At 37.8% G+C, this 121896-nt stretch overlaps 5 protein-coding genes and 1 long non-coding RNA gene across 7 annotated transcripts; 3 read left to right on the forward strand and 3 right to left on the reverse strand.

Moving 5' to 3' along the window:
- The first annotated feature begins 14893 nt into the window (after positions 1 to 14893).
- LOC109056149 (NXPE family member 4-like) lies at positions 14894 to 39407 on the forward strand. Its single transcript, XM_042751891.1, has 4 exons — positions 14894 to 15271; positions 15373 to 15431; positions 38612 to 38971; positions 39261 to 39407. The coding sequence occupies exons 1-4, from the start codon at positions 15235 to 15237 to the stop codon at positions 39405 to 39407; spliced, it is 603 nt and encodes a 200-aa protein (XP_042607825.1). The 5' UTR covers positions 14894 to 15234.
- Positions 39408 to 42883: 3476 nt separating this feature from the next.
- Positions 42884 to 47846, reverse strand: LOC122142232. 2 transcript variants are annotated; one of them, XR_006158462.1, is made up of 4 exons: positions 47771 to 47846; positions 47550 to 47628; positions 43339 to 43531; positions 42884 to 43255 (listed from the first exon to the last, which is right to left on the reverse strand). It is a non-coding gene; the product is annotated as an uncharacterized LOC122142232 (long non-coding RNA). The 2 variants fall into 2 exon arrangements; XR_006158463.1 differs by having other exon boundaries at positions 47726 to 47781.
- Positions 47847 to 62351: 14505 nt separating this feature from the next.
- LOC109075905 (short transient receptor potential channel 1-like) lies at positions 62352 to 81786 on the forward strand. The gene is made up of 13 exons (XM_042751736.1): positions 62352 to 63127; positions 64277 to 64431; positions 64556 to 64657; positions 64839 to 65041; positions 65402 to 65533; positions 66245 to 66440; positions 67868 to 68204; positions 73262 to 73401; positions 73687 to 73845; positions 76679 to 76866; positions 77428 to 77629; positions 78168 to 78362; positions 81145 to 81786. Exons 1-13 carry the CDS (start codon positions 62962 to 62964, stop codon positions 81370 to 81372), a joined length of 2403 nt encoding a protein of 800 aa, XP_042607670.1. The 5' UTR covers positions 62352 to 62961; the 3' UTR covers positions 81373 to 81786.
- A 420-nt stretch (positions 81787 to 82206) lies between these two features.
- Positions 82207 to 94463, reverse strand: pcolce2b (procollagen C-endopeptidase enhancer 2b). Its single transcript, XM_042751737.1, has 9 exons — positions 94212 to 94463; positions 93936 to 94044; positions 91460 to 91715; positions 87661 to 87785; positions 87411 to 87547; positions 87122 to 87285; positions 85588 to 85671; positions 84163 to 84330; positions 82207 to 82836 (listed from the first exon to the last, which is right to left on the reverse strand). Exons 1-9 carry the CDS (start codon positions 94283 to 94285, stop codon positions 82706 to 82708), a joined length of 1248 nt encoding a protein of 415 aa, XP_042607671.1. The 5' UTR covers positions 94286 to 94463; the 3' UTR covers positions 82207 to 82705.
- Positions 94464 to 95990: 1527 nt separating this feature from the next.
- On the forward strand, positions 95991 to 109336 carry mastl (microtubule associated serine/threonine kinase-like). Its single transcript, XM_042751947.1, has 13 exons — positions 95991 to 96215; positions 96299 to 96456; positions 96669 to 96806; positions 97695 to 97834; positions 97913 to 98001; positions 98138 to 98244; positions 99140 to 99299; positions 99388 to 99542; positions 100528 to 101619; positions 101711 to 101852; positions 106060 to 106173; positions 107454 to 107555; positions 107685 to 109336. Exons 2-13 carry the CDS (start codon positions 96301 to 96303, stop codon positions 107840 to 107842), a joined length of 2553 nt encoding a protein of 850 aa, XP_042607881.1. The 5' UTR covers positions 95991 to 96215; positions 96299 to 96300; the 3' UTR covers positions 107843 to 109336.
- Positions 109337 to 110108: 772 nt separating this feature from the next.
- On the reverse strand, positions 110109 to 121626 carry acbd5a (acyl-CoA binding domain containing 5a). The gene is given in 14 exon segments (XM_042751874.1): positions 110109 to 110813; positions 112043 to 112152; positions 112564 to 112623; positions 112718 to 112917; positions 116148 to 116364; positions 116911 to 116996; positions 117108 to 117302; positions 117700 to 117909; positions 118447 to 118564; positions 118657 to 118670; positions 118673 to 118728; positions 119513 to 119633; positions 121134 to 121251; positions 121525 to 121626. Coding segments are annotated over 13 exon segments (1482 nt in total). The 5' UTR covers positions 121216 to 121251; positions 121525 to 121626; the 3' UTR covers positions 110109 to 110800.
- Between the last annotated feature and the right edge of the window lie 270 nt (positions 121627 to 121896).

Consider the following 121896-nt stretch of genomic DNA (forward strand, 5'->3'; position numbering starts at 1 on the left):
TCGCCTGGGCTAAAGACAAAAAGGACTGGACTGCTGCTGAGTGGTCCAAAGTTATGTTCTCTGATGAAAGTAAATTTTGCATTTCCTTTGGAAATCAGGGTCCCAGAGTCTGGAGGAAGAGAGGAGAGGCACACGTTGCTTGAGGTCCAGTGTAAAGTTTCCACAGTCAGTGATGGTTTGGGGTGCCATGTCATCTGCTGGTGTTGGTCTACTGTGTTTTCTGAGGTCCAAGGTCAACGCAGCCGTATACCAGGAAGTTTTAGAGCACTTCATGCTTCCTGCTGCTGACCAACTTTATGGAGATGCAGATTTAATTTTCCAACAGGACTTGGCACCTGCACACAGTGCCAAAGCTACCAGTACCTGGTTTAAGGACCACAGTACCCCTGTTCTTAATTGGCCAGCAAACTCACCTGACCTTAACCCCATAGAAAATCTATGGGGTATTGTGAAGAGGGAGATGCGATATGCCAGACCCAAGAATGCAGAAGAACTGAAGGCCATTATCAGAGCAACCTGGGCTCTCATAACACCTGAGCAGTGCCATAGATTGATCGACTCCATGCCATGCCGCATTGCTGCAGTAATTCAGGCAAAAGGAGCCCCAACTAAGTATTGAGTGCTGTACATGCTCATACTTTTCATGTTCATACTTTTCAGTTGGCCAAGATTTCTAAAAATCCTTTCTTTATATTGGTCTTAAGTAATATTCTAATTTTCTGAGATAATGAATTTGGGATTTTCCTTAGTTGTCAGTTATAATCATCAAAATTAAAAAAAAATAAACATTTGAAATATATCAGTCTGTGTGAAATGAATGAATATAGTATACAAGTTTCACTTTTTGAATGGAATTAGTGAAATAAATCAACTTTTTGATGATATTCTAATTATATGACCAGCACCTGTATATATATATATAAATATTAATGAACTTTTTTATGTTATTGTTCACTATCATTACTTTATATATATATATATATGAAGTGTTGGTGGATGATTTTTTGTGAATATTTAGGTACATAGCATATCAATAGGTTTTCATTTGCAATTAAAACTTGAGTTCTTTGTAATATCAGGTATGTGAACTATTCAGGTCAAGTTTGAAAAAGGTGATGATGTAACCCACAATTAATTATCAGTAGATAGACAAATAAGACAATAAAGTTAATTTTTAGTTGGTTTTTAATAAATATACGATCACTTCATTATTACATTTCCCTAAAGGTTGGGGGGTAATTTTTTTTTAAAAATGTGCCTCAAAATATTATCTTTTTTGTATATTTTAATATAAAATGGCAACATTTGATGTAAAACGTGTATTTCTTATCTTTTTATTATGTAAATAACATGTAAAATATGCCTCATTAAAGCATGCAGAATTTACATAGGCTAAACATAAAGATTTCGTAAATAAATAACTTAAATCTAATTAAATTATTAAATAATCAATTTAAGTTTTTTTTCATAGTTCCATGACCCATTCATAGGTGAAAAACACCACCCCATGCACGTGAGTCAGATAAAACATCAGTTTTACAGTGATAATAAGTATAAAAGTATAAAAAGTTTAAGTTTTATAGTTTAAGTAGTTTAAGATTTGGTGGGGGTTTTTTTACGAACACTCAACCCCCTATTTAGCCTATTACAATATATATATATATATATTTTCTATATATATATATATATAACTTGCTACGTGTATACAGCGTTGGGCTAACCACCGAGACTTTTCATAGCACATACCTATTATTGCTATTTTGTTGTTTTTGATCGCTTCTGTTGTCGTCATTTGTGTGTTGTTTTGGATGGGTGGGTGTTGTGAATGATTGTTTGTGTGTGTGTGTGTGTGTGTGTGTGTGTGTGTGTGTGTGTGTGTGTGTGTGTGTGTGTGTGTGTGTGAACACTGGACTGACCATCGGCTTGCCAGTGATAGAACACATGTCTGCAGAACAAAATGAATAAACATTAAACATTCGACAAGGCTCAAGTTAAAATGTTTTGTGTGTCATTGTTTTTAAAACGTTCATATTCCACTTCAGACTTAGTAACTTAGCCGATAATATTCAGTGACAGACGGACAACCCAGTAGGGTATATAAAATAATGAATAAAAATACATCTAGTTACCCCTTTCTCTCTGTCAGAGTGGACGCGCAGATCTCCGATTCCTCTGATCAAGTTTCAACTTATATCAGACATTATGATTTAGATCAGATTCGTCGGCCATGTCGGTTGATGAGTCAACGTGATTTCGACGTTGAATCAATGTTTTATTTTACACGAAATAACGTTCTGATGTTCTGACCAAATAGTGAACGTTGATTCAATGCCGAAATTTGATCGACGACCGATACTGACCTTTACAACCAAAAATCAACATTGAATCAACGTCTGCTTGCTATCTGGGTCAGTAACATCGATATTTTTAATCATTTTAAGCGGCTCATGTTGTTATGAAAACATTCGCTTATTAGAATGATTGGGAAAGATCAAGTAACATTTAAAGAGCCTTCTGTCTGTACCGCCTTCATTCACATGCTTGTTTTCATCTCTTTTGCTTTAATTCTCGACACTTACTGGTTCGCTAAACTGAACATCCAATCAGAGCTCTCACTCTTGCCGATGGCCCCGACGTCCCCGCCCACATGGAAAGAACCTATATGAGGATATATGCGCAAATATGAAACCCATATGCAGTTTATATGCACATATATGCTGCATATATACAGCATATATGCACATATATGATAATATATATGCTACATTTATGCATATATATGCCACATATAGGCAAAATTGAGGTGCATATATGTGCATATACAGGCCATATAGGTCTCCTGTATTGCTTCTTTATATCTACATATAAGCCCTATACATTCAAGATATGGCTCCTATATAGCGCATGGCAGGATCTGGTCATTTTGTAGCTCATATCTCACTTTGGCAACTGTCATACATGATGCCTAGCTCATATTTTCTATTATCAAGGCAATAACTAAGAACTTAAAAAAAAAAATATGCAAGAACTTAAGTATGTGCGAACACGTGAAATTGGTATGACATGTAATTGGCATGTTATGGAATTTAACTATGGCAATTAAGTGAGAGGAGATGGAAAGCTATGATGTCTACACATTTTCCTGAAACATTTACAAGGGCAATCCTTTCTTGTATGAAGATAGTGGAAAAGAATTAATATAAATCATTTTAATATAATTATACACATGCAAATAAATGTACATTTTTTAAAAATATATACTGTATGTGTGTTTATTTATATATACATAATAAATATACACAGTACACACACATATATTATGTAAACAAAAACTTTTATTTTGGATGCAGTAAATCATGATTAATTGTTTGACAGCACCATTTTATTTTTATTCCCTAATAGAAAATATAAATTTAAAAAAGGCATGGCTCTTACCATATAAATTTTGTATCCCTACATTTAAGAATTGATTACATTAAGAAGTCATTAAGTTGTCTTCACTGTATAAATTCAGTATACATTCATTCTTATTTATTTTACAAAAGTGATTCAGACAGTGAGTGATTTTCTTTCTGACATAAATTGTAAAAGCAGCAATAAAGTTCTGTTGTGTTCTAAACCTGTATGAGTTTCCTTCTGCTGCTGAATGCAAACGTAGGCTATATATTTGGAACAATACTAGTACAGTTACTGGCATGAGGGACAACTGGTTTTGATAGGCATCCCGGAACAAACATTAGATGACCCTGCAAAATCAGTTGAAAAATCAGATAAAAAATCAGCTTAAACTACCAGCCGAAACTGTATAGATCATTACCTTTCAATGTATGCACCATATGAGATCTCAAAACAACAACAACTGAACAAAACCCGGCATCACAAAATTCAAACACAGTATAAAAAAAAACTGGTCCAGCGGCAAGGCAGGTAGGTTAAAGGCTTAAACTATGGACTCAGTGAGGAAGGACATTCTTGATCTGCAAAAAACAGCTTTTTTTATGAGAGCAAGTGCGGACGGCAGTGTCAGGGCTCACTTATGTCACATCAGAGCCTACCAGACCTAGTTGAAGCCCATGGATGAATGACAACAAAACAGTGGCAGTGTAGGAGCTATTGCTTATTAGTAGTGGCAAGAAAAATGGAAACACGTCAGCGGACTTAAATATAATGCTTAGCTTAATCGCTATAGTGTGGCAGTCATGTCGGGATCGACAACTACCTAACAAACTCCTTTAAACACACTTTGAGTGTTTTTCAATGGATGCTGCCTTTGCTGAGTGAGAACATCAAGAATTCACCGCTGGCACACTGCCAAGCTCACAGCCTGCATTTTTGATCAGATGTGTCTCTCATATAGGGTGGATTAGTGTAATGTGGGACACTGACTAATGTTGGACACCTAAGCTTAAGTGCATTTATCCCTCCTTTTACAACATTAAAGTGAACATGATTGGTGTTGAATTCAAGCAGGGGTGTCAGGTTATTGAAATCACTTGACTTTCTGGAAATTATGTTAGAAATGAGGCCATGAAAATCATCAAACAAAGTACCTCTTGTAAAGTTCACTCAAAGGTCAGTGACATAGGATTTAGACAAAATTAATGTTAAGGACACAAATCTGTTATAAATAAAACAATGTTCTAACTTATCAAATTATATTTGTGATGTATTTATACAACAAATTTTGCAATAATATTGTTAAAATGTCTTAAGAATATTTTCTATTTAAAGGATGTTTCAAAAGTGGGACAGCACTTTTGACTATTATGGGACAGTCAAATATTCTATGTTATTCAATTGATAAAATGTGCATTAAGAAAGTTAAATGCCATACATGTAATTTTGTACATTTTTGGGCTTATAATGCAGCAATATTATTTATTTTAAGATCCAGATTAAAAATTCTGAGACTAGAAGACGATAAGATCTTGGACCGGGATAAGGCCATGACTTCTAATTTCTGTTATGCTGTGTTTTTGCCATTACAATTTGCTTAACACATGCTTTTGAAAATGCAAGTTCCATATTCTAACCATGTGCAGAGTATAGAAGTTTAATAACAGTTTTAAAGGCATTTCATGATCCAAAGTTTGAATCTTTAAAAAATGTAATTTCTGAAATTATTTTGTTATCTTTATTAAGTACAATTTTATATTTTTGACTTCATTACATGGTTATTATTATTGTTGCTGCCAGAAACCTGACATTTTTTTTATTAAAATCTTTTAAATAGTATAAGATTTCTGTGTTATATAGCTGCATTTAACATTTCACATATGAACATATAGGCTACTAGTTTTTTAGACAAACTAATGAAGTTTGTATTTAACATTTAGGATTTGTAAATTAATTCAGCAAACATGGGTATGCACATTTAACCAGGAGTGTTAAATGTGAAGTTTGCTTTGTAAAAATTAAACTATCTCTAACACAAAACATAGTGTCCCAGATTTGAGCAGATACTGTTACACATTAGAAAATCCACAAATTCTTAAACGATTTGGCACAAGGAGCACTAAAATGTGTGCCATTTCTTCTTTAAGTACAATATCTGGAAAATTTCTTCTTGGGGAATTCAAAATGGTATACGATTTTGATTTATTGTTTTGGCTTCATATGGAAATATGATACACAAGTCAAAATTGCAAAAAGTGTCCCACATTACACTTATCCACTCTATAGATTTAACATTGTCCGCTGCTCAATATACAGCAAAAAAATAAGATAAATAAAATTTGGTTCTACACCAGAAACACAAACATATATATAATGCTTACTATAATTCATCTTAAAATATAAATATAGGTACAATTAGCATCAAGCTACATTTGAAAATGTATGTGCTTATTTATGTTTTGCTTAAAACCCACTTTAAACCATCGAGTCCTTGGCAGACATTAATTTTGGCAGTAATTTTGGCAGACAGGCACTCTTTGTATGTTTTATAATGGATTGAACGCAACACCTGCTTCATTTGTCATAAACATCCTTTATTGTTATAAAAAATATTAGGAGCTGCATAAAACACATACAGAAGATATATCATCATAATCATGTCTATTTACTTTCATATATCATGTACAGAAAAATGGCAGGATATATTATCCCATGACTGACAGATCTTGAGTGAGCGGTGTTTGATTACACTGGTTTTCAAAACAGTGTCCCCACTCTCACCCTTTTGTGCAACAGCAGGCACTCCAGGCATGTGATCTTCGCTCAAATACAGTCATGGCCAAAAATATTCACCCTTGGTAAATATGATCGAAGGATTATTGTATAGTTGGAAGATCCAAACATGGCCCATTATAAGAGTCAGTCACTTAGTGATTTTTTTTATCTGTTGGTATTTGATAGAATCCATGATGCCATGTGTCTAAACAAGATGTCCAGGACCTCCAGTCTAAATATAGGCCCACAACATCAAAAATACATCAGTATATTTCATTGTACACATGGGGTACTTTTTATCCCTGTGTTCACCAAACCCATCTTGAGTGTTTGCTGCTAAGCTCAGTTTTTAGTTTCTTCTGACCATAGATAACTGAATATGCTGGAGTTTGTTTTTGGATGAGCTAGGAGAATTTTTCTTGAAACCCTCCCAAACAACATGTGGTGATGTAGGTGCTGTTTGACAATTTTTTTTAAGGTTTTCTGACCCGAGACTCAACTGTTTTCTGCAATTCTCCAGCTGTGGTCCTTGGAGAGTCTTTAGCTACTCAAACTCTCCTTCTCACTGTGCATTAGGATGATATACAGACACGTCCTCTTCCACGCAGATTTATAACATTTTCTGTTGATTGGAAACTCTTAATTATTGCCCTGATGGTGGAAATGGGAATTTTCACTGCTCTAGCTCTTTTCTTAAAGCCACTTCTCTAATTTGTGAAGCTCAGTTATCTTTTTCTGCACATCAGAAATATATTCTTTGGTTTTTCTCATTGTGATGGATAATTAAGGGAATTTGGGCTTTGTTTTCCCTCATATTTAATTTTCTGTGAAACAGGAAGCCTTGGATGAATAATTTCATGTCCATAATCACCCTGGGGTGCTCAAAATTGCGAATATGAATGGGAATATACTTCTGAGATATTTTACTCATAAGAATTTCTAGGGGTGCCAATAATTGTGTCCAAAGTGTATTTGAGAAAAACATTAATCTCATAATGACCCCCCCCCCTTTTAAAATTCTTATTATCCAGTGAAAGGTTAGATTTTTGTGATTTTTTTTTTTTTAAATAAAAGATCAAAAGGATTAACAATGCAAATTGATTTTCACAGCCTTCTTAGATCATATTTACCAAGGGTGAATGATCGTTCCTGGTGTGAATAGCCCCATAGGGATCTATTGTTTAGATTCAAAAACACCCTCTGCATTCTGTCTTCTAGCTTTGTCACACCACACAGTCATACACAAGGACAACTTCACTTCTTTACCTCACCACCTTGAAGGCCCCCGATATACTTCAAACGAAATCGAAGAATGAACTGATATGATGGTATACTTCAAACAAAATTAGTTTTCGTTCTTCGTTTGGGGGCAAAAAGAAGTTTGAAAAGGCTGAGCGACGGTATACTCTTTTCGAACATTCCGACACCCCTTAGCTGGTGGAGGCGGGGTGTAGATAAATGTAAACATAACTTGCGACGCTCGCGCATATCCCCTAAACACAACAACAATGAAATGATGAAGTGAAGGCAATCTAGGTGTGAGACAGGCACCATTAATGGTCAGAATATTATAGACAAAAGAATAATGATTAGCAGCAGTTCAGAATCAAGTATCACGTTTGCGATACAAAATAACCATAATCAGTCCTTTATGGGAAGTGTGAATGTATCATAGTCTGTAAAACTTTAGCATGTTGTGGAAAAAAAAGTCAGTTTGTTACTTTTTTTTTTTTAGTGTTTATTTATTTTATTAAACTGGATAAATTGTTACACCTTTTTATATTTTATGTGGTGTCTTGATTTCCCAGACAGCAACATAGTGTTGGCCCAGATTCAACCCACAACTGGCCCGCATGAAATTGATGCGGGCCAGATGTGGGCCGGATCTGGGCTGACACTGCATACTGTCTGGGTAACTTTCAACCAATGGAAACTCAATGGTGTTTAGGAGCCAAACTAACTCCCCCCAGAAAATTTGCTTTGGGCAGCTGTTTCTTTGTTTCGGTAACAAACTGACTCCAGTATTCCTTTTTTTTCTTATGAGACATTCACACTTCCCATAAAGGACTGATTATGAAAATGGTATGGTTCTTTTGTAGTCATTTCATAGTTGTTTTGTTTAGGGCAGGGCTATTCAATTGGAGGCCCGTGGGCCGAATGCGGCCCGCCAATCTTCATCTGGCCCATGAGAAGAGTAGGCTACGTGCAGATCGCATATGCCTTGAACTGTGTTTGCACTAATTAAGTTAGTTTGTCCACAAGGTGGCAACACTGGCCCGGGACAGCCTGAAAAGAAAAGGAAGAGACGCAACAGTGCCAAGTCCGCGGTTTTCCCACGGAATTGGGCTACTTTAACAATGTTGCCAAGGGTTGTTTTTCATGTCCGCTGGTTGAAGCGACTCCAATAACATGATATTTATCCCCTGGAATGTGAATTTAAGCAGGGGAACCCTGCCAAAAAACTGGATTTTTAACTGGGGATCCCCTTGAAACGCGATTGGGCTAGTTTTGGGCTTGTTTTGAGTAGCGTTGGGCGGGTTTTCTTGTGAAAACCTGGCAACAACTACAATCTACCGGAGAACGCAACATCAGTTGATGGCGGTGTTGACAAGAGTGAGAGGGAGTTATGAGATATCCACAACTCTAATTTAAAACGAGTATAAAGACAGTGTTATCGGTCATAACGCAGAAGTAGCCCAGACTGGACGAAGGTGATTATCAAATGTAGTATAGTTTGAAAGTTTGCACGTTCGGCTGAATGTATATGCTGGCTAGTCGCTTCAGACAAGCGTGCCAGTAGCACTTCAAACGACAAAAACACACACAATTATGTCAAAATACACAGTTTTGGCTAGTGACTTTTTTTAAACATGGTCTTAAATGAGTTATAAAATCCAAAATAATTGTAAAGAGCCGGGAGAAAACCTGATATGTGTAAGAAATACCTCACGCACATCAGATTTTAAAGAGAGAGCATTGCTTTTAAAGGGGTCATGAAATGAGAAACCAAATTTGCCTTGATCTTTTGGAATATAAGAGGTCTTTGTACCATTAAAACGTCCTGCAAGTTTCATAGCTTAAGACGTCCTCCCCATTATAAACGAGGCATTTATTTAATCAAGCTCTAAATACAGCTCGTTCTGGATCCATGGTAAGAAGTGACGTCACGGTGCGAAGTGAGGTTCCAACCATTTGCATATGACCGCCTTCAGCACAAGACAACTACGCTCATTTCGTATCGTTGTCGCGCCGCGCGCCTCACAAGTGTTCAGTCGACGGACAGCGAGTGGGTCTGTGTACAGGAAAATTACAATGCCACGCAGATGTGCTCAAACATATAAGGTTTTATTATTGCAAGAGCCATCGCTTCGAATGCATCACCCGCTACTAAACAGTTATGCTCAATCCGCAAATGTTCTGGCTGGGGGTGTTAATAATTGATTCATAGGCGCTGTCGTTAGCCAATCATAACAGTGGGCGTTAACACTGAACTCTTAAAGGGGAAACAACTCAAAAACAGACTGTTTGAAACAAAGGATGAGAAACAGGGTGGGAAAATGTCATAATTCACTACATTTTAAAAGTTTTTTTAAAAAAAAACTATAGTAATACTATAATTGCACCTAGGGGACCATAATAATAAAATAAAAAAAAACCATGTCATGACCCTTTTAAAGTGAAACTTGATGAAGTCTCTCATTGATGGAAATCGCAGAAACGAAAAGAGAAATCACTCGACTGTTCTCATTGCTGATTAACTTCTGTTGTTTGAAAAAAGATTGATCTATATAGTTTATGTGAAAATTGTTTTACATTCAATTAAATTAAAAGTTGTTATATTTTTCTGTTCATATTTTTTTATTTTAAAAAATAACACTTAATAATTATACTGTTATGCTGAATGGCTATAATTAATGGGAAGATGCATTTTATAGAGACATCATCAGCGGTATTATCAAAAAATTTGTTAATAATTAGCGTTTGTAAAGAGATGTCATTAAATATTTAAAATATACCATCTTTATGTTGTTTCTTCATTCATTTGGAGTTTCAGTGTGAAATGATGACAATATATTAGTAATCAATTAGTCACGATTAATTACAGAAAATGTGTGATTAATTAGTTAGGTTTTTTTTTTTTTTTTTTTGATTGTGGTTAATTAGTTGTTGTTTTTTTGGACATTTTTTTTGGTTGTATTAATTTATTTTAAGGTTTAATATACATTTAATTTTAATTCATATTTTTTTTTGTTTTTTTTATAAAGAGACTTGGATGGTCTGTATTCGCCTTGTTCCCCTTTGAATTTTCAATACAATAATCCGGCCCTCAAATGAAACCAATTGAATAAGCCTCACACACGTTTACATTAATCGTTAAACGAGGTTGTTGGACTGTTAAAGGCCCCGATATACTTCAAACGAAATCTAAGAACGAACCGATATGACGTCATTTCTAACAAAATCAGGCTGAAACAAAGTTTGTTTTAAGTTCGTATGGTCAGTTCGAAACAGCTGACCAAAGTGAACTTTCTGGGGTTCCTTTAGCTCCTAAACACCTTTGAGCTTCCATTGGTCTGTGGCGGTTATGCAATTGGTGGGTGTGTTCTGAAACTCCACCTTCTTTGATGTGCAATTTTTTTTTTTTTCTTTTTTGCGGTTCGTTTCTCATTCAACGGAGGTCAGGGAAAAGAGAACAATGTCTACGGCCTAGTCACTAGCGACATGAATACACTGGAGTGTCGAATAGCTGAGCTGGCACAGATATATCCGCACCTGTACGATCGCTCGCGGAGAGACCTGAAAGATTCACAGAAAGCATTTAATTCATAAAAGGAAATTGCAACGAAGCGTTGTGTCAACCACCCGGAGTTATGCAAAAAGCAACGCAGAGAAACATCTGAGACAAGTTTTCCAAAGCCACGAAAAGAATGAAAGGAAAGAGTAAAGATATAAGGTAGCAAGTACCAAATACATGTTTCAAATAAATGTTACACCATACTGGTGCTGCTGTTGTTTTTCTTTCAATAAGTGAATTTAAAGGGTATACAGTAAATGAAATGCCAAACGAACATACAATAATAAACCTTTGTTTTTATCAGCGCGTCAGAAAGCGGCAGTCAGATCAGAGATAATCATGTAATCACCGTGACGGAGGATGAGGTTCGGAGGGCTCTAAAGCGAGTGAACGTCAGGAAAGCAGCTGGACCTGATGGGATTTCTGGCCGTATTCTGCGGTCCTGTGCTGATCAGCTCGCTGGTTTGTTTACATCCATTTTTAATGAGTCTCTTGCTACATCGGTGGTTCCCACCTCCTTCAAAAAATCTGTCATCATCCCTGTGCCTAAGAACAAGAACCCCTCTTGTCTCAATGACTATCGTCCAGTTGCCCTCACATCAATAGTCATGAAGGTCTTTGAGGGACTGGTTAAAACTTCACCTGCTCCTCCATCCCGGATACTTTGGACCCTCTTCAGTTTGCTTATCGCCCCAACAGATCCACTGATGATGCCATCTCTCACATCCTGCACTCTTCTCTCACGCACATTGACAGCAATAACAGGAACTATGTAAGACTGCTATTTATTGACTATAGCTCAGCTTTCAATACTATAGTCCCCATCAAGCTGGCTTCTAAACTCATGGACCTCGGCCTGAATTCTTCACTCTGCAACTTGATTCTTGATTTTCTCTCCGGCAGACCTCAAGTGGTGAAAGTAGGCCAGTACACCTCTAACTCCATCACCCTGAACGTAGGAGCCCCACAGGGCTGTGTCCTGAGTCCCCTGCTCTACTCTCTCTACACACATGACTGTGTGTCTTCCCACAGCTCCACATCTATTATTAAATTTGCTGATGATACTGTGGTTCTGGGCCTCATTCACAACAATAATGAGACCGCATACTTGGATGAGGTAGAGAAATTAACATCATGGTGCCAGGACAATTGTCTCTCTCTGAATGTGAGCAAAACTAAAGAGATGATCGTTGACTTCATGTAGAGACAGCAGCAGCCCTATCCTCCTCTAATGATCAGCGGGACCCCTGTGGAGAGGGTGAGCAGCTTCAAGTACCTCGGTGTAAACATCTCTGAGGACCTGACTTGGACTACCCACATTCAAAAAACAGGTTAATAAAGCGAGGCAAAGACTGTACCATCTGCGACAGCTGAGAAAATTCAGGGTTTCACCTGCAATCCTGAAAACTTTCTATTCAGGGGCCATAGAAAGTATATTGACTCAGTGTATCTCACAAAGCCCTGCAGAGAGTTGTGCGCTTAGCTGAGCGCATCTCAGGGTCTGCTCTCCCCTCTCTGCAGGACATTTACCTCAAATGCTGCAAAAGCAGTGCTGTTAAAATCATCAAGGACTCCATCCACCCCAGTAACCATCTTTTCACTTTGCTGCCATCTGGTAAGCGTTTCCGTAGCCTGATGGCAAAAACTGAGAGACTTAGGAGGAGTTTCTACCCCCAGGCCATCAGGGCCCTAAACTCAAAACCAGCTTCTTAACATCTTCATGTCTCCACTTAATATTCACTTAATCAGTAAGATATTCATCATTCACTACCTCACATTGTCATACTGAAAGTGTCAACCTGTTTGCACATTTGCCTCTTGTACATTCCTGTGTATCTTAATATTTAAGACTACAGTTTACTTTCATGCACATTTATTTTCCACTATATATTTAATTCTACAGTATACATCTTTTTATATATCTTATATTTTATTCTTATATTTTTATTGTTTACTTTTATTTTTTATTCTTTCATAGCTATATTTATGTATATTTTCATCTGTGTTGTATTCATTAATAATTGCACTGTCCATGGAGCGGACCTGACTCACATTTCACTGCTGATTATATATGCTCTATATAATTGTGTATGTGACAAATAAAAATCTTGAATCTTGAATCTTATCAAAAGTGAATCATGACACCACATAAAATATAAAAAGGTGTAAAAAAAAAATATCCAGTTCAATAAAATAAATGAACACTAATAAAATAACGTAACAAACTGACTCTGATATGGAAATAGAATGGTTCTTTTGTATTGCAAACAAGATACTTGACTCTGAACTGCTCCTAATCATTATTCTTTTGTCTATAATATTCTTACCATTGGTGCCCGTCTCACATCTAGATTGCCCACACTTCATCATTTCATCGTTGTTGTGTTTATGGGATATGTGCGAGAGTCCTGAGTCATGTTTACATTAATCTACACCCCGCCTCCAGCAGCGCGGGGGTGTCAGAATGTTTGAAAACAGCATACCGTCGCTCAAAAATACATTTTGCTCCAAAAATAACAAAAATTATTCATTTGACTTTATTCATCATTTTCTTCTCTTCCGGGTCTGTTGTGAACGCGTCTGCTGTGACTGTTGACGTACGACGCTGCTGACATGTTCTCTGGTGCGCCCAATAACAAAGAAAACACGTCAGCAGCGTCGTACGTCAGCGGTGTTACTGCAGTGTTGTGAACGCGCTCACATCAGACCCGGGAGAGAAGTCAATGCTGAATAAAGTCTTAATTTTTGTTATTTTTGGACCAAAATGTATTTTCGATGCTTCTATAAATTCTAATGGACCCTCTGATGTCACATGGACTACTTTGATGATGTTTTTATTACCTTTCTGGACATGGACAGTATACCGTACATACATTTTCAATGGAGGGACAGAAAGCTCTCGGACTAAATCTAAAATATCTTAAACTGTGTTCCGAAGATGAACGGAGGTCTTACGGGTTTGGAACGACATGAGGGTGAGTCATTAATGACATAATTTTCTTTTTTGGCTGAACTAACCCTTTAAGGCCTCATATAGCTTACTTCAAAGAAGAACTAACTGATACGACGTCATTTCGAACAAAATCAGGCCAAAACAAAGTTCATTTTGAGTTGTTTCAGCAGTTCGAAACAGCTCACCAAAGCGAACTTTCTGGGGGAGGTCGTTTTTGCTCCCAAACACCTTTGAGTGTTACGCAGTCTGTGGGTGTGTTCTGAAACTCTACCTTCTTTGACGTGCAATTTTTTCCTCATCTCATTCAACAGACGTCAGGCAAGAGAACAACATTTCCTAGTTACTAGCAACATGAATACACTGTGTTGAATAGCTGAGCTGGCACAAATATAGCCGCACCTGTACAATCACTTGCAGACATCAGGTGACTTTAAAGATTCAGATAAAGCATTTCATTTTTTAGAAAGAAACTGCAACAAAGGAGGGGCAGTTTTGTTGAGAATGAGTGGTTTGAAGCATGACGTCTTCTGTTGTAATTGTCAACACTCTGAAAGCACCCAGCCTTTTTGCAAGTAGGTACCATCTCGCTTTATGCGGCTTGTTAAGGACAGGTGTGCTATTTCTTTTTCAAGCAGATGAACTTAAATTTTTTCACCTATTAAATTTTTTTAATCAGATATACTGATGGATTTCCATGGACTAAATGAGGGACATGTGAAAATTTTAAAAGCCCCTGTTAAAATTTGTTTATGTATAAAATGAATCCAAGATAAATCATGTTAGATCTTTTTACATATTTAATGTGATATTGAAAATAACCATAACAGACAGAAAAAAAAGAAAGAAAGAAAAAACACCATGCCATGTCTGCCTCTACTGGAACAAACCCATTTGACCATCAAAGTTGGTTCTCACCTGCAATCTGGTAATTTAATTTTATCTATTAATTTATATAGCCCTTTGTTGGTGTCATCTTGCAGTGCATTTTCAGCAGTGTTCCTATACTTGATTCCTTGCGATAAAATAATGTTATAAAAGTGCCACAGAGCCTACACTCTCTGAGAAATTCTTGTGTTCTTATTAAAAATAATAATAATCTATAGAGCAAGAATATCTTACTATCTGGCAAACTCTTACTATAAAGGCAAAACAAAATAGTATTACTGATGACAGCTGTGTTGTTCAACCTAAATGACAAGTCATGCCTCATTTTCAGAGCAGTTCTACCAGTTTAACAGAACACTAAGGTTGAGAGGACATGAGCTTAGATCACTAGCTGATACAAAATTCTTCTAGGAGAAGAGCAAACTTAGCCATGTTCACACCATCCACGAGGAACTCAAATCCACCAGGTAATCCCTGGTTTATGCACATATTTTCATTTTTCATAGTATGGGTCAAAATGATTTCATTTGAAAGGATGTGGAAATTACTAAATTCTGTGTATTATCAGCCAACAGGTTAAAACATGTATTGCTACTGGCATGTTTTCTTTGTACATTATCCTGGCTGGTAAGTCCTTAAGAATATTGATATACACTTAAAGACAGACTTTCAAATAATCATTAAATAAGAAAATTATTTCTCAAGAAAACCATGGATTTTTGTGTGTGATATTTATTTTTGTGAAGTTGTCTGAATGCATTGTGGTGGACTTGTTTTTAAAGTATTGAATTTAATAATTTAATTCAGTTCATTAGAAATACAAATGATCAGCTGATTGATATATATATATATATATATATATATATATATATATATATATATATATATATATATATATATATATATATATATATATATATATATATATATATAAGCAGTTAATAGGATAAACACGGCTGTTGAATGTCTTTGAATTGCAGTTGAGCAAATTCTTCCATCCCAACTCCGCGTTTCAATTCAATGCCTTGATATATTATTTTGATGTAATTTATGAAGACTTATCTTTATTCCTGTATATCAGTATATGATCTCATAAACGAAAAATCAAAAACCCATGAGCAAATTATCTGTAATGAGCTGCTGATCGTACGCGGGACGGGTTAAGTTATAGGCTATAGATATGAGAATACATTTGTTGGTGACTTTCAGTGTTACAGCCATGGCGATGTTGTGATTTCAGTACAGGACAAATCTTTCACATTCTATCTCACATATTATTGTTTATAGAGATGCATTATGAAATATTGTTTAGGGTATAAACGTTTTTTTTTTTACAGATTTCTGTTTGAGATGGATCATTGTGTCTTCTGCTGTTCCTTTTCCAAAACTCTTGAAAACATTTTTATGGTTTTAGTTTTCTGTTGAATGATTGATTGATTGATTTATGTGTGAAGTCATTATAATTTTACTAAAATGCATTTTTAAATAATGTCAGATAATATAAAAATCAATTTTCTTTTTCAAATGGCCGGTTTTTTTTTTTTTTTTATCTTTCTATTCATCAGAAAGTCCTGATAAACACACCTCCATACCTCACTACGCGTCACGTCTATTTTTAACTGACGACACATTAAAGGGTTAGTTCAGGTCCGGCGCTGGCTATAGGCAGAGCAGGCGATTGCCCTTTGATATTTTCCACGTGACGTCCCACATTCTCACACTCTGCTCCACTGACCGCCAGTTATTTTTACTCAGTTTGCATTAAGTATTAATGTAGTAAAACGCTGATATTAAAAGGTGAAATTCATTGATTATGTATATTTTGTACAGGAAAGCATATGAACCCAGAATATAGCCTAAACAGAATGTTCAAAGTTTCACGTTAAATGTTTCCAACAGAATACCATTAGAAGGAAAACACTGAACCATTAAGCGGATTGCGTTCATATTGCTTTCTGCTTGCCTATGTAAACTATGCATCATTAATTTAGTGATTACTGAATTTGATATTTTAAATATTAATGTTTTAAATATATTAAGACCCATTTTAGATGTTTTTATTTTTTTCAACGTTTGAAGCACTGTTTAATGATTGAAATTTTGCCGCGGGTGCTTAACATGGATTGCAAATGGCCAAAACTGGCATTTTGTTCACATACCTTTGTTTTATTCTTCTGAGAGGAGATCTAAATATTTGCGGCTGTGAAACAGATGGAAAATTGATAGTTTTGTGCTGGAGGGCTTCGAGCTGGTCACATGACTGAAAGCTATCAGAAGGGGCCTCCACAACCGTAGCATCACTCAGTGGTCGGCAACAGGCAATAATATCTGGCCCGCGCCTGCAGCCTGATTATTTTGATAGCGGCTGGTTCTGAAATAGATCTGTCATCACAGCAACTAAGTTACTCACAGTGTGTTACTCATCAGAGTACGTGAGACGAGCAGAGCACGGAGTGAACAGCGTGCCGGACGTGGCCCGGATTATCATACAGGGAATATATATATATATATATATATATATATATATATATATATATATATATATATATATATATATATATATATATATATATAACAACATTTAGTGAAATTACCCTTGCATTTATTTATACTTTAAATGAATTATATTTAAATTTAACTCGTAGGCCTATAAACAATAAATAGCTACTCAGGTGTGACACTTTACAATTTACAGTAAGGTTTCATTTGTTAACATTAGTTACCTACCCAACATGAACTAACATGGAAAATACTTAACATTAACCTTAGTTAACTGTAGTTAATATATTAACCTAGTTAATTTCAACATTACATATATATTATTAAGAACAAAAGTTGTGCATGTTGACATTATTTAATGGATCAGAGCTAACATGAACTAACAAAGAACAGTTGTTGTTTTTTAACGGTATTTGGGAGCTTATATTTCTGCACCTGTAAAGAGCAAATAATATGAAGTATTAGTAAAGGTCTTACATAATGCGTCAATATGTAGGCTACTACAGTAAATGTATGTTGTAGCAATGTACCTGAGTTCTGCAGAGAGACAAAAGTCAGAGGTTTGGTAAAACGTGAATGACAGAAATCTGGTTAACTATACATTGAAGTAAATTAATAAACACTTTTCACCAGTCATCGCTATGCAGAAATACAACATTGAACGCTGCAATAAAAATGCTTGAAAAATACACATTCAGTAGATAAAAAGCTTGCTGTTGATCAGGTCTCTTCAGTTAATATTCCCCGCAGTTACTGCAGAAAATAACATGGTGAAATGGTCAATGCTGACATTTCTCAATGCTGACTTTCTCATTGGCTCTAATGCTCGATCAGTCAGAAGTATAATAAAGATGATTTCACTGTCTTGGACTCCAACCACTGTTCAGTGTTCACAAGTGTCTGAGTAACGTCTGCCATTCCTTCAGCGATGACACTTCTCTTGTTTACTACAAAACAGAAATATTAAAAGAAATCTGCAGCATGTTAAGAGAAATAATCAGTTACTCCTGTGTGTCTCTACATCCTGAGTGAAAAAGCAATTAAAGTAGCAACAAAAGTGATGAACTGTGATGCTGTGTTTGTGTTGTAGTCACATGTGTTTTGGCAGAGATGAGCATCTATACATGTATAGTCTGCTTGAATTTTGCATCTGTAAAAGCAGAACAGAGCCATTGCAGATGATCTCAGACATACTGATACATATATGACTGCAGTACATTCTCATCACAAAAATAACTGAAATTAGATTATGTATTTAGTTGAGGTTATTTGAAAACAACGACCTTATACACACTAAAACAGATCTTCACTCTCACCTACTTTAAGAAATATAGGAAAAACAACGTTTGCTTGTTGCAACTGCAATTACAAAAATAAGAATGTGGAAGCTAAAAATACAAACAAACCTTTATCTTTATATATGCTGGACCGCCATCCTCCTCCTCTTCCTCATTTGTTTTTTGGCGGTCTGTAGTGTTGCTCATCAGTTTTCTGCAGCATAAACACCCTAGACCCAAACAACAATACTTAGATTAAAGATGAAAAGGATATCGGTCATTTACTAGTAAAATACTAAAAATAAATGCTCAAGGATATATATCAGAAGTGTTATCAAAATGAGTCCATCTATCCATATCTCTTGGTAAATAATCCATTGATTTGTTTGCATTCAACCCGCACAAACATGGCGGACAGCACTCATGAGCACAGGTACGAGACTCCGCCCATTCTGCGCGAGTTGAAGGTGAATGAATCCCAAATGAATCACCTGAGAGCGCAAAGCAGCGAGTTCAAAATACATAGAAGCAAGTGTATATAAGAATGACCTGCTGCGTTGCATAAATATAGATTTGCTATTGTTATAAATATTAGAGAATGTTCTGTTCTATAAAGAACTTTTAATATTGTTTTTTGTTTGTTTTTAAATTTATCGCAGATATTTTGTTTTTGACAAATTCACGACATTGAACGTGTCGTTAACATTATGATATACTGTAAAGGTCTTAAGTCAAGTTTACAACAGTTTTATGCCAATTATTGCTAAATTAATGTTACCATCTGCTATGACTGAACCGAGCCGAGTCATTGCCAGAAGAGGCCCGTTACGGTGAACAGGAATCGGGCCAGTGCTTTACAGCCGCGTCACAAACACATGCGCAAGACCAAGCTGCGGGCCACACTCGGCCCAGATAACACAAAGAATTCACATGTTAAACATTTAGCTAGCTTGATAGAGAAGGGTCACTCAAATCAGAAAGAATGTGAAGGCTACGATGACGGCAATGGACATGAGTTATTTCTCAAGCAATTTGTTTGTTCCTTCTATAATGAATATTTTCAGCTGAAAGCATGAGTTAAACAAGTACTACAACACTTATTCACACGCAATTAATGCTCTCAATAATGCATTCAAACAAATGTAATCTTACAGTGCTCTGTATCCGATTTTGAATGAGCAGAAATCTGTAAGAAATGCATCGATCCGTAGGTTAAATAACTGACGAAAACGTAGACTACTGTTATTTTCACCACAAACAAAATTTGCACTGATAGAAGCAGCAATTATACCCTTTAATGCTGACAACCATGTTATTAGCTTGTGGTAGGAAAAATGTTTGCACACTATGTTCCAAAGCCACTTTGAAACTCCCCTGTTATTTCACTATTTTATTTTTTAATATACATTATGATCAGAACTGTGATATTTCAAACAAACTGAAATACATTAGACTCAGAGCACAGTCTGTCACATGCAATTCTAGTTGCATTTTTCACCATCTACTGGCGAATTTGTTTTTGGCCCGATGCCAATTTGCCGATCCCTGCCCTATTAGTCCACCAGCAACAAATTCATTGTTCACTGGATATAGTTGACTCATTGTTCACTGGATATAGTTGAATTGTCACTCATCTGCAATTAAACAAATTAATGTTGTAGTTTCAAAGTGGGTCCCGCCTTCTGAATGTCCAATGACATCAGCTGCTGCGAACTGTGCGTTGCAAACGGCTAAATAGACATGCAAAGAAGTACAGCTCCTAATGCAGGTGTGTGAGTTGTCGTCATCTACTTTAGAGTGACTGCAATGTATTCTAAATATAAACTTGTTCTGTTGATCAGCGTCATTTCTGTAAAGATCATTCACCGCTTTATTACGAGTTTTAAAAAGCGCGAGCGCCGTTGACGCACCCAGAATCGACACTTTGAATTTGCGCGTAGTGAATGACCTCGCGTCGGGAGCTGACTATCAAAATAGCTACAAAAGTAGAAGCAGATAAGTTTGTATTCAAAATTAAAAACCTACACACTAGAACATTTTTTTTTAATGTTTCAAATAAAGGATCTAAATTCTGCTGATGATAGCTAGGCTACATTATCTACGGCTCTAAAATAACACTTATAATTTCAGTTTCAACTAACTTGAAAATAACTTATTGTTCTGCTTAGTACTCTTTCTCTTCCACTTGTTATGTTTGTGTGTGTGTGTGTGTGTGTGTGTGTGTGTGTGTATATATATATATATATATATATATATATATATATATCATATTTAAGGTAACAATGCAATGCATAATATCATATTTATGATATTAATAATATGACAATATCTGAACTCAGTATTGATTAAATTGGAGGGGGTAATCCTGCCCATACCAGGCTAGGGAAAAAAAATGTTTTTGATTAAATAAATCCAGGCTTGATGGGCATAAGAGACTTTATTCAAAAACATTAAAAACAGTAATGTGTCCAAATTTTTGTACTGTACAAGTCAACATATGAAAAATTTTAAATTAAATGTTGTATAAACAAAAAAGTTAGGGATCGTATTTGTTTCAAGTGCTGTAAGGGTGTTTTCCCTACAGTGGTTTAGACTATAGGATTGCCGAATGACTAAAGAAACATTGTCATCACGATGGTATAAAACTGTATGTTTCTAGTCTATTACCACCCACTGCCACTTATACAAACGATGGAAATAAGCACAGTTACAATAGCTAAATATGCAGGAGAGTATTGCTATTAAGTGACTATATTGTATTGCAATATGTAGCACTTTAATGTTAATGTTGAATCAAGAGTAGTTAGCAACATAATTAATAATCGAAATGGTTTACTAACAATATTTTGTTATGGTTACACTTGAATTGGTTACAAAATAGATGAAGGATGGTAAAACATAAACAGTTAATTGTACCTAACATTTATGTAAAATATTACCTGAGAGAGAGGGGGGGGGTAGAGAGAGGGAGAAAAAGAGGGAAAGAAGGCAGAGCCTCAAGAAGAGAGCTCCAGCGAAGAAAAAAGGCAGCAAAGAGAAAGAGTCAGCAAAGAGAAAGAGCAAGAGCAACAGTTGCAGTCCTATTTTATCCCTTCCTTGACCATGTGACTAAAAAACAAATGTGAGACATTCAAACTGACCAATCAGCAGATTACAACTTCACCCACTATGCAAAAGGTGTGACAATTAGCGGACCCCCGATGTATACACAAGTTGGCCTACAGGCCTTGATCGATATCAGTACCCCTGTGTCTTTGGAATTCCAAATGGCCCTTTTTGTTGCTCAAGATATGTTTGGGACAGGAAAGCAGAAGTCTTTGATTATTTTTGACCCTACAGTGCTTTTTATTAGGGTGGGGGGCCTCCAACATGAATTTTGCCTAGGGCCTCCTAATGTTTAGAACCCGGCCCTGGGTTAGTTCACCCAAAAAAGAAAATTAGCTTGTGCTTTACTCACCGTCGAGGCATCCTAGATGTATATGACTTTTTTTTTTCTTTCAAACAAATCCAGTCAAAGTTATATAGAAAACTGTCCTGGCTATTCCAAGCTTTATCATTGCAGTCAGCGGATGTTACAGTTGAACAGTCCACAAGTCGTCAAATAAAGTGTGCGCATCCGTAATAAAATGTGCCTCACACCGCACCAGGGAGTGAATAATGGCGCTTTTCCACTGCGTGGTACGACTCGATTCGGCACAGCTTAGTACAGTACGCCACGGCTCGGCTTGGCAGGGTTTGTGTTTCCACTGCAGTTTAATATCTCTTTAGAGTGGGCGGGATTATTCACATGTTATTATAGTTGCACCGCCTCTACTGCCGTGACTCCTAAAAAAAACTTTCATTCTGTGTCTCCTCATCAAGCTCTCGCTGTATCCTCTCCTCTGCTATCAACAAGAGGAACGTCTGTACTTCCGCAACAGACAGCAAAACCTTTTGGTTGTTAAAAAAATGCTTATTCAAAACAGTTGCGTTCGATCCTTCGCTGGCTGTGCTGATTTAAATCTAGCGGTTATTTTGTGTCTGTGTCGCAACTTCAGTGACGCAGGTAGTGACAATTCTCTCCGGCCAATCCATGATCAGCAGAGTTTACACGTCACGTTTTGATAATGGTATGGTCCACTCGGAACCTCACCGAGGTGGTACTAAAAAAAGTACCCAAATGTGAGCCGTACCGTGCCGTACCATGCAGTGGAAAATCGCCATAAAGGCCTCCTGTAGTGAATCCATGCATTTTCATATGAAAAATATCCATATTTCAAACGTAATAAACACTTTTCTCTCACTTCTGGTATTTGTCATACGCTGAAGCTGTTCCGGCGGATGATGTTGTACATTGCCGTTGCATGATTAGTGATGAACGTGGAGAGAGATCAAAACACCTAGGATGCCTCGAGGATGAGTAAAACACAAGCTAATTTAAATTTTTGGGTGAACTATCCCTTTAAAGAAAAAAGAAAACAAAAATATTATTTAGTTATTATTTAATAACTAAATAATTAAGTTAAAGCGTTAAACTGACAGCCCATATATATATATATATATATATATATATATATATATATATATATATATATATATATATATATATATATATTTATGTTTATGTGTTAAAATGACAGCCCCCAAAAAAGTTGGGACAGTTTGCAAATTGTGAGTTAAAAAGGAATGGAATAATTTACAAATCTCATAAACTTACATTTTATTCACAATAGAATATAGATAACATATCAAATGTTGAAAGTGAAACATTTTGAAATGTCATTCCAAATAGTGGCTCATTTTGGATTTCCAAAGAGCTACACATTCCAAAAAAGTTGGGACAGGTAGGAATAAGATGCCAGAAAAGTTAAATGTAAATATAAGGAACAGCTGGAGGACCAATTTGCAACTTATTAGGTCAACTGGCAACATGATTGGGTATAAAAAAAAAGCCTCTCAGAGTGGCAGTGTCTCTCAGAAGTCAAGATGGGCAGAGGATCACCAATTCCCCCAATGCTGCGGCGAAAAATAGTGGAGCAATATCAGAAAGGAGTTTCTTAGAGAAAAATTGCAAAGAGTTTGAAGTTATCATCATCTACAGTGCATAATATCATCCAAAGATTCAGAGAATCTGGAACAATCTCTGTACTTAAGGGTCAAGGCCGGAAAACCGTACTGGATGCCTGTGATCTTCGGGCCCTTAGACGGCACTGCATCACATACAGGAATGCTACTGTAATGGAAATCACAACATGGGCTCAGGAATACTTCCAGAAAACATTGTCGGTGAACACAATCCACAGTGCCATTCGTCATTGCCGGCTAAACTCTATAGGTCTAAAAAGAAGCCATATCTAAACATGATCCAGAAGCGTAGGCTTTTTCTCTGGGCCAAGGCTCATTTAAAATGGACTGTGGCAAAGTGGAAAACTGTTCTGTGGTCAGACGAATTTCTTTTTGGAAAACTGGGACGCCATGTCATCCAGACTAAAGAGGACAAGGACAACCCAAGTTGTTGTTAGCGCTCAGTTCAGAAGCCTGCATCTCTGATGGTATGGGGTTGCATGATTGCGTGTGGCATGGGCAGCTTACACATCTGGAAAGGCACCATCAATCCTGAAATGTATATCCAAGTTCTAGAACAACATATGCTCCCATTCAGATGTCGTCTCTTTCAGGGAAGACCTTGCATTTTCCAACATGACAATGCCAGACCACATACTGCATCAATTACAACATCATGACTGCATAGAAGAAGGATCCGGGTACTGAAATGGCCAGCCTGCAGGCCAGATCTTTCACCCATAGAAAACATTTGGTGCATCATAAAGAGGAAGATGCGACAAAGAAGACCTAAGACAGTTGAGCAACTAGTAGCCTGTATTAGACAAGAATGGGACAACATTCCTATTCCTAAACTTGAGCAACTTGTCTCCTCAGTCCCCAGACGTTTGCAGACTGTTATAAAAAGAAGAGGGGATGCCAAACAGTGGTAAACATGGCCTTGTCCCAACTTTTTTGAGATGTGTTGATGCCATGAAATTTAAAATCAACTTATTTTTCCCTTAAAATTATAATTTTTCTCAGTTTAAACATTTGATATGTCATCAATGTTGTATTCTGAATAAAATATTGAAATTTGAAACTTCCACATCATTGCATTCTGTTTTTATTCACAATTTGTACAGTGTCCCAGCTTTTTTGGAATCGGGTTTGCATATATATATATATAAAATAAAAAGTTATGTTAAGTTTGTTTGTAGGGCTGCACAATTTAGCCAAATCTTTCATGCTTATATATCAAATTATATAAAGAATATGTTATTATATTATCTTGTATCATTATGATGATGATGATGATGATTTTATTATTATTAATAATAATAAAAAATATAGAATAAGAAATAGTACTATTACAATAACATCATTTCACTATAGTGTATTCAAAATAAAGAAATAAATTATTATTATTATTATATTTTGGGCTACATAAAACTTTTATAATTACTATATTATTATAATATATTGTTATCTGTGGCAGTTGTGTCCACGTCTACAGTTCCCTATTGATACTTCACTCGTACTGCGTTTGCTAGGGCGCTATGGGAAAAAGTCATTTTTTCTCCTGAACTGAAGCCTTTTTTCAATAACGCAGTGTAACTGCACGGCCATTGGTTCACTTTTTAAAAATTAACCAATGGCTCGGCAGCGGTGCTGCATGAACCTATGGCCAGGAAGCGAACTACGTACTCCGTTGATCTCCGCTTGACATGCCTCACAGTAGGAGCGATTGACCTCTCTGGTCAGCCAATTTGCCGCCTTTCCTGCTGCCTTCAGCACTGCACAGCAGTGGTCCAGCTTCCCCTGCTGCCATCCGGCGAGCCTTAAAAAGAGTAAATTTCTAAAGAGCAAATTTCAGTGGTGTTGATTCCTGTTCAGTGGATGGAACAGGCTGTCCCCCTGGTAATGGTTTGCAGGAAAAAGGTGGTTTTGACAGATGCTTCCAACACGGGTTGGAGAGCTCTGTGCGAAGGAAAACTGACTTTTGGTTATTGGTTGAAGGCAGAGGAAGGTCTTTACATCAACTGCCTGGAAATGCTGGCGGTATGTCGGGCCTGTCAAACCTTTCTGCCAGACCCGAGGGGACACCACATTCTGGTCCACTCAGACAGCATGACTGTGGTGTCCTACATAAATCGCCTGGGAGGGCTTTCCTCAAGGCGCCTCTTTGTGCTAGTAGAGCACCTCCTGGAATTGGCTTAGCACAACCTGCGCTGAACCAAGGAGCAGATATGTCACGGAGCAAAGTCCCCTAAGAAGAGTGAACGCTCCATCCGCAGATGGTTCCAAAAATTTGGGAGGTCTTTGGCAAGTCAAAAGTGGAACTCATTGCCTCAAAAGACAATTCTCATTGCCCAATCTATTATTCCAAGGACAGGGACGTGTTGGCCCACGACTGGCTCATTATCCTTCTTTACGCTTTTCCCAGATCACCCTGATCCCACAGGTAATCAGGCAAGTCAGGGAACAAGACCGCAAGGTTCTCCTGGTGGCCCCGCTCTGGAGAAACCAGCATTGGTTATCAGAGCTATCGCAGCTGCTCGTAGCAGCCCTGTGGCCCATTCCCCTGAGGCAGGATCTCCTTTCCCAGGCGAACAAGATGATATGGCACTCCCAGCCCGACCTGTGGACTCTGCACCTGCAGACAGGAGCCTGCAAACTTCCCAGAGTGTGTTCTAAACACCATTTCCCAGGCTAGAGCCCCATCAACAAGATGCCTCTATGCCCTCAAGTGGTCTGTGTCCTCTGCCTGGTGCTTAACCCGTGGCGAGGACCCATCCATCTGTGACATATCTGTGATTGTCTTTCTTGCAAGAGCTGCTGGATAAGGGGGACTCCCCATACATGCTCAAGTTGTATGTAGCAGCTATAACGGCTTCCCATGCCCCTATAGCCTGCCAGTCAGTGGGCAGAAACAACTTAGCTGTCTGTTTTCTGATGGGGGCAGGAGGCTGAATCCACCCATTCCCCTCACTGTCCCTATGTGGGATCTGCTTACTGTTCTGACTTTCGGTCGCTGTTGTTGAAAACTGCTCTGCTGCTAGCATCGGTCAAACGAATGGGAGACTTACAGGTGCTCTCTGTGAGCCCTACCTGCCTGGAGTCCAGGCCTGGCGACTCTAAAGTTGTCCTGAAACCAAGGCATGGTTATATACCCAAAGTGCTCTCTACTCCATTTCGGGCACAGATCATTACACTTTCTGCGATTCCTCCCTCAGGAGAGGACCAGGATCTGAATTTACTCTACACCGTTAGGCCATCAGATAATTTAATTGTGCGCTTTCGGCCCGTGGGGTGCCAAGGCTGTGTGAGTCTTCTGGAACGATCACTCAGGCCGGGCATGACCTCTGTGAGCTTAGCCCGTTCGCCTTGGGAAGTGTTTACTATTCTGGTCCCTTTGGGTTCTGATGTGCCTAAGGCAGGGTTACACATATAGTTGTTCTTCTGCCATAGCACGGCGTGATTGTACTGGTTCCCATAGCGTCTTAGCAGCTGCAGTACGAGTCAAGTATCGATAGTAATTAGGTCAAGTTATTAACGTAACCTCGGTTCCCTGAGAAACAGGAACAAGTACTGCGTTATAGCTGCATGACTCAGTCATAGCTTCAGTCAAAGTAACTTGAATCCTATGGTGAAGGACCCACTTATATAGCCAGATGGCGGGCATCATGGCTATAGGTTCGTGCAGCACCGCTGCTGAGCCATTGGTTTGTTTTTAAAAAGTGTACTGCAAGAACCAATGGTCGTGCAGTTACACTGCGTTATTGAAAAATGCTTCATTTCAGGAGAAAAAATTATTTTTCCCATACCGTCTTTGCAGACGCAATACGTTAGTAACCAAGTATATTTTCAATTTTTTATGTAGCTGGCTATAAGACAAACATGACTGCATCATGTTAAACTTACTTGAAATGGTTACTTTTTGGCATAATGTTTTCACTTAAAAAAAAAAAAAAAAAAAACTTTCAATCAAGTACCTCAAAATAAGTTTTACACTTCCCATCATGTTTGCACAGGGTTGGATATGGGGAGAGAAAATGTTGAAATAAAGTGTTATTGTATGCATTTTTTAGCTAAATGAGAATTAATGTCTAACTCTATTTTGTTGGTATATTAAAAGATTTTCTGTTATTTTGGTGTTTTCTGGGCGAGTTACCATTGTGGTGAATTGTGGATCGCGTGGTTGTACCCGTGGGCCCTGTTTAAAATTGTGTAAATAGCACAAATAAATATATAAATATAACAAAAATGCTATTTAAACAATGATTTACCACGTATTTTGTTGGTGTTACAATACCGATACGTTTAAAGGCCAGTATCGTTGATATCAATACGATAGTTCTAAACTAAACTTATAAATTATTAAATTTATTAAGTTATTAAGAGTAAAAATGGGTAATGATACCCACTTAACTTTATATTTGAAAATCATTTTAACATTCTATAGACCTTTATTGCAACATATTGGGTTATATTTTTAGTTTATACATGGTTAAATAGGTTTAGTTGTTGTGGTAGCTATAAAAAATCTAGAAATACTAGTTGAACTACAGACACTTTGGTAAACCCATGGTTAATTTTCAAAAGGGACTGCCAGTGACAGGCTGTTGCATGCATACCTTTTTATTCTGTATGATTTATATTACAATTTACACACAAAATCTTTAGTTGTCACACAATTTCTGAAACCTGACCTCAAACACAAGATCCACACACCAAATCTGCAAAACCATATGCTAATTCTTGGCCTTTGACTCAGTTTTCAATTTCATAAAACACTTTTTGCAAAACACAACACATGATTCTCTATGTAACACAAAAATCTATCAGGAATTGATATTATGGCAAAGGTATTTGAAAATGTTTGCTTTTGAGATGTGTTTGTGATATTTTGAATGCAGTGCTTCATTTCACAAGAGACGTGGGGAATTTTTTAATTTTTTGTGTACAATTCTTGGATTTGTGTGTAACGTTTTGAAAAAAAGAGGCAAAGTTTTGAAATTGTGTGTAAGCAGTTATAATAATTACAGAATAGAACATGATCAGTATGATCTTTTAAAGTTCAATTAAAATAAATGTAATACCACAAATTCTGTAGGATACAATAAATAAGTTGAAAAAAAAAAAAACTAAAATTACAGAATAGAACATGATCAGTATGATCTTTTAATGTTCAATTAAAATAAATGTAATACCACAAATTCTGTAGGATACAATAAATAAGTTCAATAAATATAAACTAAGTTCTGGGCTACCATTCCCAAAAGCATCAATGCTTTCTTATGATACTTTTGGGAAATGCAGCCTTATTTGAATGCACTGTCAGAGAACGCTCTATGTGATTGATTGAGTCTTGCAACATTTACGTGTTCAGATGCGCAGAAAAAGCCTTATCCTACACAATAATTCGCTAACATAGGTTATTAGTCCAATTCAATACTTATTTTATGCTTAAAATTTTGTGTTAACTAAAATCATTGGTAAAGAAAACACGCTTTACTATCGATATTTTTTATTTGAATATCGATACTTTCAATACTCACATCAGTTTCGATATATCAAATCTTCAGGATCGATACGCCCATCGTTTTTTTTTTTTCTTCAAGTTTTTAGGTTTTCAGGTACAGAAACCGAATAATCAAATGTAAAACAGCATTGCATAGACTTCACTGTATAAAATAAATATAGATAAATATATATATATATATATATATATATATATATATATATATATATATAATTTTTTTTTTTTTTTGGATTAACACTAAGGACACTGATAGCAGCTAACAAATTAGGCACGACCACTTTAAGACAAAATTAATAGATCCAGTATAGTGATACATATATGATTTCTTTCTCAACTGTTTATGTTCACTTAAGGCATAATTGACAGTACAGGATACTCACCAAGACAGATATTTCAACATAATCTTGTGTGTATTTGTCTGTTCAAGGTCAAGAAGATGCAAATCTCAGTTCGGTCTTTGCGGACTGTGAGACGTGACTCTGTGTGTGTGCCCTGTGCACATAGAACAAAGCATGTGGGTACTGAATTAAGCTCTTTTGCATCTTTTTGTGCTTGAATAAATTTTTAGGTGTATTTGTTCATTCAAGTGCAAGAGAACAAGAAGAGAGAACTCAATTGTGTACTGTCCGGGACTCGGCTCTCTGTGTGCGAACTGAACACAGCATGCGAGTACTCTTAAAGGATTACTTCACTTTCAAATAAAAATTTCCTGATAATTTACTCACCCTCATGTCATCTAAGATGTTTATGCCTTACTTTCTTCAGTCGAAAAGAAATTAAGGTTTTTGATGAAACCATTCCAGTATTATTCTCCTTATAGTGGACTTCAACAGCTACCAAATGGTTGAAGGTCAAAATTACAGTTTGAGTGCAGCTTCAAAGGGTTCTACATGATACCAGACAAGGAATAAGGGTCTTATCTAGCAAAACGATCAGTCATTTTCTAAAAAAAACAAAACAATGTCTATGCTTTATAAACAGAAATGTTCGCCTTGCACTGCTCTGCGATGTGCATCCACGACTTCACGTAATACGTAATCACGTTGAAAAGGTCACGCATGACGTAGGCGGAAGTACCTAGTTGAACGTGCAAAGACTAAGTCAAACGCTGTTTACAAAAATTTAATATGTGTGAACATATGTGAACATACAACAACTTTTGAACGCTCCTCCTTCTCCACATTTGTAAACACTGACTGAGTCAGTACTTCCACCTATGTCAAGCGTGACCTTTTCAACGTAATCACATATTTTGTGAAGTCATGGACGTGCATCGCAGAGCAGTGCAAGGAGAGCATTTCTGTTTATAAAACATACAGTTTTTTTTTTTTTTTTTTTTTTTTTTTAAATGACCGATCGGTATGCTAGATAAGACCCTTATCCCTCGTCTGGTATTGTATAAAGCCCTTTAAAGCTGCACCGAAACTGTAATTTTGACATTCAACAATTTTGTAGCCGTTGATGTCCACTATAAGGAGAATAATCTTGGGATGTTTTCATCAAAAACCTTAATTTCTTATTGACTGAAGAAAGAAAGATGTAAATATCTTGGGATGACTTGGGCGGTGAGAAATTTTCAGGACATTTAAATTTTAAAGTGAACTAATCCTTTAAGCTCTTTCGCATCTACAGTAATTGTGCTTACATGCTTTAAAATCTCTTGAATGTTTAAAATGGAAAGGCTTAAAGGGTTAGCTCACCTAAAAATGAAAATTAACCCATGTTTTACTCACCCTCAAGCCAGCCTAGGTATATATGTCTTTCTTCTTTCAGAATCCAAACAGATATATATTAAAAAAAAAAAAAAAACTTGCTCTTCCAAGCTGTAAAATGGCAGTACGCAGGTATTTTTTTTTTCTGTTTTTTTTTTTTCCAACAGTCCAAAAGTAGCCAAAGGCCTCCTGACAACACTTTTCTCTCACTTCCGCTAACTGTCATATGCAGAAGCCATTCCAGGTGGACTGTGATTGCATACTGTTTTATAATATACTACAATACTGAGGTCAAGGTCAAAGTTTATTAAGATCCCTTGTGGGTAATTTGCATGCAGCGAAAATCAGAAGTACAACAGACCCATACAATACATTCCAAAACATAAATACATAAAATATACAAGTAAAATACAGTAAATTTCCCTAACATGTTCCCTAAGGACCATTTAACAGCTGAATTGCACAGGGAACAAACAATTTGTATTGGTAACTTTTCATCTTTGGTAGTCTATAACGGGAACCTGTAGGGAGCATAAAGAACTCTGAATACAGAAAATGATCCCTGTCCAAGAGCACAGATTGGGCCCATCTTAAAACATTTCTATTAAACAAAGATGACAAATTTCTTTGTTCTTTACCTATGATCTTCCTACTAAGAGTAGCTATTCTATTTAATGCATTTTTATATTTTACACTGAGATTTCCAAACCAGCAGCTAATAGCGAAGTACAATACCGGCTCAATATAAGACTTATAGAACAATTCCATCAGTGTCCTATCTATACTGAATGATCTTAATTTAACAGTATAGGCTAGTTGTCACTTTTTACATAATACCTCTGTGTTCACATCAAAACACAATCTGTTATCAATAGTGGTCCCCAGATATTTATAACTCTCCACAGATTCTACCTTCTCACCCCTAATAAGGGTAGCCTGGGAAGAAAGTGTTTTTATTTGATAACCATGTCTTTGATAATCATATATTTTGTCTTAAGCCCTATTCGCAGGGGATTAGTATTAACTAGGGATCTTGTGTGATTTTGAAATTACCCTCCCACATCTAAATTTCGTGTAATGCATTCGCACGGGATAAGAGAAGCCTGTGATTTTACTCGAATTTACTGACTTATCTCCCAGATACCCGGATGTCAAGGCTTTGAGAGTCCAGTTCTATGGTTCAGATGGATTAAAAAAAATAATAATAATAATATAGTTTCTCGCGCTGTGTCATTTACATTTCACCAGGTTAAAATAATATCTCAAGCTTTATGCTTGATTTATTTGTAACACATTAACCTCAAAACTTCAAAACGCGAAAGATGGATAAAAAGGTGCACAGGAAACAAAAACCTCAAAATTTCTCGATATACGACCCACCAAATCCAGGCCAAATCACAGAGATGTCGATTCGCACGGGACTAATACTATCACAGGACCTCGGTGTTCGGCGAAATATGGTAGGTCTTTTTTGCGGGGGAATTTCTACTTTACAAATTACAGACATGGCCGATTCGCACGAGATTAAGAACACAGACAACCTCCGCAATTATTACAAATGACTGGAGGTCACCAGGTAATACTAATCCCGTGCGAATAGGGCTTTAGACGCGTTCAACTGCAAATGGGCATCATCATACCATTTCACAAAGTCATCAACCACTGGACCATGACACGTTTCGTTATTTCCCAGAAGACTCACGATGACTCTATCATCAGCAAACTTTAAGAAAAACCTATTCCTGTGTTTACTTATACAATCATTCGTATATAAAATATACAATAAAGCAGACAAAACACAGCCTTGAGGAGTTCCTGTAGATGTTATCAAGGGAGCTGAAAAACTACCATTAATGCTCACTCTTTGAGTTCTATCAGTTTGAAAAATCTAAAATCCAACCCACTAAATTAAAATCAAGATCAAAATCAGTAATTAACTTATCTGCTAAAATATGAGGTTTGTAAAGAATTAAAAAGCAGATGAAAAATTCACAAACAAAAGCTTGACGTGTTTTGCTCCCTTTCAAGTGCTTTAATACCAAATTTAATAAAGTTTCTATAGCATCTTCGATGTTCTATAAGCAAACTGAAGGGGGTCTAAAAGATTTTTAGTTTTAGTTAACAACTCTTCTTTTACTAATTTCTCAAAACATTTAATTATAAGAGATGTTAGTGCTATTGGCCTAAAATCATTTAGTGTTACTGCATTATAGTTTTAGGTACAAGCACCACAGTAGCCTGTTTTCACAATTTAGGGACTCTCTGGAGAGCAAAAGAACACTGAAAAATATCACAGAACACTGGTGCCAATTGCTCATCACAAACTTTAACTAAATGCTCTCCATGTTGTCTGGTCCAGGAGTTTTTGTCTCCTTACAACCCTTAAACACTTTAATTACATCTTAATTAATCAAAAAGGTTATTATAGTCACCACCACAACTCATTTTATAATTCATAGACTCCATTTTTGGGACCAAGTTCAGGTGCATCAAAGCATAGATAAAACCTATTTAGCACCTCAGCCAATTGACTACTAGAGTCATACCCAGCTAACTGAATTCTCTTAGTCTCACACCCTTTAGATCCATTTATAACTGTCATCCCCTTCCAAACTGACCCCAAATAATTTCTACTCAACACTTTCTCTAGGTTTATTTTATAATTTAACTTTGCTTTCCTCACTTCCATTTTAATCTCTTTCTGCGATTCCAATCTTTTTATCAAATTGCCTTCATAAAATGCTCTACATCTTTTATTCGTAAGTAATTTCAAAGATTTTGTGAAACACTGCTTATTGTTTGGGAATATTTTGACAGTCTTGCAGGAGATGAGCATATCTTCACAAATCAAGATATACCTACTTAAAACATCCTAAGTTCATCTATTTCCAAGCAAGAGTAATAAAAAACGTCCCAGTCCGTAAATTCCAGGCATCCTTGCAAAGATGCAGTGAAGCACACTCTAATACATTTAGTTCATGTTTTTTCTCTTTTTAAAACAGTTTTATATACTGGGACAATCAGGACAGTATTAAGGTATTATACAAAATGTCTCTTGGTTCAAAATCTGAAACCCAACATGAAGTCGTTATTTTGAATTTCCTGTATGATTTTTGTGCAGATTTTGCCATACAGATATGGCTTTCAAGTAAAAGTACAGATATCTTACCAGAAAATGACTTTGGAAGAAGTTGAAGTCACCATTTAGAATATTGCTTGAGTAAAAGTCTTAAAGTATGTGACATTTATTGTACTTAGGTACAAAAAATATTTTTTTATTCTTAAACGTACTTAAATATTGAAAGTAAAAGTACATGTAAATGCTAAAAGGAATTTTGTATTTTTGGATAAGAATAAGAAGCACTTCATCTGTCCATAATGTCTTTCATTCTGACATAAGAGCACTTCTGGAATCTGCATCTGAAAAAGCATTTAGTGAATTTACAGTTTATGTAGTGTATTTACAGTTTATGTATCTCAGAGAGGAGTTGCAGATGGATAAATAATGTTTTGTTTTTAACATAAAACGTTGAATACTGATATTTGAAATAATTTAAAACATGAAAAAAATAGATGAAATGTGAAATTAAAACCGCCAGTAGGTGGCAACAAGTGAATGTTAATCAGTGAGTCATTGAGATTCAACTGATTCATCCAAATGGCTGATTCATTCAGAAACAAAGCATTTGACTGTGTTAATGAGTGAATCACTGAATCATTTATTCAACCGATTTGAGATATGTTATTCCAGGCGGCTCATTGTAATCCAGTGGTTGGACATTTGGGACAGGCGGCAACACTAAATCTCATGACCCGATTCTTTTGGCCGAACATTCACGAGAATGTGCTCAGGTGGTGCACAGCTTTTTGTGAATGTCAGTTGGTAAATCCACCAGCCTCCCCAAAATCGCCTTTGCACCCTATCCCTCTTATGCAGGTCCCCTTCGAAAGAATTTGTATGGACCTCATTGGGCCATTAGAACGAACGGCATGCGGGCATCGGTTTGCATTAGTGCTGGTGGACTATGCAACCCGATACCTGGAAGCAGTGACGCTTCACAACATTTCAGTGAAAAGTGTAGCGGATGCACTGTTTCATTTAATCTCCCGAGTGGGAATCCCAAAAGAGATCAAGGCACGGCGTTCATGTCACATACATTACGCGAGCTGTACGAATCGTTGGGCATTAAGTCGATTCGCACCAGCATCTATCACCCACAAACAGACGGGCTGGTGGAACGATTCAATCGCATATAAAAAAAGCATGATTCGGAAGTCTAATTACGAGGACAAAAAATTGGAATAAGTGGGTGGAACCCCTCTTATTCACCGTGTGGGTGGTCCCGCAAGCCTCTACAGGGTTTTCCCCTTTCTAGCTTCTCTATGGAGGGCAGCCCTGCGGGGTGCTGGATGTCCTGCGAGAAACTTGGGAGAACGGACCTTCTGAAACCCGACATGAAATACAATACATGCTGGACCTGAGAACAAAACTCCACACCTTGGGACGGCTGTCGATGGAGAATTTGTTACAGGCCCAGGACAGGCAAAGCTGGCTATATAACGGGGGAGCCAGACTACGTAAATTTGTACCGGGAGAGAAAGTTCTTGTATTGTTTCCTACATCTAGCTCTAAATTACTAGCCAAGAGGCAAGGACGCTTTGAGGTCACACGGCAAATTAGAGATCTTAATTATGAGGTAATTTGTACTCATAATACTTGGATACTTGCAGATCCCCTTATTTCCATTATCCAATGAAAAAACAGCCTTCACAACACCGTTTGGATTACACCAGTTTGTTTTGCTTCCTTTTGGGTTGTTCGGGGCACAAGCCACGTTTCAGCACCTCATGGACAAAATCTTACGGTCGCATGCTGCGTATGCCGCTGCCTATCTGGATGATTTTAACATTTATAGTGACGACTGGCAGCGGCATATTGAGCACTTGTGTGCTATGCTGGGGGCGTTGAGGAGGGCCGGGCTAATGGCCAACCCAAAGAAGTGTGCGATTGGGCGTGTGGAGGTCCGGTATCTGGGCTTCCACTTGGGCCACGGGCAGGTGCATCCCCAAATTAATAAGACTGCAGTGGTTGCATCTGCCCGAGACCCAAGACCAAAAAGGAGGTGAGGCAGTTCCTGGGGCTGGCGGGATATCATAGATATCATAGCTGACTGACCTGACTAAAAAGGAAGCATCAGATCCGGTACAGTGGACAGAGCTGTGTCAGCAGGCTTTCACCCAGGTAAAGGCTGCCCTGTGTGGCGGACCACTGTCACACTCTCCTGACTTCTCTCTCCCCTTCTTGATGCAGACGGACACCTCGGACAGGGGGCTTGGAGCTGTTCTGGCCCAAGAGATAGGGGGTGAGGAGCAGCCAGTGCTGTACATCAGTTGCAAGCACTCTAAGAGGGAGAAGATGTACAGCACCATTGAAAAGGAATGTTTGGCAATTCGGTGGGCTGTCCTCACCCTCCACTATTATCTCCTGGGCCAGGAATTCACTCTCAGTTTGGACCACACGCCCCTGCAGTGGCTCCACCGCATGAAGGCCTTTTAAGTTCAAGGTGATCCACAAGCTGGGGGCGCAGATGGCTGTAGCGGACTTCCTCTCCAGGAATGGGGCGGGGGGTCTGCAGGCTGGACAAGCCAGAGTCGGGCGGTGGGGGTATCTGGCGAGTAGTGCGTGGTTTAGTGGGGTGTGCAGCGGGAGAGAGCAATCGGAGACAAGCGGTGAGTTAGTAGGTTAAGTGCAGAATGACATTCATCTGCTTCTACTTACAGTGATTGGTGTGGGAAGGCCGTAAAAATCCACGGCGATGCAGAAGTGGGAGAGAGAGTGCGACTGAGGACTTGTGGTCCAACTTAGTGGTGTCATGGACAAGAATATAGCCAGCGTACTCTGAGTTTATATTATTTGATGCGTGTGATCACACCTATGTTTATTGTTTTGACAAACTGAATAAATTGCCACGAGCCTCAGTCACGCCGACTCCAACTTCTTCCTTCTACTTTGAATTAACTGTTTCACAATTATTAAATGTATTCATGCTGATATTTGTAGAAAAATAATACTCTTTGTGTGATATAGATTAAGTTAACTATACTAAATAATATAAACAAAAAAGCATACAGAAGCATTTTTGTAGTCTACAATATAGAATCCCTGGAATTTTGAGTTTTAATAGACTAATAAATCAAGTTGCGTGCACTCTATGTGATTTGGTGATTTACTTGATAATGTCAGATCACACATCATTACAACAACACTTACCATATCGCAAACGATGCTGTATCGCACACCCCTGACTCGACTTGAGTGGGAAATGAATCATTTGTAACACATGAGCAAAGGTATTTTTAGGAGTCTAACTTGCAAACGCCAGACCACTGATTCGTCAATCCTGCTTTCCTGTAGTCTGTGTTTTTCTGATTTCTGATTATTTTGTAGTAAGTAACGAATATGCTTCGGGGGATTGTATCGGTGTAAAAGTATACATTTTAATTAAAAAAATGTAGTGGAGTAAAAGTTGTCTGAAATATAAAAACTCAAGTACAGATACTCCCAAAAAATATTATTACTTCGTTACAATACACCACTGATTTTCAGGCCTTGTACTTTAACAAACTCGTCCCACAGTTTTAATCGGATTATCTTCAAATTTGCTGAGTGTAATCATAAGGCCTTTGCGATGCTAAATTGCGAACATCTTACTTTTTCCCTTGAAACACGCCATGAAACAGGAAATTGCTGTAACTCAGGCAAGTAATGTCCGATGCACCCCAAACGTCACGTTTTCTAGGTGTTCAGTCCTGAACACATGTCCATGCCCATATTCAGTTATAGTTATAGTGCCACCTGCTGGCAACAGGAAGTGTCATGGTTAACACAGTTATGGATTCCTAGGAGCATATTAAAAAGATTCAGCAAGTGCTAAATAGGCTAGCAGCATGCTAAAACATACTAGCAACACTTAGCTAAATGCTAAAGCATGCTATTAATGCAGTGAAACAGGAAATTGCTCTAACTCAGGCACGCAGTGTCCAATCTACCCCAAACTTAACATGTTGCTGAGTTCTGGCCTGAAGACATATACATGATCATATTCGGTTATAGTTATAGCTTTCTTGTTTCTTGTATAGTTATAGAGTTTCTTGTTTCAAACTAACTTTAACATGTAATGTCTGTCTGATCTGCCCTAAACTTCACATGTTTGATAAGAGTCCTGGCCTTAACACATCTTAAGGTCTATATTCCATTATAATCATGGCGCCACCTGCTGGCAACAGGACATGACTTGTTTTACATTAACTTAAACATGCAATTTCTGATCTGCACTAAACTTCACGTTTGTTAAGAATACTGGCCTGAAGACATCTACATGTCAATATTCAGTTATAATCATAGCGCCACCTTTTGGCAACAGGGTGTTTGGCACATATAAATTACTTTGACATATTCCTCTTATATTTACCACTTTAAATGCATATTGCCCACCTTTTGCTGTTTTCCTAAAGCCACCAGGTGGTGGTGAGCCCAGATGCTAGGGCCCTTTCATTGCTGCTTACAGCTTTAAATTTAGTTGAAATTCTTGTACAACCAAGTTCATTATAATTAAGAAAAATTAGCCAGCAACTGAGCTTATGTTTTTCAGTTGAAATTGGTGGATTTTTTTTTTTTTAAGCATACACAACTTTAAACATTTATTGGAAAAAAAGGAATTTAGTGTGACTGATATCCTTGTCCTCTCTCAGGCTCTATGTGTACTGAATGGTGGGATTCAAATGAGACCATTTCTGCCCCCCAGACCTAAATCAGTCATTGAAATGAATAATTCTTCTTTTGCAATATCCACACTTGACATGGGAATCAGTGATGAGGAGTGGGAAAGACTACAGAAGGCTCTTGACTGGCCTGGTCCAGATCAAGAAATCACTCAGCTGGATCTGAGCACAAGTCCAGTCCACTCAACATTCTCTATTGTGGAACTGAAAAAGAGTTACAAAGTGGGAGATAACATCTCTGTTATTATCACAGCCAGAGACCACAACAAGAACCTGAAAACATATGGAGGAGATTTTTTCAAAGCAAAGCTTTTCAATTCAAAGCTAAAAGTGTGTTTATTTTATATTTAATCATCATTTTTTGTACAAATCAATATACAAACAATTGTCATATTGAGTTTCGATTGCCTGTTAATTGTTAATTTATTTACAAAATATTACATATTATGTTTATAAGCTTACTTTACCAACAGACATTAGTTTTGTTTTGTTTGTTTTTTTTGTTTGTTTTTTTGCATTACACTTAACCTTTTTTATTCTTCTTGGGCAAGTGTGTATGGGGAGGTTGTGGATCATCGTAATGGGACTTACTCTGTTCTTCTTCTTCTTCCCTGGGAAGGTCAGGCACAAGTTTTTGTACGTCTTGAGCACTCCAGTGAGGTTGTGCAGATTCTTAAAAAATACAGGGAGTCTTCATTCCCACGAAGCCACTATAATGGCCACTTTGAAGGGCCAGGATCCAAGAACACCCAGATCAGTGAAGTAGTAGAATGTAATCTTAAGTGGGGTCCCAAAGGAAGTTTGAGGAAAGGCAAATGCTGCTGTGAGTATAAGGATATAAAAACAGGGATTGAGTGGCAGTGTGAGAGACCAAAGAAACTTTCCTGTGACAAACTAATTGGTCACTCCATGGGACGTTTTGAAAGCCCATTAAATCAGTTTGAGAATCACCTTTTTTCAGGGTGAGTTTGAAAGGATTCAGAATTAATTTCAGAAGAATTATAAAATGTAAAAATAAAAAAAATAAAAATGTATTATTATTATTTATCCACAGGAAATTAACAAATGTTGCTATAACTGGAGACAAAACAAGCATAAACATCCTTCCCAACACTGAAGGCATTGGTATGTTAACATACGGAGGACTGATATCATCTGAAATCTAATGTAATGTTACAAGAGAATGAACAATGATAACAGTCTTTTCAGGTAGATGTTTCTTTGCTTTAGGCACAACAGAGAGATGCAGATCAGGACTGACAACACCAGTTCCTGCTGGGTTCTATTTCAAAGATGTTTGGAAGGTCTTTGTATGCAACACTCAACAGTTAAATTCTTCACAAATGGGAAATTGCCTTAAAAACAAAATTGTCTATTTGTTGGGAGACTCTACCACAAGGCAGTGGTTTGAGTATTTAGAAAAAAATGTGCCAGGCAAGTAATTCATCAATATGACTTTGTTGCAATTATTTTTCTTTAAGACTTGATAGCAAGAATGTGTAATACAAATTAAATAAGGAATTTACATACATAGGCCCCAAAAAGTATGTGGACTCTTAAAGAGGTCATCGGATACCCATTTTCCACTAGTTGATATGATTTTTTAGGGTCTTAATGAAAAGTCTATAACATACTTTTGTTAAAAATTCTCAATGGTAGTGTAAATACCACCCTTTTTACCTTGTCAAAATCAGCTCTTTTCACAGCAACCCGTTTTGTTGCATTTCCCTTTAAATGCTAATGAGCTCTGCTCACCCCGCCCCTCTCTTCTGTGGGCATTCACCTGCATTTAGCCGCAAAACTTGCTATCTACCACATAATTAGGAAAGGCGATTTGCAAAGATTCATAAAAAACTTATGCTCACTTCACCTGAAGCTGGATGATGAATGATTCGCACGAACAATCAAATTTAGGTGGATCGGAGGGGGCATTCCCTTCAAAAACAAAAGTAATGAGAATCCTCTGCATCTTCAGCGGCTTAGATGTCGGGAGTAAATGACTGCTATGTTCAGTATTACATCCAACAACAAAACACCTCAATCGCTTAGGAGCCATTCTTGTCTACGTCCCTGCTCCAGCATTGAAACAATGGTGGTCGGACTGTTCACAGCTCACTAGGGGCGGGCCTAAGGTAAGATGGCCATGTCAATCAACTATCGTGGGAGTGTTCATGGTCTGTGTGATGTAACACAGACAAGAAGCTGAGAATGACTTGATTTGAAAAAGGGGATATTATGTCTAGAGATTAAAAAAAGTCAATTTCTGCATATAAATATTATGCCAAATAGAAGCAGAAAATCACTACAATTATTTGTAGCCTACAATTATTTGTAGGCTATTTTACAAATGGGAATGCAACAAATTCATGACAATGTTTTACATTCAAGCTACCCATAAAATTTATAGTGAAAAGTACTTTAAAAGCATCTGGTGATGGGGGAGGATCCAGAGGTCCTAGGCGGAGCTGATGGCGCCGGTGACCGATGCATAGATGTGGATCCGGGAGGCTGCGGTGAAGCCGGAGCGACAGAGGCAGACATACAATATCTCTGGCTCTCCATCAGCGGTGGGCTTGGGCATGCGCTCCGCACATCATGGAGATGGTGGGCTGGGCTCTGGATCGGGAATGGCACTGTCCAATAATCCCTGGGACGATCACCCTCGGACGACGGCACTCTGTACGCACAGAGCACGTCGTCCGGGTAGTTGGAAAAGCTTGACAGGACCCAGAACAGTCTGGTGTGGGCCCCGAGCGATTTCTCCCCCTGCTCCAGCAGGAGGGTTAGGTATTCTGGGGCGAAGAGGGGATCCATAACAACACAACGGAAACAAAACAGGAGCACAGGAATCACAAAGGCAGACGTACAATCTCCGATAAAACTGAACTGAATGGACATGGGCTTATAAACACAAGATAATTGGGGGAACACAGGTGCATGGAATGATACAATCAACATGGGACATGGAATACATGGAGGGAAAACATAACATAATGAGTCCAGGGCTGTGACAGAAAGAGTTTTTTTTTTTTTTTTTTTTTTTTAAGTAGTAATTTAAAGCTTTCTATATATTTTAGGTTCATCATTGTGAAGCGCTCCTGCTCAAGACCAAGACAGCAGAAAGCGTTTGTTTTTCTTTATTTTTTAAAAGCACAACATTTTATTATTGTGAGTGCACACAAAAGTAGACCCTTTACAGTTTAGAATAATGTATTACTCTTACCTTTATGAGCAAAAATGACTGTTTATTTTAAGTTGTTTCCACTGTTATAAAAAAAAATGCAAGTGATCGCGCTGGCGCCTCCATGTACTGCAAATCGCTTTAGCTTCCACTCTCCGCACAAATGATTGGAAATGCTTCTAACAGCACACATTTATATAAATTAAACATTTAAACTAACATTGTGATATGCTTGAATGGTTTTATATCTATAGATTTTATTTTAGGCAAGTCGTGATGATTTGAGAAGACTAAATTGATCAAACATAGGCTATGATCAACACACTGTCTGCCGCTGGCCGCTTGGTCATTAATTTAAAAAGAAAAACTTACATTTGACAAAAAAACAAAAAAAAAAAAACAATGAAATATAATCAATTTTCCATTACATACAAAACTGAACTATTTTAATAGCTGAAACAGCACTATAAGCTTTTTTGGGAGAAAGGGGGAAAAAAAAGACTGGCTAGGGCCTATATTTGAGGCCCGTGCATGGCTCTAATCCACTTCATCCAACGCTGTTTTGTTCTCTGGTGTTTTTGTCTGTGAGCATGCTCTTGATATGTATTTTAACAGTTTGTTAAGTTAAAAACGTATGACACATTCGTTCTGCTCTCACTGATCATTTGGTCTCATGTTGGATGTAATAATGAACATAGCAGTCGTCATTTATTCCTGTATCTGAGCCGCTGAAGACGCAGTGGATTACATTTGTTTCTGAAGGTTTTTTAATGAATCTTTGCAAATCGCTATTCCTAATAATGTGCTATTTAGCGAGTTTTGCAATGAATGCAGCTGAAGTTTATTGTCTATCAGAGAGCGGCTCAGAAGAGAGGGGCGGGGTGAGCAGAGCTCATTAGCATTTAAAGTGGAATGCAATAAACAGCATGCTGTAGACAGAGCTGTTTTTGGCAGGGTAAAAACTGTTGTTTTACACTACCATTGAGAAATTTTAACCAAACTATGTTACAGACTTTTCAAAAGATATACTGCACCAAAAATGAAAATTCAGTCATAACGGATTCATTATTAGTAATTTATTTCTTTGATGTTCCAAACTTCCTATATTTATTTATTTTTCTTCTAATAGTGAAAGTCAATGGTGTCCAGAACAACATTGGACCCTGTTGACTTTCATTATATAAAAAAAGAAAATTGACACGTTTTTTTTCTGTGTTCTGAAAAAGAAGGAGAAGTCAAACAGTTTTGAAATTACATGAAGGAAAGTAAATGGGTGATATTTGAGTGAACTATTCCTTATTTGCCAGTATACTTCTTGGGACTGCTGTTTAAGAAATTAATAAAGTAGTAAGTATAATGTCAGTTTTGCTTATATTTTTTAGGTTTAAAAAGAATGGACCTCCACACTCCTCGTACAGGTGGACCCCTGATGGCTGTGGAATTGAAAAATAATATCATTATTCACTGGAGGCCACATGGTGTTCCTTTACGATTTAGTAAAATGCTCATTACTAACCTGCATTATATCAACGATGATATTGATGAAATAGCTGGTGATTCTCATGCAGTCGTTGTCTTCACATTCGCTGCCCACCGCGTTTTTAGTCAACTATCTTTTTATGTACATGAAGTGGCTAAAATTCGTCAGTCTGTTGTTGCGCTGCTGAGTCGTGCACCACAGACTACAGTCATCATCAAGTCTGGAAACACTGCAGGACGAAAGGTACACTTGGTCACTTTAAATCCTGCTTTGTTTTCAAATAATATTTTTTCCTTGTTTTCTTATGTTAATGTCTTTAAACGTTTACAACCCCAATTCCAGAGAATTTGGGACGTTTTGTAAAAATATAATAAAATCAAGAATCTGTGATTTGTTCATTCTCTTTAACTTTTATTTAATTGACAAAAGTACAAAGAAAAGATTCCAAAGTTTTCACTGACCACTGTAAATGTATTTTGTAAATATGAACAAATTTTGATGGCTGCAACACAGAGGAATAATAAAGGTGAAAAGGTTATAGAATATCCACTTTAAACTGTTTTGAAACAGTTCACAGTAAGCAGGTGAATTGGTAATAGGTCAAGGTATCATGTTTGGGTATAAAAGGAGCCTCTCAGTCTTGACAAGCAAAGCTGGATCATGGCTCATCACTTTGTGCTAAATTTAATCAGAAAAGTGTCAAACAAATCAAAAATCAAATTTCGCAATGCAAAATTGCAAAGAATTTAGGTCTTTCATCAACTACCACATGTAATATTGTGAAAAGATTAAGGGAATCCAGAGAAATCACAGTACATGTAGGGCCGACCTTTGAGCCCTCAAATGGCATTGCATAAGAAACCTTCATGCTGCAGAGTTAAATATAGCCAAATGGGCTCAGGAGTACTTTAGGAAACCACTGTCATTTACCACAGTCTGCTGCTGAATCAAGAAATGCAACTTCAATCTCTGTTATTGTAGGACAGGGGTTCTCCAAAATCTATTCAAAGGTCCAAATCTGAATTTTCGTCAATGTCAAAGGTTCGGACCGGAACAATTGGTTTTTACAAAACTTCTTATTAATAGAATACATAACACGCATAACAAATGTTTTTTTTTTTTTTTTTATTTGAAAAAATAAAGTGCCCTTTGCATTCAAAATACATTAATAACAAGTGCAAAAGTAGCAACACAATTAATTTAAGTGTCAGCAATAGAGGTCGACTGATAAGGGTTTCTCTCTGGCCAATGCCAATATTTAGAAATCAGGGCAGCCGATGGCCGTTATATGGTGCTGAATTTTTTGGCCGATATGTTTGCAAGGCTTAATTTAATTTTTTTTTCCTTTATCTCATAAAAGTGAGTTTGAGAAAATGTTAATTGCAGGGCAGAAGATGGTAATAGTAGTAGTAGTAGTAGTAGTAGTAGCCTAATTCATAGTAATAATACATGGCTCAAAGCACCTTCTCAAAACAGTTCTGAAGCATGCTTTTTTTTATGTTTGTTATTCATTCTCTGCCAGCAGGAGGCGCTGTTGGGGTGGAGATATAGCGGTTTCCCCGGTAAAAAATATAGCGGCTCTAATAAAAAAAAAAAAAGCACTGCGCTCACAAACTCTAGGAAAGAGGAAATTAAAATGACTTGAAAGCTTTTCTGAAAATGGTCAGAATCCTTTTGGAAAATCAATTTGTGGCGGTCAGTTTTGATATTGTGACGGGTCGCCACAAATAACTCAGTGTATGGGAAACACTGGACACTGCTATAAGTCAATTGGTCATAATCTAAGTGATAAAAAAAAAATGTTTTAATAATATTAGTGGTGAAATGTCGCCCAATTATGTCAAACGTCAAACGCTCACTGGATGTCATGACAACAAATGTCATGAAGGAAAAGTTTCAATGGTTTTTTTTAAATATGTGTTATTATTACAGTTTTAACTTAGGGTGTTTTAATCTGTTTCATCATTAACTGAACACAAGTACAGAGGACGCATGAAAGTGCCCGGATGTCTTCTTGAAATCAAGGATTCATCGAATGCAGACTTGGGCTGCGTTCCAGTTCACTTTTAGACACAAACTCGCGAACTTCCCTATGCACCTACCCTCGGGGGAATCCCCGCCACCATTTTGAAGTGCATTCCACTTCATCAAATGGAAAAGGGAAACTTCCATGGAAATACCCTCAACCCCTAGACTTTGACCAAGGGAGCGAGTATGCTTCATGTGCACACTTTAGGCTGTTCTGTAGACCACAATGCAACACGACTATGACCTCATCGCACATCGCATTTAATTTATCCCCACCCCAAACAACTCTATAATATATAAAATATATATATATATTTTTTTTTACATTTATAACAGCCCAGGCATATCTATATATAGAATGCTGCACCAAACAAATTTGTAAGGGGAAACATGTAAACAATAAACAAACTCCATAGCGGATTCTAAGTGATCAATTGGTTTAGGATGTTCCAATTCAGCCCATTCCAAGGGTTCTGCCAGTAGTGGGCACTCATGCAATGTAATCAATGACGTACAACCGAGTAAATGAGACAGAGGGAAGTTAGCAAGTGAAGAGCATAAAAAAAATTTAACTGGAACGCAGCCTTGGGAGAATTGAACCATTAGAAATCCCAGAAGACCCTGCGGGTGGACGACGACAAGAACACAAGACCGTTCTCTGCATTCTTGGAATTGAGAAACAGCCAATATCTCACCTTCGCTTTCATTTCGGACCATCTCCAAAACGACATTAAAGAAACTAAACAAATGATTTACAAGTTTAACATGCATTTATCAAATTAGGAAATAATTAATGCTCTTGAAATACGAAATGGAGGCAGGTCCGGACTGAATTCCCTCAGAGTCCGGATCCGGACTAGAGTCCAGACTTTGAGAAGCACCGCTCTAGGAGAAAGCTATACATCAATTCTATGCCGTGATGCATTGTTCCAGTCTCTCTTGTTTCAAGAGAGACTGGACAAAAATTTTGCTTGCTAACAATTAGTATCCTTAATTCCCAAACACTGAAACACTGTAATTAAAAGGAAAGTTGATGTGACAGTGTTAAATGTGTTACCAGTGTTACCATGTTAACATTTTTTGGAGTGTGTTGCAGCCATCAAAATCAAAATTTGTTCATATTTACAAAATGCATTTACGTTGGTCAGTAAAAACTTTGGAATGTTTTCTTTGTACTTTTGTCAATAAAATAAAAGTTAAAGAGAATGAACAAATCACATATACTTGATTTTATTGCATTATACAAAACGTCCCAACTTCGCTGGAATTGGGGTTGTAGATTTTATTGTCTTGAAGCTTGGAAGCACTGAAAGCTTCATTACTAGAAAACTTCCTTGTGTGTGCACAGAATTCTGATTCGGATCTGTGTTCTTACAGAATATTTTTCAAAGTGATTGGTATATGATGCAGCTGAACACAGTGATGCGAGAGATGTTCAGAGATGTTAATGGAGTAATCTACTTAGATGTCTGGCAGATGACTTCCTGTCACTATCTACGTGAAAATATTCACCCAGGACCTGTTATTGTTGCTAATGAGGTCAAAACATTTCTGTCATATGTCTGTCCTGTGTGATTCAATATTTAGTATCACACAGCCCCAAAGAATAACATTTATCTTGCTTCGTCATCATCTACAGTGTACATACAATAAGACAATGTACATAAAACCAGATTGAATGAAATGCTAACAAATAGCCTTAAAAATAATGAAAAATGTATAAAATAACGTCTAAAATTAATTCCATCAGAAAAGTGGCATAAACCTACTTGAAGATACTAATTTGTAAATAAAGACATCATGTTATAACTGCTTTGTCTGTCATTAATTTATGGATTTTTTTTTTTTTTTTTTTTTTTTAAAGTAAAAACCTAAAATAGTAATTGTTTTCAGCATACCACAAACAGTTTTCAGTATTGCAGTACAAACATGATAATTTGTATGAAGTAGATAACAGTTGTCATTGCTGCCGTGATACTGCTATGTTCAATTTACCAAACTAGTGCAACAGTTAAAATCTGGGTTAACCCCATATACTGACATGACAAGTGTCGAGATCCACACACAGGTAAAGTACGCAGCACAGATTTATTAGGCAAATGCAGGAGACACAGGAAGCACACTAATAAGTAGCTAACATAGAAATATCTCGACACTTAACATGATGTTAAAAGGGATAGTTCACCCAAAAAATGAAAATTTGATATTTATCTGCTTACCCTCAGGGCATCCATGATGTAGGTGACTTGTCTTGTTGCAGTCTCTCAACAGTACAGTGCTTGGAAATGGTCACAGAATCTATGAGAGAGAAAAAAACGCACAGAAAAATCCAAATGAATCCCTGCGGCTCGTCACGATACATTGATGTGTAAAACACAAAACGATCGGTATTTACACAGTATTTATATTGTTTTTGTTTTTTTGTTGTTGTTGTTTTTACATCTGATTCACACAATGTCCGAACTGTTAGAACTCTTGTGAACGCGTTTCACAGCAGCCAGCATCATCTTCTTCTTGTGGCATTATGGCGGATCCAAGACTTAGAAGTGCATTACCGCCACCTATCTCTCAAGTGGACCATTGACATTTCTTATTGAGATTGTAGACAGAGTGTTAATGGTCCATTTGAGAGGTAGGTGGCGGTAATGCACTTATAAGTCTGGGATCCGCCATAAAGCCACAAGAAGAAGATGATGCAGGCTGTTTTGAAGCGCGTTTTTTTCTTCTCATAGATTCTGTGACCATTGCCAAGCACTGTACTGCTGAAAGACTGCAACACCTGAAGCTAAAAATCATATTTTGTGTTCTACTGAAGAAACAAAGTCACCTACATCTAGTGTTGTTTTTGCCGGCCTGTTTTAATTTTAGTTTTAGTCTAGTCTTTGTGTGAAGCTGTCATTTTAGTTTTTATTAGTTTTAGTCACGTTCATACACTTTTTAGTCTAGTCTAATTTTAGTCTACGAAAACTGATGACATTTTATTAGTTTTTTTTGTAGGAGAAATGTTGTGATTTTTTTGTATTTTTTTTGTAGGAGAAATGTTGTGATTTTTTGTATTTTTTTTGTATGTGAATGTTGTTTTTTTTTTTCTTTTTAGTAATGCAATTCTATTTAACCCAGTCAATATAGTACAAGTACCTAGAAGTATAGAAGAAACCAAAATTTTATTTTAGCCAAACCCATTTCAAACAAGGCTATCTTATTATATTATTGTTACCTTATAGACTCAGGAATACATCCATTCCAGACACGGAAGCTGCTCTGATTTGAATTTATTTCTCCCAAAGACGAACCCCAGCTGGCCAGCCATCGTTCCTTTCTCTGTGTCAAGGCTGATTTATACTCAACGTGTCCGCAATTTCACTTGGAAAATGTGACATCATCGCGGTGCTGCCGGAAGTTCGCTCTGAGTGCGCGCGAACTGGCGGAGTGCACAGCATTTTTTGTAACTTTACGCATAGCTCCGCATCCGAACATGCACGTCTGTTGCCGGCGTTTGTGTGAAACAAAAGCAGTTTAATGTGAAGTTCAAACTCCATCAGGTGCTTTTTGACGGAAAATGTTTTTTTTTTATTTATTTTTTTTTATATTTGCATAGTTTGTCCAAGGCTTCTTATTTGAAGTATGTTTTATTTTTATTGCATAAAATAGAATTAGAATTCATTTAGATATTAATTATACACGATGTGCTCAAAGTTGTCTTGTGTTTGATGCGAAATACAGCCAATAGTTTTAAGTTTGTACATAAAGAAATTATTAATTCATCAACTCATTCATCACAAGACTTGTACTGGCAAATGACTTCTTCTCACCGGTGATTCCCAATGGTTTTAGAGGACAATTACTCCTTGTTGCTCCCCTGTCGTTTCAAAGCATAGTACAACGGCGAACGTGACAAGTATAAAAGCTACGTCCGTTTGGGAAGGGGCGCTCACAGTCAGCGGAGCCAGGCGAAAGTATAAATTCCGCTTAACTTTGTTTGTTATCATCTTCTAATTAATGCCGCGTGTGGGGCTTGAGGAAGTGACGTTGGTTACGTCTGCGCAGTGAGACCGGCAGCGGTCGCGGCAGCGGTCGCGGCAGCCCTCGTGTGAAGCCTCCTCGTGTGAAGGCCGAGGAGTGTAAAGACTGTAAGGCCTGTCCCTCTGACCTCTACTACAACGCTCTCTATTCCAGTTGGTCTCTGGAACTGCCAGTCCGCTGTTAACAAAGCAGACTTCATTTCTTCTATTGCTACTCATTCCAGTCTCAGTCTCATGGCACTGACTGAGACTTGGATCAAACTAGGGCTGGGCGATATATCTAACGATATGATCATGCGCATCTAGTCAGTAAATCTGGTTCCCTGATTACCGCTAAATCGCCATCACCTGCTTTCAAATGGACCGGCATTTAATAGACAGAGCCGTAGATCACTGACAAGCTACGCAATATCGCGTTCATTATCGCAGATGTATCGCCTTCGATAATCAACGCGATATTGCGTAGCTTGTCAGTGAACTACGGCTCTGTGTATTAAATGCCGCTCCATTTGAAAGCAGGTGATGGCGATTTAGCGGTAATCAGGGAACCAGATTTACTGACTAGATGCGCATGATTATATCGTTAGATATATCGCCCAGCCCTAGTTTATTAATTGGGGCTCTGTTTGTAAGGAGGCCCTCTCCGCTAATTTCACTTGTTCCCACACCCCTCGTACGACTGGGAGGGGTGGAGGTACTGGTCTCCTTATATCGAAAGATTGGAAATTTGATCTTCAGCCACCACCTACAGGTAACGGTTCATTTGAATCACATGCTGTTACTGTAACCCACCCTGTTAAAATCCACTTCGTGGTCATTTATCATCCCCCAGGTCAATTGGGAAACTTCTTGGAGGAGTTGGACGTGCTACTATCAAACTATCCTGAAGATGGTACTCCTCTGGTACTGCTTGGTGACTTCAACATCAACCTAGATAAACCCCAGGCTGCTGACTTCAACACTCTGCTCGCCTCATTTGATCTCAAGCGAGTGTCTACTACAGAGACTCACAAATCAGGCAACCAACTGGACCTCATCTAACACGCGCTGTTGCTCAGTGGACAACACTTTAGTTACTCCACTGCACACCTCAGACCACTTCCTCATTACTGCTAACCTAGCGCTTACTCCTGAAGCAGCACACGCTCCAACGCAGGTCACCTTTCGACGTAACCTACGCTCACTCTCTCCATCTCGCCTATCCTCTGTGGTTTCATCCTCACTTCCTTCACTTTCGCAGTTTTCAGTTCTGGACACAAACAGTGCTACGGACACTTTTTGTTCCACTCTAACCTCTTGCTTGGACAACTTTTGCCCACTGTCGTCTAGACCAGCACGCACCACCCCATCTGCCCCCTGGCTGTCCGATGTACTCCGTGAACATCACTCTAAACTCAGGGCTGCAGAGAGGAAATGGCATAAATCAAGAAACTCTACCGACCTCAGTGTGTATCAGTCTCTCCTCTCTTCCTTCTCTGCAAACGTCTTCACTGCTAAAACATCATATTACCACGACAAGATTAACAACTGTTGTGACGCTCGGACACTCTTCAAAAACCTTCTCTTCTCTTCTTAATCCGCCTCCACCTCCTCCTCCATCGACTCTTACAGCTGACAACTTTGCAGTTTCCTTCACAAATAAGACAAGAACCATCAGTGACCAATTCTCCAAAACGCAGACTGAGGATAACTTCACAACGACTAATGCTCACTCTTTCTCCTCCTTCTCTCCACTCTCAGAGACGGACGTTTTCAAACTTATCCTGTCCAGTCATCCTACTACTTGCCCACTGGATCCGATCCCCAATCACCTCCTTCAAGCGATTTCTTCTTCAGTCATACCTTCACTTACTCACATTATCAACTCCTCTCTTCACTCTGGAACATTTCCCTCAGCATTTAAGCAGGCTCGGGTAAGCCCACTGCTGAAGAAACCATCTCTAAATCCAGCACTTCTAGAAAACTACAGACCGGTATCCCTTCTTCCATTCATTGCAAAGACACTCGAACGAGCTGTGTTCAACCAGCTCTCTATGTTTCTTGTACAGAACAACCTCCTGGACAGCAACCAATCTGGCTTCAAAAGTGGCCTCTCAACTGAGACTGCCCTGCTCTCGGTTACTGAAGCCCTGCGACTGGCAAGAGCAGCTTCAAAATCCTCAGTTCTCATTTTGCTGGACCTGTCTGCTGCTTTTGACACCGTTAATCACCAGATTCTCCTGTCCACCCTCAGAAAGATGGGCATCTCTGGAACCGCACTCCAGTGGCTTAACGCCTACCTTTCTGATAGATGGTGTCTTGGAGGGGTGAAGTTTCTAAGTCACAACAACTTGCTACTGGGGTTCCTCAAGGCTCAGTACTTGGACCGCTTCTCTTCTCCATCTACATGACGTCATTAGGATCTGTCATTCAGAAGCATGGCTTTTCCTATCACTGCTACGCTGATGACACTCAACTCTACTTCTCATTCCAACCAGATGACCCGACGGTAGTTGCTCGCATTTTAGCCTGTCTGAGTGACATTTCTAGCTGGATGAATGACCATCACCTTCAGCTCAACCTTACTAAGACTGAATTGCTGGTGGTTCCAGCTAACCCATCGTTTCATCACAACTTCTCTATACAGCTGGGTTCGTCAACCATAACTCCTTCCAGGACAGCCAGAAACCTAGGAGTTGTGATGGATCATCAGTTAAGCTTCACAGACCATATTGCTACAACGACCCGGTCCTGCAGATTTGCCTTATACAACATTAGGAAGATTAGACCCTTCCTGTCAGAGCAAGCCACCCAACTTCTTGTCCAAGCTCTTGTTCTCTCCAGACTGGACTATTTCAATGCTCTCCTGGCGGGCCTTCCTACATGTACTATCAAGCCTCTACAACTGATCCAGAATGCAGCAGCGAGGGTTGTCTTCAATGAGCCAAAAACAGCTCATGTTACTCCTCTCCTCATCAGGTTACACTGGCTATCAGTAGCTGCTCGCATCAAATTCAAGGTACTGATGCTTGCCTACAAAACGACCACTGGCACGGCACCAACTTATCTAAACTCACTAGTTCAATCTTATGCACCCTCCAGAAGTTTGCGCTCTGCGAGTGAACGACGCCTTGTGGTGCCATCTTTGAAGAGGTTCAAAATCACTCTCACAGACTTTTTCCTGGACTGCTCCCAGCTGGTGGAATGACCTCCCGATCTCAATTCGAACAGCTGAGTCTTTACTCATTTTCAAAAAACATCGAAAGACTCATCTTTTTCGCCTGCACTTAACCAACTAATACTAGTACTTACCATTTTCTTTTTCTTGTCTATCATATTCAAAAAAAAAAAAAAAACCCTGGCTACGTGTTCTGTACTAGACTAACTGAGACTTGTCATAGTACTTGTATACCGTTGTTGTTCTCTCGTTGATCTGATCGTTTCTACTGTTCTCATCTGTAAGTCGCTTTGGATAAAATCGTCTGCTAAATGATTAAATGTAAATTTAATTATAGTCATCGTCACATGACCAGCATTTACGTTGCGTCTCGTCTCGTTTTCGTCACATGATAAAGGTTCGTTGACGACGATATTTAGTCATAATTTTCGTTGACAAAAGCAACACTACCTACATCTTGGATGCCCTGGGGGGTAAGCAGATAAACATCAAATTTTCATTTTTGGGTGAACTATCACTTTAAGAGTTCTTTTCCTTGCAAGTGAATGGTGATCAGACAGACGGGATTTGAAGACAGACATTGAAAAAGACAGACAGATGGGAGGTAAGTAGCGGCACTGATGCATGTCAGGTATGTAGCTCCAAGGGAACAACAAATCCAGACAATGTGGATGTGAGGAGTAGCTGCTTATATAGAGGGTACGCATTGACATCACTTTCCCGTTGGAACACGTCCCCTCAGCCGGACTGAGTGGCAAAAGAGCCTGCTGCACGAATGGATTTAATACTGCGCAAATGCAAGTAAAACAAATGATTATCAGTTTAAAATAAAGGTTGTTGAACTCGATTGAGTTCTTTACAACTTACCAAATATACAGTGGTCCATAGATATTGACTTTATTGAGATGATCGTGTTTTTTTTTAGTTGTATGTGTATGTTTTGGATGGAGTGGGGTTTCATAAAGCAAATTTGCCTGTGAACGCTTTATGTAAATACAAAATACAAAATAGGTTTGTCTAAATCCGGGTAATCACTTATATATATTGTCATATCGTCCAGTCCAAAAACTTATATAGTTTTTGTCAGTGTTTATTTAAAACATCCAGTTATGCAGAATATAAGTTGGTAAATATTTAATTGATGAGTTGTCAATACAATATATAACAATACAATATATAAGGTATAACTTTACCACAAAATTCAGCATATTGACATTACATGATAAACAGTGCTTTCACTCTGTCTTTTTGCCACTCAGTGGGTGGAGCTGCACTCACTCCAGCTAATGGTGATGTTACGTGCATACCCTCTAAAGCAGGGTGCCCAACCCTGTTCCTGGAGATCTACCTTCCTGCAGAGTTCAGTTCCAACCCTCATCAAACTCACCTGTCTGTAAATATCAAGTGCTCCTTCAGATCCTAATTAGTTGGTTCAGTTGTCTTTGATCAGAGTTGGAGCTGAACTCCAGGAACTGGGTTGGGCATCCCTGCTCTATAGTGATGCTTGATTGGTGCATGCAGGTGATTAGAACTCTGGTAATTCGGAACATGTGGGAAGATTTGAGGGATCTGGTGCAGTTGATGGAACTAACTCTGTTACAGGTTTAACCAGTAGAGGACATTGTTAATCTGCCTCTTGATAGTGAATAGACCAGTGTAGCAAGGACTCAGCTTATGACAGGGCAAATAACGGATATCCCTGGTAGAGAGCCAGAACTTCTAACCTTGGTTGCTTTTCCCAAAAGCAACTATGTTTGTAAATCCCAAACTTTAACAATAGAGTTCATTGGATCTAACGACCATAGTTAGCTAACGATGCTTTCTTGCATCTGCCTGGTTCTTTTTTCTCCATAATGCCATTTGGAAATCGACATCATCTTAATCCCAGACTTCTCACTCTCTTGGAACCAGTGGTTCACTGCTGGAACCTCAGAAGGCTTACCTGACAAGGGAAACAGGAGCAGCTGATAACCAAGTATGCATTGGAACGGGGTTAGTTTGGTGCTGGCTTGATGCAAGGAGTTCTGAGCGTACTCGGCCCTAGGACTCCAGCTGTGTTGCAGATCATCACAATATGACCTTAAAGATGTTCACCCAGGTGATGTTATCATTGTTAATGAGGTCAATATGTTGCTCTCATGTGTCTGTCCTGCCTGACACAGTTAAATACTTTGCTTTCTCTTAAAATGTAGCACCTTTACCTGTGTAATCTTAACATTTATTAATCTTATTGTATTTGTCTTATTTCCATTTCAATTCAAATTTTACAGTTGTGGACAATGGAATATTTTACATTATTATATACAGCCCTTGAATTTTCCAAGACTCCAAGTGGCAGAAATCTTTGGTGGTCTTTCTGAACTCTAGAGAAGAATATTACTTTTGATCAGGGGTCTCCAAACTCAGTCCTGGAGGGCCGTTGTCCTGCAGAGTTTAGCTCCAGCTTGCCTCAACACACCTTGCTGGAATTATCTAGCATGCCTAGTAAAACCTTGATTAGCTGGTTCAGGTGTGTTTAATGGGGTCTCACTTGGGAGCCTAATCATCTCTGAGTTTAAGAGAAAACGCCAATGAGAATTGGCTTGTGGATTTTGCATGCTGAGCCACTCCCCGTGCACACGGGTATATAAGGTGACAGCATTCATACGCTCATTAGATTTTTGCTTCGGAGCAGTGAGAGTTTCTCCGCCGGGCCACGCTTTACGGACCTCTCACTTCTTCCCCTGCACTTGTCCTGTGCGGCTGCTGAGTGATTCTGCTGGGCTTATGGCGGTCCCAGCATTTTATTTGGTGTGCTGCCGGGGAACAGATGTTGATTGCACCATCAGAGGATGGGCTGTTGGCCTCTGTGGATGAAGAGAGCCTCTGTCTGTGGCTCTCGCTGCCAAAGCTTAGAGTGCTGCGGGCCAAGCTACAGAGGTTGATGCAGGAGCTGCGCACAGCGACTGACTTCACCCTCTGGGCGATGGAAGTCAAGACGTGGTTCCTCTGGAAGGCAGTGTCAACTATAATGGTCCAGGAGTGCCATCTCTGGCTCAGCCTGGTAGAGATGAGAGACACTGACAAAGTGCACTTTCTTGATGCCCCCGTCTCCCAGGCTGGCCTGTGCAGCGACACTGTCTAGGGCTGTGCCCAGCAGTGCTCATTAGTACAACAGCAGACTGAGGCCATACAGCACATCTTGCCCGACATGATCCTCCAGCTGCCACCATTCCATCACAGGCCGCTTTTCAGCCTCTTCGTTGCCATGGGCGTCCTCCTGCGGCTTCCACACCGGCTCCGCCCCGTACTGAGACATCGTAGATTCCGGAGCATCGAGCCCCACACTGGAGCTCCCTGTGTCGCATCCAGCTAGATCCTCTAGGAAGATGATGAAGCCGCCCTGACACGGGCAAGCCAGAGATGTGGGAGACTGCTTTTCAGGTGGCAAGGACAACACCGCTCCTTCCCCCGGAGGAGGGCCGGGTGGGGAATCTTTTTCTTTCTGTTCTGCCGTTGACTGTCTACAGTCTGTCTGACTGAATGTCGGCAGAACCACATTTTTAGAGTTAAACTCACGCGGAAGAGCTGCGGGACCTCGGTCTGATCCGGAGGCCTACACCATCACAGACCCCCACTACTGCATCTCGCCCACAGCGGAGGCACCACAAGCGGTGTGAGAGGAAGCAGAAGAGGAGTAAGCACAGAGGTATCCTGGCTAGGCTAACAGCTAACCCACACAAGCCAGCTATCCCCACCATTGTACTGGCTAACGTATGTTCTTTGGACAATAAACTGGACTACATCTGATTACTACCCTCAACTCAGAGGACTGTAAGAGACTGGTGTGTTTTTGTGTTCACGGAAACATGGCTTAGCAACAGCGTTCCAGACGGCGCTATTCAGCTCAATCAGCTGACATGCTATCGAGCGGACAGAGGTCGTGGAAGGTAAAACCCGTGGTGGCGGGCTTTGTGTTTACATCAATGACGCATGGTGCCGCGATGCTGTTGTGGTCTGCAAACACTGCTCACCCCTGGTGGAGTTTATGATTATTAAGTGCTGACCGTTCTATCAACTGAGGGAATATACAGCCATACTGCTCACTGCTGTATACATTCCTCCGAACTCCAACAACAGGAGCGATGCACTAAATGAACTGTACCAGCACATCAGTGAGCAGCAGACAGCCCACCCTGATGCTTTTCTCATCATAGCTGGGGATTTCAACCATGCAGACATAAAAAGTGTGTTCCCAAAAATACACCAACACATTAACTTTCCAACAAGAGGTAAAAACATTTTAGACTTTGTTAACACTACACAGAGAGGAGCTTACAAAGCCCTCCCCCTCCCCCATCTTGGTGCCTCGGACCACATCACTGACATGCTAATGCCTGCATACAGACCGCTCATTAAAGTTGCCAAACCAGTTCACAAACAAATTCAAGTGTGGCCGGAAGGTTCGTCAGAGGCTCTTCAAGACTGTTTTGACACCACTGACTGGAATATGTTTAAGCAGGCTGCCACATACAATAACACCACAGACCTCCAAGAGTACTCAGAGACTGCCACTGCCTACATCACCAAGTGTATTGATGATGTAACAGTCACAAAGACCATCACTGTCCGGGCCAACCAGAAACTGTGGATGACAGGGGAGGTCTACAGACTCCTTAAGATGTGGAACGCTGCCTTCAGAGCTGGAGATGAGGTGGTCCTGAAGACAGCTAGGGCCAACCTATCCCGCGGCATCAGACAGGCTAAGAGACAGTACTCCAGGAGTATAGCCCATCGTTTCAGTGGCAGCAGAAACACTCAGAGCCTGTGGCAGGGGATGCAGACCATTACAGACTACAAGCCCCCACCGCGGACCTGTGACAGCACCATCTCCCTGCTGAACAAGCTGAACGCCTTCTTCGCTCGCTTTGAGATACAAAACAGCAACACTCCACAGAAGACTCCACCTCCTCCCAGTGACCAGGTGATGATGCTGACCCCAGACAGCGTGAGGAGATCCTTCACCAGGATCAATGCACGCAAAGCTCCGGGTCCTGACAAAATTCCTGGTCATGTACTGAGAGACTGTGCAGTGGAACTCACTGATGTCTTCACAGACATTTTCAACATCTCGCTTAGTCAGGGCTTAGTCAGGCTGTTGTCCCCACATGCTTCAAAGCTACCACCATCATTCCAGTCCCGAAGAAGCCATCTCCATCCTGCTTCAATGACTACCATCCAGTTGCACTTACTCCTATTCTCATGAAGTGCTTTGAACGGCTAGTCATGCACCATACCAAGTCTGCCCTCCCCCCTCCCTGGACCCCTTCTAGTTTGCATATTGGTCCAACCACTCGACCGATGACGCCATCACAACTGCCCTCCACTCAGCACTCACACATATAGAAAAAAAGGACTCATACGTCAGAATGCTGATCATAGACTTCAGTTCAGCATTCAACTTAATCATACCTCAACAGCTCATTTACAGACTGGTCCAGCTGGGACTCAACACTTCGCTGTGCAACTGGCTGTTGGACTTTCTGACTGGAAGACCCCAGGCAGTATGGGTCGGCAGCAACACATCCAGCACCATCACACTGAACACTGGGGCCCCCCAAGGATGTGTGCTGAGCCCCCTCCTCTTCACTCTGCTGACCCACAACTGCACACCATCACACAACTCCAACCTCTTTATCAAGTTTGCGGATGCACTTCACAGAGGACCTCTCCTGGACTGAAAACACAGCAGCACTGGCTATGAAAGCACAGCAGTGTCTCTACTTCCTCCGCAAACTGAGAAGAGCTAGAGCCCTGGCCCCCATCATGTACACCTTCTACAGAGGCACCATCGAGAGCATTCTAACGAGCTGCATCACTGTGTGGTATGGCGCCTGCAACGCATCCTGCCGGAAGACCGTTCAGCGTATAGTGAGAGCAGCTGAGAAGATTATTGGTGTCTCTCTCCCCTCCCTCCAGGACATTTACAGAACCTGTCTCACTCTTGAAGCCCTCTGCATTGCAGGTGGTCCCACTCACCCATCACACACCTTCTTCAGTCTGCTGCCATCAGGTAGGAGACTGCGGAGTCTCCAGGCCAGGACCAGCAGACTGAAGGACAGCTTCATTCATCAGGCTGTCAGGAAGCTGAACTCGCTCCTGAACCTGCCCCCCCTTCCCTCTTCTGCCCCAGGCATCACTGAACTATGACCCCCCCCCCAGAACCCACATCCCCAGGTCCTTCCACTCCCCCCTCCCACTAACATACGGTGACATGCACCAGTCACTTTGTGCAGTATTGTTCTGCCCACTACCCCATTTAGCATGGAACTGACGTCATTCTACTACCTCTTTAGTCAGTTTAAATAAAAGAACCACTCTCTGAGCCCTTTGTCACTTTAATCAGACTGAGTAAGCTTTTTTTGCACTAGAATATTTTTATCTGCACTGTTTGTTCACTTTACTGGTTTGCACTCTATCTGCCATGTGCCTTGCGCTGCTTTATTTAACTTTATTTTTATTATTTTATTATTTTTTTATTATTATTATTATTTTACATGCCCTTATTTGTATAGTTGTATTTTATATTTAATCTGTATCTATCTGGATTTTTAGGCTCTACTGTTAGTGTTATCTGTATGCACCATTAGTCTGAGTGTAACGTAACGTTATCTGTATGTATGTACTGTACATGTGGAAGAATTGACAATAAAGCAGACTTGACTTGACTTGACTTGAAGTTTATTTTTTTCTGTCCGTTTAATAAACTAAGACAACTAAGTCTATAAGCCACTGAAAAGCTGATTTCCTTGAAAAGTGTAAACACTGGTGCTTCTGCCTATATACAGCCTCAGCCAAAAGTTTTGAGAATGACACAAATATTATTTTTCACAAAGTCTGCTGCTTCAGTGTTTTTAGAGCTTTTTGTCAGATGTTACTGTGGTATAGTGAAGTATAATTGCAAGAATTTCATAATTGTCAAAGGTTTTTATTGACAATTACACTAAGTTTAATCAAAGACTCAGAGTTGACACTTCTTTTTCAAGACCTCTGCAATTCCCCCTGGCATACTGTCAGTCAACTTCTGGGCCACATCCTGACTGATGGCAGCCAATCAGTCTAGCATATTCAATGCTTGGTGTTTGTCAGAATTTGTGGGTTTTTGTTTGTCCATCCTCCTCTTGAGGACTGGCCACAAGTTCTCAACGGGATTAAGGTCTGGGGAGTTTCTTGGCCATGGACACAAAATTTCAATGTTTTGTTCCCCAAGCCACATAATTATCACTTTTGCCTTATGGTAAGATTCTCCATCATGCTGGAAAAGGCATTGTTCATCACCAAACTGTTCCTGGATGGTTGAGAGTAGTTGCTCTCAGAGGATGTTTTTGTACCATTCTTTATTCATGACTGTGTTCTTAGGCAAAATTGTGCTGAGGACTGGGGTAAAGACTTTTTCTCTGGTGAATCCCCTTTGCGATTGTTTGGGGCAACCGGAAAAAAGCTTGTATGGAGAAGAAAAGGTGAGCGCTACTATCAGTCCTGTGTCATACCACATTGGAGTGGCCCTTGGTTTTGAAGCAACCCCACACATAAATGGTTTCAGGATGCTTTACTGTTGGCATGACACAGGACTGATGGTAGCACTCACCTTTTCTTCTCTAGACAAGCTTTTATCTGGTTGCCCCAAACAATTGGAAAGGGGATTCACTGGAGAAAAAGACTTTACCTCAGCAGTCCAATCCCTTTACCTTTTGGAGAATATCAGTCTGTCCCTGATGTTTTTCCTGGAGAGAAGTGGGTTTTTCGCTGTCCTTCTTGATACCAGGCCATCCTCCAAAAGTCTTCTCACAGTGCATGCAGATGCACTCACACCTGCCTGCTGCCATTCCTGAGCAAGCTCTGCACTGGTGGTGTCCCGATCCTGCATCAGAATCTACTTTAGGAGATGGTCCTGGCACTTGACTTTCTTATGTGCCCTGAAGCCTTCTTCACAGCAATTGAACCTCTCCTGTTGAAGTTCTTGATGATCTGATAAATGATTGATTTTGGTGCAATCTTACTAGCAACATTATCATTGCCTGTGAATCACTTTTTGTGCAACGCAATGATAACTGTACGGGTTTCCTTGCAGGTAATCATAGTTATGTGAGATTTATTTTGATTATTTATATTATGTGTAAATTGTTATACAAGTAGGATAATCTGATTGGTTTAAGTATGTGACGTGATGGAAAGGTTGGCGCGATGACATGCGCAGTGAATTGGCGCGAGGACATGCGCACTGGTTGTCAAGTGAAACGGGGCATTCGCGGGAAGTGTGTCAAGAGAGAAAAGCCTGTAATGCGACCTGCGAGTTAAAATTCAATCCTGAGCTCTGTCAAATAAAAGACAGTAAAGTTCCAGTTTATGTGTATTACTGCATTATTTCGACGGACCCATTTTCAAGAGACGGAAGTTTCCTCCTATGGTCAACAGCCCCTCTTACAGAGGAAGAACAATGATTTCAAGCACCACCCTCCTTTTAAAGCTTCCAATCTGTTATTCTAACTCAATCAGCATGACAGAGTGATCTCTATTCTTGTCCTCATCAACACTGTAACCTGTGTTAATGAGAGAATCACTGACATGATGTCAGCTGGCAGGGGCGGACTTACCCATTAGGCAAAGGTAGGCGACTAAAATGCTAGATGCGCATTAAGCGCTGACACGCGAACGGTTGCTGTTTAGTGATTATTATCACGACAACCATCTGCGTGTCCAAGTTGAACGTGCTTCTTGTGTATCCTGCTTGTAGCAAATTAAAATATTATGCATCTGAAGTTGACTGCTGCAAGAGCGAGGTCTCTCCCAGCGCGCGCGCACACTTCTCAATTTTCAGTTTCACACACAGTATGATTTATTGGCATGACAAAAACTGTACATTTGTATTGCCAAAGCAGTTGCAGCTGGGCTGCTTACAAATAGTGCACATATGTATTAACAGAAAGAAAAAGAATAATAGTAATAATAAAAATATATAGAAAGTATTAAGCATGTAGTGCAAGTGTATAAGTTAGAAATAAAATAAAGTATTAGATTAACTGAGGCAAAAATATACATCTAAGTAATATAATACAGTAATATGGCATAACAATCTACATGTGCTGGAAACATCAGATCAGGACAGGTTGAGTGTTTTCTGTTCTCTCGTAACAAGCAGACACATATTGAGCAGCAAACACACAGCAGTTCTTGTGTTCTCCTAACAGATACAGCAAGTTCCCAGTCAGTCTCTCTCCTACGTCCCGATTCCTGGTGGCTTTTAACTGGTCTCTTAACACCAATTACTGAAACGAGACACAGGTGTTTATCATTTGCACTTGACCTACTTACTCACTGCCTCTCTCTCTCCCGCTGCAGACCTCGCTGAACCACACCCCCCTTGCCACATCCACACTGAACAGAATGCAGCTTATATGGGGAACGTAAATGTGGATAATAATTAGACACCCCTGAACATAATGACACAATCAACAGGAGACAGAAACCAGGTCAAACAGAGCACATGGGGAATGAAAACACAACAAAACGTCCATAACTGTGACAGTTTTATATTCATTTATTATTTTATAATCATTTATCATTTAATAATTGTACTATTCTATTTAATCATATAATCATTTTTAATAATAATTTTAGGCATTCATATACCCATTTCATTGATTCAATTATTGATTAGTCATTTATATATTATATTATATTATATTATATTATATTATATTATATTATTGTTCCATTATTTTTTAGTCTTATGTCTAATGGTTTCAAGGGCTGTTTGTCTTCATGGATCAGAGATACGATGGAATGTTTATGGAAACTCAAGCTATCAAGGCGTGTTTTGTTTTCCCCTTGCTAATCGCTTTTCCTAGTTTTATTCTCCTCATTGGTAAGATGCTTGATGGTTCGATTTAACGTTTTTAAAAATAAAACATAACCGGCACACTAAACACAAGTGTAGTAATAGGAAAACACGCTCAAAATAATTTTGTTGTTAAATATGCAATACTAAATAGTGCACTTTAGCTTTGCTAATGTCAGCGGTTCTTGCGGACATTCATCACTTATGTAACTATTGATACTCCAAAGCCAGTGACAGAGCGCGCATGCCCATTTGCAGCATCATCAGCACCAGCGCAAGAGAACATCGCGATGCTCCAGCCTCTTCTTGTGTTTACTATCGTTTAGAGAAGATTTGATTATGAAAATCTTTAGATGATCCTTATACATGCTGATGGATGTTTTTTTCTATTGTACCATAAACACATAAAAGGAGACGCGAATGTTATATAAAGAGCTCTGGCAGGAGTCAATTTCTCATTAACAGCGAAGGCCTTATCAGAGCACGTAGCATCGTTCACATAAATACTGACCAGGGCTCTTGTTGTAATTTGGGTGGTTTCATGTGTATAAAGGTGTAAGGCTCTGCTCGGTGGGATGCACATCAATGCTTTGCCGTACTCTCTCTCCGTTATAATGGCTGCTCTATATCAGGGCACGGACTCGTCTTCTCCGGATAAATATCTGGCGTTAAAAGACGTCAGAGAGGTGAAGGAGGAGACCACTCTGGACGAGAAGCTCTTTCTGCTGGCCTGCGAGAAGGGTAAGTTTATTTACCACTCTAAAAGACGTGATCCTTAAATATATTGTATAATACATTAATAATAATAATAACAATATGGTTATAGATTTTATCTGCTTGATTTTACCATGTCTTTTATTTTTGGGTTTAAATAACATTAATTTATATTATTGTTGTAAAAACAATTATGCTCTAATACTAAATATTTTTTACTGATAAAATGGTATAGCCTACTGTAGTATATAGGTAGTTACATTTGATATTTTACGTATATGTATGTGGAGCTCTCGCTTTGTTTGGACGGATCATTATTGTCAGAAATCATACTATAAAGCAGGGGTGGCAAACTCTGGTCCTTGAGAGCTGCAGCCCTGCAGAGTTCAGCTCCAACCGTAATTAAAACTCACCCGTCTGTAGCTTTTTTAGTAACCCTTCAGACCTTGATTAGCTTGTTCATGTGTGTTTGATTAGGGCTGAAGCAAAACTCTGCAGGGCTGTGGATCTCCAGAACCAGAGTTTGCATCCCCTGCTATATAGACACAAATTAAGACATTTTTAAGAAGAAAAAAGATTTTGACTTAAAACAACATAACATTTGGTGTGATACATATATACATATATGTGCAAAAATAGAATGTTTCGAAATTGCTTGGATTTTTTAGAACAGCAATGAAACAGTGATGATGTGAAAGTGAAATATTAGAATTTAACAGTTTTGTTTCTAATGGTTTAAGGGTAATTGCATTAGTAGCTTTGGAATTAAAAGTAAAATAACTGACTATAGTAATTTTCTTTATTCATTTTACATGATAAACTTCTAGGTAATAGTGATTTGTTTTGAGATAAGTAGATTTTGAGAGCTTGACTAATGGTTCGGACATCTTCAATGTTTAGTGTTTTGTTTAACGGAAGTGCAAAGTTTATTTCCAAGCATTCCAGAAACAGCTTGGAAAACTAATGAACTTCCTCTGATTACATTGTGCAGACAAGAGTCAGTTGCTATTCTTTTACCATATAAAGAAATTCTAAAATGGCTCAGGGAGGGATATCTCTTCTTAAGGGTTACATTATTTTCCAGCACAAACTGCTGTCCTCTCTTTCTGATAACATATGTTGATGTCATTGTATAAACCATTGAACTAATTTATTGTCACCTAACTGCATTTTAAGGAGACTACTACATGGTGAAGAAACTTCTGGAGGAGAAACGACATGGTGAATTAAACATTAACTGTGTAGATGTACTTGGGAGAGATGCTGTCACCATTTCAATCGAAAATGAGAATCTAGAAATATTGCAGTTGCTCTTGGTTCATGGCTGTCAGGTGAGAACACGCCCATGTCCTCAGATCATGCATAACATGTTAGATAAAAACCAATCTGATCATTTGAGATGGATGTGTGTGTGTGTGTGTGTGTGTGTGTGTGCACGTGCACGTGCACATGCAGGCCACAGATGCATTATTAGTGGCTATTGATTCAGAAGTGGTAGGAGCAGTTGACATCCTACTAAACCATCGGCCCAGGCGTTCCTCCAAGCCTTCTATTGCGGTTAGGTTTTTTTTTTTTTTTTGCAATTATTTTCCTTTTTATTTATTTATTTATTTATTTATTTATTTCAAATATGTGTTTAACTAAATATTAGTGTTTTTCTATCAATAAATATATTAATAAATACGAATTATTTAAAACTTTCATATTGCATAATCAGATCCTTGTATACCTTTTTTAGAAATTGATCCAGCGCATTCAAAACCCAGAGTATTCCACCACCATGGATGTTGCTCCAGTCATTCTTGCTGCCCACCGGAACAATTATGAGATTTTGACAATGCTATTAAAGCAAGACATCTCTCTGCCCCGACCCCATGCTGTAGGGTGCGAGTGCACCCTCTGTAATGCCAAGAACAAGAAGGATAGTCTTCGCCACTCAAGGCAATCATTTTTATCTAATCAAACCATAAAGTGAATGAATAGTCTAAAAATATTAAAAGCCATTTTATACAACGAGGCAGTGTTAATGAAAAAAATAATTTTAAGGAACAATTCAGATTCATTACTTCAAAGGAGAAAAAAAAACACAAGAATACAACTGAAGGCTTATCAAGGCCATAGTCAGAACAAATGATTTAACGTATATGATATATATCTTGAGATTTTGTGAAGTCCCTATTAAAGAATCACTTATAAATACATTTGAAAAGCACAAACAATCCTAAAGTGTATTTACAATGTGGAGTTGAGTTTGTATTATTTTGAGTGTTTTATTTCATCCTCCATCTGTGTCTCCCGCAGGTTCCGTCTAGATATCTATCGGTGCCTTGCTAGCCCATCCTTGATCATGCTTACAGAAGAAGACCCCATTCTGAGAGCATTCAAGCTCAGTGCTGATCTGAAAGAGCTGAGCCTGGTGGAAGTGGAGTTTCGGTAATGGAAGAGTGATTAGAGAAAGAGGTCTCATAGGGATCGCGGCTAAATGGAAAGGGCAAATTGGTTTGACAATTTTACATGCATGCATTTATAGCAGTTAATTTAATGGGGACAAAGGTTTTCAAAAGAGCGAGGATGTTTGCCCATATGGTCAGGCTTGATCATATTGAGTAAAGAATGTGTTTTAAATTCCAAATTAACAGCTAAATTTAAACAAATTCACAATGTGTCCTCATGTTTGCTTGAAAGGAAGAGAGTGATTTATTTCATATGGTGCCCTTTTGTCGCAAATAAGGAATAAATAGTTTAATTAATAGTAATTTGATTTTAAGTAAAACTTAAAGAATGCAAAAGAGTTTCTTGGTAAGTAATGCATGCACCATTAGCAGGTGTGGCTAGAGGTTTTGTCTACAGCCATTTTTGGCATACATGAATTGGTCAGTCAGCTCAGAGACGTTCATTTGGATGAGTAATATATTACAAAACAAACCTTGTGTTTGTCAAAAAGTAGGTGGTTCAGACAATTTTTTGTTTTGAGGAGCAATAAAATTGCCAACAAGCACATCTAAGGACCTGTAGATGTTGACACTCTCCCATGTTCCCCTATGAAACAATCACAATCCAAACTTTTTCTGTCACCCAAGTCCATAACAGATCCAGAAGAAAGAAAGGCTTCTCATTCTGGATCTTATTGTCATTATATTACAGGAATGATTATGAAGAACTTGCCAAGCAATGCAAGATGTTCGCCAAGGACCTGCTGGCTCAGGCCCGCAACTCTCGTGAGCTGGAAGTCATACTAAACCATAAGTCCAGTGAGGACCACGTAGACAAGAGAGGCCTACTAGAGGAACGCATGAACCTCAGTCGCCTTAAACTGGCCATAAAATACAACCAAAAGGAGGTTAATGAGAATTTTTAACAAAACTATGCTTTTATCTTCAACAACCTGGGGCGCATTTCCAGCCCAATCTCATGGCAATTCATGCATATTTTATGAGGTGGCTAATTTGTACAAATTCGTACGACCTTACTTGTACAAATTCATATGATTTTTCCTAAATCGTATGTATTTTATGAGTTGCACAATACATATGAATTTGTACGAATGACCTACACCTAACCCTGCCCCTAAACCTACCCATCACTCAGATCATACAAAATCATACAAGTGAGGTTGTGCGAATTCGTCACCTTGTGAAATACGTATGAATTGGTGGTGAGATAGCGTTGGCATTTCCCATAAAATGATGTAACTTGCCTGCTTAACTACCATAGTACGCCGCATCGTTGGAAAAATGAACTAGCTTGTCACGTCTGTTTCCCGAAACATAGTAACTTTGCAGCACATTTGTTATTCAAACCACGTTGGTTCATCAATAGAGAACCAATGATAATTCACATCACAAAGGTGATGTAGCTTTTGCTAATTGATCGCTTTGAAACTGAATGTCACTGAATGTCATTATGGCCGTAAATAACGAACACTGTGGACTGCTTCGCTATTTTTGTTCTTCATTGTTTTGCTTTAATTGCAGATGTTTTATTCCATCACAAGTTCACTCTAACATCAAGGTTCCTATATGCACATCCAGCGCTTTCATTTTCTTGACAAACTTAAAGACATAGAATGAAATTTGTATACAGTATATGGAATGGAAGATGGTAGCATGCACATTAGCTTGCTTATTTTGCTCAAAAGCAAGATCTATTTAAGTTCATGTAATGCATGTGTGACACTATACAGTACTTTGAGAGCTGCAGTTCCATCCACATAACTTTGCAATGCTATTTGCGAATGGTTTCAGGAAACAACAAATCGTGGAACTATATTGCTAACAGTAAAACCTGCCATTGATGCTTTTGGGAAATGTGGCCCGGTTAACAACCTTAAAAATATAGTTTACCTATAAATTGAAACTCAATTTATGCAATTACTTAGCCTCAATTTGTTCCAAAATTGCATGAGCTTCTTCATCGTTTGAAGAATGTTGGTTGTGGACAAAAGGAGATTTTTTGAAGAATGTTGGTAACCAAACAGTTGATTGTAGCCACTGACTTTAATAGTATGGAAAAACATACTATGGAAGTCAGTGGCTACCATCAGCTATTTGGTTTCCAACATTCTTCAAAATATCTCCTTTAAGGCTCAACAGAAGAAAGAAACTCATACAGGTTTGGAACAACTTGACATAGAAATTACATTTTTGGGCGAACAATCCCTTTAACCAATGGCCAGATATTGTTGATATATCAACATTTATTTTATAAGAAAGCACCAGGCACATTTCTTTTTTTCTAATGCATTTTCTCATATTCCAATCTGTACAGTTCGTTGCCCAGTCCAACTGTCAGCAGTTCCTGAACACAGTGTGGTTTGGCGAGATGGCGAGCTACCGCCGCAAGCACACATGCTTGAAGATCCTGTATGTTTTGAGCGTGGCACTGATGTGGCCTCTGCTGTCCATCTGTTACCTGCTGGGACCCCGTTCTCGAGTGGGCCAGGTCATCCACACACCTTTTGTCAAGTTCATCATCCATAGTGCATCCTACTTCACCTTTCTGCTCCTTCTGAACCTTTACTCACTGGTCTACAACGAGGGTAAGAAGAACACCATGGGTCCCCCTTTGGAGCTGATAGACTACCTTCTCATTCTCTGGATTATAGGTGAGGATAGACGGCAAATGTGTATGTACATGAACACTTTTTATCTATTATTTTCTCTGCATGTGCTTTCTATCTGACAAATATGAACCAAACAAGAATGTTGTGCTGTGATTGCAATTTCAAAAAAAAAACCAAAAGATTAAAAAAAAAAAAAAAAATAGGACCCACCAGCCTTGGACTTCTTTGCAGTATAAACATTCATTCCGTCCATCTGTTCTTCATAATTCTACAACACCATTAGTATGACTGATAAATTACATAGATAATGTTCCTTGATGTGGAAGTAATAAACACAACTAGTGGTTAGCATTTTTCTAGAGCGCATTAGCATAATACCACTGGGTAATTTGTTGCTAATGGCACTTGTTTTAGTTTTTGTCATATTTCTTTCTATAAAGACTTAACCTTCATGAATAAAATAAAAAGTACATTATGATTTATGACCTCAAATGCCTGTGGAATTAAGAAATATCATATGATCAAGTTTGAAGAAAATGAAGACTGCATGAACACCACTAGAGGAAGGAAAACTATTATTTTACACTGCAAGTTTAAGAAGATACATCACAGTTCATAACATTTAAAATAATATTTCATTAGATGTCCAATATGTTCTGATCACATCACTTACCTGTTCATCTTAATATTGTGTTGTTTACTGCTTTTAGAAACACACCCAGAATACTAGCCACCTCAGAAATGACGTGAATAGAATGTCAATAGAGATTGTTTCATGAAAAATATATTCAGCCCATTGAAGCTGAATACAGCCATGCCCTCCAGTGTACATTCATACATTAAAATGTCAACAGAAATCATTTTCATTAACCTGTCTTCAAAACTAGTTATGTGAATTCTGTGTGCTTTTTTAGTGCATTATTTCCACTGATTGTTTCTTTGTCACTACTGTGTAAGAGGTTTTCAAACCAGTCCTGCGAGCACCCCCAGCACTGCACATTTTCTGTGTCTCCCTTATCTATCACACCTGATTCAACTCATCAGCTCATGTATGTGTCAGATATAGGGAGACATACAAAATGTGAGGTGCTAGGGGTGTTCTTGCAGGACCGGTTTGAAAACCACTGGTGTAAGGGAAACAGGTCAATTTAGCTCAAAGGGTATCATTTAAGATTCTACAGGGAATTTGGGCAGAGTCACTGCTTTACTGCTGATCACTGAGTCGTCCAGCGATTCATTGAGCCATACAACATCAACTCTGCATGGATATTATTATCCAAAATATAGTGAAAACACTGTTTATTAGCACAGTCACAAAATCATCAGTTTAAGACATTAACTTGTAAGCACAAAACACAAGATATTCTCTTTTCAATATAAATAAGGCTTTATTTGATAAATCTAAGACATATAAACTAATCTAACACATAAACATACGCACTCATACATTCACACAAGTTGCAGAATGAGAAAAAGTGAGGAAAGAATGAGTTTAAGTGAATGAAAATGTGAAATCCCAAGTTTATAGCAATATGTGCAATTGCATAGACCTGAATAACCATCAATTATTTAAGTAACCCTTGCATTGAGTTCCTCAATGAGGTTAAAGTTTATATTAAATGCACCAGTTCAGCTAGAATCTGGAGGTACTTGTGTTGCTTCTTTTAGAGGTCTTCACGGGTCCAAAGATTCGTACCCGAACCCGAAAGAGACCCGTAATGTACTACACCGAACCGGCCCGGACCCGTCTATTATTTCAAAACCTGGACCCGGACCCATGTAGATCCAAGAAATGCCTACCCGGACCCGACCTGGACCCGTCTATTATTTGAAAGCTGGACCGGAACCCGCCAGGAAGACACAGACCGGACTGGACCCGATTGTCACGTATTCCACCTTAAATTGCTATTACAAGTCAATAAACCTGTTGCGAAAAATACAACTTTTTGTCTTACCTAATTTAAGGAGCCGTAGTCTGTCTTCCTTGTACCTGACTGCCTGTGATGCATAACAATCCTCCGACAAGAGAGTTATCCATGTTATTCCTCTCGTTATTCCAAGTCCAAGCTTTATCCACTCCTTATTTCAGCTTCAAAAGTCACTTGATGAAACGGTGACGGATGACAAATGCAACTGTGCACATGTACATTCTGACTCGAGTTAACTCGCATAATAATTTTTACTGTTTGCCCTTTTGAACTATAATAACGATTGCTCGTTCAGTGCCATGGCTGCTGACGTTATTTATTTGCTATCATCTCTGTGCTCTCTGTTCTGCGTCGAGTCTGAATCTGACCACTAAAACGTTAAGATTAAACGGTTCATTTATATTATTATAAAAATGGGAGAAAATGTAAAGCGGGGTTTGGCGGTCAAAGTCACTGTGTCTCTCACTGGTTGCCATAGAAACATGACACGCGCTTGAGACTGCACATGCATGCATTAACTCTGAGTCTGCGCGCTCTGCTTCTAACGGCAGAGAGAGAGATCACTTTTTTTTTTTTTTTGCTCACTCTTTTCTTTTCCTAATTTTACAAGTTGCAAGTTACAAAAAAACACGTGTCTGATCAAATTGAAGTTCATAAAGGTTTTTAACGACGAGAGAATTACAAGAGAATTTTCATTTTTGAATGGGGCTCAATGGGAATAAAAATGCAATGTAATAGCTGTCATTCATAAAATATATAATTCATTGTATTATTCAAAGAAATATTTTGTTGAACTTCCAGCTATTCAGACCATGTGACTGATAAGATAACATGTTGATTTATGTATTGGGAGGTGAAACATAGCAACACCCCGGGCTACGACAATGTCTAATTGGTCAAGACACCATTTGGCATGTGTCCAACAGCCCAGTTTATAAACTCAGGACACCATCAAATTATGCTTTTTGCCTTGTTTGCTTTTAGCCATGCCTTTTTGCCACTGCTTCTTGCCCGTAAATTCTTCGAGCGCCATTCCAGCGTTCTCTGGCCTGCATGCCAGCAGCTCCTCTAAAACCATGAGTAGAAACGCCACCTAGTCTTGTCAAACTTTACTCTTTTTCTTTTCTTTACTTTAGTTTCTTTTCTTTTCCGTTGGGAGTTTTGTGTTCTGAGTTAAGTGTTGCCGCAACGCCGTGTCTCCGAGTTCACCTCGAGTCTATGGCCGCCTCAAAACTCCAAGCAGCCCACAACTCTGCATCTTCAGCCATCGCTCAACCACTGGCTTCCCAAGGCATCACTTCAACGACTACTGGACTTCCAGCCAATCAACAAACTTGGGAAACCCCTTTCTGCAATAACAACAACAAGGGAACCCCCCTAAAGAAGCAACACAAGTACCTCCAGATTCTAGCTGAACTGGTACATTTAATATAAATTTTAACCTCATTGAGGAACTCAATGCGAGGGTTACTTAAATAATTGATGGTTATTCAGGTCTATGCAATTGCACATATTGCTATAAACTTGGGATTTCACATTTTCATTCTTTCCTCACTTTTTCTCTTTCTGCAACTTGTGTGAAAGTATGAGTGCGTATGTTTATGTGTTATATTAGTTTATGTCTTAGATTTATCCAATAAAGCCTTATTTATATTGAAAAGAGAAGTATCTTGTGTTTTGTGCTTACAAGTTAATGTCTTAAACTGATGATTTTGTGACTGTGCTAATAAACAGTGTTTTCACTATATTTTGGATAATAATATCCATGCAGAGTTGATGTTGTATGGCTCAATGAATCGCTGGACGACTCAGTGATCAGCAGTAAAGCAGTGACTCTGCCCAAATTCCCTGTAGAATCTTAAATGATACCCTTTGAGCTAAATTGACCTGTTTCCCTTACACAAGTGGTTTTCAAACCGGTCCTGCAAGAACACCCCTAGCACCTCACATTTTGTGTGTCTCCCTATATCTGACACATGCATGAGCTGATGAGTTGAATCAGGTGTGATAGATAAGGGAGACACAGAAATGTGCATTGCTGGGGGTGCTCGCAGGACTGGTTTGAAACCTCTTACACAGTAGTGACAAAGAAACAATCAGTGGAAATAATGCACTAAAAAAGCACACAGAATTCACATAACTAGTTTTGAAGACAGGTTAATGAAAATGATTTCTGTTGACATTTTAATGTATGAATGTACACTGGAGGGCATGGCTGTATTCAGCTTCAATGGGCTGAATATATTTTTCATTGCACAATCTCTATTGACATTCTATTCACGTCATTTCTGAGGTGTCTAGTATTCTGGGTGTGTTACAGAAAGCAGTAATCAACACAATATTAAGATGAACAGATAAGTGATGTGATCAGAACATATTGGACATCTAATGAAATATTATTTTAAATGTTATGAACTGTGATGTATCTTCTTAAATTTGCAGTGTAAAATAATAGAGAGAATAACAGAGAGAAATTCAAAGAAATTACAAACAAATCAAGGACAATTATAGGCCTCTTAACCCTCTGGTGTCATTTGGTCATTTCTGAATAAAAATGTGTGTTTGGGTTTTTAAATTATTATTTAATTAATTTCTTTGAATTTCTCACTGGGATTAATAAAGTATACTGTATATCTATCCATCTATCTATGTATGGCTGATACATGTATTGACTGTGACAGACATATTATTATGAATACATGCTCAAAACCATACCTCCATTCCTGGATAGTTGAGGAAATCTTTACTGATCAGCAGGTTCAATATTGTTAGGGTTAGGTGGGGGCTTTAGAGATAGGGACAAGTAAGGTCCAAAAAAAAGGCAACATCTAATCATATAAAGTACATTGAATATGTTATTACTGCTTGCTGATTTATTATATATTACAACACGTTGAAGTGCAAATGGTATCTGCAGTTAGTATAAATCTACTGTAAATACTGTTTAGACTTAGTGCAGACTTTTTTTGTGATACTTATAGTTATATATTAAATATAATTAAATATTTTTATAAAAACAAAAAAACAAAAACAAGTTAAATATTTCTGCCAGGCATGGTTCTTTGAGTTACATTATCCCTGACAGGTGATTAAAAAAAACCAGCAGTAAGGAATTTCTGATTTGCTGCTTGAACGATTCTTTACACTGATGGCAAATTCCTCTCTCTGCAGGCATGGTGTGGTCTGATGTGAAGCGTCTGTGGTATGAAGGATTGGAGGACTTCCTGGAAGAGTCACGCAACCAGCTGAGCTTTGTCATGAACTCACTTTATTTGGCCACTTTTGCCCTAAAAGTGGTGGCTCACAGCAAGGTATAAACCCTGTCCAGAACATTTAATTCTGAGCACTTTACCAAGTTATTAAAGTACTAGTTTACTCAAAAATGAAAATTCTTGTAATTCCAAACTATGACTGACTTGCTTGCATGGTACACAAAATAAGTACTATTCTCTTTAACTTCTCCTTTGTGTTCCATTGAAGAAGAAAATTAAGAGTTTGAAACAACACAAGGATGTGTAAATTACAGGATTTTCATTTTTGAAGGAGCAATATTAAGTTTATATATTTGTAAACTCTGTGATAAGCCTCTGCTTCAGTTTAAGAACGTTGAGGAAAGGCCATTTGAAGAAAGGAAAAACTGGGATGCATTCCATCCCCTCTTGGTTGCTGAAGGCCTTTTTGCATTCGCCAATGTTCTGAGCTATCTCCGTCTGTTCTTCATGTATACCACCAGCTCCATCTTGGGGCCTTTACAGGTAATCACAACTTCCTCTGTCTGTACTTCTTATCCATTCACTGCCACAACCAATGGAGTGTTTAACCACTGAAGCTTTTTCTTCTGTAACGTAATGCCCAGCGGTCGCACCGATAACAAAGAATGCCAGAGAGTTCTCTCACTTTTCCTGTGTATCTCATCAGTGCTCCAAATGTCAGTTTTCAGTTCTCATGAGTTGTTTTTCTTTTTCAATTCTCTGTTCTTGGATCTCTGCCATGGGGTTTCATTTCTCATTTATAGGGATTTATTGCTGGAAATGTCCCATTTATAGTGTGGGGTTGAATCTCATGAAGTAACATCCACCACCTGCCAAATGCAGGTACTTTTTTTCTCAATAAACCCTTTTTTTTTTTTTGGCAGTAATGGGTTCTCCGAAGAACCATTCAGTGATCAGACTGAATGATCTAAATAACCTTTTTCCACTATAAAGACAAACCAGTGGAAAGGTTCTATGGATGTTAAAGTTTCTCCATAGATGCCCATAAAGATCCCAAATTATTAAGAGGGAGCTGGAAATTTTGCCTCCAGCCACTGTGGTGGGCAACCTAGAACATGTCTTGGATTGGCCTTTGATAATTCTCTTACTTAGCACATAACATGCACTTGTTAAACTTGTTAAAATTTTATTTTATCTTGAAGAATGATGAAAGATAAGCTGTGAAAGCATGCATATGTTTGTTTAGATGTTCAGTATCATGATTAAATCCGTGACTTTAGCAATGCTAATGCTACACTTTTTCAGTCTTCCGGTCTTCATGAGATTCACCCTGTATAACTGACTTCAGCAGCTCTCTGTTTTTAGCAGCCGTCTTTCTGCAGTAGTTTCAGAGAGATTGCATAATACAGCAGTGCTCTTCTCTGAGCACTCTGGTATTCGGCATGAGTAACACCATGTCAGTCCTGAGCTTATGTGTGAGTGGCTCTCTGCTCTCCGGCACGTGCTCTTAGACTGACATCAGTATCTGGCTCTGCTGTATGGAAAAGTAATTTGCTCAAGAAGTGTGGTTGGAATGATGCATATGAACAAACACACACTCTCAGCTGTAATGGATTGACGCATGAACACACACCCAACTCAAGTTATTTAGAGGAAAGTGCCTTGTATGATTGCCTTTTTGTAAATGCATGAACCTACCCACATTCTTAAATGCTTTCTACGTCACTCCCTCTACCATACAAACATATAATGTGGATACAAGAACACAGTCAAGTTTTCACACAGCAGACTGGGAAGGCAGACATTTACTCCCTTGTGATTCATTGTTTGGCTAAGAGTGTCCAGTAAATCTCCCCAAGTAAAGATTAGTGGAAAACACTGACTCACTTCTGGATAAACGTCTGAGCACATATTTCTTTCTTTGTGAGGGCAAGAGTTGAGATGTCAAACTGACTGCTTAAACTTTAAATTTAAGGAGTAATATGGTGCTTGTATAGCTACAGTAACTGTCTGAATTAGTGTGAGTTTGTCAGGGTGAGAAGCCCCAATCATTTACATGCCTGCTGTAGAATATATAATGGGCTGGTGTCTTGCCAAACCCTTGCTTGCTTGGACAAAAAAGAGTCATTAGCAGAGCGAGATGGAATTGAATTGAATTGAATAAACAATGAAACATTCTAGTGCTGTCCTACAAAATATCAGCATTCTTGAAGCAGTCAGATTAGTCGACTGAAACAAATTGTAATTATTATAAGATTTTCTAAGATTTCTAAGGCTTCAAATAGAATACTCAAAAAAGTTATTTCAGCCAGTGGAATCACTTAGGGGTTGGATTTGGGACTTCATATCAGAGACATAAGTTTCAGTTGGTTACTGGAAATGCCATAGTTCAAAAAAAGTTGAAAAATGTTAGATGTGGAAAATGCCTACCAGGGGTTTGAGAGTGACAAGAAAATAAATTTGTTTAATGGGAGTTGTTAAAAAAAAAATCCCCTCAAATCCTGGCTATGTTTCAGAGCAAACACACAGTACAGAACATTATGGTTCACCAGTCAGACTTGACACAAGGAATTCATCTTGTCCCGTACCTCAACCCACACTGGAAAGGCCAGTGGAATCTAGAAAGCACAGATAGAGGCACCTTAAAAACGCTAGTCTACTGTATGTGTGTACTGTAGGTAAGGGTTGCTTAATGTAGCTACCAGGAAATGTTCCCCTGCCATTACCCCCTAATGGGCCAAACCAATATTTACCCGAGCTATGTTTATCAGTGACTAGTTGTTATATTATATATGGAATTAGTTAAAATAACACCCACCACTTAAAATAAACTTATTTTAGAATATTGCCATATTTAAAAAAAAAAATGTTTGAAACCATTTACATGATCATCTTCAAAAAGGACCAAAACAAACAAGCTAAAAAAAATAAAAAAAAACATATTGTGTGTATATATATATTATATATATTTTTTCTTCTTAAGACATGCAGTAATCATATTTACTTGGATTAAAGTATACTAAATTGTTTTCAAACTTAAAATGTTTGGTATTTTGTTTGTTTTAGATTTATCTTCATTTTATTTTATATTTACTGTGTGTTTTTATATGGACTCCAATAAGAGCCAACACTTCATGAAAACTAATGAAACCATTCAAATTTAATTTCCGTGCTGACAGCTTTTATTTCTTCTTCATTTCTCCAAACAGCAATGCATCAAAATGTTTTTCTTTGGTAATCAAAGAAAAGAAAAGATGTATTTAGCTTGGAATATTTCTTGTTATAGGAACCTTTCTATAGATCCCTATGGTATATGTAAGTCAGTCTAGACTGCTCAGGCTTTGATGTGGAAGGGCTGGTGTGTTTGTCATTGCAGATCTCCATGGGCCAGATGCTACAAGAGTTTGGGAAGTTTCTTGGCTTATTCTTGCTTGTGCTCATCTCTTTCACCATTGGCCTGACACAACTCTATGGAAAAGACAAGGACCTATCCAGCTCCAAAAATACAACCAAGGACTGCACGGGCATCTTCTGTCGAGAGCAGAGCAATGACACCTTTCACACGTACTTTGTATTTCTTCTCATTTACACTAATCAGAGAATTTAATAGTTAAAGGGGCCATATCATGCATGAGTTTTTGCGTCTTAGTTTCAATAAATGCCCTTCTTGGACTAGGGAGGCAGTTTTGAGTTCTTGCTCGTGATATGACCCATTTGAAAAGTATTTGACGGATAAAACTGTTTTTAGCTTTCTGTGACACAAGCCCTGTCCTGACTGGCACACTTCATGTGCACTTGCGGTCTTGCTGACTTACAGTGGCTACCGTGTACACCTGTCCGTGAAGTCCACAAGACCGTATGGTTCCCCATTCATCATTTTAGCTTTCAGAAGGGTGCTCATGAGCACCCCCTTTGCAGCCGCTATGCTCCCTTTTCACTTTTACATGACAAAGCAGCATTACGTCACAAAAGTGTATACTCAGAGGAAGACCACAATGGTTTAAGGTGCAATTTGGGACAAGGCCATAATCATTGTTCTAAAGGTACCATGTTGACCATGAAAAAAAAAGAGGTCTGCTTCAATGAAATCTTTTACCATAATCATTCATCTTTAACTTTCTCCAGGTTTATGGGGACATGTTACGCCCTCTTCTGGTACATTTTTTCCCTGGCACATGTGGCACTGTTTGTTACAAGGATTAGCTACACAGAGGAGCTGCGTTCGTTTGTTGGTGCTCTTATCATTGGTACCTACAACATTGTTGTGGTCATCGTTCTCACCAAACTCCTGGTGGCCATGCTGCATAAGAGCTTCAGACAGATTGCTGTAAGTGACCCTTGAGATGATTTGATGCTTTCTCAACATGATATATGATGATATAATAATTGTGTTCCTGACAAGTAGATTTAATAAAATTAAGTTTCACGCATTCATTCAGTGTTAACATCACATAAACACTATGGGCTCTCCAGACCTAATGGGGGCAGCAGAGATTTTAATGCGGTGTAATCGGTTGTCTGAAGGAGGTCTATCCATTAGCATTCCTGTTCATCTAAACAACCTTTAATCAGCTGGCACATATTACACTGGAAATAAGTGACCAGGAACTTGACATCATTTCTTTTGGACACTCAGTTCTGGACAAAATCACCTGATCCATCAAGTGCCATGTGACTAATCACTCACAATTGTGAAAAACGGGAATTCTAAAAGATAGCAACCTTCAGGTTTATTACTCTTTGTATCAGGAAGATGTGAATGAGTACATATACATGTAGTTAATTGTATATGGGAACATGCATCAGGCAGGTGGCAATAGGTAGTGAAGGCATTATTGTACCTTGATGATTTTATCTGCTTGCAGAACCATGAAGATAAGGAATGGAAGTTTGCCAGGGCCAAGCTGTGGCTCAGCTACTTCGATGACAAGTGCACACTGCCTCCACCTTTCAACATCCTACCCTGTCCCAAGACCGTGTGTTACTTGGTCATCAGCTTGAGCAAATGGATCTGTTCCCACACCTCCACAGGCAAGGTCAAGAGACAGAATAGCCTCAAGGTATGTAAGACATATTTGAACTTATATTTGGGAAAATCTGCCTACTGTACTGTCTATCCATAGTTTGCATTTACTGGCATATGAATAACTGACCTATTGACAATCAAGTAAAAACTCCTGCTCTTAAAGACATCTCTGCCCTGGAGGGCCTATGCGCAAGAACAACAGAGAGCTCAAAGTTTATTACAGGGTTGTTCAGTCCTGTTCCTGGAGGGCCACCTTCCTGCAGAGTTTCACTCCAACTTGCCTCGGCTCATCTGCCGGAAGTTTCTAATATACCTAATTAGAACTTGATTAGCTGGCTCAGGTGTGTTTTATTGGGGTTGGAGCTGAACTCTTCAGGACAGTGGCCTTCCAGGAAAAGGATTGGACACCCCTGGTTTATGAGAACTGTCGGTACGCAAGATTCAGTCTCAGTACTATGAACAACTCCATAACAGCATACACCGGGGGTGCTAATCCTGCACCCTGAAGGCTTTAACTCTCAAAGACAGAAACAGCCACCCGCGGCTAAAAATAACTATTGTTTTTAAATGCTTAATAACTTTTGAACCGCTATTCCTATCTTAATGCTTAATGCGGAGATTCTTTTTTGTCTATTTGTCTTATTTGGATATTCAGAGGCTCCGTAGTGTACGTGATTACGTCATCACATTTGACAACATTGATTCATCAGAAGAAACAGGTGCATTCTGTTCCTCTGAGCCAAACAGGAACGATTGTTGATTCTTAGTCCCACCCCCGTACCCAGATTGGTTCAAAATATCCCTTATTCAACCAGTAAACATAGGTTTTAGTCTTTTGAACCAGCATTTATGATTTTTCATTGGAAATTTGAACAAGCGCAGAGTGAATGTAAAATCTGTTGTGTGTGCATGAAAACAAACACAAAATAACACATTTGCATTACCGGTTTCCCCGTTAAAGCTGTACACAAAGCAGCACTGCGCTCACAAACGCTGCTTTATCAGGCATTACAGGCTTATGATGAAATGGAAATGAGACCAATCGGACCAATCACCACAGATTAGCAATCATGCAAAGTGTGGGTTTGGAAAAATTAATCGTTAAACGAATTGTTTGGGAGTCGTTGAGCAAATAAGGTAAAAATAAAAGAATATTATAAGACAAACTGTTTTTTGACGTTGCATGCATATCAACCTGTTGTTGGGGACTCTCAGAACCAAAATATGAACCTTTCATTACCCATAATAGGGGAACTTAAACTTTAAACGTACTGGAATTGAAATACAACTGAACCAGGTAGTCAAGATCTTTAGGAGTGCTCAAAACGTCTAGGCAGGTGGAGCTAAACTCTGCAGGAAGTTGCCCCAAAAGGAGCAGGATTGGTCACTTCTGGCGCTATGTTTGTCTTTTGGGCTATTTGTGTAGTAGCATAATTAACACGTAGCAACGTAACATCCTGTTACAGTTCATTTGTCAATTTGGTGGAAAAAATGACAGGAGTTTTGCAGTAGGTTTGCCTGAGCATTGGCCGAGAACCGGGTCTGGTACCACAATGTGCACCCTTTTGGTGGAAAAGGGGTAACTAGGTATTGGCACCATGTTAGTGGAAGAGAGGCAAGCTCTAGACATATTATGACTTACAGTCAGCTTGCCAGTGATCCTCTAACTCTATTATCCAGACTAGAGTCCTGGGTGGGTCTAAAAACTAACATTATTAATTGGTTTCAGTCATACCTGTCTGACAGAAAGTTTGTAGTGAAGCTGGATAATTTTACCTCTTCCCCTGCACCTCTGACCTGTGGCCTTCCGCAAGGCTTTATGTTAGCTCCTTCGCTATTTTCTCTCTACATGCTAGCTCTGGGCTCTATTTTAAGGAAACATGGTGTCTCTTTTCATTTCTATGCAGATGATACTCAAATTTATCTACCAATCAAAAGAAACAATTCCGCAGCAAATTTTAATTGTTTTTGGTTCTAATGAGAATTCATACGCCCTGATTTGGATAGTTTATCCGTTTTCAGATCTTCACAGGTGCGGAACCTAGGTGTACTTGTTGACCAGCATTTAAAATTTGATAAACATGTCTCCTCCGTTATCGGATCCAGTTTCTCTCAACTTCATCTACTGTCTAAAATCAGAGACTTTCTCACTACCAAAACTCTAGAAATGGCTGTTCATGTATTTGTCACATCTTGGCTAGATTACTGCAATTCCTTATATTGCGGTATATCTAAATCTGAGATTGCGGGCCTTCAGCTAGTCCAAAACTCTGCGGCCAGACTTCTTCTGATGTGTTGCAAACATGAACACATCACTCCAATTATCAGATCTCTACACTAGTTGCCAGTTCATCAGAGAATAGACTTCAAAATTCTACTCGTTTATAAAACTTTACATAACCTAGCCCCTGTCTACCTCTCTGAACTCCTACATTTATACACTCCATCTAGAAGCCTAAGATCTTGCGACCAGGCTTTGTTGGTAGTTCCACATGTTAGACTGAAGCGTAGAGGGGAGCGTGCATTTGCGGTGGCAGGGCCACGACTTTGGAATACCCTGCCTTTAGAAATTAGAATGGCCCCTTCTCTGTCTGTTTTTAAGTCCCTGCTAAAAACGTATTTGTTTTCCCTAGTGTACTGATTACTGTTATTCGGTAACTTTTTAAACGGGTTGTTCATATTTTTATCTGGTTTGCTTTCTGTGTATGTTTTTATAATTTTCTCTTCTGTAAATCACTTTGGTCAGCCTAGTGGCTGTTTAAAATGTGCTATACAAATAAAATTAACTTGAACTTGAAATAACTCTTTGCTTCCAGGAATGGAGGAACCTGAAGCAGAAAAGAGATGAGAACTATCAGAAGATTATGTGCTGTCTTGTTCACCGTTACCTAACCTCCACAAGGCAGAAGATGCAGAGCACGGACCAGGCCACGGTAGAGAACCTCAGTGATCTGCGGCAAGACCTCTCCAAGTTCCGCAATGAAATGAGGGATCTTTTGGGCTTCCGCACCTCCAAATATGCCATGTTTTACCCCAGAAGCTAAGCCATGTGCATTTAGTAAAAGTGACCCAGCATGCTCAACAACGCTCTTCTTCTTTTTCTTTGGAAGATGAAAAAGTCCTGGGACTCTACTGGAATAGTATTAAGCTCTGTTTATTCTACACCAAAGCCTGCAGAATCATAACTTATGTAATATTCTTGCATCCTACTTGTTTTCTAAAAGTGTCATTCTTTTCAAATAAATAACATTTATTATGAAGACATGTTTATATTGAACTTGCATAAGTTTTTAGTAACTTGCAGTATTTCAATAAGTATTTTAAGACTAATTCACATTTAATGTATTGTAAACACAGTCTTCAACCCTGCTCCTGAAGACCAACTGTCCTGCAACGTTTATTTCTAACCTGCTTGTAATTTTGTTCATGTCAAGTGATCATGAAGACTTTGATTGAAAGGTTCGGGTGTGTTTGATTAGGGTTGGACCTAAACTCCACAGGACAGACCCAGTGAGCCCAGGAGCGGGGTTGAAGATGTCTGAGAATATCTTATATGATTTTTCTTCTTCTTCTTCTTTGGTATTTTGATGCTGAAACAAAATTCTTAAAAAAAAAAAAACCTGTCCCTTTCAAGAGTTTATTAAGGAGTTAAATGTTTGAATAGTGCCCTTCATAGTCAAGCACTCTGAGCCCTAGGCAATTTTAGAAACAGATGTTCTGACATGACCATGTGAACTACTTGAATATTTTGAACCTTGAAAGCTTCCTTTAAATCTTCATTTTCAAATCAGTTGAAATCTGACTCTGGAAAAAAAAAATGCAATAAATTTACAAAAATACAAATAAACAGATGCCAAATAAATCATGAACACAATATCCAAGACTTAACTGATAATGAACTTTATTTTTTCTTTAATAAAACAAATAATTTATAACGTAACATTCACCACTAGGTGTCCGTTTCTATGAAAATATTTTATAGACAAAATGTAACATATCCAGCATGATTTTAAAGGTGTGCTACTAGTTTATTGCCTTTTAGACATCATCAACAAAGCTCCTCTAACTCTGCTATTTGATCAAAAATCTAGAAGTATCTTGTGCCATTCAAAACACCATCATTTTGATCATTACATTTTAGCTTTCTTCACCTTTTATGAATTACTACTTTTGCTCTTTCTGCCAATTTGATGCTCATCACGACAGTAAGAAGAGAAGTAGAAACCAAGAGAGCCCAACCAGGCGTGTGCCATGTGCTTCAACAGTCCTCGGGCTCCTCTGGAGAGGGCGATGAAGGAAGTTGGGACATGCAGGGCAAATATGAAGACATCACACACCCATGTGTGGATTTTGAGACCAATGATCGTCTGTAAGAGCTCAGCAGCGTTTGTTCTTCAGCATGTTGAAGGCCCTCTGGTTCTTGGCCTTGAAAACCATGATGAAATGATGGGGGGCGATCATTCCACGGCCCTCCTCATCTGCCTGACCCATGAAGATGTAGTTCAAACCTAGTGACACCACACAGAAAAAACCTGAATGCAGTGACGGAACGGCAGAGACATTCAGGAAGGGCTTTGGATCAGCTTTTCTCTGGGGCCTCACTCGCACTTTCCACTCCATATGTTTATATACCGTATAAACATATGACAGTGAGATTTCGTCATAAAAACATTTTGAGTTGACCCTGAAAAATGAATATTTTACCATTATTTACTTATGCTCATATTGTTTAAAACTTACAGCTATTATTTTATACGTGGAACAAATCGATGGAACACCACTGTTCACCTAAATACTATTTATCTCTTATTATGTAAAACATTTCTTTCTCCACCTTTTTTGTTTCAAGTTGCCAGCCATCCCCAGCATTTTTGATCATTTTCACAAAATTTTCATGGCCCCCAGAATATTTGTTATATGAATATTTGAACAGAGCCTCTGCTTTTAAACAAAAACCAATGTTATTCTAGCTTCTTGCATTCTTTTTCATCAACACTTGAATGTGGGCAAGTTAATAAATATATATATATATTGATTCAGAATGATGCTCAAAACATAGATGGAGTAGATTTCTTCCACCAACACCTCCAAAGCTTGCACACTCCTAAACCACTTACTGAGTCAACATTTTATTCAGTAAGGTTAGGCAGTATATGCTGTTTAACATTTGATGGTTGTGTTATTTTACATATGCATCTGCTTACATACGTGACCGCTTGTTTCTGCTTCTTCACCTGTTTTGATCCAGAGATTTTGTACTCTTTTAGAAGATTTGTAATAGCGCCCCCTACCATATAACACTGAAAACATGGAAAGCCAGAAAATTCTGTCACTGGCAGGGAAGTGTTGTCCCATAAATGACATAAAATTCCGTCAATGGTGGAGAAAGAGTTAAATTGACACCATACTACTGAATGCACTGCTTGAATTGGGAAGAGTTTGTATGTTTTTTCATTACCAAAATACAACGAGGCATCCTTTTTTAAGCAAACATTTGTGGAATGTTTGGTTTACTCTTTTTTTATTTTTTTTAAATTTTACACTCAAACATAGCTCACAGTTGAGTTAACAGAAAACCTGTTGTAAGTTATTTCAGTCTGTTGTAACTGACATTATGCTACAGATGCTGTTCTCAGAAATGAAGTGGAAAATCAACTGAAATAATTCCTTGTTTTTAAACACTGACAAACAAAGAAGCATTACTAACAGGAACACAATTATGTATTCAGTATGAGAGATAGGTTACAGTGATGTGCTTCAGCAGGTCTCCGAGGCAGATGAAACTCTCCAGCATGTTAGTGTTAGCATTTACCAAAGCTGAAGAAGGTACTTACCTCGTCTGACGTAGGGGCACTTCTTGCAAAGGATGACAATCTTTGTGCTCATGGTTTTGCCAGCCTGCTGGATAGCAAGGTTACCTTCCTTGTAGACATTGATTATGGAGACGGTGACATACATGCTACCTCCTCGCGTTACAGCAGTGATGACCGTTCCAGTGATCACTAATGGGTCAAAAAAAACAAAAAGTTTTAGAGACTACTTTTAATTACTTGGATTGATACCAAAATTTGGGTTTTGACTACATTTTTGTCTTCATTAGGGGTCTTTTCTTAATTTCGGTATTTTTTACTTCAAATAAATTAAACTATGGTAACACAGTTCCGCCACTGAATAAAAAATAAAACAAGGTAATTTATCTCAGAACTTTTTTTCTCGCAATTCTATTTTTTTTCTCAGAATTGCATGATATAAACTTGAAAAAATGACTTTTTTTCTGTCTCTTTTAGGGCTATTTTTGATTTTGTTTAGTTTTTTTTTGGGATATATGTGATATAAACTCGCAATTTTTTCTTTTTATTTCTCCTACTTTTGCCTTTTTTTCTTACCATTGCGAGTTTATATCTCACAATTCTGACTTTATTTCTCAGAATTGTACGTTCTATCATGCAATTCTGACTTTTTAACTTGCAATTGCGAGTTTATATCATGTAATTCTGACAAGAAGTCCGAATTGTGAGATAAAAAGTCACAATTACTTTATTTTTTGTTCAGTGGACTTCCATACTAAACTCCTTCTGATAGACCCAGAAGTAGAAGCAGCAGACTCAAACTGGTAAATCTGGGAAATGTCTATTATTTGAACATGTATTTTCATCCTGACATCCTAAACTTGTGTTTATTCATTTCTGCAAGCTTGGATGGTACATAAAGTGTGTGATTATACAAATTTGACTTAATGTGCATGTAATTTTCCACCATCAATCACATTCAGTTCTTGTTTCTCAACGTGACTCTGCTCTCCACCGACCACAGGAGTTCCCTGTATGCAAATCCAAGTAAACAGCAGAAATCAGAATGAAAAATCAGCTCGCTCCTGGACATGAACATTGCAGACCTGTTCCAGGGGCAGCGACTGCGGCCAAAGAGCTCGACTGAATCAACACTCCCATTTACCAACAGTTTACCCACAGTCCACTGCAGTCTATTTACACAAGAGCACTGTATCCTACATACAAATCCACTGTGCTGATGGCAAAAAAATGCTCAAGGAATGTTTTGAAACACACTGACACAAACCAGCAGGCCAAAGATAGCATGCTGAAAAAAAAACATGCACAAAATGTGAACAATCAGTACTTGTTTCCACTTACTCTGTTGCCCCCCACCCACATGGTCCCACCTCACTTTGCACTTGTGTGTGTGTGGGTCTTCATAAATCAGCAAAAAAGTTAGTATCAACTGCAGAGGGCTTCTCTTACCAAAGTTGCTGGAACAGTAGTGGCTCTCAGGGGTTCCCTTCCGTTTGCATTTCTGTTGACACAGCGCCGCAGAGTACTTCAAAGCTAGAGAGGAGAGCAGAGATAGCAAAAATAAGACTTCAAAAAGTTGTAGCTTATTGACTCTGAGCCAACAGAGCTTAACTTTTAGTATGTGCGTGCAAAAACAGAGGAAGAAATTGGATAAAGCTGACATCAAAGAAGAAATGGATGTAAAATTGTCTGGAATTCCTCTCTGTCATTTACATATGCATTTATCAAAATAAATAATTTAAATAATTCAGTGGACCAAATAATATGGATCAATTATATCTCACATAATAATATTGCAGTATACAGTAGTCAACATTTGAAGTGGACCAAAAAAGTTAATCAAAGTTGTCCTAAGATGAGAATGCATTTTGCTTTTAGGTTTTAGGACAACTTTGATGAAAGGTTTTGATCCACTTCAAATGTTGACTAGTACATACGCCAAAGGCTTGTCTGCTTAGGTTACCATGCATGGACAGCAAACTAATAATCTGATAAATATTTTGGCTCATTAAATCATTTGGCTAATTAAATCCAGTTATAATGTAGCAGTGTTGTACTTCCAGCCCCATTTAACACCTTTTAAAAATCATTTTAGATTTTGTCCAGTTGGTAATTTCTAGAAATATATATTTATTTTACAAAAGTTTGGGGTTGGTAAGATTTTTAAATGTTCTGAAGTAAGTCTTTTTGCTTACTGAGGCTGCATTTGTATTATCAAAAATAGAGTAAAACTGCAATATTGTGAACTATTATTAGTTTTCTATTCAATATACATGATAGGTAAAAATTGATAGCCTGAATGCACTGTATGTCGCTTTGGATAAAAGCGTCTGCTAAATGCATAAATTAAAATTTTAATTTAATTTAACTTAATATACAGTTCTTCAAATCGTAATTTATTCTTATTTTCAGCATCATTACTCCAGTCTTCTGTGTCACATGATGATTGGTGATTTGATGATAAAATGTTTCAGAGGGCCAAATAATAAATAAATAAAAAATATAAAAATAAAATTTTTAAAGTTTTATGAATTCAATTGATTAGAAATGCATTTTCATTAATAAACTTTAAATAAACCATTAAAATGGAAAAAAATATTTTAAAAATAAATAAATTGGTGTTAAATGATATTGTAAGTTTCATTATTTTTATTAATTAGACACACTTTTCAATTACTAAAATTTGATTTAACCATTAAAACAGAATTTATAACAATTCAAACGGAAAAAGGGAATCCAGAAAAATTAATACTACAAAAAACAGAATATGGAAAAAAAGAGCAAATAAATAAATAAATAGATTTTCACAGGACATCAAACATGCTAGCATTCAAGTTGGGGATGCTGAATTTGGCGGATCAATAGGGATGTTTAATGAGTAGTCATGACTTTTAACCCTAAGGCAACCCCTGTAATGTAAGCTAACATTAAGGTCACCAACTACATACAGTATGATTAGGGAGAATTTAGTGGATGTACTTACGTATAGGTCTTGTGGTAGTGGGTGGTGCTGTCGTGGTTGGTGGAACGGTTGTGGAGGGAAACTTCTTGGGTCTAAATTTGTAATGACCAATAAAGCCATCTGCTGTTAAACTGAGATCTGAGAGGAACTGAATGAAGAGCTGATTCCCCTCTGAGAACACGGGTCTAAAGGAGAGACATGCATAAATGTAAATGTAAAATGCATATTAAGAAGTACTTCTAAAAGCTATATGTTGATATTTTGAAAATAGAGCAAAGGACTGATTTAATACGACTGATGTGATACATACGCTGGTGGGCTGTCACCACAGTATTTCCCAATTCTTTTGGCATCGTTGATTTCTCCACCATTAAAAATGGCGACGTAATCATAACGACAGTAGTTGTCCCTCTCCACATCAAATTTCTCAAATTTCACCTCTATAATCTGTAAACAAACAAATTCTGAAGTTTTATTCCTGTCTGTATTCAAGTTAAAGATTAATAATACATTAAAGATTTAATTGAAACTGTAATATGCAAATGCATGAAAGAGTCCACCTGGTTCTTTGGTGCTACTATATGCCAAGAACATGAGACTCCAGCAGGATAGTCTTTCTCTGGCCAGTTGGGGGTCTTGAAGGTTCCTGACGGCTTCATTAATCTCCCACCACAGTACTGATCCCCTGTAAACATCCATCCAGACAGAAGTTTACGAAATGGTTCCTATTTTAAACTCTAAACATAGACTGAGCATCCAGCGTGAGGTCGCTTACCAATAATTAAAAGGAATGCATGAGATAATTGCACAGCATCATATTCAGCTGGCTTTAAAATGTCCTTCCCAACAGTCTTGTCATTATGAGAGAGTTTACAGACTTGTTTTAAACGTGCAGTAGGAAGGAATATCATGTGCAGTTCTTCACATCCGAGACCTTTTATCCAGACCTGCTGCTTTTAGAACTGAATCCTGCCAAAAGCTTTGTGCATTGATTTTGCACCAGAAAACATGATGAAAGTGCACTATAAAACTATCTGTGTGCGATTTGAAACAGGCCATTTGGATCGCTACGCTATACTGAAAAGACTGAATGTCACTAAACTTGTCAAGAATGTGTCCAAGTCATATTTCATGCAAAAAATGTAAAATAATATTTTGCGTATGAAACTTTTTAGATCTTAAAATATTTTGCTATATTCATGTTTATTGTGCTAAGTAAGCAATTTGTGGGTTTATGTGTTAAGTTCATTTGAGAATTCAAACTAGACTGAAACAGTAACACTGGGTCTGTTGATGGTGTGTGTTTGGGGCCGGACCATCTATTTGTCCAACCAATGACAGATGGGGGAGTGCTTTGGAAAGACACACATTCCAACTTCACCTCAGCGACATGCGCTAGTCAAACGAGCGCGGAAATGATACAGGTGAAGAGGGAGCTTCAGTAGAACATCAGTGAACTGCGGTCAGATGAGATGTTGTCAGGCCATATATCAGTAAAAATTATCTTCTTCAACTGCACACACAAATATGGCGGCACACTCTGTAGTCTGTATCATTTCACATTAAAGCGCGAATGAAACTATAAGCGTGCATGTCAGATCCACGTCACGTTCAGCAGAGGCAGCTCTTAAAGTAATAGCAGCCAAATAACCTAACCCAGCTGCTGTGATGTCTGTTAATCAAAGAACAAAATAATAAAAAAAAGGAAATCAATAACTTTTTGTGTTCTATTTAATTTAGAATTTTGTGTTTGATAACTTTATCCAACTTCTGCATTTTTCCAACTTGCTGAAGGGCACAGTAAATATGACATTTATTATAATTGGTTTATGTGAAGATTGTTTTAAGTACACTTAAATTAGAAGTAATTATTTTTTAAAGTCTAATAAATGTTTAAATTGATATCTCTCAATTATACTCTAATGTTGAACGGCTTTAAACAATGGCTAAATATTAGGGGAAAAATTTGAGACATCAGTAGTATTGGTATCAGTGATACTCACCTTCAGTCATAAAAAAATGCCACTAAAAATTATTAAAGATAAACTGTCTTTATGTTGTTTCTACATTGAAGTGCCCCATTATGCTATTTTTACAGTTTTTAATATTGTTTTGGGATTCTCCTAAAATAGTATTACATGCATGCAAGGTCAAAAAACGCTTTCGTTTTCTCAAAATATGCATTTAATATCACCTAATTTTCCAGTGATTCTCAAAAGATTTGTTCGAAGCAGTTCAAAGATTCAGTCTGATAGGTCAGATGGCCTAGTCTGTTGTGATTGGTCTACGGCATTACAGCGGTGTTGGAAACGATATGCTTTTTTCAATAGTTCTGTATTTTGAACGCTCTATAGAAAATATAAACATCTATTATTTATCATACTTACAGGTTGTGATTCAGTGGAGCAGCTGGTCCAAATAAACAGGATACTGATGCATCTTTCAACAGCAAGCGTTTTGTGAATCCCGCATTGAACTCCCCGATATTAGAAAAGCAGTCGTCAGTAGTATGACGTGTTTGTAGGCGGGGTCAAGTTATTCGTGGCTAGCCAACGTAGAACATAGGCGCGCATTATGCAAATGTGTTATAATTTGAAGTGGGATTAAAAACTAATTTAGGATATACAGAATCGATTCTTTATTTTTTTGGAGGCAATAACTTATTAACTTAATTTATCATGCACTTTCAGCTTTACAACTTTGCAGATCGTTTACATTCACATACAGCTACATTACACACTGCATGAAAGGCAATATTGGAAATGGCATAATAGGGGCATTTTAATTTGAAGATTGAATGTGAAATTATTGCAATATAAATGTATATTTAAAAACTTTAATGTTAAGTGGAATTAATCACGATTAATCGCAATTAATTTCAGAAAAAATGTGTGATTAATTAGTTAATTTTTTTAATTGATTGATAGCATTAATAACATTTATTTTTATATGTATTTTTTTATTTATTTGTTTATATAGACACACACATTAATTTTAATTACAAATTTCAATGAAACTTTAATACAATACAATCACCAAATTACAGTAATTAGTTCTATGAAAGTCTAATGAGAATGAATGACTATAATGAATTAAATAAGGAAGAATTGCGCAAGTTCGTAAATTTAATTTTGTTAAATCAGTAAATTTAACAAAAGCCCTGGAGCTCTCAAAAGCTGCCAAAATTGGCAGAGGTAAAATTATGAATTTTTGTTGACAAATAAATAGGGATATCTGGATGCAGGTAACACAGAATAGAATACACATTGTCCATTTACACACATTACCAAGTACAAAGATGGTTAAAAATCACTGAACTGTCCTTTAATTGCCCTGAAATTAATGTGAAAATAATGTTGAAAATATTAGTGGTCCTGAAAGTAGTGGTTCTCAATGAAAATTGTAGTTTTTTTTTTTCATTATTAATTGAGTTATATAATATATATGAAATAATTATTTAATTTTATTTAATTATATAATTTACTTAAAAGTGTAATTTATTTTTATTATTATTATAATTATTATTAATTTATGGTGAAATGCGAAAATGTAACCTTTTTTTCTTTAATTACATACAGTAACCAAACTAAGCACGGACACAGCTTTTCCACAAAACCAAAACCTGATAACATCTGCGATCATGATGTGATGACTGCAAGCCTCCATTGTTACCAGCACACAACAGCTGTCTGTCAACTACTGATGGACAAAAAACAGAGACACAATCTAAATCCTTAAAATTCCAGCTGTCCTGTCTGGCCACGCAGACGTCTCAGCGCTTACACAGTTACTCAGTGAGCAAGACGGCCTCTGGGGGTCTGACCAATCACTGAATCACTGGAAAACCGTCTGTGAGAAATTCCACATCATGCCACAAAATACAATGATCTCCAGCTCCTACAGAGTGGTCTAAATCAACTGTCAGACCCTGCAGAGAAAATCCCTTTGTGTTTCACTAGTGAAATTAAAACCAGGCTCTTCTTTCTTTTGTATCAATCTTTCAGTGATTTACTAAACGGAAACTGTTTGTCTCAAAGATTAATTTCTCCTCCTCCTGCATTTTCTTGACCTCTGTTTTCTTTATGAGCTGTCAGATAGATCTTAAATGCTCATTAAACTCGACCTTTGCCCTCTTAAACACAATCCTTGCCTAATAATACCTGAATTTATGGAAGGAAACATGGATTATTTTGGATGCAAGTACCGTTTAATCCTTTGAATTTTCAGGAAAAAAAAATCTTTAAACATCTTAAACACCTTAAAACACCTACTAAACTCCTTTGGCTCTGCAGAGTTGACCAGAGCAAGTGGGTCTTATTATCTGCCAATTTTTATGGTCCATTTTTATGATGTTCTTACCTCGCTCATTTGGGTTGGCAGCAGAGTACATAGCCAGGAAGCCGCTGCCAGCTGTATTGGCATCAGATACCATTTGTACAAGCATCTTGTTGTTTGTAGAAACAAGGGCTCCTGGCCTGAATGTCCCACAGAACCGTCCAAGACGCTGTCCATTGGCATGGCCACTATAAACATCCACATAATCGTAGCGGCACAGGTTGTCACTCTCTAAATCGAGAAAACGAAAGGAGAGGACGACCACTTTGCCCTCTGGAACCTGCAAGAAACAGATGTCACACTGAGACCCAACATCTGGCAGACTTTATACTTATCCATTTATATTGTACTGACATTTCTGATTTGATTACGTCATTCGCAGACAGGAGACAGGAAACCAAGAAGTGTGACTTACAGAAGATATGTCACGGCGTGACCAACTAGCTGAATTAAAAGTACGCAAATTTTAAATCTGCAGGATTGCAAAATTGTAACATTTTGGATTATTATGTTGAATTATGTTTTTAAAAATTACACAGTAGTGTTTGGCATCCTATTATGATCTATATAAATTTAATGTCTAGTGTGACCACAGCATAAATTATGATTAAAAAATGTATTTTTTCATCAAATGCTCTTTTTTGAATTTCTTTGTATTTTTCAAATGACTAAGTTTGTAATGTTGTGATTCATATCTGAGCTGGTTGGTTTGGTTCATGGCTTAGAAAAGAGAAAATACTTCCTTTTCCAGTACATTATAATATGTATTTTACTGCAGCAACATGGAAAACATTATGCAGCATAATTAAGATTCTTAAAATAAAGTGGAAAAACCCTTTTAGTCAGACAGGTCACCAACTGAGTCTCTTGTATGCGATGATGGCAATGCAATAAAAAGTTAGAATGAGTCTGGAGTTGCCACAAGGATGTAAAGTGGCCAGCAGCCAAACCAAAGACAGATCACAACCACACACATACTGATTCTTGCCATGACTTTCTATTGCATCATCATTACAGTGCAAATCAGAGCAGTGTTCAAATTCCTAATACATTTTACTTTACTTATTTCACCTTAAAACACTTAACATACAGACACATTCAAACTTTGATTAGTGGAAATGTCTGTTTTTTTTCTGTCTGTCTAGAATACAAGCTTTTTACTTAGTAAATGATGTGCAGTTCATACTGCAGTTTCACAGCATGTACTGTATTCAATGAAGAAGTTCTGTAGATAAAGTACATTATTTATGACTGCAGGTGTTGTGTGGATACTGTACATTCCTGGACATATATCACTTTAAGAAAAAAGGTACAAAATCTGTCTCAAGCTGAAGCGGTACATTTTCAAGAAATGCAATTCTTATTTACTCCTAAGGGGGTATATTGGTACCTTAAAGGTACATTCTAGTACCTAAAGTGTACATATAAGTACCAAAATCATATATATCAGTACCTTTTGAAAGGGTACCGTATAGCCGCAGTGACAGCTTTTGTACCTTTTTCCTCTGAAAGTGTACTGCAGATGGATTCAGGGTTGCCAGGTCTGTGAAACAAAACCAGCCCAAACGGACCCTTTTCACAAGACTATGATGACGCATTCCAACAGTCATCAGCAATCCTTTAAATTGTGTAATATTTAGATTTTTGTAAATGTATGTACATTTATAACTCTACTTTGTATTATATCACATTTGTATCAAATTACAAAAAAAATGAGTTAACGCTAATGCGAGGCTGTTTCTAATGCAGCGTCTATGGGGAGGGTGATAAATTTGTCATCTTTCTCTCTTGACTGCCATTATCAGTCTCTGTCAATTTTTTCCCTTTGATTGAAAGTCGTGAAAAAAACTATTGCGGAAATTTTCTTTTGCTATTTGAGCAAATGGGAATGCAAAAAATTTATTTGTGGTACTCTCCCATTCACTGCTCTCGAAGTTAACCCAATATGATGACTTCCCCTGCCGGAAAACCCGGAAATGTGAAAATAGGACTATTGCTAATCAAAACTAGCCCAATCACGTTTTTTACGCGGTTTTCCCATCCTTCAAAATAGCATTTCGCTCAAACCCGAGGACTACAAAACAACCCACAGCTACATTGTAAAAGTAGCGAAATGGATGGATTGTGGATTAAAAACATATAAATTCAATTTAATTTAATTTATTTTTATTTTTTTAATGTAGAAAGAGTATGCATATTCTAAGGCGGGAAAATAACCTACAACGATGATGTCACTACATTTGCATGATAATTGGTTCATTTTGCCATACTGACTTGATTGGTGTGGGGTTTTTTTCTTTAACATGGCAACACCATATCATGTTTTATTTCTGCTGCAGTATTTAAACCCTAAAATTCAATTAACTTTAACACTATTCTTTACCAGGCACTGAAGATGTAGCTAAATATGGTTTTATCTATTAGAGCCAAAACGTAATTTACAGTCGCATTTGATTTACCTGAATACGTGATAAATCAGTTTGAGTCTCTTCATACTTACTGTAACTCTCCACACACATTTGGTATTCGGCGGATAGACGCCCGGATAACCCTGACTACCAATAACACCCGACTGTCCTGTGATATTCCCACCACACGTGAAGGTCTGTCTAGACAAGAGAAAGAAGAATAATTACTACATCGATGCCGCATTCATTTCTACAGTAAAGCCTCAAATGGTCATTATGGATTATAAAACTTTCATAAGAATGCACCACGACGCTGAGCTCCGCTAGCTGTGGATCACACAGGAGTCCTGACTGAAGAGGACACTTACCTGTGTGGAGTCTGAGCGCGCACATGCAGCAGCAGCAGAGCCCAGGAGACCAGGACACCGCAGATCCTCCACATCGTAAGAGCTGACAGTGGATCAGATCAGACGGCCTGCGTGTCTGCGTCCAGCTGCATTAATGATGTTATTGTCTGTCCTGAAGTCGCGCGGGGGAGTTTCAGGAGCAGATGAATATAGCGTTTGTTCTGCTCTGTAGGAGGGAGCTTTTTCCAAACCTGTGATCAAAGACATGCAGAGACGGAGAGAGAGAGAGAGAGAGAGAGAGAGAGAGAGAGAGAGAGAGAGAGAGAGAGAGAGAGAGAGAGAGAGAGAGAGAGATGGTGATTAATTTTCATGGAAAAAAATAATAATGAACTAAAATAAGAAATACATTTTTGTTTTCAATGTGTACTTTTCAAGTAATTTTACGTAACAGTTTTCGTGCAATTTATTTTTAATTCAGTTTATTACACACTTTACAATACAACTGTCAAATACTATGAATTTTTGGCATTAATAATAACAGCGCCACTTCGTGGCTTCAGTGGTGAAATATGTTTATGAAACGTTTTTATTATATTAGTTAGGCTACGCTTGACAGTACAATTATTTTAATAAATCTCTAGTTGGTTTTTATAGGAGTGGTATAACATTATAAAATTTACTACCAACACTGAAAATCTAATAACCGAAATTACCTCGTTTGCATACGGAATTATGAGTATTATAGGCTTATTTATTCCATAGCCACATCTAAGGTTTTAAAAAGCTACCTTTTGATATAATAATCAGCTCATTGAGATGAATATTAATCAGTAATACATTTTTTAAAATAACATGGAGAAACAGTAGCCTATATAAAAAGCAATACAACCATCAACATAAAAATGATAGACAATAACAATGAAATTGAAAAAAAGAAAATGGGGTGTTTAATGCATTGCAAACTGAAAATAATAATAATAATAATAATAATAATAATAATAATAATAATAATAATAATAATAAGATTTACATGTCATTTAAGATAGGAAAAGAGCTACAAACAGAAAAGTATTTAAAGTTTTTGTTCTTAGACAACTGGATCAATGAAAAGTACTGCTCAAATACTTTCATGAAAACAAAAGAGAGGTCTGGTTGAATATTTGCATCTGTGTATGTGGATTTTTCGTGAATCAAAATCAGATTCACTACATGAGCCTGTTTTCTTTCAGACTGTTCATACTCAGCGCTACGTCCTTCCGAAACAGCACACATTCATTATCAGTTTTACTCCTATAGTCTGCATTACTATCCAAAAAGCTGCTGCAGCGTGTGCACTGTTGATGATGGATTCAAGTTTGTAATTATTTTGTGAGGATATATAAAATAAATATTCATTGGAAATTGCATAGGCGGGATTGCGCTTGTGCGCCAGGTTCCAAAATCTTTGGGATTATATTTTTGTAAATAAATATTCCAAAAATAGCTACAAATACATTCTGAGATTTCTAAACCGCCGCGCGCCCCCTGGAGGAATAACGAGTCTTTTATTCTGTCTCTGGCCCCTCCTCCTCCTCTCCGCTCCACAAAAGACCTGCAAAGTAGCCAACGTCTTTGCCTGATTCGTTTTGCAGAAATGTAACAGTAATTTTCTAGTGTAAGAATAAAATAAAAATATATATATATAATTTATACATTAAACATCAGCTCTTATACAATCTTTATTGAGCATATTATTTTTTTTCTCCAGTTGACTATTTCATTTCAGACGTTCGGGGCGAGTAAACCACTGCGTCTAAGGACCCAAATTTATGTCGCGCATTTCAAATTTCAAAACAAACGAGTCGCGCTTGTCAACAGTGAGAATGGATGCGGTGGCTGAACGTCGAATTGTCTCGTTCAAACCAATGCAGAACGAATACATGTAGCGTGTTGAAGCATTTGTGCTGATATGTGTTTGTTTTTTAACACAATAATCACCATAAATCGTTTCTGCGCTTCTCTGAGTGAAGATCATCCGACTGCACGGTGAGGCGACACACTAGCGCTCTAATCTAACAGTTAGTGAACTAGTAACGTCAGGATTAAATTAATATTTGAAGAGACAGCAGAAATGGAAGCTCGTGGGATATCATCTGAAGGCTCAAACAGCGCAGTGAAAGCTCCCTCCATCGAGGACTTCGTGCTGGTCAAACCCATCAGTCGAGGAGCCTTTGGGAAGGTTTACCTCGCCAGAAAGAAATGCAACTCCAAACTCTATGCAGTCAAGGTACAGAGATATTTAATTATGTTTTGTGTGTGTGTGTGTACACGCCATAGTATTTAAAATAAGTGAAATAAAATAATTAAAATATTGTATACTAAATTTGCCAGTGTATCTTAAGTTTACTAACTTTTGTTTATTATAGGTACTGTTTATCATGTCATTAAGATTTTCTCAACTGCATTGATAAACTTTTTTTTTTTTTTTTTTTTTGTCAGGTGGTGAAAAAAGCAGACATGGTGGATAAGAACATGACTGATCAGATGAGAGCTGAGAGAGATGCGCTGGCTCTCAGTAAAAGCCCTTTTATTGTGCACCTGTTTTACTCTTTACAGACTGCAACTAAAGTCTATCTGGTACGTACAAGATGAATCTCATTAAAACCGGTGCAGGTTTCCAAAAGACCTCAGGTTGAAAATATTTAAATGAGTAGTTCACCCAAAAATGAAAATTTGCTAAAACATCTAGGCTGTTTACCCTCAGGCCATGTGAGATGTGGATGAGTTCATCGGAACAGATTTGGAGAAATTTAGCTTTACGTGACTTGCTCACCAGTGGATGCTCTGCAGTGAATGGGTGCCATCAGAATGAGAGTCCAGCAGCTGATAAAATCATCACAATAATCCACACGACTCCAGTCCATCAGTTAACGTCTTGTGAAGTGAAAAAACTGATAAACCCATAAAGGCAGTTTAACTTCTAAACAGTCTCTTTGCCTAAAAAATCGTAATTCAAAACAACGCTTCCTTCAATAAAAATGTCCATCCCCTGTTGTCGTATAACATCAAAATCCAATCACATTTTAGTTTAGAACTGTTCTGGACTGTTTCCGCTCATAAATGGCGCAATTTTTTTGCATATTTTCTCTCCTGATTCAGATGTGATGTCTTTTTCACTAGAGAACGTGATATTATAAAGTTAAAATCATCTTAATGATGGGTTTGTTCATTACAAACGTGCAGTTTTTCACTTCACAAGATGTTAATTAATGGACTGGAGTCATGTGGATTACTGTGATGTTTGTATCAGTTGTTCTGACGGCACCCATTCACTGCAGAGGATCCATTGGTGAGCAACTGATGTAATGCTAGATTTCTCCAGAACTGTTCTGAAGAACAAACAACCTCATCTACATCTTGGATGGCCGGAGGGTGAGTAAATCTTCAGCAAATGTACATTTTTGGGTGAACTGCTTGTTAAATGTGAAACTTTAAAAGGTGCATGCCTGCTTTTTTTTTTTTTAGGTGATGGAGTATCTGATTGGTGGAGATGTAAAATCACTTCTTCATATTTATGGGTACTTTGATGAGGACATGTCTCTGAAATACATCTCAGAGGTTGCGCTCGCTCTGGATTACCTTCACAGACACAGCATTATTCACAGGTATATTCACAGGAGAATTAGGAGTCATTTTTAGTCTTTTGTTTATCAAACTAACATCCTTTTTGTCATTTGACTCAGGGACTTAAAACCAGACAACATGCTCGTCTCAAATGAGGGTCACATTAAACTCACGGACTTTGGGCTCTCCAAGGTTAAACTTGACAGGGGTATGTTTTTATTTTTATTTTTATTTTTTTTATTTAATAAATCTATATATTTTATTAATATTGTTGTTAACGACAAGAAATGCTAAACTATTTTGTCTTTGTGATATTACTAAACCTTCTCTTCCCCATCCTCCAGAACTAAACCTGATGGACATTTTAACCACACCTTCTCTGGTGAAACCTAAGAAAGATTATTTCAGGACACCTGGTCAAGTTCTGTCACTGATAAGCTCTCTTGGCCTCGTGAGTAGATTTGCAGAATCATTTCATTAGTATATTACACGGCTCAACAATAAGGTTTTTTTTCTGCTGTCCCTGGTGATTCTGTAGTTATTTTATTAGCTCTGATTTGATGAAATAATATTGCTAATTTATCAAATAGTCTATTTTAGTAGCAAATTTTCATCTTTGAAAATTTAAATAAAAGGGCTATAATGTTACTCTTAGCTATATTCAAAATAAATAAATAACACATTTTTGGATAAACTGTGGCATACATTAATGATTTGCATATAATTTTAACTTATTCTAACTGAAGCTTTCCAGACTGTTCTTGAAAGTCATTTATGCAGTTTGGACAAAAACGTCATGTCAGCTAGCTAATGTTACTTTTGTGACATTTAAATTTATTATCTACTTAATACTAAATCAGTATGCTTCAAAAGTTTAGGGTTAGTCCATTAAATTGATCAAAAGTGACAGTAAAGACATTTACAATGTTACAGAAGATTTATATTTCAAATAAATGCTGCTCTTTTGAAATTTGCATTCATCAAAGCATTTCGAAAAAAAAAAGATATCTTGGTTTCAACAGAAAAAAAGAAGCAGAATTTAAATGTTTCTTGAGTAGCAAATGGACATATTAGAATGATTTCTGAAGTGACACTGATGTCACTATCGTACTATCACATTACAAAAATGATCAGTATATCATAACAACAACAGCAAAAATCTAATTTAATCTTCCAAGATATAAAAATGCACAAACATGCTGTAAAGTGATGTGCTGTTAACTTTGCCCTGCTATATCATTAAATCAACTTAACACGTACAACATGTTTGAAACGGTTACATCTGAAACAATTAAACATGTTTGAAACTGTTTGCACAATATTCATATTTTGACTTGAATTGGCAGAATACCCCAGTTTCAGAAGGCAAGCGTCACAGCAGCACAGTGTTGGGCAGCCCCATGTCCTGCGGCAATGTCAAGCAGAGGAATAGTTCTCTGTGTTCACCTCTGCTGAAGAGACGGGCTGATCATCTCAATTCACCAGTATGCACAACTCGAGCTCTAGGTATGCTTCAGAATAGTGTGCTTTGAAAGGCTATTGTTGTTTTTGCTCTAGTGGAACATTGTAAAACCTAACGTGTGATATTCTCTAGGATCCAACAGTGTGTTTAGTCCTGGCCTGTTGGCTAGGAGTTTGACACCAAGGCTGATGAAATCAAGGAAGAGTGTTGGGAGTGCCCACTCATGCCTGTTACCATCCACCACTGACTCTGAAGACTGTGTCAGTCCGATGTGGGAAGATGAGCAGGTTTTGTATCAGCATTACACCTTTTAAAATGCTACAATTGAATTTAGGCATCACAACATTTTAATGTACAGTATGAAAAATGGATTTTTGAGCAATTGATGATGAAAAAGGTAGGGGAAGTGAGTAGCACAATTCAAAATGACCAATACAGATCATGATGAATTTGGAGAAAAAAACAAAAACAAAAAAAAACCCCGGTAATTAATTATTGATATCATTATATTGTGTAATAATTAGTGCTGACAAATGATTAATCACGATTATTTGCAATTAAAATAAAAGTTTTTGTTCACATAGTATATGTGTGTGTACTGTGTATATTTATTATGTATATATGAATACACACCCATGCATGTTATATATATTTTTAGAAGAAATTTAAATTTTATATATATATATATATATATATATATATATATATAATCAAAATATATACTGTATGTGTATTTATGTACATAATAAATATACACAGAAAACTTTTATTTTGGATGTGATTAATCGTGATTAATCGTTTGACAGAACTAGTAATAATACAATTTAATACTATAATTTTTTTGTAGTTTAGCTATTTGATGATTTTTGATGATAATTGATGCTTATTATGATGAGAGATTAGAAAAAATGTTACAAAAAATCTAGTATAATCAATTAATTAGGCTTTTATATAAAATTTTGAATGTAATTTACAATTTACTCTGTGCTGGCAAAGCTTAATCTTTCAGCAGCCATTTCTCCAGTCTTCAGTGTCACATGATCCTCCAGAAATTATTCTAATATGCTGATTTGGTGCTCAACAAACGAATACATTTTTCATAATTATTTGAAGAATAGAAAACAGTATGCACTTGAAATGGAGATCTTTTATAATATAAATGTCTTTAGTGTCCATCTTGGTCAATTTAATGAATTTTCGCTCAATAAAAGTGTATTTCCTTAAAAAAAAACATTTTAGCAATCAGTAAATCTTGCAATCTTGCATTTCTAGAATTTTCAAGATGGCGAGAACCTTCCACAGTTAAATGGAAGAGAAGTAGGAAAAAGAATGTCAAGAAACATTCCCTTGACACCCGTGGAAAGGAGGAGGATGTTTCCAGCACGAGCTCAAGATCACAGCACTGTTTTGACTCCACTCAATAACCAAGTGGACAATAGCAGAATTATTAAACCAGATATTTCTGCAAAGAGGCTCCAATTCAATGCATCTGACCGCTCTGCTACTCCACTGGGTAAGGCTGATCCCCATCAATCATTTGGGAACGGTCTTATGAAACCGGAGCCGCCAACAGAGCCCAAATCCTCAGTAAAGAGAGCTTTTGACGAAGTAGAGAAAAGCCCAGATCAGGCTGAGGTCCATTGCAAGAAAAACGACACCGTGTACAAGAGGTCTTTCCACATTCCTGAGGACAACTCAAGGGCCCACACAGGCTTGACAGGAATTTTCTCCACTGTGGGGCTTGATGATGTTAAAAGTGCACCAATATGTCAACAGATGAGTGAGAGAATGGGCCCAAAGCAATCTAGTCCCATAGCCGTGGCCAAAAATCTCTTCTGTGATCTCGAAGATCAAGTTGAGGAGGTGACTTTGCCTAAAACAGAGGCCAACTCGAGCTCCCTGACCTCACCCGGTGATGACCGAAATATCAGAAGAAGCCTTAGCTTAGATTCGGACGGCTCAGTCCATGAGATGTCAGTGGTTAAACAAGAGGCTTTGTCATCCTCTTTTGAGGAGCTGGATGAAAACGAGATTTCTGTAGTCACACCGGCGGCCCGGCCCACCTTGGCTACACCAAAGCACAGCAGTGCAAAGCAGCAACGGGTTAAATCTGAGCGTTCTCTTCTTGACCATCCTCGTGGGTTGTCTGACAGTATGGTCAAATCACCTGGCTTTCTCAAACCCAAGAACGTGGTTGCATTTAGGAGCTACTGCAGCTCCATAAACCGCTCTTGTACTTCACATCTCAGCCTGGCCTCTTTGGATGGCATGGAGTTGTCTGCGTCAGCTTCCTTCCACAATGACCAGTCTGCAGTGACTCCAGTTCAGAAGAAAAGGCCCAGTCTGAGCAGCTCACTTTACCAGGTGAGAATCTTTTGGAACTCGTATTAAACTGGAGAAAAATGGTTTTATACTGGAATATGAAATGAAAGAATGTTTGCCTTTTCTTTCCTAGACTCCACAGCAGATGGTTGTGTCTCACACTCCCTATAGGACACCAAAAAGTGTTCGTAGAGGTCCAGAACGTGTGGAAGGGGCTCTTATCCTGGGAACTCCTGATTACTTGGCACCGGAACTTTTATTAGGCAAAGCTCATGGTAAGAGTTCAAGTGGTCAAGTTATAGAAATATGTAGGGATGTAACGATTAACCGCAAGCTGGTTTAAAATCAATTCAAATATATGACGATTCAAATCAGTTGAGATGCTGAACACATCACGATTCCGTTAGCGGTAGGAGTTAATATGAATGTATGTCTGAGGGGAACTTACTGTCTGGTATTTTTTCTTTTCATCTCACCTCTGTATAACGAAATTAAAGGGTTACTTCACTGCAAAATGAAAATTTTGTCATTAATCACTTACCCCCGTCGTTCCAAACCCGTAAAAGGACGTGTTCTTCGGAACACAATTTAAGATATTTTGGATGAAAACGGGAAGGCTTGAGACTGTCCCATAGACTGCCAAGTAAATAACAGTGTCAAGGTCAGGGAAAGTATGAAAAGCATCATCAGAATAGTCCATCTGCCATCAGTGATTCAACAGTAACATTATGAAGCGACGAGAATACTTTTTGTACACGAAGAAAACAAAAAATAATGACTTTATTCAACAATTCCTCTCCTTTGTCTCTCTCCAAATCAGCGTAGCTGTTATTTACTGGCAGTCTATGGGACAGTCTCAAGCCTCCCGGTTTTCATCCAAAATATCTTAAATTGTGTTCCGAAGACTGACAAAGCTTTTACGGGTTTGGAATGACATGGGGGCGAGTGAATAATGACACAAATTTTTATTTTGGGATGGGGTATCCCTTTAAAGTTCATAAGTGCAGCAGTGCTTTGTTTACAGCGGAAACCAAGGAAACGCTTTGAGCACCACCTGCTGGCAGAGAGTGAATCTGTCTCATTCAGCTCGTTGGCTGTTTCTGTTTCATGCAGATATTGTTTTATGCACAGTTTCACAAAACTGAAGTCAAACCATGCTGTTTTTGCAAATTTCGAAATTATACAATTTAATTTAGATAAAAAAACTGCTTATGTTGCATGTATGAAGCATCTTTGTTTGGATCATGATTAAAATGCAGTGGTTGCCTCTCATTTTGAAATGGAAAGAGCACAGACAAAGCCTTATTTTGTTTATATGAAGAGATTTCTTTTATCTGTGTTACTTATTTGATTTGGAGCTTGTTTTAAAATTTCAATTTAGTTTTATTTACATTTACATTATATAAAAACATTATTTAGCAGACGCTTTTATCTAAAGCAACTTACAAATGAGGACAATAGAAACAATCAAAACCAACAAAAGAGCAATGATATGCAAGTGCTATATAAGTATATTATTATAGTGTTATATTTCAGTTTCACAAAGAAACATGCAGCATTTTGTCCAAGCAATAATAAAAGGACACATTTAATTTATAATTTGTCTTAAATCTCATTTTGTTAAAAGAAAATCGTGAATCGAATGGAATTGTGAGTTGAGTGAATTGTTACATCCCTTGAAATATGTGCCTCAAGTATTACGTAATGATAATGGTCAACCGTTATCATAAGTATATAGTTTTTAAGACACCTAATATAAAATGGGACTGAATTTTGTACTTTGCCTTCATTAACAGATATTATGTTTTAGTTTCAGGGTCTGTAAGTTGTGGTAAGTATGCTAAAAAGTATTCAGTTAGATTCCAACCAGTGGAGATGTTGGTGCATGTGTGGGCAGCTTTACCGCATTAAGGCCTCGATATACTCACAGCAAAGTTTTTTCTTTGTTGTTCGCTTAGGGGCAAAAAGAATTTTGAAATACCAGACAATTGGTCTGCTGGTAGCAAACTTCTTGATTCCACCCTCTGCAATTCGATGAATGTGTAAATATGTGCTGTGTGCTTTCCTCTCAGTAACAAAGTAAACACACAGCAAAATGACAGCAATGAGAAAACAGCAGTTAGGAAAGCATCTGATCATAGTGATGTGGAGATGTTTCCACCAGCGCTGCAGTTCAGCACTCCAGTAATGTTTATTTATATAGCACTTTATACAACAAATTTACACCATTAAACATCTTGCTTTCAATTTGAATTACACATCTAAGTATGTAAAACCACAGATCACACCTATAATACGTAATGGACATGGACCAATGGTAGTTTTAGAAATTCGAAGCAACATTTAACAGCAAGTTAATTTTGGCAAGAGGCTTTGAACTTGTGAAACAAACTCTAAACAAACTTTGTTTTGGCCTAATTTTGTTAGAAATCATGTCACGCTAGTTTCTTTGTAAGTTTTCGTATATCGGGGCCTTGAGTTAAGGACGTGGCTGACTAATTCCATTATGGGCTGCAGCTTTTGTGATTGGCAGCTCCTGATTCATCACTCTTTAATGCTTCAGTAATACTGTCTGAACTCTGTTGGGCTGTTATGGCGGTTCTTGGGAATTCTGGGGCATTCAGTGAAACATATTTTGCGTTATCCTAGTTAATAGTCAAGAAACATCATTTATGGCTCGACTTCCTGAAAAATGTGAACACTAACTTTGTAGTACTTTTGAAGCATTGCTGTCTTTGAGTGAAGTGACATGTCAATTTCTGACTAAACTGACAGGATCACCTGTTTGGCTGGAAGACTGTGGGATGGGTTGGGGAAAGTTTTGCAGCAGTTTTGACACAAACACTTACATACACACAACCGGAAGTTTACACTTTCAAAATATACTCCATTTTTGCATCATAACAAATTCTCACTAGAAAGTTCCATCTTTGTCAGTGTTGCCAGTATTTCTCTGTAGAAGTTGAGCATTAAAGTCTTTATAGTTGTTTAAACGTCACACAAGTGCTTGTCAATTCGAGTGTCTATTGTGGTTTTGTAGTTTTAGTTGTCCTTTTTCACTTGCATGCGTATGTGTGTCTGAAAAAACAACAGTGGCCATGGTCAGTGTTGCCACTTGGACCCACTAATTGGGCCACATGCACTGTTGCGCAAAAATACTGTATTATTTAGATATACTTGCTAAGCCCAAAGTGTACTTCAGTTTTACATGTATGCTAGGGTATGGGTACAGTGCGTGTGGCACATATTTGGAGAAAAATGTTTGACAAAGATGGAACTTTGTCTTTGTTTTGCATATACTGTCTAATGTAGTTTGTTTGAAGGCTGTGCGCTCAGCTATATGATTATTACACTAAGTGTTTGAGTAGTGCTGCACAATTAATCGAATTTCTAATCGCATAATTATGGATGCAACAATTACGAAATCGTTCAAAGAGCCAATTTATCATTCGAAGTCCACTTATGTTATTCCGCATGCTTAAGATTTGTTTTTTTTTCTTTTTACATGTTATCTTAAGTGTTTTTCCCATTATTTTAATTTTAGTTTTAGTATAACAGTATAATACCATTCATATTTTTACTTTTTAATAATTTATAGAAGAAACCAATCCGATGTATAGTTGACATTTGAGGCGTAATACTATAGAAAAGCACTAAAGGTTTTTCAGTTAGTGTTTTCAGCTTGTTTATTTTCATATAAAAATACTGCATGCAGTTGCTTCAAACAATTGTATAACTTCATTCAATGTAAATTGTGATAATCGTAATTAATAATCGCAGTTACAATTTCAAGGGAATAATCGACAATTATGATTTTTGTCATAATCGTGCAGCCCTATGTTTGAAAGCTAAGTATACTTTCATGTTAGCAATTTAAAATAAGTTCACGTTTGTTCTATGGGCATAAAAGATACCTCAAATAGTGCAGCTTAAGAACAGGTGTGTTATTACTTTTCTAAGCAAACAGACAATTTTCTGAATAATAAAAAAAATCCTATCAAATTGCATCGAAGATGGGACTGAGGTGTACTCTTTTGATTCTGTCCTTTTGACCACCCAGAACACCCTAGCAACTGCATAGCAACACCCTGCCAACCACCCAGCACATCCTAGCATTGGGGTTTTGTAGTTATGTTTTCTTAAAATAGTTATTTTTGCCAATCTGTTTTGTGCCACTACTTGATCAGTTGAAGGTATACTTAAGCATCTTCATTTTAGACTCCTAAGAACAATATTTATGACCTGATGACTGATTGTTGTTCAGTTTTGTAATGTGACATTTTCTATCATGATACCCGAGTTCAAGTCAAGCTGGTTTTGTGCGTTGTGCTGTTTCCTTTTCCCCTCAAAATCAACTTACGACCGCTGCTGTCACTGCTTTCTAATAGTGGTCACATTCTAACACATTTTGTGCCAAGTTTCATGTTTGTAGAAATAGAACCCAGCGTCTCAATTTTTTATTTATTATTTGCTCTACTACAGATTTCATGGTGGACTGGTGGGCGTTAGGTGTCTGTCTGTTCGAGTTCCTCACAGGAGTCCCGCCGTTTAATGATGAGACCCCTCAGCTGGTGTTCCAGAACATTCTCAACAGAGGTAAGAGGGCCAGTGATAAATACATGTTTGTTTTTAAACTTATTTATTAAAAAAAAGCTTATAAATGGAAGACAAATTTAGATATTTTTGATGAAATCCGAGAGCTTTCTGACCCTCCTAAAGACATCGGTAAAATAGTCCATGTGACATCAGTGGTTCAACCGTAATTTTACAATGCTATGAGAATAGTTTTTGTGCGCAAAGAAAACAACAACAACAACAACAAAAAAAAAAACGTTATTTAACAATTTTCTATCTGCCGCTATTCACAAGGCTCTTGTTGAATAAAGTCATTTTAGTTTTCTTTATGCACAAAGTATTCTCGTAGCTTCGTAAAATTACAGTTGAACCACCAATGTCCTTACTACGTTTCTGGGTCTGGGAACATTTCATGTCTATGTAGGGTCAGAAAGCTCTCAGAAGGTCTTACAGGTTTGGAACGACATGAGGGTGAATAACAAAATTTTCATTTTTGGGTGAACTATCCCTTTAAAGGAATACTCCACCCCAAAATGAAAATTTTGTAATTAATCACTTACCCCCATGTTGTTCCAAACCCGTAAAAGCTCAGTTCGCTTTAGAACACAATGTAAGATATTTTGGATGAAAACCTGGAGGCCTGTGACTGTCCCATAGACTGCCAAATAAATAACAGTGTCAAAAGCTGCCATCAGACGTGCAATCTGGGTTATATGAAGCGACGGGAACACTTTTTGTAAGCAAAGAATGACACAGAAGAGCATGCGCAGCATACAGTGATATGGAGAGACACAGAGGAGACTGTTGACAAAGGAATTGTTGAATAAAGTCTTTATTTTTGTTTTCTTCGCTTACAAAAAGTGTTCCCGTCGCTTCATATAACCCAGACTGCACGTCTGATGGCAGATGAAGTATTCTGACAACAACTTTCATACCTTTCTTGGACCTTGACACTGTTATTTACTTGGCAGTCTATGGGACAGTCTCAAGCTTCCAGGTTTTTCATCCAAAATATCTTAAATTGTGTTCTGAAGACGAACAAAGCTTTTACAAGTTTGGAACGACATGGGGGTAAGTGATTAATGACAATTTTTTTTCTTTTGGGGTGGAGTATCCCTTTAACTGTTTATTATTATTTTCACACTATTATCTCAGAACGGTTCCACCATATGTGTAAATTTGTGCCCCCTCAAAAATATTCAAATGAATGGATATTTTGGTTTGTTTGTCCTATACACCATGAGAATAATGTTGTGTTGACTGTGTCTGATCTACATGTGCTTCATGAATGATGTGTTCAGATGTACCATGGCCAGATGGAGAAGAGGAGTTAACCCAGAACGCAAGAAATGCCATAGAGATTCTTCTCACTATGGATTCAACCAAGCGTGCTGGCTTAAAAGGTGGATACACACACACACGCTCTCACATCTAACACTTTAGAAATTCTTACTAACAAGTAATGAGTGTTAAAATACTTAATTCTCAATATTAACATTTACTGACGTCAATACTAATGTGTCTTTCTGTAGAGCTGAAGGATCATCCGTTCTTTGAAGGTGTGGACTGGGAAAACCTTCACCATCAGTCTATGCCCTTCATCCCTCAGCCTGATGATGAGACTGACACCTCCTACTTTGAGGCGAGAAACACGGCCCAGCATCTCACTGTATCAGGCTTCAGTCTGTAACACACACACACACACTGTAGCACAGTGGACTGAGTATGTTCAGGTACAAGCTCTAATGAATGCAGGTCCCACAGTGCTCTTGTTTGTCCTTCTGTCTTCATTCATGTTGGAAAGTGTCCTGAAATGCAGTGAGGTGGTGTTTTTTAACACTTATGCACATACATGCTGCAAGACTTGTTGTATAAAATCTTCCGTCATGTTTGTTTGGAAAAAGTAATATATTATGTAACACTAATGTACTGCACATTTAGATCGAAGACATTGCTATTTTTACTCATGTATTCTTGAAAACTATGCTTGTCGGACTGTTATTTTAACAAGCTAAATGTTTTATCTAGTCTACAGCAAGTATGATTCTGAACATGGTTGCTGCTTAAAAAAAAAATTATCTTTTTGTCAATTTATAATCATTTGATACATAGACAACACTTTGAAAATGTGGTTTAGAAGACTTGCCTATGTTTTAGATGATTCTAGAAATGTTTGTTAAATAAAATAAAATTGTATTAATAATCAAGCATTATTTCTGAATTAATTCACTTTGAATATTAAAACGTGCTGTTTTTTTACCATGTAAGCATAAATACATTTCACTACCTGAGGGGTAGTGCTTACTTTCTAACATGTGTAAAAAGTAATCAGAATACAATATCTAATATGTGCAATCCAATACATTACTGTACAATTTTTGTCATGTAATTTATAATCAGTAATGAACTACAATGTGTAAGTAATTTACCCAGCACTGATTATATTACATTTAATGATGTAAGTGTTATCGTAGCATTAATATGGTGCAATATGGGAATACAAACCACTCAGATTTTCATAAGCTTTTAATAATGCTTTAGTCTAACGTATTGAATGACATGTATTGTGACAGTGGAGAAACATGCGTTGATCATCTGCACAATTTATGCAAAATTTGAAATGTTTAATAGGAACATAGTGTGTTTAGTCTGAACAAAAGCATTAAATCAAGAACCTCCTGCTCTACAGACGATAACAGACATGAATTATATATGCAAATGCTACATTACAGTATAGTACAATTAAAAAACAACTTTTTCCAAGTATATATTTTTGCACATATCTAATATACAATTATTAAAGGAATTATTAACATTATTGACTAATTTACACAAACTACAATGAAACAAAACACTTGCATTTTTCAGTAACAAAAAAATTAAATAAAAAACTACCTCTGTAAATGATTCATTAAAATTCAGCCTTATATTAGTCAGAGGGTTATAAACATTACACATTATTTCAGCTCTTAATTTCTCACTGTCTTCACATTCATCAAAAGTGCTTTGCAATTTAACCCGGGTAGTTTTCGATCTCAAATACATCCTGCAAACATTGAGAAAGATTTTAAACTTCTCATGCATACAGTCCTTGCAGTAATAATTCACCATAGCCATGAATTAACATAAGTAACAATGCAACCGTGTTGAGAAATGAATTTACAAAATACAGTGGACCCAAAAAGTATTTGCACACTTGAGACACACTAATGTTTGAATGCCACTGCATTCATTTATTTAACCAACGCTTAATTATTTCCTTTTTTTAAATGTTTTTCTTAAAGTGTGCTTGTCTTTCTTTCAAATAAATGACAATTATTTTGGTATTCCATATTTAAAGGAATAGTTCACCCAAAAATAAAGGGGGGAAAAATGCTAAAAATGTACTCACTCTCCGGCCATTAAAGACATAAAGGAGTTTGTTTCTTCATCAGAACAGATTTGGAGAAATTTAGCATTACATCAATTGCTCAGCAATGGATCTTCTGCAGTGAATGGGTGCCGTCAGAATGAGAGTCCAAGCAGCTGTCCATTAATTAACATTGTGAAATGAAAAGCTGTGTGTTTGTAAGAAACATCCTCATGATTCAGATGAGACGGCTTCACTGGAGAAAGCAGTATTATTGATAGAGGTATATTAGCTGGAAGCAAGAGATTGAGGTAAAATGTCTTAATGATAGATTTATTACAAACATGCATTACTTGTGGATTATTGCGATGTATTTATCAGCTATTTGGACTCATTATGACGGCACCCATTAACTGCAGAGGATCAATTTGAGAGCAAGTGATGTGATTTCTCCAAATCGGTTCTGATTAAGGAAAACTTGGGTCTGAGGGACAGTAAATTGTAAGCAAATTTACAATTTTGGGTGAACTATTTCTCTAAGCTGGTGACATTCAGACATTTTTAAGATGTGTGGCTTTGTGCCTACACACTTTTGAGGGTACCAAATAGGTCAGATCTTTGCAGGCAGGCATCAAGATGGGATATGGAACAGATAAAGAACGTAATTCGTAATTTTCTGTATTGCCTTCTGACTCTTTTCTCAGATTTCCAAAGCAAAGGCTCAGTTTAATATGCATGTTTTTTTCATTATAGCTTTAAAGAGCACCACAGATCATTTAAGAGAATGCTATGTCTAGATATGTATGTGCATTTAAAAATCTTAATCATACAATCTGGGGAGTCCTGATTTATTCCCATTACGCTTCAGACCCCAAATATGGGCTCTTTTCTGTCAAACACGGCAAGAATCAGAGAGATATTCAAGCAGAAATCACCTTTGCATCTTCCACAGTATTAATGACAGATAGCAGCTATGTGCGCAGAACACTGAATGATTACATACTTGACATAAATTACTGAAATTCCGTTAATAATGAATTTCTATTAACCGGATTTTCATAACTACTATGAAAAGTCTACTTTCAATTATTGAAATTGGGGACTTGTGACTTAGCAAGTTGTTACATTAAAAAAAGAAAAAGTACAAAAAAGCTTGTGATAAGCTGCATCGCCGTACATTCACTCTGTCTTTCCATTAGCTAGTTCTTAGAGTTGTCATCATAGTGCAAAAGCAGGAGTTAGAGATCACGGGACAGGCTGAGAAACTCTCCTCTGGGTCTGCAGAGGTGTCCATTCCTTTCAGTTGATTCTTCTGTAACAAGATGATCCAATCTTTAACATACTTGCCATCACATGCACATTTGGCAAGTTTTTTTTAGCCTCAAATATGATCAATCGGTAATACATTCCTAAGCTATGTTCAAACTACGCAGTGTGAAACAGCAAGCAGCTGCAACAATGAATGCGTCAAACCATATTCAAGCAGTAGTTCACCCAAAAATTTTAATTTTAAAACTTAACTATTTAACATGTTCATTTGGTATGATTAATTATGGAAAAAATAACTTGTTAAAATGATTAACGCACCCGCCTCGCTCAGACCTGTATTGACAAATGTCACGCAGCAGGACAGCAACCTACTGCATGATGAATGTCCCTAAATGTTCAAGATACGAGAGCGAAAATATCCTTGCATGGGTTTTTGTCTTATATTTATATCAAATTAGCAATATCACATGAGCAAGAATGCTGTTTTTTCCTGAATATCTTCACGATTGCACATGTGACATTGATTTTATACAACAGTTAATATTTTGTTGAATATTACATTATTTAAACGTCCGTTTTGGCAAAAATTGTTTCAAACAAAGCCACAGTTAAAGTGTTGTCCATCGTGGAGTAACACACAATGGTGTTTCATCATTGAATGAAAAAAAAAAAAAGTTATCACCACATTGCAGCCTTAAGAATTTGTGAAATAAATTCTATGTTGAATGAAAATATTTCTTTAAAAAAGTAGCTTTGAAAATAAAAAGCTAATTTCTTGTAAGGTCTATTCAATGCTTTTCTCATTTAATATAATAATGACTTTACCATTTGGGGTAATTTCTCAATGCAAACGTGCAATTAATTTGCAATTCATTAATTGATCAATCAATAAATCAATCAGCATAATGTAATTAATGAGATTAAAAGTTTTTAATTGCTTTTAAACAGCCCTAATTTTAATATATTTATAATGTAATTTATTTGTGTGATGCAAAGCTGAATTTTCAGCATCATTACTCCAGTTTTCAACATTTTATAATAATACTTATATACATTTTTTTTTTTTTTACTTTTTAGAATGCTTTGATGACTAGAAAGTTCAAAAGAACATCATTTATTTCAAATAGAAATCTTTTGTATTATAAATGTCTTCAAGGTCACTTTTAATCAATATATCCTTGCTGTATTTTTATACTTATTTAAAAAAAAAAAAAAAAAAAAAAAAACACTTAAGCAGTAGTGTACATACTGGTAAAATGGGCCAGCGCTTACCTTCTCCTGCGCTGCAGATACAGACGGATGAGCCACTGCACCACAAACGGCCAGATGACCGCAAAGGCCACAGTTCCTGGAGACACATCAAAAGGCCACCAGGATGGCTTCTGGGAAGTATAAATAATAGGAATAAATGATCATGAAAATATTATATCAGCACCCATTCTATGGCAATGGCATAATTAAAACTCAAAAACAATTTGGGAAATGATCAAAATTGATATTTATGCATGTGGCAGACGCTTTTATCCAAAGAGACTTGCAATGCATTCAAAGTTTACATTTCATCAGTTCATGCATTCACTTTCATTCTTCCATAGTAGGGGAAAATATAAAAATAGTATGGAAGTCAATGGGGACCAGAAACTGTTTTGTTACCAACCCTCTTCAAAATATATTTTTCTGTGCTCAACAGAAGAAAGAAACTCATACAGGTTTGGAGCAACTTGAGGGTGAGTGAATGATGACAGATCATTTCTGGGTGAATCCCATTAATCAGTGTATTAAAATGACTTTACCTTCTTCGTTTTATTTGCAGGTGGTGACAGGTAGTCTGATGGCAGCGCTAAGGATCGGGCCTGAGAAGTTGCACATGACAAATCAAAAATGTAATGTGTCATACTTGATCAGTGTTATCTATGTTGTATTGAGTGAAAAGAGACGGTTTGTAACCTGTGAGGCTGTGAGAGCTTCCAGCGTGTGTAGCCTCTCTAACACGCTCTGCATGTCGTCCTGCAGTCTGGCCAGAGCACAGATTATCTGTTCATTCAGATTCTGTGTTGTCGATCCATCCGTCCCCCAGCGTTCCCCATCTCCCCCACTGCCCTGCTGTGGTCCCGCTGACCTCGAGCCAAAGGCAGGTGACCTGGACCCTGATACACAAGAGAAGCAGCTGCAGTATGTGCAAACAGCGCAAACATTCTGTAGATCATTAACAGATTAAAGAAACAAAGTTTCCAAAAACAAATTTACTTGAGGATTCCAGCTCTGTTCCAAAACCTAGAGAGCATTTTAAGGTAACGTGTGCTCAAAATGCAGAAAGAAAAGTTTACTGTCAATATATTTCATCCAAAACTGATTATTTTACCCAATATTTGTATGTGAACCATGTATTGTTATGCTTGCTAGAGAACTGTTAACATGTTAAAGGGATGGTTCACCCAAAAATTAAAATTCTGTCATTAACTACTCACCCTCGTGCCGTTCCAAAACCTTTGTTTACCTTTGGAACACAAATTAAGATATTTTTGATGAAATCCAAGAGTTTTCTGACCCTGCATAGACAATACACAACAACCACGTTCAAGGCCCAGAAAGGTAGTAAGGGCATCGTTTAAATAGAGGAAATAAACATGACACATGCGTGTGGTGCTGCTGACGCAAGAGCCAGTGTTGTGACATAGAACCCGGATGTGCTGCGCCTTGTTTACAAGCAGAGGAATGCACACACATGTGAAGGTACTCTCGTGAATGCACGATGAAGAATGACAGAAAAGAGGAAATTGTTGAAAAAAGTTGTTATTTTTGTTTTCTTTGTGCATAAAAAATAAACTCGTAGCTGTATAGCATTACGGTTGAACCACTGATGTCACATGGACTATTTCAACAATGTCCTTCTATGTTTCTGGGCCTTGAACGTGTCAGTTGCTTTGCTGTCTATGCCAGTCAGAAAGCTCTCGGATTTCATCAGAAATATCTTAATTTGTGTTCCAAAGATGAACGAAGGTCTTGCGGGTTTGAAACGACATGAGGGAGGGTTGACAATTTTCATTTTTGGGTAAACTAACCCTTTTAAGATCAAGTTCTACTGTAATCAACAATCAAGTCTTGTGTGCTTCACAGGAGGAGTGATATCTGTGGCTGCACAGAGCTGTTGTTTATGTATTTTTATTTTTTTTTATTTTGTTTGGTCACTTATGAGACTCCATTACAGTTAAGATCAAAGTATACAGGTACTTCAGATTTGATGAGAACACTTAGTATGCGTACAGTCGAACTCATAGTCTTTGACAGGCTAGTAGAATGCAGTTAGAATGCATTCAAAATTCAATATATGGGGCAAAAATGCCCCTGAAACAGGCCTTAAAGCTATCAGTTACTTTTTCAGCTATGAAACCACAGGCTGGGTATGTGTTGCCATTTTGCGGACAAATAAATTATTTAGCACCAAAAATAAATAATTTGCTGTGAGAAGAAAAATCAGGCTGCATGCATACAGTACGCACATATATGAATATCCTAGGGTAAGCACAAAAAAAAAAATATAAGAACAGAACGTTTTTTGTCATAATTTTCATCAATAACATTCTTTTTTTCACTGACAACAACGAGACGATAATGAACTAAAACTTAACTATGATGTACATCTATTGACATTATCAATGAATAAAAACGAGACTGAAATGTTAGGGAGGGACGATTTGGGAAAAGACGAATTCAAAATGAATCTGCTGCGTGGTTCGGAGGTTAGATGCGTACATATAAGCCGGTGGGACATAAACTAACATACACTTGCTGCATGTCGCATAAAACGTAAAAAAAAAAGTCAATATGTGGGAGTAAGAGAAGAGCAGACATATTGATAAATCTGACGACACAAGAGAGAACTCAATTCGGTCCGGTTTTCTGAGCGCAGACCCTGAAGCATACACACACAGAAAGTGTGTTTCACAGCCTGCGAATAGTCTTTCACGTCGCATGAATGAAGAGTTACACACAAAATTATGTCAAATTGTCAGTTTCGACGAGTATTCACAGTTGATTACATCTTAAGTGAACGTAAACAGCATGGAGAACGTGTATCAGTACATTTTAAAGTTTTAAAGGGATAGCAGCCTAATTTAGTTGCTATTGTCCGAGTCATTGATGTTAAAGGGGTCATATAATGCAATCTAAATTTTTCCTTTCTCTTTGGAGTGTTACAAGCTCTTGGTGAATAAAGAAGATCTGTGAAGTTGCAAAGACTAAAGTCTCAAATCCAAAGAGATATTCTTTATAAAAGTTTAACACTCGTCCACGCCCCCCTGAAACGGCTCGTTCTAACACGCCCCCGCATATCTATGTCAGTATGTGGGAAGATTTGCATAACGTCGCCCAGATGTTCACGCAAAGAAAGAAGGCGTACCTTTTATTCTCGCTGTAGTTTTGTTGCCGCCGCCGCCATGTCGTATAGACGCTGTGTTTCACTGTGAAAGCAAAACTACTTTGTTTGGCCTTCCAAAAGAAGACACGACCAGAAATCATGTTTATAATGGGTTTTATGTTTATGTCTCGTTGCTCCGGCTGGACAAGGCATCACAATATGTTAACATTTCCGTCACACGCTTGAGGCATTCGGCCAATCACAACGCGCTGGATAGCTGGCCAATCACAGCACACCTCCCTTTTCAGAGCGATGAGCCTTGTAAAAATCGAGCGTTTCAGAAGGCGGGGCATTGATTGGAAAGGAGTGGTGTAGAGTAGGTGGAATATTATTTTTTTTTTTGTGGTTTATATTTTTTGAAGCGTTTCATTATTGGAAATGCGCAAAATAATGTTCTGTTTAGCAGCATCATATGACCCCTTTAATCAAGCAACAAAACAAAGACAGAAAATCATGCACTGCTCTTGACTAAAAACTTTAGTAGCCCTAAAGATTAATCTAAATTTATTAATAGAAATAAATATGTCTGCTTGAAAGAATGAAGAATATGGTAAACAAGTTGCTATAAAAAGAATGCATAATTAGCCTAAATAACCATTGGTTTTCATTAAAAAGAAGACCATGTTTTTGTTCTTTATGAGAAGTGGTTTTATATAATTTTAACAAAAGGCATGTTGTGTGTCACCGCAGTTAATTCGTTGTCTATCATGATAAATCCTTAATATCAAACCAATATAATGAGTTTGGAACTCTTATGATATTTAAACAAAAAACAATTCACATGACTAAAATATGACTAAAACGAAATGTGATTTTAGTCAAAAGACTATGATTAAAACTAAATCAAAATTAACACTGGAACAGAACAGAAGCAATGGTAGGCAATAGTATCAAGCTAGCAAGGTTTTGAAACAGATTTTATATGTGTATTTGCTGTTGTTTTGGTTGCTAGGTTTGTACCTCTTCCCCTCCTGACCACAGAACTGTCACTTCTATTCGCAGGAAGTGCCTGCCTCTGAGAACCGCCTCTGCTGCTCCTTCCGTCTTCTCCACCATGCTGTACTCCTTCCTCCCGTCCCAGCAGTTCCTCTTGTGATCTGATCTCTTCTGTGGAGGATAGTGTGCTGTGGCTCTCCTCGGCCACGTCCAGTGAGTGGCTGACATGTAGCTCAGATCCCTGGAGACCAGGAACAAAAGCACATGCATTACTGACATTTTGGGAGATTTTGGAAAACCATTGCAGAGGCGCTAACAGACGCAGTCACACTGACGTTGTTTAGGGATTGTCATTTTAAAAGGAATCCATGCAGATTTCACAGTGGGTTCAAGGTGGTCATGTGAAATCTCTCTGCTGACCGATAGAAATCTGTCTGGTTTGAAATTGACTTCTGTGTGATCTGTGATTCATTCACCTACACACTATTGACAACAGACCTTTCTGACCACAACATTTTGCTGAAATTTCACTCATGTGACCACACCTTAAAGGGATAGTTCTCCCAAAAATGAAATTCACTCATCCTCATGTTGTATGAATTTCTTTCTTCTGCTGAACACAAAAGAAGATATTTTGATGAATGTGGCTAACCAAACAGTTTCTGGTCCCAATTGACCTCTATAGTATTTTTTTAGGCGAACTATCCCTTTAACACTGGATCCTACACTCCCAGCGTCACGTGATTTTTGGATCAGACATCATTAAGCGTAACTAAAATTTACTCACCTCTTCTCCACCAAACTGGTCGATGGAGTCACAGTACACCTCGCTGTCCGAATCACTGCCCACATGGTGAGAACTGGACACGTCTTCTGCTCACATATAAAGAGAGTGATTCAGATAACTACTGCAAGTATGTCCTAGAGCTTACTTTTAAAATAATGAGTCAAGTAAATGACTACCCCCAATGTCCTTCTCCTCACCTTTGATGTGTCCATTCAGCTCTATGACGTCTCTATCGTGGTTAAAGCTTTCAGCGTCTTCTTCTGACTCCTGCCTGTTCAGATCAGACTTAGACCCGTGCGTTCCATTGGCAAGGACTTTATGTTGGCCGATACTCCCATTAGATACCCGTCCTTTAGGTCTTCCTGCAGAAGCCTTTTTCTTCAGTTGTGAGGCTAAAAAACACCATCGTTTGCAATGAAGCAAATGTATTACTAATACATGCATTATGAAGGAAATATGAGTGGCGCTTACCAATGCAAAACTGTTCATGATACTGAATGCTTGATAAAGTGTTCTGGGTGGTTTGTAGATGTACTGGCCAATGCCAAAAGAGCATCTAGAATTAGTCTCTAGATATTTTGAAACTTTTGCAGGCAAAAAAAGCCCATTGTCTATTGTCAACAGTGTAACTATGTATACAGCACAGGTCACGCTGAAGTCACAGCTGGCAAATTTGTACAACCACCTTGAACCTGTTACAAAATCAGCTTGGGGAAATCTTTCGCTTCTTCAGCAGAAACAGCATGTGACTGCACCTTAAGTATGAGCAACAATAATTATGAGGTTTACCTTTTTTCACCTCTTTAGCCTCCTCTTCTTCATCTTTCTCCTCCTCTTCCTCCTCATTATCATCTTCTCCGTCTTCCATGTCTATTGATTTAGTCTGTGGAGTTTCTGATATTTTGATGGGGTAACTGTCCAGGCTGCCGTTCATCTCCATCGTCCTGATGATGCTTTTGGTGACACTTTTGGGTGGTGATGTTAGCATGCTCCCAAACCCTGGAGACAACAACAATACACATGTAAGATGATGCATTGACGATATGTTCTGAAACTTGATAGGCACACTTTCTAAAAGGTCTGTTCTATCAGGACTATTGCACAAAAAAGTAAAGCTGTACCAGTAACACTCCAGCCCTTACACAGACCCCAGACTAATCTACACTAATAACAGCAGTGAGTGAGGCGTTAAAGCAAGCACCTGGACCATGGCACTATGAACTAAGGGCACAGGCCGCTGAGGGAGAACACACTGCTATTCACTTGCCTTCAAGTTGCCTAGCAAATCTTTCCAAGCGGGCTGAACATGAAACAAAGGGGTAATTAGTTAATTAATGTAAACAAGATTTTATCGTTATTTACTTGCAAACTACAGTTTAAACGTTTGGGGTCAGTAAGATTTTTTGAAAAGTCATCTGTTATTAGCAAGGCTGTATTTTGTTTAAAAAGCCCAAGGCGCCTCTCCTCGGGAGACCGGTCTCTTCCCTGTGTATGCACACTGGTGTATCTCCAAGAGGGCACTGTTGTTCAGTTTACCTGTGGTCAAATCTGACACCTGCGTTATCTTCTTCTTTTCATCAACGAGCTCATAGAATGGCCCAATGACCTGCAGAAGCTCCTCGACCTCATTTGTTACAGGCATACTTTCCAGAATCTATTCAGCAAATGTAAAACCAAGTTACACAAACCATTACATTAAATCATACCACATATTTAAACACTGCTTAAAAATCTAAAACATTATACCAGTTTCAAATCTTCACATAGGCCGCCATCGCCTCCTCCTTCTGCATTTCCCCAAGAGAATTCCACGCATCCCTAAACACGAGCAGCAGGACGGGTCAGTGAACACTTTGCTCTCATAAGCTTGTCAACACTGCTTACTTGTCATCTCACGATCAACTGAAACTCTAGCAGCGGTTTGCACATTTCAAAACAAACTCTCAGATGCATGCATAAAAGAGAGAAAAAACTAAAATAGCATGAAGCACAGTAAAACAGTCTGTGTGGAAAACTGATTTTCTTACTCATCGTTCTCGGTTACATTAAAGGCTTTCAACAAGGACTTTAAAATAGATTTTTGCAGAAGTACAAATGCAGAACTTTCTGTGGCACTAGTTACTAATAATACAAACCTGATGTGATACTGATTCCGATCTGTTATCTCAGTGAACTTTCAACAGTTCATTTTCACTAGCTTACGGACACCGCTCTGAATGGTGTAAACTCATTTAAAGGAAAAGTCTGTCATTTTGCATCACTAGTGGCGAGAAATGGTACTGGAAACACTACCCCTGTCTGCTGTTGGTTGAACAGGTAGTCCATCCCCAAACTCACACCATTGGTTGAGCCATAAACTAACATGAGAGCGCAAACAGAGCAATGTTTTGAAACCGCTCGCACTGTTTGCACTCTTTAGAATGTCAACAGCATTTATTAAACTAAGATATGAAAACTATTTTAATAGTGGGAAAAAAATACACTTTAACTTTAAGAACAACTGACACTTATATATATATATATATATATATATATATATATATATATATATATATATATATCATGTTTTTTGATAAATTTACACATTTATCAGGTTCAATACCATTTGGCTTTGCCAATAGGGTCCCAGAATCCTGGACGGGGAATGTTACAGGGGCCTTGTGTTGCTTGCTTGTAGTAGCTATAAAATTTCAGCATCATGTCATTGGAAGGCTGAAATGAACCTAAAAAAATAAAATAAAATCAACAAGTTATACAATATTAGATAAAAATGAAAAAAAAAAAAAACAATTATTACAAATATTTGCCTATACATCTAAGATTAGTCTTTAATGTGCCGAAAAGAACGCACATCACACCTCCGTTTTATGTGTTTGTAATTTTTAACTGTATATGATTAGGTGATTAATATTTTAATATTTAACTACAAAAGGATCTGGTCTCTTTTACCTTTATTCATTACTTCAGAGTTATGTGCCCTCTAGAAGCTTACGTTCTGCACGTGACCGTCGCTTTATTGTGCCAACCCAATGATTCCCAAAGACGCACAACATCACGTTCAAAGACTTTTAAATTAAAGTTCTCTCCTGGTGGAATGACCTGCCCAACTTCTCCTTCTTTCTAACTGCTTGTTTTCTTTAAAAAAAAAGGCCTCTAACACTAGCTTTCTCTGTTTCTATTCTATCTACTCTTTTTATTTATTATAAACAAGTCTCTCTAACACTAGCGTCTCCTATTATTTTTCTATTCTATCTGCTTGTTTTCTTTTTATTTATTATATAAAGAAACACCTTGCTATGTGTACTGCGTTAGGCTAACTGAGAAGGAATTGTTGAATAAAGTCGTTATTTTTTTTTCTTTTTCGCACAAAAAGTATTCTTGTAGCTTCATAAAATTACGGTTGAAACCCTGATGTCATTATTTTACCGATCTCCTTGCTGTTTCTGGACGTTGGTCGTGTAAGGACCCTTGCTGTCTATGGGAGGGTCTGAGTGCTCTCAGATCCAGCAAAAATGTGTTCTGAAGATGAATGGAGGTCTTACGGGTTTGGAACAACATGAGGGATCATTAATGACAGAATTTTCATTTTTGGGTGAACTAACCCTTTAATAAACTTGAATTTATTTAAAATTTCACTTAAAACAGTAAGTTTTGTTTTTGATTGATTCTCAGAGAATTCGTCTGAACCCATTATGTTTCATTCCACATTAAAGGAATAATAAACATTAATATAAAAATTCATTTTATTTCAAAGAATTTTTAGGTTATAATGCAACATAAAAAAAAACAATCACAAAAATTATTCTTCAAAAACTATGCTGACATGTGTCACAAACAAACGATAAATAAATAACAGCATATTTGTTTGGGGGTAAACAAAGACTTTTTTTTTGGTGAACTATCCCTCCACACAGACATTCAGTTAGCATGTCTTTAATATATCTTGCATGTTGCCATATATGATAAATTACATGATGCTCTATCACCAATCACACACACACACAGTCTCTGATCAGGGCTAGTGGCACACGAGTTATTTCAGCACTCAAGCTCGGCTGAATGTAGGCTAATCGCGTTAAGCGTGGAAACCCGTGATAATTTGTCATTTGATTATGAAACTGCAGCGATCATAAGAAAGTAGGTGAGGGGTCGCGTGCACTGCCGTGCAATATAACACACAATACACAGTGTGTTTACTAAATGACTGTTACATATTTACTCACCGTTTGAAGGTAAACTTTGGATCACTTTGACAGCAGCACTAAACCTCTGCTCGTAGACTGGTTTGTTGTCAGCCTCCATCATGACAATCTAACCGCTACAGCAAGATCGAGCTCAAACCTACCAGCAAAGTTACATTTTTATTAATCGATTTATATAATTCAGAATGTTCCTTGCATCTGTCGCAATTACAGTAAACCTAAACTGCACGTTAATGAGACTGTTTAGACCGTTTAGCCCAAAACAATCCAGTTTGTCTTTACAAATCCTGAAGGACAAGCAAGACATGGCTGAAAGTGCAGTGAATACTGTTTAATGTGATATTTCTGGATTAGCTTGCATTAGAAACGATCGAAACGACGTTAAAACAAGCACGAGCATTTGATACTTTACCATTTGTTGTTCCAGCTGATGCGCTAGAGACTACGACCTCACGAATACGTACCTGACAGACAACATATGAAAGCCTACTTCAGGTGTTTCCTGGGAATTGTAGTTCCTTTAGAGAACGACGCTGCCGTTAAGTCTTGCAACAATGGAATCCAAATCCTACAAATACCATAATTCTTCATCTACACGCGTAACATTCAGGGTAATGTAGTTCCCCGAGGTAAGCTTACCCAGGGGAGTTTATGACATAAAAACCGTCTCTGGCTGCGAACTTTGAATGTGCCTAGCAGTATTTTGACGCATATGTCTAAAGAGACATATGCGCTTAATAACTTACTGCGCAATAGACGGAGAGGCAACAGTGTGACACTTAAT

The sequence above is a fragment of the Cyprinus carpio genome, chromosome B24 (assembly GCF_018340385.1).
Source record: "Cyprinus carpio isolate SPL01 chromosome B24, ASM1834038v1, whole genome shotgun sequence".
NCBI classification, from domain to species: Eukaryota; Metazoa; Chordata; class Actinopteri; order Cypriniformes; family Cyprinidae; genus Cyprinus; species Cyprinus carpio.

What these genes read in the sequence shown, in the direction of transcription:
- mastl (XM_042751947.1), top strand. Translation starts at nt 96,301, where the DNA reads ATGGAAGCTCGTGGGATATCATCTGAAGGCTCAAACAGCGCAGTGAAA. An exon ending in CTGCAACTAAAGTCTATCTG is followed by an intron (nt 96,807 to 97,694) that starts GTACGTACAAGA and finishes TTTTTTTTTTAG; the next exon opens with GTGATGGAGTATCTGATTGG. An exon ending in ATGCACAACTCGAGCTCTAG is followed by an intron (nt 99,300 to 99,387) that starts GTATGCTTCAGA and finishes GATATTCTCTAG; the next exon opens with GATCCAACAGTGTGTTTAGT.
- pcolce2b (XM_042751737.1), bottom strand. Translation starts at nt 94,285, where the DNA reads ATGTGGAGGATCTGCGGTGTCCTGGTCTCCTGGGCTCTGCTGCTGCTG. An exon ending in TAGTAGCACCAAAGAACCAG is followed by an intron (nt 87,548 to 87,660) that starts GTGGACTCTTTC and finishes GTTTGTTTACAG; the next exon opens with ATTATAGAGGTGAAATTTGA. An exon ending in CTACTGTTCCAGCAACTTTG is followed by an intron (nt 84,331 to 85,587) that starts GTAAGAGAAGCC and finishes TTGACCCATTAG; the next exon opens with TGATCACTGGAACGGTCATC.
- LOC109056149 (XM_042751891.1), top strand. Translation starts at nt 15,235, where the DNA reads ATGTTCACACCATCCACGAGGAACTCAAATCCACCAG. An exon ending in GAGGAACTCAAATCCACCAG is followed by an intron (nt 15,272 to 15,372) that starts GTAATCCCTGGT and finishes GTGTATTATCAG; the next exon opens with CCAACAGGTTAAAACATGTA. An exon ending in TTTTCAATTCAAAGCTAAAA is followed by an intron (nt 38,972 to 39,260) that starts GTGTGTTTATTT and finishes TTCCCTGGGAAG; the next exon opens with GTCAGGCACAAGTTTTTGTA.
- LOC109075905 (XM_042751736.1), top strand. Translation starts at nt 62,962, where the DNA reads ATGCACATCAATGCTTTGCCGTACTCTCTCTCCGTTATAATGGCTGCT. An exon ending in GATAGTCTTCGCCACTCAAG is followed by an intron (nt 65,042 to 65,401) that starts GCAATCATTTTT and finishes TGTCTCCCGCAG; the next exon opens with GTTCCGTCTAGATATCTATC. An exon ending in AGCAATGACACCTTTCACAC is followed by an intron (nt 76,867 to 77,427) that starts GTACTTTGTATT and finishes AACTTTCTCCAG; the next exon opens with GTTTATGGGGACATGTTACG.